The 144,179-nt window shown below is 34.2% G+C and overlaps 2 protein-coding genes and 1 long non-coding RNA gene across 4 annotated transcripts; all 3 read left to right on the plus strand.

The window, feature by feature from the left end:
• The first annotated feature begins 24,205 nt into the window (after positions 1-24,205).
• Positions 24,206-43,810, plus strand: LOC123526300 (uncharacterized). The gene is made up of 5 exons (XR_008366962.1): positions 24,206-24,345; positions 26,672-26,777; positions 36,885-37,144; positions 37,387-37,488; positions 43,002-43,810. It is a non-coding gene; the product is annotated as an uncharacterized LOC123526300 (long non-coding RNA).
• A 581-nt stretch (positions 43,811-44,391) lies between these two features.
• LOC128548349 (uncharacterized) lies at positions 44,392-55,580 on the plus strand. 2 transcript variants are annotated; one of them, XR_008366963.1, is made up of 4 exons: positions 44,392-44,548; positions 44,762-44,960; positions 51,250-51,441; positions 54,034-55,580. XR_008366963.1 is itself a non-coding variant. In XM_053522904.1 (3 exons), exon 3 carries the CDS (start codon positions 54,942-54,944, stop codon positions 55,401-55,403), a length of 462 nt encoding a protein of 153 aa, XP_053378879.1. In that variant the 5' UTR covers positions 48,189-48,283; positions 51,250-51,441; positions 54,034-54,941; the 3' UTR covers positions 55,404-55,580. The 2 variants fall into 2 exon arrangements, 1 of the variants encoding a protein (XP_053378879.1); XM_053522904.1 differs by lacking the exons at positions 44,392-44,548; positions 44,762-44,960 and adding an exon at positions 48,189-48,283.
• Positions 55,581-62,235: 6,655 nt separating this feature from the next.
• LOC123526302 (heat shock 70 kDa protein 12A-like) lies at positions 62,236-76,056 on the plus strand. Its single transcript, XM_045305390.2, has 7 exons — positions 62,236-62,413; positions 63,333-63,658; positions 64,911-65,000; positions 68,758-68,889; positions 70,269-70,425; positions 73,000-73,130; positions 74,076-76,056. Exons 2-7 carry the CDS (start codon positions 63,338-63,340, stop codon positions 75,030-75,032), a joined length of 1,788 nt encoding a protein of 595 aa, XP_045161325.2. The 5' UTR covers positions 62,236-62,413; positions 63,333-63,337; the 3' UTR covers positions 75,033-76,056.
• The last annotated feature ends 68,123 nt before the right edge of the window (positions 76,057-144,179 follow it).

Genomic DNA, 144,179 nt, shown 5'->3' on the forward strand with positions numbered 1-144,179 from the left:
TATGATATAACAAAGCGCTTGGATTAAAATTTATATAAAACCCTACAGTTGTTTTCATTTGGAATTTTTTGGCCTATTATAAAAAAGTTATCATCAGAGTTATTTATAGTAACAACAAAGTGAAATTAATCCTAAAAAGTTGGGTTTTTTTAACTAGAAATGTGTCCATGGGATACAGAGGCCCCCACTACATGACAAAGGACACAGATCAACTTTGGGAAAACAATGCGCGTGACAAAACATTAAAATGACAATTTTTTACTAGGTCAGGGGCCATAACTACTACATGACTGAATGAATCCGGATGCGAAACCCAGGTGCACAACTGCACATGCTGACCAACATTACCGTAAACTTTGGTGACTCTAGGTCAAATACTTTTGGAGCTACGCGCGACACAACATTAAAATGACCAATTTTTTACTAAGTCAGGGGCCATAACTCCTACACGACTGAATAAATCCGGACGCGAAACCCCAGGTCACAACTACACATGCTGACGAACATTCCTGTCAAGTTTTGTGACTCTAGGTCAAATACTTTTGGAGCTAGAAGCAACACAACACTAAAATGACTAATTTTTACAAAGTCAGGGGCCATAACTCCCACACAACTCAATGAATCCAGACGCAAACCCCCAGATGCACAACTACACATGGTGACCAACATTCCTGTAAAGTTTTGTGACTCTATGTCAAATACTTTTGGAGCTAGGTGCGACAACATTCTCGGAAGGACGGACGGACGGAGGACAGACGGACAAGGGCAAATCTATATGCGCCCCCCGCCCCCCAAAGTGGGGGCATAAAAATTCTATATAATGTAAGTCCACAAGAAACTCTTTACCAGGTAGAGATAGATCAAAATACACCTAAAGATTGGATGCAACATGCATGTTGTACCACAGAAAAGTGGTCACGATTTTTCCCTACGGCCAGTAATAAAAAAGTTACAATATAATCTATTTAGAGTAATAAGGGTGCCTCATGGTGGTGAACATTTGTGCCAAGTTACATCAAAATCCCTCCATCAATGAAGAAGAAATGCTCTGGACAAAGTCATTCTTGAATTTGACCTTTGACCTCTAAGTATGACCTTGGCCTTAGACCCAGGGACCTGGTTCTTGCGCATGACAATTTGTCTCATGGTGGTGAACATTTGTGCCAAGTTACATTAAAATCCCTTGATGCATAAAGAAGAAATGCTCCTGACAAAGTAATGCTTGAATTTGACCTTTGAACTCTTAATTGTGACCTGGACCTTAGACCTAGGGAACTGGTTCTTGCGCATGATACTCTGTCTCTTGATGGTGAACATTTGTGCCAAGTTATATCAAAATCCCTCCATGCATGAAGAAGAAATGCTCCAGACAAAGTTCTCATTCTTGTATCCTTTGACCTCCAAGTGTGACCTTGACCTTAGACCTAGGGACCTGGTTCTTGCGCATGACAGTCAGTCTGATGATGATGAACAATTGTGCCAAGTTACATCAAAATCCCTCAATGCATGAAGAAGAAATGCTCCGGACAAAGTTTTCATTCTTGTATCCTTTGACCTCTAAGTGTGACCTTGACCTTATACCTAGGGACCTGGTACTTGCACATGACATTCTGTCTCATGATGGTGAACAATTTTGGCAAGTTTCAGCAAAATCCCTCAATGCATGCAGAAGATATGCTCCGGACAAAGTCTTGGACGCCACCCGCCTGGGACATTCCCATAATACATCCTGTTTTTCAAATGGGCGTATAAAAAGGAATGGAAAAAAATAGGGGGGGGGGGGGGGGGGGGGAATTGTGGGTATACAACTTTACATGTTTAGAATAATAAATGCTCATGGGCAATAACTCTGAAGTTACTGAAGAAATCACGATGGAATTGATTGTGCACAACCACATTATGGTAATCTGAATTCAATTTAAGTTTCATAGTTCTAGGTCAAATATATCACAAGGTATGAAGCAGAAATTGCCATATTTATAGTACCCTATATAGTTAACACTAGAAATTTCTAAGGGCCATATCTCTAATGTTACTTGGGCAATCTGACTGAAACTTGACGGGCCACATAACCTCATAGTGGCAAACATGTATATGAAGTTTTATTTGAATATTCCTAACCACTTCCTAGATATGGCTCCGGACAGATGGTCGGACGGACAACGCCAAAACTATATCGGATCCTTCTGACTTCATTGGGGGATAATAAGTAAGATAAAGATAAAGTGTATCAAAACACTAAATAAGAATAATTCTAAGCAAAAAGAAGATGTAATTCATAAAATATTGGTGCAACAGTTATGCACCTTGTGTCAGATGGTGTGTGTGATGATGTGGAACAACTACTTCAAGTTTGAATCAAATCAATTTACTTACAACTGAGATATAGTGAAAATGCATTAAAATTAATTCAAAGTAAACGGGGGCATAATTCATGAAAAATTGTTGCCAGAGTTATGCACCTCATGCCATATGAGGTAGGCGATAAGGTGGAACAACTATTTTAAGTTTGAATCAAATCCATTTAGTAATGACTGAAATAGAGTGCAAGTGCATCAAAACTTTAACCTGAAATTCTAAGTAAAAGGGGAGATAATTCATGAAATATTGGTGCAAGAGTTATGGCTCTGGTGTCATATGATTTGAATGATGATGTTGAACAACTATTTCAAGTTTGAATCAAATCCATTTAGTCAAAACCGAGATAGAGTGAAAGTGCACCAAAACTTTAACCTAAAATTTCAAGTAAAAAGGGGGCATAATTCATGACAATTGGTGCCAGAGTTATGCACCTTGTGTCATATGATGTGGGTGATGATGTGCAACAACTTATTTTAAATCTGAATCAGTTCCATACAGTAATAACTGAGATAGAGTGAACGTGCACCAAAACTTTAACCTGAAATTCTAAGTAAAAAGGGGGATAATTCATGAAATATTGATGCAAGAGTTATGGCCCTTATGCCAGATGATGTGGGTGATGATGAGGAGCAAATCCATCAAGAAATTACAGAGATAAGGAGAAATAAGAGAAATCGTAAAAAAAACTTTAACCAAGGTGGGGACGCGGAAAGACGCCAACACTGACGCCGGTGTGAGTAGGATAGCTCTCCATAATAATACTTCGTCTAGTCAAGCTTAAAAGGATTACCAGAGATTTTTTGTCTGACAGGTCATCACTACCGGATATAACTGACAGCTAAAATGTGGTTATGAACACATGTGTAATTACTTTGGTTTGTTTACATTTCTTTAAAAGCAAAAAATCTCCTTGAAAATGCTACCAAAATGGCAAGTATAGGTCCACAATGAAATAAAAACAGGACCTGGCTTTCATAAAACATGAAGATACCAATTCAACTGGGAAACAAGAGCTGTCGGCAAGACAGCCGCTGTGCTCTTACCTATTCGGATTGTTGTCCCAGAAGCAGGAATATTACCGTATTTGATTAAAATATCTACAGAGTTTAAATCCAGTATCTGCATTACTTTTGGAGATAGTAACTTGCATGCAAAACTTGAACCAGAAGTTTTCTAAGTCCAAAAAGGGGTATAATTTGCCAAAATATGTGTCAGAGTTATGGGACTTGATGCAATCAACTAGTTTTATAACCCTGAAGACACATGTGAAGTCTGAAGTTAATATCTCTTTCTGCATTTGTTTTGCATGCAGAGAGAAACTTGAACACAAAACTTTAACTACAGTTTTTAAATCAAAATGGGCATGTGCCCAAAATACATGTCAGAGTTGTGGGACCTGACCCAGCAAGGTTGGTAATTGATCTAGAAAATTAAAAAAAAGTAAGTTTCAAATCCCTTCAAGTAACAGGTGTAATATTATGTACTTGCATGCAAAACTTTAAGCAGGATTTTCTAAGTCCGAAAGTGGGCATAATTTGGCCAAAATTCATGTCAGAGTTATTGTTCTTGATGCTATGAACAAATTTTATAACCCAAAAGACACATGAAGTTTCATTTCAGTATCTGCATTTGTTCTGCAGAGAGTAACTTACATGCAAACCTTCAACCAGAATGTTCTAAGTCCAAAAGGGGCATAATTTGCCCAATATACATGTCAGAGTTATAGGACTTGACCCAGTGATGGTAATTGACCTAGAAAAAGAAAAAGTAAATTTCAAAGCTATATGCCTTAAATGATAGCCTATGTACTTACATGCAAAACTTAAACCAGGATTTTCTAAGTCCAAAATGGGGCATAATTTGGCCAAAATGCATGGGACTTGGTGCTATCACCTAGGTTCATAACCATGAAGACACATGAAGTTTAAATTAAATATCTGCATTAGTTTTGGAGATTATAGTAACTTGCATGTAAAACTTTAACCAGGATTTTCCAAGTCCAAAAGGGGGCATAATTTGGCCAAAATGCATGGGACTTGGTGCTATCACCTAGGTTCATAACCCTGAAGACACATGTGAAGTTTAAATTAAATATCTGCATTAGTTTTGGAGATAGTACCTTGCACATAAAACTTTTAACCAGAGTTATTCAAGTCCCACGATATCAAGTGTGCACAACCACATTATGGTGATCTGAATTCAATTTAAGTTTCATAGTTCTAGGACAAATATATCAAGAGTTATGAACTTATAATGAAGCAGAGATTGCAATATATATATTACCCTATTTAGTTAACACTAGAAATTTCAAAGGGCCACAACTCTGGTGTTACTTGGGCAATCTGCCTGAAACTTGACGGGCCGCATATCCTCATATATTAATTCTTTTTTAATATTCCCAACCAATTTTTTAGATATGGCTCCGGACAGACAGACAACGCCAAAACTATAATTCCCTCCGACTTTGTTCGGGGATAATAGCTGAGCTAGAGTGAAAGTACATCAAAATTTTAACCTGAAATTTTAAGTCAAAAGGGGGGACAATTCATGAAATGTTGGAGCAAGAGTTATGGCCCTTAAGCCAGATGATGTGGCTCATGGTGAGGAATAAGTATTTTAAGTTTAAAGCAAATCCATCAAGTAATTAGAGAGATAAGGTGAAAAAAGAGAAAGTGTAAAAAGACTTTTTAAACTAAGGTGGGGATGTGGAAAGACGCCAATGCTGGGATGAGTAGGATAGCTCTCTTTATACTTCATATAGTTGAGCTACACATGGAGGATTCTTCCTTTCCGCCATTATACGACTGGTCTAAAACTGCTGCTTGATTACCTATTTAGTTAATTATTGTACATTAATACAGGAGCTGTCATTTGTGCAGAAGCTCATTTTTTTAAAATATCAAATAGAAGAAAAACAAATATATGTCTAGGAAACTGATGCATTTAGATTGTTTAAACTTAGCTAGCTTTAAATAAAACTGAACAAAATTGTAACATTTGACTTTTTTACATACCATTTCTAGAAAACTCGCATACAGATTCTGTCCAAACTAATCTACATGTAGACTCCTTTCAAGAATGAAAATGTCTTGGCTTTCACTGGGGGCCCGAGGTTAGTTCTGGTTCCCATTCTGACAGCTACTGTAAGTTCACAGAGTCAATTGGAATGTCTTTATGATGGCACACATCAGAACAAACTTGGGATATGAAGAAGGTGCAGACCACCAACCATAGACTCATCAGCCTGAAATAAATTGTTTATTGTTCTTGACATTGCTTAGATTTAGTAACTAGGGATCAATCAATGTCACAAATAATAATCCTACCTTGCATTTATTGCACACACCTGTATGAGGAAGAATGAAATACCTTTACAGTTAACAAGTCAGTGTCATTTCATTCTACTGTCCATTTTCACAGTAAAGCCTAAATAGTTTTTTCTTGGTTTTATATACAATGTGTGATATATGTAGTACAATTAACTTCATACATGTATCTAAATTTCAGCTTAAAAAGAGAATCTGAATTTAATTTATTACACTCAAAACATTTTCCTATATATGTCACACAAAATTCATGTATTTGACAACATTGTTTCTTTCAGTAATAACAGAGTTATAATTGGGGATTAAATATCTATCAATGACTTGATTGGTAGAACTATCTGCAGCAACAAGTACATGGAACTTAAGAAAATCTTAAACAAGAGCTGCTGTCCGTAAGACAGCCATTACGCTCGACTATTCAAATTGTTGTCCCAGAAGCAAGAATATTACCCTTAATGTTGAGATATCTAGAGGTTTTAACCAATATCTGCATTATAGTTTTGGAGATAGTAAGTTGCATTCAAAACTATAAATACAGAGGCGTCACAACTGGTGTGGCAGGGGCAGCAATCCCCGCCCCAATAATTCGGCCAGTAACGGCAAAACGGTGTTTCAGATATTTTGAAGATTATGTGCTCTTATAATAGGCAAATACTATAAAAACAATTTCTACTGCATGTCAAAGCTACTGCATGTCAAAGCTATCAGCCAAACAAAAACTGGATAGATGCACATATACCTAACAGACATGAAGAATGTTGATCTTACAGCAAGAGGACTTGACAAAAACAATGAAAGGTATCATTGGTAATCAGACAAATTGAAGTTCAAAATCAATGGAATCGTGACCAGCAGAAAACCTGGTTTAAACACCCAACACTATGTTAACAGTAAATGTGTTCAATTGTAGAGAATATTACATGATTTGCAGCCTAACAGATGGTTCCTAATTAACATTTATATAATGACTTTTGAGGGTAAAGGCATTAAGTTCAGACCTAATACTATGTTACCTGCAAATGGGCTTCAGAAGATACTGTTTCATAGACAGGTCTAGGAAAATGGATTATTTATAGATTATCTGCAAATTTACAGATAATCTATAAATTTACAGAATTTTCTATAAATTTACAGACTGTGTGTATGAAAATTGATGAAATTACATTTATTCCCAAAACCGCAGCTTGAAATTAATTGGTTTATTTACAGTATGCACAAATTAATACCATTTGTGGGTTTCTGCCATTTTTATTGACCTTGAATTTTTGGCATTTTCAAAAAAATCAATGTCAACAGAAATGACTGAAGGTTACAACTGACCTTTGTTTATGCGTACCATAAGTAAATCAATTAATTTCACGCTGCGATTTTGAGTCAAAGTTAGTATGATTTTAGCAGTTTTCAAACATTTGATCTGTAAATTTATTGATTGAAAAATCTGTAAAATTATAGATTATCTGTAAATTTACAGATAATCTGTAAATATACCACTTTCCTATACCTGATAGAAGCAAATTGCTGTTTTTAACCAAAAACTTTAGAGTGTGTTCATATTCAACATGAACATTGTATTTCCAAACAAAAACAATCCTCAATTATGGCAATGTCTTTTTATCATGTTTATGGGTCATATATGGGTTACCTGACTCAGACCTAGCAAATACTAGTAACCATGGAACTTTACAGGAAACTGGTTCAAGCCTAACACACCATGACCACACACACACTGCTTTATCAGAAAAAAATTCTTCCCGCCAAATGACTCTCAAGAAAATCTAGAAAAGTGCTGCATATATAAAAAACAAACAAACAAACCACTGAACATCAAAAAAAGTCTAACAAGCGAAACTCTAATTAAACATTTCAGTTTTACAAAAAAAAATATTTACCTTCCTTTCCCGCTTTGTGTCCGTCCTCGGTTCGCTTTGTGACAATTTGTTTCTTTCCTCATGCTTTACGAACTGCCTACTGAATGAACATGAGTTCACGCCCAACATATGTCACGTGATTCGCACTTCGGTTAGCAGCAGAATATACTACACTTTCACTAGCCGTGTACCTGCTACACAAGGACGACCGGTTGTTAATTTGCAGGTAGAATAAAAAGTTAGAAATTATTGTCAGACTGGATTCCCAGGCTACTCAGATTTTGCCACGTTGTCCGGTATGGAATTCCGTATACATGTATTAAATAACTATCAATGTGGCTAAAAACAGACGTCCCTAGGTTATTTCCCGGCCTTCCTTTGTAAATTTAGTGCCAAATTCTCGATTAGTATTAAGAAACGAAACATAGCTTGCATCTGGATTTTTAATTATTATATGTACGGGATGCACCCGGTTTCTAACCCTTTTATCGACCATGGGTCTTGACAGGAACTACATTTTATTGCATTCGAAAAGAGCAACAACAAACAGAAGTTTTCTGCTGGTGAAAAGAACGCTATATAGAATTGTGTCTCTCGTATACATATGGGTGAAATGATAGAACTTATGCGGCAGATATAATGATGGAACAAACGATTATGATTAATAAACAAACGGGACATGAATTATTGCACAAACTGGTTACAATGAAGGAAAAGGCTTGGAAGACGTATGACTTCAGACATAATGTCTAGAACTCACGACCCTACTATCCGTTTTTAGCTTGGTCGTGAGTTCGATTGTACTCTGTGATGATTTGTTTCTGTTTCTCTGCGTCTGATTCATGTGGAAAAGTTGTCAGTTACTTGTGGAGAACAGGTTTGTACTGGTATAGAATCCAGGAACACTGACGGGATACGGTCGAACAAAAGATGTATAATGATAAAAAAACAGGCGGGATATAGATATTATTTATCATATTATGCTAGATTTATATAGCACCGTTTTCTTGATACTTTACATACTTAAATGCTCGATTTTCATACCATCCCATATTAATGCAAAGAATTTTGTATTTGAGTAAGAAAGATTTTGTATGGGCTCTGTTACTTGTGGGTCGGCTCAGGGGTTCGTTGTCTGGTTGGGTCTTGGTCGGTCTGTGTATCTGTGGGGTCTTGGTGGGACCTAGTCTGTCAGTTAAGACGTCTCTAAATTTCTGCAGTGAGTGCAGGCGTTTTCTGGGTTCTGCTGGTGCTGCGCGGATGCATGGGCTGGTCTTGATTCGCCATGGTTGTGGCGTCGATGGGTCGGTTTTCTGGTGACAGGGCTCATGCAAGCTACTTCGAGTTTATGTTGGTCACATTCCTGTTATGTTAGTAAATGTTACTAGTGTTTAGATGGTTTGTGATATTTGTTTGTTGAACTGTTTTGGCAATTAATTTATACATGCATTTATCTGTCACGAATGCTGATGCCCTGAAAGGGCCGAGATTTGAAATAAAACTTGAAAACTTGAAAACTTGAAACTTGATACTAGTAAATACTTTCAAAGGCGCTTGAGAAATCCTTTTAGATACAGGCCTGTCCGGCTAACTTTGCCTAGCTCTTTGCGAATAGACAGTCTGGTTCTTTAACGTGCCCAGTCGGAAGCACCAATGCACACGAAGCCGTCTTTGCTGTGAAGAACCAGTACTGGCCTCTTAGTTAGGTGGTAGACACTCAAGAGCATCTCAGAAATTTCCAGTGCCTGGACCGGGATTCGATTCCGAACCTCTTGGTTGACAGTCAAGCATGATACCACTTTACTATTGGGTAATAATGACTGAACAGACGGGCTGCAATGACAGAATAGAAGAGATATAAAGAAGATACAGACGAGATATAATGAAGGATCAGACGGGATATAATGAATGATCAGTATGGATATAATGAAGGATCAGACGAGTATAATGACTGAACAGACGAGATATAATGAAGGACCAGAAGGGACTGAACGAACTATATATAATGAAGAACACATGTACTAAGTCAATGTAAGTCATATCTGACATACGTAACGAGAGGGAGGGTAATGCGGAATTCCAATTTCGTATTTACAATGAGTGTAGGCACGCGGATCCTACTGTAACCCGCGTAGCAGATAATAGTAAGTGGATATAGAACAGCAACTCACCTGATGATTTTAAAGGTGATATTCTCTACACATGCAGTTCAGGTGTGTCGTACGCACACCGTAACAATAGCAGCTAATCCTTCTATTGTATAAGCATACCATATCCGAATGATATATTGCGCTTTATGATTCGAACTGGAGTGAACAAATGCTGTAGGGCATAGCATCAAAGTTGTAAACAACTGATTCTTTTGTAATACCCCCCCTTTTTTTTTAAAAAAATACATGTATATTCTTGTCAATCACATAATAGAATTACAATAAAATCTAAAAATGCGGTCATAAAAGTATATTTTTACCACATTAATCATCTAAATACATTGAAGACCATTAAATATGAGAAAACAATGGTGTAGGTATTTCATTTTCAGTATAAAAATATGTTAACTCACTAATTTGGTGAAGATTCTTACGTGCATGGTTCATAATATATCATAGTTTCCAAATAGGGACATTCGGTTTTACTGAAATTTCACACAGTGGAACTTCAAATGGTATTGATCGCATTTCCATGATTTCTTAAAATATGTATATTATTACATTGTGCTTTCAATAATTAAAAGACATACAGAATTTCAAATTTAAGTGTCAGTAATGTATTCCTACACGGATCATCAAAAGTCCTGAGAGCTCTGTGGCCGAGTGGTTAAGGGTACTGACTTCGAATCACTTGCCCCTCACCGATGTGGGTTTGAGTCTCACTCGGGATGTTGAATTCTTCATGTGAGGTAGCCGTCCAGCTGGCTTACGGAACCCATGTGTCCGCCCGTGATGAAATAATGCACGGTGGGTGGGGGCACCTGGGGTCTTCCTCCATCATCAAAGATGGAAAGTCGCCTTATGGTCTATAATGTGTGTCTGTACGACGTTAAACCCAACAAAACAAAACAAAACAAATCAAGCAATGGAAAAACATGGAACAATAGATGAATGTATCTCAATGTATTTTGTGAGAAGAAATTTACCATTTAGTTCTGCTGTTTTGCAAAATGTTTTTACAAAATGTTCAGTGCTCAGTTCATTAAAACTGTAAAATCTTCAAGGCCACGACCTTTGTATTTTATGTATGCAAGAAGGTAAATAAAAAGCTGGGTGTAATAGTCACATGGTATTATTCAAACTCAGCTTATTCTTGTTAGGATGTAGAAGGTACGATAGTGCAATGTGAAAATGAGATTGTATCAGGCCTGTATTTTACTGACACATATACTGTACCACTGCGCATGACCAACGGAATGCGATGGTTCGATGGTGAAAATGCGATAGTACGATGGTGATAACGCGATGGTACAATGGTGAAAATGCGATCGGGTACGATGATGAAAACGCGATGACACGATGGTGAAAACGCGATGGTACGATGGTGAAAACGCGATGATACGATGGTGAAAACGCGATAGTACGATGATGAAAACGCGATGGTACAATGGTGAAAATGCGATGGTACGATGGTGAAAACGCGATGACACGATGGTGAAAACGCTATGATACGATGGTGAAAACGCGATGGTACGATGATGAAAACGCGATAGTACATCGACATTTCACCCTCGTACCTTCCCACCATCGCGATTTCATCATCGTGCTATCGTGTTTTCACCATCGTACCATCGTTGTTTCATCATCGTGCCATCGCGCCATCGCGATTTCGTAATCGTACCATCGTGCATCGCGGTTTAGTATTAAATAAAAAGTCGCGATTGTCCAAACGGAACACCGTAGAAATGAAACGAAGCATGTGAAGCTGGTCCAATTTAATTATCACAGAAAATACAACTGAATATGAAAAATACAGTAAACAGTGGACCTATCTTATCATTATAAAGGACAGAAGGTGAGAACAACAACATAAAAAGAAAACGCGCAACTCTTTGGCACCGAAAGTATCATTAAAATTAATGCAATTTTTCTTATGTTGTAAAGTGCGTGTTATTAAAAGAAAGTTGTTTGCGAAGTTCATTTACATTAAAACCCTTTCAAATACATATTACCGAGTAACTAAAATCTTTCGCCGAAGTGATGGTTCCAACGCCGCGGCGATGGAGGATTCGTCGCAGAAAAGGTGGATTAATATGGCCTGGTGAGTGTATTTCCGCTGTCACTTTGTGTCACATGATGTGGATGATAAGGTGGAACACCTATCATTTTAAGTTTGAATCGAATCCGTTTTGTAATAAGTGAGATATAGTGAAAATACATCAAAATTAACCTTAAATTCTAAGTAAAAGGGAGCATAAATAGCCAGAGTAACACAACGTTTAGCGAAAATGATTTGATAATTTACTCACGATACAGCATGGTCACGCGGCATGGATATATTTTTGCGCCTTACATTCAGTTTTCAGTATTTTTTTTTATTAAGTAAAATGTCCTTCCTATTGTACACTTAGCATTGTCTTCATACTGGTCATAGGCGTAGGAGCGCGTTTAACTTTGGGGGTGTGGGGGGTGGGGTGGGGGGTCCTTTTTCGACGGGCCCGGGGTCTGGCAAGGGATCCCCGGTGCATTCATGACAAACATTGTTCAGGGGCCAAATGGGCCAAAGGCCCTCTCAAGCCCCTGTGTTTTAGCAGCCACTGAGTTATTCTGATGTATTTCTAATAAACCACACAATGGTATAACTTAATCTGTCAAAATATGTATTGTTCTAAATCAAGAGTGCCATTTTAGTAAAGTCTTCGGTTGATTTGTCTAATTGTGATATAAAGTTGTTGAAATTATTTCCCTTGAATAGATGAAAAATGCAGGCTAAATACCTAATATAATGTTTTTGCAGACGCTCAAATCGGAATTGTAGTGATGCGCTAGATATTAAATTAGCCTATATATACACTTTTTATAGAATATAATCGGACAATCCTTGGCAAGTCAGAATGCAAAGAAAGGCCAAATGCAAATTAGACTGCAAGTTGTATCTCTTTTCCAAAATATTGCAGGGGCCAAACTATAGTTCGCACCCCCACTCCTACTCCTAGCTTTTGGGGGGGGGGGGGGCAGGCCCTCTGCACCCCCCCCCCCGGCTCCTACGCCTATGCTGGTTCAGTTGTCAATCACATGCATATATGCCCTGATGTTAAACTTGAAACTATTTTATTGGCCGGAATATGGGGCTTTGACAGCGCACAGTTACTGCCCTTTAAACAAATGCGCCATTTGCATAGGAGGTACGATTTAAATTCGTCGTCTGAGCAGTTACGTCTGCGACATTGGCTGCTAATTTTTTTAGTGTTAGAATATACAGATGTTGTGTACCAGTAAGCGGTTCTTCTCTTTTAATTGGACCTTCTAACATGGTTCGATTTGAAGACCTTCTGTTCTGTAGACTACGTGTGTAGTCCAACTCGTGACGTATTACCACTTTCATTTCAGTCTGATAGGCAGTGATACTACGTCCAACTGGGCTACGTCCAAACACTCATTAGTGATTAAAATATGAACATAAATTATAAGCTTCACAGTATGAAAAACGAAATAAATATTTTAATTTGCTGTAGGTAATACATTTAACAGTGATTCATTTTGCCCTGCATCCTGCATCAAATACGCACATTTTTTCTGAAGGACACTTACAATCCATAATTGTGCGTCCTCTGTATGCAACAAATTCGGGTTGAGGATAATATTACTGGGTAGTAGCAGTACGAGACACCAGTAGCAAAATGTATGTACACGCGATTGGAAGCTGTGTTTGTCAAATCCCCGGATATAAACACGATGTCTCCTAAAAAAAAAAGACCAAATTGGATCAGAACCAACGGAGTTTAGTGGGTTTTTGGGGGAAATCAGCAACGCGTTTTACAAAAGAGGCAGTGCAGACATACATTTTGCTACCGTTGTTATACTGCTACTAAAGTGTACTACCGAGTACTGGAGACATAAGATAGCAGGTATGGTTTCACCAAGTCTATCCATGAGCACTGGTGAAAACTACTCCAGTGGTACTCTATTTTCACAATTAATATGCACTGAAGACTAGGTGAAAACAGATATATCTTACAACTGCCACACGTCAAGTGCTGTGAGGCAGCTCTAAATAGTCTTTAAAACTGGAAAAGCCTTTTCAACATAGTTTTAAACCTTTGAAACTAGATCTAGTCATTTGAACTTTTTTCTAGTCAGTAATATTTCATCTCTAAAGGAATTAAACATATAAAAATGTAAATTAATTCTTTTATACTTGAATAAGGTGTACAGGTGAAGAAATCCCTTGTTTTACCAAAAACTGGTCGCCTCAGTCACAATCAAATGCATTTGTTTGTTTCACTTGGGGTCAAAAATAAAAGTTTGTAAAACTCTTTTATTTTGAAATGTTAATTTACCATATACCTTGGTTCTACAAAAACAATGGTAGTTGTCACTGTCCTATAGTTCGACAATTTTTTTTTCGATATAAAGATGAATCTTCAGGGAAAAAATAAAACAGACATGACCATTTTTAAAGGACTGTTTTATTCAAATAACTCTTTGAGACCCAACAAAATTGTTACCACATGATAAGGTACATAAAAGTAATGTAGAAAACCCAAAAAACTAATAAATTACACAAAGATTTGTAGTTATTATCTTCTTTTGAAGTTCAAAATTCTAGAAATTTTTGTTTTCTACTTGCTTTCAGTTTTTGCATACCTTTTGAAATGCATTTATTCAACTCAAATATGTTATTTTCTAAAAATTCAGTCATTTCTCTTTAAATAATGGTCTCATTTTTGTGATTACGACTATGTTTGGCAGAGATATCGCAATTTTAAAATGAAAGCCGAAATTTACCCAAAAAGTCTACGTACAAGACATCATCGCCAAGTGCTTTCTACATAGGTTTTAGAAGACAGTCTTTTAGTTCTGTTGAACTTTTTATGTTTAAAATGATAAGAACAAGTAAATAACAAACAAATTTAAGAAAAGAAGTATAATTGACGGTCTTCGGAATGTGTCTTTGAATAATTGAAGGATTTGAACAACTGTGACTAAATCAAAATGTCATTATGTGACAAGTGCTGTGCTATTTCTTACATAAATTAGGACTAATTGTTTTCATATTTCACTATATACTAAAAATAATGATACTTGGAAGGATCCTCACTGAAATAGGCTGTTAAAAATCTCCTTCAGCTTGGTATCTACGGACAAGACATTTGACCATAATTTCTGTCTAAAAGACAGATAGATTAATAATGTTTCTGATCAATGCTCATGCATTAAATGGGCTTAAAGGCCTAGATTTTGGCAGTGGGCCAAGGGATTTTTGTCTTCACCAGCACAGTTGGGGGCTAATGACCATCACAGTATGGCTCCAATAAACAAGGGTCATTGTTTATTGGAGAGCCAGTCTACCTTAGAAGTGTATCTATTAGTGAGAAGGGGAAATTATGTAATTTATTTTAAATTAATGAATAATTGATAACTTTTTAAGTTATACTAGTTTTTTTTGCATTTCTATGTAAAGAAAAATATTTGTTGATCAAACACAATAATAAAATAATCAGAAACTTATTTTCACAATAATGAAATAATGAGAAACTTACTTAAAGAAACATGTAAGTTTTTATTTTTTTAAATTCTGTCTGGAGAATTGTGATATTTCTGAAAAATGTGACTTTCACTCATCTAACGCTTGCAGAATACTGTAAGTAACATTTGTCTAAATTGAAAACAGAATGTGAATTTCAAAGTTACAAAGCAAAGCATGAAAAAAGTCCCTTTTGGCAACATACTGAAAATGAAAATTGAGTATAGATGGAACACAATAATTTTATATTCAAATAATGTTGATTACATGAATACATGAAAATTAATTTCCAAATCTAAAAATATTTTTTGTCAGCACAAAGAACTCCGGAAGTTTTCACTATCTTGTGTTTTATTATCATTATTATTTTAATATTATCACTGTATCTTTTATCATCCTATATGTAATATAATAATAATAATAATGATAATAATATACTAATGATAATATAATAATAATTATTATTATTATCATTATTATAACATTAAAGTAATAGTTATTATCATCTACATAATATCAAAATAATTTTTTTTTATTCCACATTTACTAAAGAAAACTTAATTTCTTTCAACTCCACTGCAACATCTTCATGGTCTAGTTGGGGTCCCTGCTGTGCTAATTGCCCTCTAATCAGTTGCTATTACATAATCGCTGATAAGTAGCAGATAAGATGGGAGTTGTATATTGGATTTGGGGGGGGTACACTTATATAGTAGTGAATCTAGGCCTTTAAGAACTGACCTTGCAGCCTGTTATGTACACCATTTAGACTATGTTTATTTATCTGTAATAACTTTTAACCTCAACTAAACAAAATAAACCACAATCTTCCTGAAATTGGATGGTGGAAGAAACCACCTGACTAGACTTTGTTGAGGCAAATTATTTACATGCTGTTATCAACCATATCAATCAAGAAATGGTAAAAAAGTGTAAACACAAGTTTAACATGAAGAACTCTATGAGTTCATCTAAACATGTTCATTAAAGTAGAAACATTAAAAAAGTAGGAAGAACTTGTTAAACTTATAGCTGAGAACAACATCTTAAAAAGATTACAACTGTGTCTTAAATGGAAAACTAATGAAACAAACTCCCTTGCTGACTGCTTAAGTAGCTGTATGTTGTAAAATACTCATATGACATTTATTCTGTGAGATTCATAACTCATACTAATATTTTAAGTAGTCCTGCAAAATAAAATTCATGTGAATTTTAACCTGTTTACAGAATAATTAAATGTTCACTGTGATAAGTTTTTATCACTTAGTTTTGAGTCAGCTAATGACTTACATATTATGCTTTTTTCTAAAAATTCCCAAGATACATTCTCTTTTTCTAGCCAGTAATATTTTTGATTAATATTGACCTTTTTCCATTATATAAGATAGTATGACTGGAGACAAAGTTTTTTAATTATCTTTTTGTCACATTTACTTCTTTTTTTTTCATGTTATCACCTATATTAATATTATTTTCTTGGAAAAATACTGGAACAAATGTTAGTAACTCCAATCGTAAATCAAACTATGATTTCAATATTCTAGACCTCTGCCTCTGATGCATGTGGGGAAGTTGGCAGTTACTTGCAGAGAACATGTTTGTACAGTACAGAATCAATAAAAAATTATTAGTTACATAACTGAAATTCTGTTGAAAAAGGGCATTAAACCCCCCAAAAACAAACAAATCTAAATAGCTCTCATTTTTGAAGGGGAGAAAGCTGCAAGGAGACTATGGTAATCACGTAGTAAATTGCTTGTAATTTCTTTTTTAAGATGATTTAAACTGCTTCAATTTTATGTGATTTCAGTCAGTTACAGAATAAAAGTTGATAGGCAAATGAATAGAATGAAATCTTGAAAACCAATCACCATTATATCTTGGCCCTGAAGAGCACAGAAATATGCCATCTTGAGTTGATTATAACAAAATGTTTAAGTTGAAAGTGGACAGCCCACACCATGTCTAACAATAGATCCATACTCCACTAGAATATGACCAAATGTCAAATGATTTTGCTTCTGTCTTCTCATTCTTTCTGTTTTACTACTAACTTGTAAAAGATTGGGTTTTTTTGCATTTCAGAGTCTCTTGATTTATTTCAAAGAACTCTTGATATATTTCTAAGGTCCAGTGCTGGTTTTTATTGAAAACAGAAAATATATTGAATAGTATTTGCATAATGTCTTGTCCGTAGACACCCTCATTGCATGCCTTGTTTTAGACATAACAAAGGGAGGGTTAGAAAGAAATGTATTATTCCTTTTTTGATAGCTTTTAACATTAATATAAGTCATGTATAAGATTAAAACATATTCTATATCCATTGTACTTCTCAGATTCAGATTGTACACACAAGAATAAATGGGTAACATTTTGCATTTGGAAGAAGTAAGTTTCATTAGAAATATATTTATTCTATATTTTGTATAAACATTAAGTGTGGTGTATCATTGAAACTTGATAAATAGCTCCAGTATGATTTTATAAATGATATTAGTCAAAAAACCTTCGTTTCTTTAGTGTCTACGGACAAGACATTTTGCAATTCAACAACTATTTATATCTATATAACCCAGTTTAATTCCGTCTAAAGTTTATCAACTTAGACACTATCCTAGCAGCTTTCATACCAACAGTGATTAAACTCTAATATTGCATCCTTCACAAAGAAAATAGGTGTCTACGGACAGGACAAAAAAATTGGCGCATTTATCATTGTCTGTTCAGAGTCAAATTTGAGGAGATAAGAAACTTCCACCTGAAAGAATGCTATTATTTTCAGAAGAAGGTAGACTGAAGTTCACACAGAGACAAATAAGACAGTAAAAAAAGAATTATTTCTTAATGAAATCACATATCTGATATGAGGAAGAGCAAAAAGGCAAAATATATAACAAAACGGTCATGTCAGTTTTCAGTACATATCTTCTGTTGTGTGTGACATAGACAGTTGAAATAACTTGCAGCTGAAAGAAGACGAATTTTCCTGTAAACCAAACAGCACAAAAAGGTCTTGCTGGTTCAGGTTTTAATTAAAATGAAAAAGACAAAAAGCACATTTTTTAAGGTGAAACAATATAACGCTGAATTTTGGCCTTTTTTCTGTTATTGGACAGCATGGCATTCGTTTTATATGTACATCGGCTACCTGATAGTAGTTTTACCTGCAACTGGGTAGTGATATGTAACTCCTGAAGTACTGAAGACAGAATATATAAACATGCACTTTTAAATTTGGGTGTATAACATGGAGCACCTAAAAAGTATGCATTTGATTGTGACTGAGGCGTGGTATTTAATGATTCAAAATCTTTGGGACTCATTAATTTTGGCTTGGGACTCATTGTTTCAAAATATGTGAGTCCCAAGGACTCGCAAAAGTCAATTTCAAAATGAATCACTGACATTATCTGGTGAACAGAAACATTATTTGACATGTTCTGCATAAAAAATAAACTTATAATACAAAAACAGCTGTTAGATATATGCACAGGGGTGTCACAAGGCATCTGGAATTGGGACGGTATGAGATATGGTGGGTGAGGTGGGGTGGGTATGCGAGGGGTGTCTCCTCCAAGGTGGGAAAATTTTTGCAAATTGCACCATTAATGACACGATTTCCTTGCATTTCAATACTATGGATGCATTGGTCCGAGGTGAAGGCCCCTGGTTAGGATCCTTGCTACTCCCATTGCGGTGTGTCCTTGGGCAAGGCACTTTATCATAACTGCCTCAGTTGACCCAGCTGTAAATAGGTACCAGTAAATTGCAGGGAGTTAGGTATAATTGGTTTTAACTGTTCTAAATAAAGGGTCGCTAAAAAGCTCTAGAGCTCTACATAAGGTTAATTGTTTCACAAAGCGATGGCAAATAAACTTTACCTTATTACCTTTACCCAAAGAGCTATTAAAATAAAATGTATCTTATACTTCTTTGCTTTACCATATAACAAATCATATCCAGACGTTATTTGTGCCAATCTTACCAAGAAGCTCTTTTTAAGCAATGCTTGAAATAATTCTGGAAGCTACTGAAATTTCAGAACGTTTCATTGTCTTGCAAACTGTAGACATTCATTTATAAAATGGAGCCACTGTATCAATGTATTAGAAGATTATAACATATTTATGTTTTTCGGTGGTTTATCGAAAAATATAACGGTGAATTATATCCTGATAAACTCACTGGCCACTCAGTGAAAAATATCAAATCTTATACCTTGATTAACGTCAAAAAGTTTACCGAGCGTACTGAAAGCCGGAAACAATATGACGATGACGTCGTTAAAATGATGTCATCTTTGCGATGCATCCTGATAAAATTTCCCGCAAATCTCGACATTTTATTGAAATAAACACAACAAAAGTAGAGTTTTAGACATAAAATAAACAGAAAAATTGTTGGTATCGATGTAATATCATGTAATTTCACTCATGAACACCAAAAGTTGTTATTTTCACTCGTGGCAGCGCCACTCGTGAAAATATCACTTTTGGTGCCCACTCGGTGAAATTATAAAGTGATATTACACCGAAACCAACAATTATCCTCTATTTAACGAGCTTTTCTCGTCAGGCATTCCCTGAAAGGGCCAAAATTAGCTATTTTGACCTTGTCTGCACAATAGCAGCTTCATTTATGATTTGAATTTAATCAAACTTGCACAAAACTTTTGTCACCATAAGATCTTTTTTCCTGTTTTAAACCGGCCAGATCCCTTAATGGGTTCCAGAGTTATGGCGCCTGAAAGGACCAAAATTAGCTATTTTGACCTTGTCTGCACAATAGCACCTTCATTTATGATCTGATTTTAAACAAACTTGCACACAACTTGTATCATCTCAAGATCTTGGTTCCTTTCTAGAACTGGCCAGATTCCTTCATGGGTTCCAGAGTTATGGCCCCTTAAAGGTCCAAAATTGGCTATTTCGGCTTTTGCAGCCATATAGAGACTTCATTATGGTTATATTTGATACAAACTTCCAAAATACCTTCAACAACAATAAATCTTGGATTCCATGACAAATCAGATCCAGTTGTAGGTTCCAGAGTTATTTTATATCTGATTACCGTCCCTGATTGTAATCAAAATTGATTTATATCAGTAAGTACTTATAGGACTTATTTGAAATTTCATTATTGTCATAAGTTGGACTGAGGCAATCAGGGTAGATAATATGGACTGATTTTATGTCAAATTACCTCCCTTTATTTCAAATTAAAATTGGTATATTTCAGTAACTAATGAAGATACTGATCTAAAATTTCATTTATGTCAACAGATTTATTTGGCAGATCCTTCTTTTGTTCACTTACAATAAAATCTTTTTTAATTACTTCCCTTTTACGTTACTATAAATAGCTTATTTTTAGTAACTTTTTTTATTATTGGCCGTAGGGAAAACCGAGACCACTTTTCTGTGGTACAACATGGATGGTACCTCCAATTTTCAGGTGTATTTTGACATATCTGTACCTTGTAAGAATTTTTTTTTCTTTTTGGTTAAATTTCTTCCCTTTGTTGTTCCTGTCCTTTGGACTTAGATATTTTTTCTGAGGACCTTTTTGTCCTCAAGTGCAATGATAACAGGTGAGCGATATAGGGCCATACATAATGGCCCTCTTGTTCAGTAATGAGGTGGTGGGGGGGTGGGCATCAAGCATTTATTGAATGCAGCTTCTTTTTTTTCAGTAATGAGGGAATGGTAGTGAGCCTGTTAGGAGGGGAAAATCAGTTAATAAAATCAGCTAGAATGGAGTATTGCATCATAATGAAAACAGAGAATTTTTTAAAGAGGGGAATGGGGATGAATTTCAGCCCCACCAAGGGAAGAGTGATGGATACATTCTCAAATCGTTTGCCACCCTTCACCATACATCAGACTAGACTGCAGCTAAGGTCTAATTTAAATGTGCAATACTAAGTTGTGTTGATAATTGCAGCATGGAAATGTGGGGATTTTTGAAAACCAAATGGAACACATATGGTAGCAGCAGTAAACACTGCTTTGAAATCAGACCATTGAACTTTTATTGGCAGGTATACAGGTGTGTATTCATTTCACAAGTTTGTGATTTTTATGCCCCCCTTCGAAGAAGGAGGGGTATATTGTTTTGCAGATGTCAGTCGGTCTGTATGTCGGTCAGTCGGTTGGTCTGTATGTAGACCAATCGTTTCCGGATGATAACTCAAGAACGCTTGGGCCTAGAATCATGAAAGTTAATAGGGAGGTTGGTCATCACCAGCAGATGACCCCTATTGATTTTGAGATCTGTATGTCAAAGGTCAAGGTCACAGTGACCCTGATTAGTAAAACGGTTTCCGGATGATAACTCAAGAGCGCTTGGGCCTAGGATCATGAAAGTTGATAGGGAGGTTGGTCATGACTAGCAGATGACCCCTATTGATTTTGAGGTCAGTATGTCAAAGGTCAAGGTCACAGTGACCCTGAACAGTAAAACGGTTTCGGGATGATAACTAAAGAACGCTTGGGCCTAGGATCATGAATGTTGATAGGGAGGTTAGCCATGGCCAGCAGATGACCCCTATTGATTTTGAGGTCAGTGTGTAAAAGTTCAAGGTCACAGTAACCAGGAACAATAAAATGGTTTCCAGGCAATAACTCAAGAACGCTTAGGCCTGTTGTCAAGAAAATTGATAATGAGGTTGGTCATGACCAGTAGATGACCCCTATTGATTTTAAGGTCATTAGGTCAAAGGTCAAGGTCACATTTGCCAGGAACAGTTAAACGGTTTCTGATCTTCTTGTCCAAACCAACAGGGCCTAGGGCTTTGATATTTGGTATGTAGCAAAATCTAGTGGTCCTCTACCAAGATTGTTAAGATTATTTCCCTGGGGTCAAATATGGCCCCACCCCGTGGGTCACATTGTGTATATAGACTTATATAGGAAAAAACTTTGAAAAATCTCTTGTTCAAAACCACAGGTCCTAGGGCTTTGATATTTTGTATATGACATCATCAAGTGGTCCTCTACTAAGTTTGTCCAAATAATTCCCCTACGTTTAAATATGGCCCCGCCCTGGGGGTCACATGGTTTACATAGACTTATATAGGGAAAAACTTTGAAAATCTTCTTGTCCAAACCAGAAAGACTAGGGCTTTGATATTTGTAATGTAGCATCATCTAGTGGTTCTCTAGAAAGTTTGTTCAAATTATCCCGCTAGGGTCAAATATGGCCCCACCTCGGGGGTCACATGGTTCATATAGACTGATATATATATATAGGGAAAAACTTAGAATCTTCATGTCTGCAACCTACATCATTCAAATTTGGATCACATGTATTGTTTTAAGTAGCAAGATGAACCTTGATGTGAGTTGACCTTGATCTTGACCTAGTGACCTACTTTCACATTTCTGTAGCTACAGCCTTCAAATTTGGACCACATGCATAGTTTTGTGTTCCAAAATAAAATTTGACCTTCATTTTGACCTGGTGACCTACTTTCACATTTCTCAAGCTACAACCTTCAAATTTGGTACAGGCTTCAAATTTGGACCACATGCATAGTTTTTTGTTTCGAAATAAAATTTGACCTTGATTTTGACCTAGTGACCTACTTTCACATTTCTCAAGCTACAGCCTTCAAATTTGGACTACATGCATAGCTTTGTGTACCGAAATGAACTTTAGTCTTGAGATTGACCTACTTTTGACATTTCCGAAGCAACAGGCTTCAAATTCGGACTGCATGCATATTTTTGTGTTCTGAAGTGAAATTTGACATTGATTTTTACGTAATATCTACTTTCACATTTCTTAAGCTACAGCCTCCAAATTTGAAGCACATGCATAGTTCTGTCTACCGAAATGAACTTTGACCTTGAAAATGATCTAGTGACCTACTTTCACACTTCTCAAGCCACAGTTTTCAAATTTGGACCACATGCACAGTGTTTTGTACTGAAATGAAATTTAACCTTGATTTTGATCTTGAGCTAGTCTTCAAATTTGGAACATTAAAACATGGCTCAGTGGTCAGAAACCAAGGTCACTCTGTGATCTCTTGTTAGGTTAATAGGTTAAAGGTCAAGGTCAGATTGGACCAGAACAGTAGAACTTTTGTTTACAGTGAGCTTATAATTTCTGTTCCTTGTGCAATTACTGTCAATGCATCAAGGGGGGCATTTCGTGTTCGACGAGCTCTTGTTTAAAATGCAAATACATATGTATATATTCACTAAGGAGAGGTCATTTCATATAGGTCAGCGGCATTTGAGAAACATTTAAGTGTAATTTTTATGATTCTTTAGAAGTTTCTATTACAGTCTGATTTATAACTCGTTTAAGTTTAAGGTTTTCAGATATATGAAAATTTGCGCAAGAGTGCTTTCGTGAAATTATTGAGCCCGACGTATAACCCATCGTGCTTAAATAGAGTTAAACACTCTTTTGCTATAAATTATTTCTTAATTGTTATAAATGTTATTGTTTTATTATTATAAGTATTGTCAATTCTCATATATGCTTCATGTCTATATTTCAAACTTTGTCATGTAGATTATGTTGGAGTTGATTTTTCCTCTACTTCATATTGAAGACATTTTTTTTTTCAATAAATATCCGCCGTATCATTATGGTCCATATATGTACATTAATACAAATATATTCTATATTTGTGCTTTTTGTCATGTTGATGTTCGTGTCTAAAAGGACGTGACGTCGTTTGTATTGTACGTTGTTATTTCTGAGGAAGACATAAAAGTCGAAACTAGTAAAGGATGTGTTGTCTTGGTAATTGTAAATCCTTTTGATCTATTATAGATTTTAAAAAAATTCTGGGAGAGGCCCAATACCCTCCTGGTTATGCATACAAAACAGATTTTTGGTACTTTGGTAAGATTTTTATTATTAAATTGCTCAATAATATTTTTTGTGTACATCTAGCATTTCTGTGGGTTTTCAAACATTTTGAAAAAATGTTTCTTCTTTTGTAGTGTGAAGTAGCAACAAAAGCAGAATGTTTACTGACTATAATGACCTTCAGTAATCTAGATGCAGGCCTTTGTTCTACATGATGTATGAGGAATACATAGTGGATTTTTGGATTTCACAGCAGTCATGGAACATGTTTAAATTAAGTAAACAGATTATTCATATTTCAAATTATTTTCCACTTCGCTAACTGCATTTAGAGAAGAACTTACTTTAAAAAAAAAGTAAAAATTGTAGCATAAAACAAATTTCACAATTGAAGGGCGGTAAGTTTCTTTAAGTAGATTTTCACAAAACCGTATAATTTCTGAATCAAAGCACACCAAAGACTGTATAGGAATTACTTTGTCCTCTCCATCCCAGCTCTGTTCCATCCCATCTAGGGAACTGATACATGTATCAAGATATGTGTATCATAGAGTTGTATTCAAGACAAGTTCACATACCGGTACTACCAGTACATGTAGTTCCCATAACTCTGACTAGTTTTTCTTTACAATTTTATATCCCCTTTCCCTAAAATTGACATTTCTTTCTGTTACTGTAACCTATTCTTGTTTTTGATTAAAATCTCATAGAAACATTGTAGATCCTAAGGTAAAGTTACACACTGTCCAGAGTCCATAACTCTGTCTTTTATTCAAACTAAAAGACTGAAACTGAATAACTTGATTAAACGCCTATTTCTATACAGTGACATATTCAGTGGCATTGTACATAATAATAATTACAGTAATAAAAATGACAATAATAACAATCATAACAGCCTTATCCAAACAAAAAGTCATGACCAAACCACGCTTCCTGAGGTTGTTGGCTCACTTGAACATTATTTTTGTTGAGTTATCAACATTTTTTACTTAAAAATCTTCTCAGAAATTATGCAGTGGAAGTAAATTAGTTGATGAAACTTTGCCTGATGTTCCTTTGATGGTCCTCTGCTAAATATGTTCAAAGAATTCCCATTTCATGCAGAATTCTGATTGCCATGTCAATCAAAAGGCAAAATCCGCTTCTCAAAAACCACAAGACCCAGAGCGTAGTGCCATGTACATTTGTTTTACATAGATTTTTATAAGAGAACTTTAAAAAAAATCTTGTCTAAATGCTTAGATATTTAGCTTAGACATTTAGCACGTAGCATTATTTAGTGATCCTCCTCCAAGGTTGTTCACAACAACTGCTAAAATGCACTTATCTGCTGTAGCATGGACATATATAGTCAAGCCCTTTGTAACCTTTAGAATGCTCCCAGCTTACTTGCCAATAAAGATTAACAGAGCCGTGCCATGAGAAAACCAACATAGTGCATTTGCGACCAGCATGGATCCATGCTGGTTGCAGATGTACTACTGTAAAATCATTTAAATACATGGGCATGAAATTTTGTTGTTTTTGTCAAAATGGCAATTTCGTGGGGATATGAATTCGTGGATTTCAACTTTTGAACATAAAATGAATGGAAATTTTACTTGTTCATTGGGATTAAATTTCGTTGATTGACTCAACCACAAAATCCACGAAAATTATTTTGCTGCCAACAAGACGGGTATACCCGTCCCACTACTACGTACGCCTATTTGCCTACAAGACGGGTTTACCCATCCTGGAATTTCCCAACATTCCAATCTATAAATAATGCAAATGATGTAACATGAATTTATCCCAGAGCAACCAATCATATCAAAAGAACGTTTTCCATCTGTGTTTGCTGTTGTTTTTTTAGAATACTGTACATAGGAAAGTCCATAATGATCTAAATGACTTGTAAATTTCCACATTTCAAAATGGTGGACGGCAATTCAACTGCAGGGTAAAGTAGACAAAACAACTCCAATATTTCCTCTAAAGGTCAAAGATTCAATAATGAAATTAGGTACTTCATATTGCTTTGTTTTCTAAATATTGATTTACAAACTAAGCAGATGCTTAAAAAATTTATAGCTGTTTACAGTGATTCTTCCCCATCTAGCCCCTTCGCTGTCTACATGTATGACTGGTATACCCATCCCACATTTACGTCAGCATATTTCAAAGTAAAACAAGACTTTTTGTAGAATAAATTTGTTCATCTATATGCATTTATCATTTTCCTTTCTAAAAATTATAGGTTTTGTATACATTCTGTGAACAATAAAACCTCTAAACTATTCTGTCAAAACCAAGGTGATTTCCAGGAAAGTGCCTTGGCAAAAAAGAGTACATAACGTTATTGGGTCCCCGGCAGCGAAAGGGTTAATGATTTCACAGTGTGTTGGTTTCTCACTGCTCATATATCTGATGTAAATTTGCGTGAAAATTGCAATTATTGTCTAATATTCTTTGTATTTATAGTATTTATGTACCTCATAAGATGTTATATAAGGATTCGTCGCCATATGACCTAAGATTGTGTCGGTGCGACGTTAAACCCAACAAAATAAAATAAATAAATAAATAGTTATATAAGGAAATATTTCTTTTGTATGGTAGATGTTGCTGCTGCGAGAAACCAAGAAATTCCTATTGTTGTGTGCATAGGTATGTGTCATGGAGTGTCATGGAAAAAGGATATAGAAAATACAGGGATAAGGATGTGGTATGTACTTGTTGATAAAATTGCGGAAATTTAAGACAAGGAATCAACATAATAGTTGCTTTACTTTGTACGCTATCATAGCAGCTTCGAGTTGTGAAAATCATTTAAAATATTTATTTAAACAGAAGGCATATTTTAGTTAGTCATTTTCCAGTGTGAGGTCTAAACCTAGAGATTATATACTGACTTAATTAAATAGAAAATGATTGAAGGGAGGTAACTCAATTTCAGTTTTTCTTACTGTTACAAAAATTTCATTATGGTATTTGTGTACTTGTTTTGATTATTTTGAAAAATATGTTGTTATTTTATAGTAAAGTTTCAGGAAAGCAAGAGGGAAGCTAAATACTAAGCATTCCAGAGGAATAGGGGCTGTAGGTCTGAAGGGTATTGTTATGAGATGTAGGGAGTTGCTCAACAAATTGAATTGATGATGTAAGAGAATATGTGTTAAAAAATAATAATTAAAATTCGAAATAATTTCACAGCAGTGTTCCTTAGGTGATCTACCAAATTCAATCCATTAAAACCTGGCAGATGGGCCAGGCTTTCTTATATGGCTATATGGCTATACAGGCTCGATTTCAAAATAATTTCTGCATTTCTTCAAATCATTCTGTTTTATTTAAAATGATAGGGCAAGTTTTCCCTTTTCTGATAAAAGAATCTTTTCTTTTGAAACTGCTGGCTTGATTGTGCAAAAATTTCACACAGATGTTTTTATGCCCCCGAAGGTGGGTTCGGGGGCATATCAAAATCGCACTGTGCGTCCATGTGTGTGTATGTCTGTGCGTCCGTGTAAATTCTTGTCTGGGCTGTAACTCTGTTATCCATTAAAGGATTTTAAAATAACTTGGCATAAATATTTACCATAATGACACATGTCATGCGCAAGGCCCAGACCCCTAGCTCCAAGATTAAGGTCACACTTAGAGGTCAAAAGGTTAACAGGGTCTGTTTTGTGTCCAGTCCATAACTCTGCCATTCATGAATGGATTTTGAAATAACTTGGCATAAATGTTTACCATAATGAGACAACATGTCATGTGCAAGACCCAGACCCCTAGCTTCAAGATCAAGGTTAACAGGGTCTGTTTTGTGTCCAGTCCATAACTGCTATTGATGAAGGGATTTTGAAATTTCTTGGCATAAATGTTCCCCATAATGAGATGACGTGTCATGTGCAAGATCAAGACCCCTAGCATAAATGTTCCCTGTATTGAGATGACATGTAATACGCAAGATCCAGACTCCTAGCTCCAAGGTCAAGGTCACACTTAGAAGTCAAAGGTGTTTCTTGTCTGGTGAATAACTCATTATTTTATCAAGGGAGTTGAAAATAATTTGACACAAATGTTAACCATATTCAGAAGGTATGTCATGCTTATGACCCGGGTCTCTTGGGTCAAGGTCAAGGTTACAAAACAATATATGTAACTGTAGCATTCTTAGGCATGCTTCGGGGTCATTTGACACCAACATTGACAGGTCTTGTTACGTGACTCTTTACAAAATTTCTTCAAGCTCTCACCCACATTATCCCCACCCAACCCCAGAGCTCACTTAGGGCCTAAAGCAAATAAGGGTACATTTTAGTGAAGCAAAAAATAAAGTTAGTAAGAAAGAACAATCTTTGCACAAATAGATTAACAGTTGACTTTTGTGATAAGGCAGCCTGAAACCATTTATGTTTCAAATTTCAGGCAAATCGGATGATCGGTTGAAAATTAATTAACATTTGAAGTTACAGAATTTCTCAAAAAATAGCTATTTTCATGTGACATAATCTTTTTTTGTTTTAATATTTTATTTAGAAAATATTCTGTATCAACTGTTTTACACATTTACCATGTTTATACAGTATGTTGACCATAAACCTATGAATGTAAACTACTGAAATATTCAGATTTATTTTATGCTAACTAATGAAATACTGTATTCTATCAGTTAAATATTTTCATATCTCATTGCTCACACTGTGAAAATATGAAATCTATATTTTCACACTGTGAGAGATATGAGCTCCGCCCCCTCATACATTGTGTATGAATTTTAAATTATTTGCTTAAAACAGGATGAAAATTATAGTCGCACTTTGTTCTTTATAATATATTTCTCGATTCAAATTATTTTACTTAAAGAGAATTTCATACCGTTATGCAGCAAAATATAAAACAAAATGGAACTTTATGTTACATGCGTCTTTATAACGTCACAGCACGTCTGACGTCATGTCTGTTTCCGCGCGTCTGTTTCCCGCGCTGAGATTAAAACAGTTGCAAAATGCATTTCTCAACGTAATTGAGCATAAAATAAAAAGAAAATTTGTTTTTCGTGAATATGGAATATATCTCACCTCGAAGTGAGAAAATTTTCACATTTTCACTCGCGCTACGCGCTCGTGAAAATATTTGAATTTTTCTCACTTCTCAGTGAGATATATTCCATATTCACTCAAAACAAACAAATATCCTCTATTTAATTTCCAAAAAAATTTTGACAATGTTTTGAAAAGTACCCAAATGAAGCCAAACATCTTAATTTATACCTTTCTCATATATTTATGTGTTAAAAGAAAATATGCTAACATATTAGAAAGTAAAATGTTCTTTTGGATAGCTAATACAATATACTTTAATACAAACATTTCAGTTTTTGCATACATTTGCATGTCATCGCACATTAAGTATTCTTTTATGCTTGTTTTTTGTCCCAACCCTAACTGTTTAACAGTCAACTTGTTCCTTTGCTTGCAGAATGTTGTTTTAATGAGTTTTGCATACCTATATTGTCTCATTATATACCTTAAGACTTATTGTTTGCACTAATATTTCAGATATTGCTGTATTTCTACTCAACCCACCATTAGGGCATCCTTAATTTTGTCCCAACCCTAACGCTTTTTTGTCCCAACCCTAACATGCTTTTTTTAACTTGTTTACTGTAACAGGATTAATGGTAAAATGTTTTAGAGACATTATTTACAACAACATATTATAAAATTTCACTTCAATGTTCTTGTACCCAAGTCCTTCTACTTTTTCGCATCATATAAGCTGAAAATTTCAGGAAACGAAAAGTCAAGTACATGGAATGACAAAAATAAGGAAAGTGTTTCTGAAATTAAACTAAATCTAGTTAATCCTAACTGTAACTTGTTAAAACAGTGCATTTCAATTCATTAATTTAACATATAGCTTTTAGTAAGTCACTTTAAGCCTTCTAGTCAGTACCGTTAGGGTTGGGACACTTTTTTGGCTTTAATGACAGTTGCTGAATTAATTATGTGTTTTCAAATGCAGGAAAGGAGTACATGACTGTATTAAAAATTAAAATTGAAATTAACAACAAAGTTAACATAAAAAAAGAAATCATTTAGCAAAGAAAGTAAAAGTAAAAGCAAATCAAAGGCTGTGGCATACGTAAAATTTAAAGACAATGAAATTGAAATGAGCCGAAAATACGAACAGTAAACTCTGCTTATTATGAACTCCTTGGGGACCCTTCATAATTATGTGCTCCTTACATCCCAGTTACTTTAGTTATATCCACATAAAATGATTTACTTATAAATGTATGATATATGTAAACTGAAGAAAAGGAATACAACAAACAAGAATTATCAAGTCAGATATGATAAAAGTGGTGACCATCAATTTCACATTTATTTTCTACTGTTGTAGTTTTATATTTCCCCTCCATATCTATTTTTTATTTATGAGCAAGTAACTGAACACAGTGACAGTTTTAATGATATTAATTCAAGAAAATTGATTTTATCTTACATATCTTAGCTGGAAGAACCATATTATAAACTCAAAGACCATTTTACCTCTACAATCAATCTGTTTTCTGGTTACAATCATGGTAAGTCAGTTACATCCTTGAAAAGCGAGTTTATCTACATACATCATATAAATGCTCACTTTTATTAAGAATCAAATTTAAATCACACAAATACTGCAGAAAATTACATGTATTTTCGATGTATTTTATTTGCCATAAAGATAACAATGCAGGCTTAGATATTCACTTATGCAAGTCTGGCAGGGAAAAATATGATGCAGATGACAAAAGAAAAATCCAAAAACAACATATCTTTTAAGATACTGATACTAAAGAATATGTAGATCTTTATGAATACATGTACAGTATTGTCCAGTCTTCCTTTTCCGACAAGAATACTAAAATATTGTTCACTTTACCTAAAGATTTGTTTCAACCGTTTATATGTACATTAAATAAAAAAAATTTAGGACCAGGCCAAACAGATATGTTAGTTATTTCCAAAGCTGTTATAATATAGGTTAATCCTTCCAATTAATCTTGTTTATTCTGGCTAAATTCCAATTTAATTGTTTGTGCGTAAGTTTGCACCGGTTGCCATAACGCTAAGTCGTTGCTATGGTATGTATCGCGAGATTTCGTAGCAGACGATAATTTAAAAAGAAAAGTCACGTGTTTGTCGTGCTTCCGATTTGCCATTCAGCACGAGGCCGTTTTAAGAACAACCCACCCACCGCACCCCTTTTTTAGCATAATTTAAATACTATTTCGTTTGTTTTATGATACTATAGATTTTCAATCAATAATTATAATGGAAAAATATTAAAAGGTAGTTACATGTTATATGCTATACTTGCCTATTTTTGCATCATTCTTGTTACTTTTTTGCTGCCGAGTTTTTTCCCTTTTTCAGAATGCTTTACTTTTTATGGCATCAGATGTTAAGGCACATGAGTCAAGAAACGTTATAACCAGACAGAAAAGGCACAAAATGCTATTTATGAAGTTCAACATAATAGTAACGTTCAGAAGCCGACGATTATATCATTCAGTCTTATTCGGAAGGATCACAGGATACGATGGAAAGCCAATACCTATCTGTAACACTGTGCTGGATGTGTATTCTGTACTAGTTCAAAGAATCTAATTATATGGACCGTTAACATTCACAAGTGTTAACTTTTACTTATGTTTAAACGTGCTTATTTGAAAAACTTGACTCTTTAAGACATTTTGCCTAAATTTATGATTATGATTACTTATACCATTTGTAAATCAGATATACATGGTGACATTTATAAATGATGTGAAGTGCCTGCGTTAAGGAGATACATATATTCCTGTTTGTCATTTTGAAAATGCTTAGCTTGTTATCTTAAGCCGGTGCCATAACTTACAACTTTAAACTCTAAATATTTTCTTTTACTTTCTTCTCTTTTATTGATCTTCTCTCTTCTGATCTTTCTTTTGTCATACCGGCGGAAAATTCTTACGTCTGGGTGCGACTTGGGCATGCCATACTGAGTTGTTAACTGTCAATTACTAAATCTTTTTGCATACTCATGGGTCCCTGACCAGCCGCCACCATTCAACGGGGTTGGTGACACTCGTGGGTTCAAAATTCATTTTTTATGGTTCATTTTTTCGAGCATATAAGAATTGGCCAGAGAGCGAAAAGGGCTAGGCGTTCTTATAGTTGCTCAACCATTTACATAGGTTACATTTGTTGTTATTAGGTTTATGTTGCGCCAATGGTACCTGGTCCGTATAGGGTACATGGAAGTACCTGGTTGTTGTATGGTACCAAAGGGGTACCTGGTAAGTATATGGTACATGGAAGTACCTGGTTACTGTATGGTACCAAAGGGGTACCTGGTTTGTATATGGTACCAAAGGGGTACCGGGTTCGTATATGGTACATGGAAGTACCATATGGTACATGGAAGTACCTGGTTCGTGTATGGTACCAAAGGGGTATCTGGTTTGTATATGGTACATGGAAGTACCTGGTTCTTATATGGTACCAAAGGTGGTGCCTGGTTCTACCTGGCTAACCGTACCGAGGGGTACGGGGTATGGCATGGCATAGTGTTTGTACAATATTTTTGGCGCAACGAGGTTCGAATTATCTAAGGCATGCCCGGGTCGCGCCCTTTGTGAGGATTTTCAACTTCAATCGCCATTTAACGTTTGAAGTCTTAAGCCACCATGACCGTCTTTCAATCCACACTTACCCTAAACGAAAAATAAACCTGTGTTTATAATCGGAAGTGTTTTTATTTTCTTTTAAACATGAAAGCTTGGGTTTTATGATGGTACGTCAACCCAGGAATTTAATCCTAGAATAACCAGTAATTACTGTAAAATCTAAGAGTGCTTAGTATTAGAACATTGTTTACATTGTGGAATTGACAATACCTTTGAGATCAGTGAATTATACCAGTCATTGCTACAGTTTGCAAGTTTTTAGTTCTCATATTTGTTGAACATACATCACTATATGTCCCAACCCTAACGCTACAAAGACAATTATCTTCATAAAAAAGTGTTAAAAATAAATAATGGTGGTACTATTAACTATATTAAAGTATGTTTTAAATGTTGCTTTGTTATGTTAGTAACTAGTTATGTTGATATTTTTGTTCATTCTTGTGACAATTTTTAAAGCTAATGAAAACGTTTCATTTTAAAACTTCATTGTAGTGTAAGATTCTTGACAAGAAAGATCATACTTAGCAATTTACTTTAAATAAGATTATTAAGGAACATTTAACAGTATGTTGTGAAACAATATTACTGTACAAGGAATGTTTTAAATAAATCTAACCACTTAAAAGCAGCATTTTTATGTTACTGAAAAATGTCCCAACCCTAACATTTTTTGAAGATTCCCTCATTTTGTGATTTTTTCTTAGAAAGGTAAAGAGGAGAATATATTTTTATTGTTGTATTGATTAATTGTTCCCCCAAGGTTATGTTAGAGACACTAAAATGTGAACAGCATTGTTTTAAGCCTTTTGTTATTAGAAACTTAAAACATTTGATTTTTTCTTGATAAATACATATAGCAAAAATAAATCGAAATCAGGTTCAGACTGTAATATTCTTTTATGTTTGTTGACCTAAGTTTCCCTGTATTATATGAATACTTTCAGTTCTGTAGAAATATAATCATTAATAACACTTGTCATTTCATAAATTCACATACATATAACATGTCCCAACCCTAACAGTCAAATTAAAACTACTGGCTAATATCAGAAACTAATATCTTATGGGTGGTTCATATTAGATTAATGAAACTCGACACATACATAGATGTTGCATTGTTTTATGTGTTAAGCTGTTAGTTTTTATTTTACATGTTCATAATTACTCAAAATAAAATTTCTATTTGTCATTATTGACTTTCTTCTATTCATTTTCTGAATTATTCTGAAAAAAAAATACTGAAAAGCAAATATGGCCATGTAGTTCAAATCATGTGCACCCTAGAATAAGTTTATCTGCTGTCAATCATCATTTACTTTGTGACTTTTTCAATGTAACTTTAGCAATTTTTCTTTAATTTTTGTATTAATTTGACAACATCCTTGTAGTGTTTTTCAAAAACGGTCAATTACTTTTCTAAAGCCTAACATTTTTTTATAAACTTTGATGGTTATGCTGTCTAATGAAACTAAAAAAAGGTAATTCAAAGACAATACTTTTTTTGACAAAATGTCACACTTTATTTGCTCTAGGCCTAGGCATATTGTACCGAAAGTGAGCTATTAGGAACATTGAATGACTTGATCGTCCGTCTGTCCTTCTGTTGTCAATAATTTCTTTAAAAAACATCTCCTAAGACACCAAGCCAGTTTCAACCAAACTTTCAAGGAATGTTCCTTTGATGGTCCCATTTCAGATTCCTTCAGATCTAGGTTAGTCTTGAGGAATTTTGTTGCCATGGTAACCAAAAGGAAATCCTTAAAAATCTCTTTCCCAAAAACTGCAGGCTTGATTTAGAGAAATGTTCATTTGGGATCCCCTATTAAACTCCTTCAAACTCCCATCCATATTACCCTCAGTCTCCCATCCCCACCCCCTCAGACTCACATCCCCACCCCAACCCCTACCGAGCTTAAGATAGAAATGCATTTAAAAAAACTTCTTCTCATGTACCTCTTTACAGATCTTCATCATATTTGATCTTTAGCATCATGTTATGGTTTTCTCCAACAGGGGTGCTAAAGTGGGTGGGCGAGGCACTGGAGCTTAAAATAGAAATATCATTAAATGACTTCTTTTTATGGCTTGATGATTCTTCACTAAAACATGGTCTGTAGCATCTTTATAAGGTCCTCTCCAAAGTTTGTTAAAATGGGGTCCTTATCCCCTTTCAGGATCGCTTGGTCTAAAAATAGAAAAGTGTGTTTTACGGTAAATGACTTTTTCTCCTGAACTACTTAGTGGGTCTTCATGAAACTTAGTCTGTAGCATCATTGTAAGATCTTCTCCCAAATTTATCCAAATGGTGGCACTTGGCCCCTTTTAGGGACCACTACTTAATGCTAAACATAGATGTTACAATTTACGCTTTAATGTTTTATATATATATTCAAGGTCAAACTGGCCCCTGGCTTACTAAACACTGAAAGATGTCTCATATGTAGTGAAATGTATGTAGTGCAACTGTAATGGTAATGAGATGCAGGTCTTTGTCCTACGTGAGTAAAACAGTGTATGGCAATTTTGGACGAATCCATCTTAGTAAGAGAAAAATAAACTTTTTGCAAAAAAAAATCAAAATTTTATTTAAAAACAAACGTAACAATTAAAGGGAGGTAACTCAGTTTTAAAAAAGAAGTCAGCTTCGGTTCTGCATATAAATCTTGGGTTAAGTTAAGTTGTTGTATGTAAGCTGGTTACATTTTTGGGAATGGATTGAAACTTCACACTTGTTCCCTGTGATAATCTGACTTGTAGTACTGGGGTAACAGAGCTCCCTTTTGGGTTTGTACAAAGTTATGCTTAAATGACCCGGTGTAGCTGTCTAAGCCAACTTTGTACCAACTTAAAGAACCAATAAATGTTGTATATTTATTGCTATTCAACCAATAGAAACAGCTGGACTGTACAGAAGTGACTACATGCATGCATACATTGAATTTACTGTTTCATAAAAAGTTTCATTACATTACATAGATACAGTAGATGCTGACTCTAATGACGTTTATCAGAGAAGCACAAAAGATTACTGTGGACAGGAACAATTTTCACACGTAATATTTGAGTTTTACCTGAACGATGATTGGTTTTGGGTACATGAATAGTTGCTCAGTCTACATTGTGTAACAGTTGATGTATATTGTAGTTGACGGTCATGGTGAGATTGGCTCTGTTCATAAACTCTGTAGTGTACTTGCGGATTGATTTCTACCGCTTGATTAAACTAATAGTAATACAATCAAGTGTGAGATTGGCTCTGTTCATAAACTCTGTAGTGTACTTGTGGATTGATTTCTATCGCTTGATTAAACTAATAGTAATACAATCAAGTGTTAGATTTGCTTTTGAAACACAAAATGCTTTTTGCTGATACATGTATAATTCTACCAAAAAGTTTCAGAAATGCAGTATTGATTTAAAATTGCACTCTTTTGTAAAGCATCATAATTTTATCAAGAAGTAATGCATTTCTTACGTTATGTTTCTTATTGCTGGTGACTGACAGTTAAAGTGATTTTATTGAAACTTTACATAGTTGAAGGAAAGCATGCATAGTGTGAAAGAAGGTCTTTGATATATTTATTTTAATCTATACTGCAATACAACATTTTCAACACATTAAAATTCCCACCTGTGCTATGTATCATTTTTAAAGACATTTCTTGTTTTATATTAAAGCTGGTATGTCAGTTACCACAAATGGTATTGGATTGAAAGTATCAGATACGCAATTCTCCAGTTACACAAATCTGTTTTGCTTTTTCCTAAAGTTGTTCCCCATTTGTTGAAATGGTTTTGACTAGGTGTTCATTATCTCATATTATATAGTGAGAAGGCTTTTAACCCTAACACTGCTAAATTTCTATTATGAACTTGTCCATCTTTAATTTGGACAGTAACATAAGCTGTTAAAAAGGATGCTTACCAAAAAGATACTCACTGAATAGCGAACAGTGCAGATCTTGATCAGACTGCACAGATGTGCAGGCTGATTATGATCTACATTGGTTGCAGAGACAGAATCAATTGTGTCCAGCATGACAGGCCTTTTGAGTTGTTGAGTGTTGCTGTTCAATGATAGTTCATTTAATTTGATATTTTCTTTTTCAGTCCAGGAATGTGGCTGAAGTCTGTTATACCAGTACAGATATAACTGTTGATGGATAACTGTTGATATCCTTAACATGGGCGATCGCCACGATCATCGTTACAGTCGGACTGTAATAAAGTGTGTCCCCTACCGACCATTGTCCCACACAATCATGGGACTGGAAAGCTATGACTATTACGAAATGTGTGTAATGGCTACCAGTCGGACACTTTCATTGTCATGCAGTAAACTAATGAAGATACAATATGGTGAATGATAGGTATGATTAATTTTAAAATATTCCAGTTATTTTATTCTTTGCTAGGTTTTTTATTAGAGAGAAAGGACATTTTTCTATGAGAACAATAACTAGTAACCAATAGATTTTCAGAAGTAAAAATTAAGTTATATATTATGTTACCCCAATCATCAGCACTCACTAAATATAAACAGTGTATTAGCTTTGTTGTGATGCAGACTTCAAATGATTCATAACATTTAAAGTCACAACTTGTATTGTAGTTGCCACAAGGCCACCAAAAGACACAGTGATCCAGAGAGAAAGTGACTCAGAGGTTCTTATTAAATGGTTTACTCCGAAAAGAAGAGATAATTGGATACCAGGTAGATTTTATCAAATTTTTTTCAACAACATAGTATCAGAGGTATGCAAAATGAAATAGATCTCATTTAGTAATGCTTTAGTCTTAGTTCTTTGCTTTTGTGACCGCTTGGTGTCCGTCGTTTGATGTCCGTCCATCAATAATTTCTAAAATAAATCTTCTTCAAAACGACTTGGCAGACTTTCACCAAACTTCACAGAAATGATCCTTGGATGGCCCCCTCTCAAAATGCCCAAAAAATTTAAATCCATTGGAAACTGTGGTTGTCATGGCAAAAGAAAGGAAAGTCTTTAAAAATCTTCTTCTCAGAAATTTTTAGCCGGATTTCAAAAATATTTTGTAGAAAATTTTTAATGATCTCTACCAAAATTGCTCAAGCCATTCTATTTCAATAAAAACCATGGCTGCTAAAGGATGAGGCTTATTTTTAGCTCACCTGTCACAAAGTGACAAGGTGAGCTTTTGTTATCACGTGTCGTCTGTCGTCCGTGCATGCTTAAACTTTTGCTTGTGACCACTCTAGAGGTCACATTTTTCATGGGATCTTTATGAAAGTTTGTAAGAATGTTCATCTTGATGATATCTAGGTCAAGTTCGAAACTGGGTTACGTGCGATCAAAAACTAGGTCAGTAGATCTAAAAATAGAAAAACCTTGTGACCTCTCTAGAGGCCATATTTTTCATGAGATCTTCATGAAAATTGGTCAGAATGTTCACCTTGATGATATCTAGGTCAAGTTTGAAACTGGGTCATGTGGGGTCAAAAACTAGGTCAGTAGGTCTAAAAATAGAAAAACCTTGTGACCTCTCTAGAGGCCATATTTCTCAATGGATCTTCATGAAAAATCAGAATGTTCACCTTGATGATATCTAGGTCAGGTTCGAAACTGGGTCATGTGGAATCAAAAACTAGGTCAGTAGGTCTAAAAATAGAAAAACCTTGTGACCTCTCTAGAGGCCATATTTTTCACGAGATCTTCATGAATATTGGTCAGAATGTTCACCTTGATGATATCTAGGTTAAGTTTGAAACTGGGTTAACTGCGGTCAAAAACTAGGTCAGTAGGTCTAAAAATAGAAAAACCTTGTGACCTCTCTAGAGGCCATATTTCTCAATGGATCTTCATGAAAATTGGTCAGAATGTTCAGCTTGATGATATCTAGGTCAAGTTTGAAACTGGGTCACGTGCGGTCAAAAACTAGGTCAGTAGGTCTGAAAATAGAAAAACTTTGTGACCTCTCTAGAGGCCATATTTTTCATGGGATCTTTATGAAAATTGGTCAGAATGTTCATCTTGATGATATCTAGGTCAGGTTTGAAACTGGGTCACATGCGGTCAATAACTAGGTCAGTAGATCTAAAAATAGAAAAACCATGTGACCTCTTTAGAGGCCATATTTTTCAAGAGATCTTCATGAAAATTGGTCAGAATGTTCATCTTGATGATATCTAGGTCAAATTCGAAACTGGGTCATGTGCGGTCAAAAACTAGGTCAGTAGGTCTAAAAATAGAAAAACCTTGTGACCTCTCTAGAGGCCATATTTCTCAATTGATCTTCATGAAAATTGGCCAGAATGTTCAGCTTGATGATATCTAGGTCAAGTTCTTAACTGGGTCATGTGTGGTCAAGAACTAGGTCAGTAGGTTGAAAAATAGAAAAACCTTGTGACCTCTCTAGAGGCCATATTTTTCACGAGATCTTCATGAAAATTGGTGAGAATGTTCATCTTGATGATATCTAGGTCAAGTTTAAAAGTGGGTCAAGTGCCTTCAAAAACTAGGTCATTAGGTCAAATAATAGAAAAACCTTGTGACCTCTCTAGAGGTCATATTTTTCAATGGATCTTCATGAAAATTGGTCAGAATTTTTTATCTTGATGATATCTAGGTCACATGTGCTCAAAAACTAGATCACTATGTCAAATAATAGAAATACAGTACAATCGCGATCCTACGAAAAGCCAAGGGACCGGTCGTTTTTTTCGTAATATCGCATTTTCGTTCGAGCGTAGCATAGGAAATTTCGCTATACAGAACCTTAATATCTACACGTCGTAACCCGTGATATCTAAACATTTGATTTAAGTATCGGAGTGCATGTATACCAATTTTATATGTACATCTGGGTTTACTACAAATCTTATTCGAATCTGAACTCAGATAGTATCTGGAATGTAAAACGGGTTGTTATTTTTTCTCCGCTTTTTATTCACTGTACATAAAATATATATAGGGTACATTTTTGCACGAGAACAAAACGTCGTAATTGCATATTCCGATATCCCTCAGCTACCCTTTACTGAATTATTCTGAAAAATAAAACGACAATATACAGACGAACAGTACTTAAATACTTCTTTAATTTTCTTTATGCAGTAATTGTTTGAGACGTATAGATATCAAAGCAAGTGTGACTAGTATGCCATCCGATCTGATAGTTATAGGAGAAAAAATAACCACTAGCTTGTGTCATGGTGTACACGGTATGTGTTTCGAATTGAATTACCAAGTTTCACTTTAATTACTGTTTACGCCCAGCTGAATGATAGTGACACTTTCCACTCTAAAGAGTTTTCACGCCGTTATGGAAGGTGTGAAAACTTAAACGATGCAGGTATTCGTAAAATCGCAACTTAAATAAGTTGAAAACATGTTTTAAGGGCATAACAATACATTCGTAGGAGCGCATTTTTCGTAAAATTGCATTTTCGTAAAACCGCAACTTTGTAACATAAGAAATAAGAAGGAAAGCAGCCGGGACCACAACACCTTTTCGTAGTATACCAGTATTTCGTTAAATTGCGATTCGTAGCATCGCAAATGCACTGTAACGACGTCATACTCAGTTCAACACTGGGTCATGTGGGGATAGGTGAGCGATTCAGGACCATCATGGTCCTCTTGTTTCTATATGGCTATATTGTAAATTTCATAAATCTTCTTCTTCAAAACCACTGGACAGATTAACACCAAACCTCACAGAAATGATCCTAGGGTGGCCTCCTCTCAAAATCGCTGATAGAATTAAAATCCATTTTGAACTGTGGTTCTATGGCAACCGTAAGGAAAATCTTTAAAATTCTTCTCAGAAACTGAACATTAGCCAGATTTCAAAAATATTTTGTAGAAATGATGTCTAGGTGACTTTCTACTAAAATTGCTTAAGCCATTCTATTTTGTTAAAAAACATGGCCGCCAGGGGGCGGAGCTTATTTTCCCTATATGACTATATTGTAAATTTCAGAAATCTTCTTCTCTTAAACCTGAAAAACTAGAGCTTAGATATTTGGTATGGGGCATTGTCTAGTGGACTTTTATCAAGAATGTTTAAGTTATGATCCCAGGGTCAGTATTGGCCCCGCCCCGTGGTCCCTTGAATTTACATAAGAGTTCTGTAGGAAAACATAAAAAATGTTCCCTGAAACCGAGAGGCACAGAGCTTAGATATTTTACATATGGCATTGTCTAGTGGGCCTTTACTAAGATTGTTCAAATCATGACCCCAGGTCCATTTAAAGCCCCACCCCAGGGTCACTTAGTTTTTAACTCCACTATTCAGAGAACAGGGGTTCTATTCTACTTGCCCCAGCGTCTACATCGCGTTTGCGTTAGCTTTCTTGGTTAAAGTTTTTCGGCAGCCTTCATTTTTAGCTCATCTGATTTTTTGAAAAAAAATGATGAGTTATTGTCATCACTTGAGCAGTTGTCGGCGTCGGCGTCGGCGTCTGCGTCGGCGTTGCCTGGTTAAGTTTTATGTTTAGGTCAGCTTTTCTCCTAAACTATCAAAGCTATTGCTTTGAAACTTGGAATACTTGTTCACCATCATAATCTGACCCTGTATAGCAAGAAACATAACTCCATCTTGCTTTTTGCAAGATTTATGGCCCCTTTTGTACTTAGAAAATATCAGATTTCTTGGTTAAGTTTTATGTTTAGGTCAACTTTTCTCCTAAATTATCAAAGCTTTTGCTTTGAAACTTGGAATACTTGTTCACCATCATAAGCAGACCCTGTACATCAAGAAACATAACTCCATCTTGCTTTTTGCAAGAATTATTGCCCCTTTTGGACTTAGAAAATCAGTTTTCTTGGTTAAGTTTTATGTTTAGGTCAGCTTTTATCCTAAACTATCAAAGCTATTCCTTTAAAACTTGCAACACTTGTTCACCATCATAAGCTGACCCTGTACAGCAAGAAACATAACGCCATCCTGCTTTTTGCAAGATTTATGGCCCCTTTTGGACTTAGAAAATATCAGATTTCTTGGTTAAGTTTTATGTTTAGGTCAACTTTTTCTCTTAAACTATCAAAGCTATTGTTTTAAAACTTGCAACTCTTGTTCACAATCATAAGCTGACCCTGTACAGCAAGCAACATAACTCCATCCTGCTTTTTGCAATAATTATTGCCCCTTTTGGACTTAGAAAAATGATTTTCTTGGTTGAATATTATGTTTAAGTCAACTTTTCTCATAAACTATCAAAGCTATTGCTTTAAAACTTGCAACAGTTTTTCACCATCATAAGTGGACACTGTACATCAAGAAACATAACTCTATCCTGCTTTTTGCAAGAGTGATGGCCCTTTTTAGACTTAGAAAATCATGGGTAGGACAATATTTCTATTATACAAAAAAAATCAGATGAGCGTCAGCACCCGCAAGGCGGTGCTCTTATTCTTTGTTACTGTTGCTTATACCTAACTGTAACTTCACATTAACATTTTCAGCATGCAAACAAAGTATGTGCAGTGGCCCCTTATACCTAAGGTCAAGGTCACCAAGGTGCTATACTTACAATAGCTTATTTTTAAGGTTAAAGATTTTCGGCAACTTTTGTTTTTCTGTTATATCTTTGTTACTATTGCTTCTATCTTACTGTAACTCACATAAACTTTGTCAAGCATAAAAACAAAGTATGTGCAGGGGCTGGGCCCATTATATGCAAGGTCAAGGTCACTAAGTTGTTACACTTGGAATTATTTTCATGTTAATTTTTTTCGAAAGCTTCGTTTATAGACATATCTTTGGTACTTTAAAAGATAATGACTTGAAATTAAAGATATTTCTTTATAACATCATCTGCATGTGTGGTAACTCTAATTGTATTTTTGACAGAGGTATGCGCCTTTCATGCTTAAAGTTTTTTGGCAATCTTCTCTTTCTGGATATAACTTTAGTACACTATAAGATAATGACTTGAAATAATGATATAATTTAATTTCATCAAAATAAAGTTCCATACTTGACCTTTAACCCCTCTGAGTAGTAGGGTCTTTTTATACTTGGTGTATCTTCCTTTTAAAGTAGATGTCTCTTATTGAGACATAAATTTATTTTACTGTCAAATCGCCAAATAGTGGAGCGTGCTGTCTTACAGACAGCTCTTGTTATATGAGTTATATATAAGGAAAAGATACTTAAATATTATCTGTTAATATGTTGTGAAATGATTTAAAGTTTTAATATTGAAAAACTCTGTCCTGTTCTTAACAATGTACCATGGCATTTCAGGAATGGCAGTGTTGCAAGAAGAGGTTATGGTGTTAAAGATGGGAACTTTCAGGATACTAATGATAAGAATAGACTGGTTCAGTGTTGGATTTTACATGCAATAAAAATCAGTATAGCTCATATCTATGTCTGAGTATGACAAGATGTTTCTTTTTTGAGGATTCTAATATCTATGTCAGATCCAAAGGTAGTTGAACAGCTTGTTAATAAAGCTGAAATTGATGGAATATTTTAATCCACATCAGACTGAAGATATAAAAGACAGGGTGGGGAAGAAGTAAATACAATTCTTGAGATCTGTGTCAAATCCAAAGTATAACAGCTATTACAAAAGTGGCACTTAATAAAAAAAATTGACACAGAAATCAAGAGTGCTTCACATAATGTCTATAGTCTTATAAACTCTTGGCCTCTGAATGACAATAGAGCATTATGGGTAAAATAAGCAGATGTTCTCTTGAAGAGCAATATTGGTAAAGTAGAAAAGTTAGAAGAGACATAAATTTAATGTATGACCAGTTCTCAAATATGATTTTTTTCCTCACTGGTTAGCCAGAATAATGTGAACTCATGTTTCCAGTTAATGAGTTATGGCAATTCAGTTTTGGGTGAAATAAGTGTATAATTTACTGACAATTAGTAAAGTTTATTAAGAAAGTTGGGAAACACATACACCTAATGGGGCTTTAGCAGGAGGCATTCAGAACAGTCTGAAACAGTTAAAATTAGACAGTCTCTAAGTTTTATAATATATTTCTACTAATTATACATGAGGAGACATATTGTTTTTGCCTTCACAGTCCATCCATCTGTCCTCATTAAGATTGTCTGGATTTAACAGGTCAAACTGCTGGCCGGATTTCAAGAAACTTCACAGGAGTGATCAGTACTAAGCCTAGTTGTTCATATCGCCGGCACATTCTTCTTGGTTACACAAAATGGCCGCAAGAGCTAAAAATAGAAAACTTTTGAAAAGCTTTCACAGGTCAAACTGCTGGCTGGATTTTGACTAAACTCACAGGAATGATCAGTACCAAGTCTAGTTATGTATATCGTTGACACGTTCCGCTTCGCTGCACAAAATGGCCGAAAGAACTAAAAATAGAAAAACCTTGTCTAGCTTTCACAGGTCAAACTGCTTGCTGGATTTTGACGAAACTTCACAGGAGTGATCAGTACCAAGCCTAGTTGTGCATATCGCCGGTATGTTCAGCTTTGCTCCATAAAATGGCAACCAGAGCTAAAAATAGAAAAATCTTGTCCGGCTTTCACAGGTCAAACTGCTGGCTGGATTTCGACAAAACTTAATAAGAGTAGTAAGTACCAAGCCTAGTTGTGCATATCGTCTGACGTTGACATTTCTACAAAAAATTGCCATCAGAGCTGAAAATAGAAAAATCTTGTCCGTCTTTCACAGGTCAAAATGCTGGACAGATTTGGATGAAACTTCATAGGAGTGATCAGTACCAAGCCTAGGTTTGCATATCGCAGACACGTTCTGTTTTGCTGTAGAAAATGGCTGCCAGAGGTATACATAGGGTGGAGAGGTATGTTTTTGTGACAAAAACACCTTCTGGTCTAGTTAATATTTTACAGAACATAGTCCCAGAATAGAGTGATTCAGTTTTTGAGATCAGCAATAAGTATACTTCTACTGGTAGTTCCTTTCTGCAATTTAAAATCATTTGATAACAATAATAATACTGATGATAAAAAATTATGATGCAATAATGACAGTGAAAATCTGTTGATATTTTCAGATTCAGGTTTACCACCTGAGTACAATACATTATTACAGCAGTCACAACATGAGAGCAGTGTTAACCAGTCTGACACCATGTATAATATGGCTTACTACCCGGAAATGAAGACCTTCTACCAACAATCAGGTCCTGTACCCCTTATGCCACTGCAGCCCTGCTACAGGTCCAGGCTTAAGGACAGAATGCAAGAAAACAGGTATCATTTGTTTACATGGAGTATTTCCTTGTATTATTGTTGAGAAACCAAGTTGTGTATTCATGAGAACATGGTTCAGTAGAGTCTGCCTGGTTAGTTGAGTAGGTAGATCACAAGACTGATACTGTATTAGGGATGGAGAGAAGGTGCTGGTGACCCTGTGGTTAAGCTTGCAGACATTGAATCCTGAATGTGCAGTGATTTCATTGTTTTAATGTTTCATCCTTTATACAGAAAAAGAAATGGAAGAAAACATCCCTTGTAGTAATTTGCAAAATGTTTGGTTTTAGTGCACAGTATACAATAGGTTTTTAACAGAATTTTTATATGCCCGAAGGGACGTATTATGTTATACCCTCGGTGTCCGTCCGTTAGCAATTTTGTGTCAGCTCAGTAACTCTTGAACCCCTTGAAGGATTTCAAAGAAACTTGACACAAATATTCACCACACTGAGACGACATGCAGAGCGCATGTTTTGGATGTCTTGCTTCAAGATCAAGGTCACACTTAGGGGTCAAAGGTCATATGAGTGTGTTGCGTGTCCGCTCTGTAACTCTTGAACTGCTTGAAGGATTTCAAAGAAACTTGGCACAAATGTTCACCACACTGAGACGACATGCAGAGAGCTTGTTTCAGATGACTAGCTTCAAGGTCAAGGTCACACTTAGGAGTGAAAGGTCTTATATGACTTTGCTGTGTCCGCTCTGTAACTCTTGAAAGTGCTTGAAGGATTTCAAAGAGACTTGGCACAAATGTTCACCACACTGAGGCGATGTGCAGAGTGCATGTTTTGGATGACTCGCTTCAAGGTCAAGGTAACACTTAGGGGTCAAAGGTCATATATGACTTTCCTTCGTGTATATTACTCTGCATTGCAGTGCTGTTGTTTTTATATGGCAGATTCTTTTTTGTTCTCTTACAATAATTTTTTTTAATTACTTCCCTTTTTTGTTACTATAAACAGCTTATTTTGAAACTTTTTTATTATTGGCCGTAGGGAAAAACCCGAGACCACTTTTCTGTGGTACAACATTGATGGTACATCCAATTTTTAGATGTATTTTGACATAACTTTACCTGGTAAGAATTTTTTTGTGGACTTAGAATTTTTTTTTTGAATTTCTTCTTTTTGTTGTTTCTGTCCTTTGGGCTTCAATAGTCAAGTTCTTTAAATTTTGCTCCCATCCTGTGATGTAACCCTTCGGGCATATATTGCCCCTCTTGGCGGTGCTCTTGTTAACCTTTATGATAGACTTGTCCACAGAATCTCGAGAACCTAACAGAAGTTCAGCTGAGTCAACGATCATTTGTCAGGTAGCCCCCACACTTCATGCTACTGTATGTATATATATCTATATATCATCGGAAATCTACTCGTGTCACGTTGCTTATGCAGATACACTCTATTTCAAAAGCTCTTGAAATGTAACCCTCCCAATGACATGTACATGTTTATGAATCTAGCTTATGTACATTCTGCTCCTTCTGAATTTGTAATGTGTGAAGCATTTGAGAGACTTGGATAACCTTTCCGCACCTGTAACATGATAAAATGTATTAGCGTTTGATGGCCCTTTCACGCTTCCGTAGAATCAACATTTATTACACAAAATTCATTTTGAAAATATTTCTGAAATGTCTAGATCTGCAGCTTTCAAATACGGAAATATCTTACACCCGAGGCATATATTGACACTTTCAGACAACATCAAAAAGGACCTTTTGAGTGATTTGACAAAGTTCCAGAAATCTCTATGTACCCTTGCTCCGTTACGGACCCCTTTGGGATTTGTGCTTATTTCGAGTTCAAATATTTTTTGGTAGATGAAAAGCTGACATGTCGGGCTAAAGCCCAGGTATTTTCATATCATTAGAAAATGCTGAAAATTGACTCCCCATTAGCAACAAAATAAAATAATAAAAAAAGAAGTCCATTCGCATACATATTTAGATGGGGTGACCCCTGACTATCGACCAATCCAAAGGCGACTTTCGTTTTCAAGTTTTGCATGTTTACTTCCATTTTCTTTACTTTCGGAAATAGCTGAAGGTTGGGTGATGTCATTTTCTGTGTTGTCAAAAACATACATATGCGTGGGGAGACTACATAAAAATGTGCCCAGTGTCCTAAGGATATAGAGTATTGATATGGGGGAAAAACTTCCTTCAGTAATTAGCTAAAAATATGACACTTCAATCAGTAGATACAGCTTCAGATTTATGTCAAAATTTTTGTAGAGAAAACTTCTTACATTGTTTGTAATTATAAACAAAAAGTAAGAACAATGGGATCTATGGATTTTTTCAATGTTCATACTTCAATTATACAGTACATACATGCTTGTAAGTTGTATTAAAACTATTTTTCCAGTAGTTACAGAGTAAAATTGTAACAAAAATAGGGTTAAACTGTATTTAATAGCTTATAAGAAATATTCAAACTTGTAAAATTGTGGCAAAAATAGGGTTTTTATCTGAATTTTAAAGCTTACAACAAAAATACAAGCTCGTACAATATTCTTTTATAATACAACACTACAGAGATATCAGTCTGTTTGGAAAATATTTGATTTCAGCGTCAATATGTGAAGTCGAGTCCTTTCTTGATAACATGTGTATAATTAGTTTCTAAAAATGTTACACAAATTTTAACATCAAAGTGAGTTTTCCGGTTTTGATGATAAAAATCTTTCTATTTATGTAAACAAGAATAGCAGAAGTAGCAAGAAATTAAATAAGTCCTAGTCACAAGAAGTGTAAAAGTGAAAAAGATAAACCTATTGTCAGGCAAACAGTAGAACAAGATGCCCACAGCCCGCCAGCTGTCATAAGGACTATGAGTTGCACACAACACTCTAAGTCCACATAAAAATGCTTACCAGTAGAGATAGGTCATAATACACCTTAAAATTGGAGGTAACATGCATGTTGTACTACAGAAAAGTGGTCTTGATTTTTCTCTATGACCAGTAAAAGAAATTACAATATAAGCTATTTATACTAACAACAAAGGGAAGTAATTCTAGGTTCTTGCGCATGATACTCCGTCTCATGATGGTGAACAATTGTGCGAAGTTACATCAAAATCCCTCTGCATGAAAAAGAAATGTGCCAGACAAAGTCATTCTTGTATCTGATCTTTGACCTTAGACCTAGGGACCTGGTTCTTGTGCTTGACACTCTGTCTTATAATGGTGAACATTCATGCCAAGTTACATCAAAATTCTCTGATTCTCCAATATCAGAGGATCCAGACTATGCTGAAGATTCAAAAAATGGGGCAGACAGAACTAATGACGGAGGAAGGAAGCCAGTTTATTGTGTATAAATAGCTTTAGATTATGTTGTCTGAATTCAGTTTTTCCTTTGATAAACACTTTGATATTTCATTACAAAAAGACCTCTTGCTCTGTGGTTAAAAGATAAGAGTTGAATCCATTTCCTTTCCTGTAACTTTACCTGGACAATCAAGATGGTAATTTTCCAGTCACACATTCCATTTAATCTATGTTACTTTACATTGTAGATTCCATGATAGCTAACTTTGGAAAGCTTAATTACTTTTTAATGTAACTTACTTAAACATTTAGATTTTTTAGTACTCAGCTATGAAACTACATTGTAGATTCCATGATAACTAACTTTGGAAAGCTTAATTACTTTTTAGCTCACCTGTCAAAAAGTGACAAGGTGAGCTTTTGTGATCGCGCGGTGTCCATCGTCTGTCCGTCCGTGCATGTGTGCGTCCGTAAACTTTTGCTTGTGACCACTCTAGAGGTCACATTTTTCATGGGATCTTTATGAAAGTTGGTCAGAATGTTCACCTTGTTGATATCTAGGTCAAGTTTCAAACTGGGTCACGTTCCTTCAAAAACTAGGTCAGTAGGTCTAAAAGTAGAAAAACCTTGTGACCTCTCTAGAGGCCATATATTTCACAAGATCTTCATGAAAATTGGTCAGAATGTTCACCTTGATGAAATCTAGGTCAAGTTTGAAACTGTGTCACGTGCCATCAAAAACTAGGTCAATAGGTCAAATAATAGAAAAACCTTCTGACCTCTTTAAAGGCCATATTTTTCATTGAATCTGCATGAAAGTTGGTCTGAATGTTCATCTTGATGATATCTAGGTCAAGCTCGAAACTGGGTCACGTGCGGTCAAAAACTAGGTCAGTAGGTCTAAAAATAGAAAAACCTTGTGACCTCTCTAGAGGCCATATATTTCATGAGATCTTCATGAAAATTGGTCAGAATGTTCTTCTTGATGATATCTAGGTCAAGTTTGAAAAGTGGGTCACTTGCCGTCAAAAACTAGGTCAGTAGGTCAAATAATAGAAAAACCTTGTGACCTCTCTAGAGGCCATATTTTTCATGGGATCTGTATGAAAGTTGACCTGAATGTTCATCATGATGATATCTAGGTCAAGTTCGAAAGTGGGTTACGTGCCTTCAAAAACTAGGTCAGTAGGTCAAATAATAGAAAAACCTTGTGACCTCTCTAAAGGCCATATTTTTCATGGGATCTGTATGAAAATTGGTCTGAATGTTTATCTTGATGATATCTAGGCCAAGTTCGAAACAGGGTCATGTGCGGTCAAAAACTAGGTCAATTAGTCTAAAAATAGAAAAACCTTGTGACCTCTCTAGAGGCCATACTTGTGAATGGATCTCCACAAAAATTGGTCAGAATGTTCACCTTGATGATATCTTGGTCAAGTTTGAAACTGGGTCACGTGCCTTAAAAAACTAGGTCAGTAGGTCAAATAATATAAAAACCTTGTGACCTCTCTAGAGGCCATACTTTTCATGGGATCTGTATGAAAGTTGGTCTGAATGTTCATATTGATGATATCTAGGTCAAGTTTGAAACTGGGTCACATGCCTTAAAAAACTAGGTCAGTAGGTCAAATAATAGAAAACCTTGTGACCTCTCTAGAGGCCATACTTTTCATGGGATCTGTATGAAAGTTGGTCTGAATGTTCATATTGATGATATCTAGGTCAAGTTTGAAACTGGGTCAACTGCGTTCAAAAACTAGGTCAGTAGGTCTAAAATTATTAAAATCTTTTGACCTCTCTAGAGGCCATATTTTTCAATGGATCTTCATGAAAATTGATCTGAATTTTCCCCTTATGATATCTAGGTAAAGTTCAAAACAGGGTCACGTACCTTCGAAAACTAGGTCAATAAGTCAAATAATAGAAAAACCTTGTGACCTCTCTTAGAGACCATATTTTTCAATGGATCTTCATGAAAATTGGTCAGAATTTTTATCTTGATAATATCTAGGTCAAGTTCAAAACTGGGTCACATGAGCTCTAAAACTAGGTCACTATGTCAAATAATAGAAAAAACGCCGTCATACACAATGCTGGGTCATGTGGGCAGAGGTGAGCGATTCAGGACCATCATGGTCCTCTTGTTAATGTTACTTACTTAAACATTTAGATTTTTTAGTACTCAGCTACGAAACTTGACTTTTTCCAGTAACATATTTTTATGTCCCCCTTCGGAGAAGGAGGGGTATATTTTTTGCAGATGTCGGGCCAGTCTGTCGGTTGGCCGGTCTGTTGGTCGGTATGTAGACCAATCCATTCCGGATGATAAGTCAAGAACCCTTGGGCCTAGGGAGGTTGTTCATAACCAGCAGATGACCCTTATTGATTTTGAAATCAGTAGGTCAAAGGTCAATGTCACAATGACCCAAAACAGTTAAATGGTTTCCAGATGATAACTCAAGAAGACTAGGGTCTAGGATCATAAAAGTTGATAGGGAGGATGGGCATGTACTTCAGATGACCCATAATGATTTTGAGGTCAGTAGGATAAAGGTCAAGGTCACATTGACCCTGAACATTTAAACCATTTCCTGGCTGTAACTTGAGAACGCTTTGGCCTAGGATCACTGAACTTTTTAGGGAGGTTGATCATGACCAGTATATAACCCCTATTGATTTTGAGGTCAATAGGTCAAAGGTCTAGGTCACATTGACCCAGAGCAGTAGAACTGCTTTACAGTGACCAGATAATTTCTGTTCCTTGTGCAATTACTGAATGTATTAGAGGGGGCATTCTGTGTTTTATGAGCTCTTGTTTGTAACCTATGTTACAGTTGAGATTCTACTGGATAGCAGATAAATGGGAAACGCTTTACTTTAGAGATTTCATTGTAGCTCATTGCAAAATCTTACTTTCGACACTGTACTTTATACATCTTGCTTATATTCCATGGTAATTGATTATTTTAAAAGCTATTTTGTATCAAATATAACTTACATGACACTTCAGATTCCATGGTAGCTAACTGACAGAGCCAGGAGGACTGCAGTGAATTTCATTCAAGTTCAGATAATGTGTATGAGGAAGGAAACAACCAGTTTTTAAATGAGGGAGATTTTGCTAATGCTGTTATTAGGGCTGCTGAGCTGTCTGGCCTGACTGTTGTGGATACAACAGTCAGTGTTTCAAACCCTTAACAAGGTATGATATCACCATTTAATAAGTTGTGCTGAGAATTTGACAAATTTTAATGAATAGATGTGGTTTTGTTATGGGACTGTTGGTGGGGATTTGAACTTGCTATAATGGCCTGAAGCCCTGGCTTCTTTTCCTGTAGTGAATCAAATTCAAAATTTGGAAAACGGCTATTCTTGGCATAGTCTTTCTGTTTCCTGTCTGAAGTATTGTTGCATAGAACCTTTGTCCAGGCTTAAATCTAGTTTCTATGGGTATCTTCAATAAAATAGCATTTTTTTGAAAGAATTTCCATTTACTTGGAACAAAATGATAATAACAGAATGTTAAAAAATGTCATTTTAGAGCTTTGTAAATACTTGAGGTATTCTCTGTTATTTTGTGAAAAGTTGCATGTTGTTTATCCTTCTTCCATGTTTACTACTGTGATGATTTGATTCCGTGCCAGGAATCTTTTAAACAAGTAAAGAATACAGTTAAGTCCACAAATATTTTCTTTTTTGAAATAGCTTCAGGGCTCAGATTATATGCAAATAAGTGTAAATTACACTTTGAAGTAATGCATGTCTGATCATTTTTTAGCATATAAAAACGTTCATGAAATTACAGAAACGCATGCAATGACTTTATACTAGCATAAACAAAATCTGAATCGTTTGGATGCTTAACGTAACAGTGCTCCCACATTATTACCCCGTCATATTACACAGGTGCATTACATTTGGCAAAATATGTTCTATAAATTATGACCATTTATAGTTAGAAATTCTAGTTACTTTTTTAATGCTCTTTCATTCTATCTCTGTTAATGTTAAATAGATTTTACTCAAATTGAAACTGTTGTCTAACATCATATCAATGGCAATTAATCAATCCAATGATAGCTCAAGTTTTCTCAATGTACCCCTATTTCGCTATTCAACAGTCCTGACAGTCCATGAACATACTTTCCACATGACTGGACTTACTGAGGTAAAATGCATTATTTGCATGAAAATTTCAAGTAAGGCAACAAAGTCCCGTATTTACTTTGTATAAACAAGGATACAGTACACCTGAGGAGTATTTCATTAATCTGAGAGTTCTCAAATTGTAAATTTTCAATCATATCTTCTTCATTTATTTACCTCTATTAAAAATCTGCTTAGCTGTGTAGGTGAGCACTTCATGCTTGTTTTCAGCTGACATGAAAATGTAGGTCGCACTGATGTCTTAAAAGATAAGTTTTTTTCTGTAACTGCCTAATCGTACCATTATAGTTCATTTTTGGACATATGGCACATGGTAACAACTATTATTCACTTATTGATCGAATGACTTGCCAGTCCAATCAGTAGTCAAAATTATAGCCCAAGGTCCAAAGGACTGAGAGCCAATAGTTTTGAATATTGACCAGCAAGCCATTCAGTAAGTGATTAAAGATTTATAACATGACTTCAGAAATTAATTTTTATGCCCCCGAAGGGAGGCATATAGTTTTTGAACTGGCTGTCGGTCTGTCAGTCTGTCCGCAATTTTCGTGTCTGGTCCATATCTTTGTCATTGATGGATGGATTTTCAAATAACTTGGCATGAATGTGTACCACAGTAAGACGACGTGTCGCGCGCAAGACCCAGGTCCATAGCTCAAAGGTCAAGGTCACACTTAGACGTTAAAGGTCATTTTCATGATAGTGCATTCGTGTTCGGTCCATATCTTTGTCATCCATAGATGGATTTTCAAATACCTTGGCATGAATGTGTACCACAGTAAGACGACGTGTCGCGCGCAAAACCCAGGTCCATAGCTCAAAGGTCAAGGTCACACTTAGACGTTAAAGGTCATATCTCATGATAGTGCATTGATGGGCGTGTCCGGTCCATATCTTTGTCATTCATGCATGGATTTTAAAATTATTGGGTATGAATTTGTACCACAGTAAGACGATGTGTCGCGCGCAAGACCCAGGTCCGTTGGTCAAAGGTCCTAAACTCTAACATCGGCCATAACTATTCATTCAAAGTGCCATCGGGGGCATGTGTCATCCTATGGATTTGAATTTGATTCACTACAGGAAAAGAAGCCAGGGCTTATTTTAAAATTTCTGATAATACACACACAGTAAACATTTAATGAATATGGACTGGTCATGTATGTATGAACTGGTGATTTATATAAGGAGTGATGTAATAATATTTAACTCTTTCCCTGCTGAATTTTTATGATGAACTTGTCCATTGTTCAATTTGGACAGTACTATTAACTGTTAAAAGGGGTGAATACCAAAAAAATGTGTAACTGACTAAATAGTGAAGTGTGCAGATCATGATCAGACAGCATGGATGTGCAGGCTGATTATGATCTACACTGGTCGCAAAGGCAGAATCAGTTGTGTCCAGCATAGTAAAGGTTAATATTTAAAAACAACAAACATGCTGCTTGTTAATGTATATCTGAAACTGAAACTCTTTTATTTGATTGATAGCTGTTTTATTAGAAAGTAAGTAAAAGTGAGTTATTGTGACATGTCCATAAGTTATTACAAACAACTGTATTTTTGTATTTGTGACAAAATTGTTCATGTTCGAATGTATATCAGTTTTGTTGTATCATTTCAGTAGTGACCATCCGCTTGGACTTGCTTCCCAAGGAAATTTTTACGAAGTCATTGACTATCAACATGACATGGAGACAGAATGCCCTGATCAAACCAAGTTTCCGGCCACTTTCTGGCAACCAATGAAAGAGCTGAGAATACCGTCGGGAGTTGCCAGCACCTGTACCATCAGTGTTGAGTCTTCCACAAAATAACACAGACTTTGAGCATTGCTTCTCTCAGGTCAGAAAAATGCAGTGAGATAACAGAAGTAACTTATCAATAAACTATTTCCTGTCTATCAGTAATAATTGGACAGTTGCTGAATGTTACCATGGATCTACAGAAAGCTGGTGGACAGTCATGGATCTGCTGAAATCTGGAGGGCAGTTACTGAATGTTACCATGGATTTGCTGAAAGCTGGTGGACAGTTACTGAATATTACCATGGATCTGCTGAAAGCTGGTGGGCAGTTAATGAATGTTAGCATGGATCTGTTGAAAGCTGGTGGACAGTTACTAAATGTTACCAAGGATCTGCTGAAAGCTGGTGGGCAGTTAATGAATGTTACCAAGGATCTGCTGAAAGCTGGTGGACAGTAATGTTACTGAATGTTACCATGGATCTGCTGAAAGCTGGTGGACAGTCATGGATCAGCTGAAATCTGGAGGGCAGTTACTGAATGTTACCATGGATCTGCTGAAAGCTGGTGGACAGTTACTGAATATTACCATGGATCTGCTGAAAGCTGGTGGGCAGTTAATGAATGTTACCATGGATCTGTTGAAAGCTGGTGGACAGTTACTGAATATTACCAAGGATCTGCTGAAAGCTGGTGGACAGTAATGTTACTGAATATTACCAGAGATCTGCTGAAAGCTGGTGGACAGTAATGTTACTGAATGATACCAGGGATCTACAGTTACTGAATGTTACCAGGGATCTGTGGAAAGTTACTGAAGGTTACTTTGGATCTGCTGAAAGCTGGTGGACAGTTACTGAATGTTACCAAGCATCTGCTGAAAGCTGGTGGACAGTTACTGAATGTTACCAGGGAACTGCAAAAAGCTGGTGGACAGTTACTGAATGTTACCAGGGATCTGCTGAAAGCTGGTGGACAGTTACTGAATGTTACCAGGGATCTGCTGAAAGCTGGTGGACAGTTACTGAATGTTACCAGGGATCTGCTGAAAGCTGGTGGACAGTTACTGAATGTTACCAGGGATCTGCTGAAAGCTGATGGACAGTTACTGAATATTACCAAGCATCTGCTGAAAGCTGGTGGACAGTTACTGAATGTTTTCAGGGATCTGCTGAATGCTATAAAGATACATAAAGGAATATTAAAGGTAGTTAACATGACATTAAAGAATGTTCAGTTGTTACAGTGAAATAGATCTTAAAAATATTAAAATCAAGTACAAATTTGATGGTTGAATATATACATTAAAACTAATACTGAATGTGACATTTAAATTAAAGGATGTTCATATGTGCCAGAGATATAGACATACAACATATCAAATACAAAAATGATAGTTTTATAATTAAGATATTGAAAAGATAAACACCAGCATGATATTAAAAATAATTTCACAGTTTGTTTTATTTTTTTATAACAAACAAGAAAAACAGAAGTAATTACGTAACTCAGAAAGATATAATATATAAATACCATGTGGCAACCCGAGGGCAGAATTATGTCACCCAAGGCGAATGCCGAGCGGTGACATTCTGTTTCGAGGGTTGACGGTATCAATATCACATACGCTGCTATATGATATTTTATTATACCGATCAAAATTTAGTGCATAAAAATGTTTTTAATTCATTTAATTTAACGGTTTGATCTTTAGTGTGGCTATCGCCTGTGTACACATTGAAGCTTTTCTGAGGACTTAGATTTATTTTTAATTTCTGCCCTTTGTTGTTCCTGTCCTTTTGGCTTCATCAGTCAAAATTTTGCTCCTATCCTTCTCTGATGTAATCCTTCGAGCATGAAACTACTGGCCTGATTTGAAAATAGTTTTATTTGAAGTAACTTTAAGAAAATTTCAACTATATTTTCTCATAATTCTTTTGATTGATCTTGATTATGATTTTTTGACATTCTTGTCCTTAAGTGCAATGGTAACAGGTGAGCGATATAGGGCCATTTTGGCCCTCTTGTTTAAAGCTTTAGCTAAGAAATTTGTTCAAGCAAACAACTCTACTCAGGTGAGCGATATAGGGGCATCATGGCCCACTTGTTAAATTTAGAGTACAACATGTACTCAGGTTTGTCATTGTTGTTACATGACAAAAAAGTGTTTACCCCTTTTGGGGAAAAATGACCCTTTTAGAAGACTGTAATGTGTCCTCGAATATTGCTTTCTTACAAAAGTTTTGCCAAAAATTAAATTAATGCTAAATGATTAAAATGTGGCTAATAATGTACCATTTAACCTAATAGATTCTACTTTTTGTAGAAAGTTTTTTTTCACCCTTATTTTTGGCTGGCATTTGCCTATACTTGATGTAAGATTTACAATGAGGTAGGGATGGGTAATTTCAAATATCTATTAAAGTAGATCAGATTTGGTTTTGATATTTTCCTGACTGATACATATAATTATAAGCTATAATTGAAATAAAAGTTTACAAGATAACACTTGAAATTATCTAGAAAATATAAATTAAAACAAAAAGAACAAAAATATCAAAATTCACCAGTTTTAACATTTTTATGCACCTGAAGGCAGGCTGTCTAGCGTCCCTAAAATTCCTACTTTTTCCTATTTTTTTTCAATTTGGCTAAAATTCCTATTTTTTTTAAAAAATCAAAGGAAATTCCTAAAAAGGCCCTATTTTTTCACAAAGATTCCTAATTTTTTAACTTTTTTGCAATGATCAAAAAGAGAAAATGTTTTAAATGTTGTTTAAAAGTTCTTCTAATTCAGAAAAAAAACAATTTAGCACAGTTCAAAACAGTGGAAAGCTAGGAGACGTCTTTTCTGTAAATAAAGCACTATTTGTGAGTTACTTTTATGTCAATCAAATAAAGGTAAGCACATTACATGGTCTTTAAAGTCCGTATTTTGATTTGAAAATTCCTAAATTTAGCCCTAAAATTTCCATGAAATTGTACCAAATTCCTAATTTTAGCCCTATTTTTTTGTACAAATTGCCCTAAAATTAGCCCTAATTTTTTGTCGGGGTATGCTAGACAGCCTGTGAAGGGAGGCATATAGTTTTTGAACCGTCTGTCGGTCGGTCTGTCCGCAATTTTCGTGTCCGGTCCATATCTTTGTCATCCATGGATGGATTTTCAAATAACTTGGCATGAATGTGTACCACAGTAAGACGACGTGTCGCTCGCAAGACCCAGGTCCGTAGCTCAAAGGTCAAGGTCATACTTAGACGTTAAAGGTCATATTTCATGATAGTGCATTGATGGGCCTGTCCGGTCCATATCTTTGTCATTCATGCATGGATTTTAAAATTATTGGGTATGAATGTGTACCACAGTAAGACGACGTGTCGCGCGCAAGACGCAGGTCCGTAGGTCAAAGGTCCTAAACTCTAACATCGGCCATAACTATTCATTCAAAGTGCCATCGGGGGCATGTGTCATCCTATGGAGACAGCTCTTGTTTTTCAAAAATTTCTCAGATGCATGGTGACCCCAACTTTTTTCTTTCCGTTTTGAAGCATTTTTGTGTGTCATTAAAGCTGCAAAATATTTTGAAAATATTTAAGTCAGAATTATTTTTGTAGATCTAAGTCTAAATCTTTATACACCCAAAGGGACGTATTGTGTTCTGACGCCGGTGTCCGTCAGTCAGTCCGTCAGCAGTTTCGTATCCGCTCTGTAACTCTTGAACACATTGAAGGATTTCAAAGAAACTTGTCACAAATGTTCACCACATCGAGATGACATGCAGAGCGCATGTTTTGGATGGCTCTCTTTTAGGTCAAGGTCACACTGAGGGGTCAAAGGTCACATGAGCTTGTTTCGTGCCCGCTCTGTAACTCATGAACTGCTTGAAGGATTTTAAAGAAACTTGGCACAAATGTTCACCACATCGAGACGACAAGCAGAGCGCATGTTTCAGAAGGCTTACTTCATGGTCAAGGTCACATTTTAATAGGGGTCAAAGGTCATACCCTCGGGCGCATTTATATTACCCCGAATTCCGGTGCTCTTTTTAATTGAATGTTAAAATAATAACAAGTGAATGAAGTATTGCCATGCAATACAAAGTCCCCTACTGGAAGGCACCTAATTTTCTCTACTGCAGTATAACATAATGAACCGATATCTGTCAATGATGTATAAACAATATTGTACTATATATACAATATAATATAACAAAGCACTTGGATTAAAATTTGCATATATAAAAACGTACAGTTGTTTTCATTTGGATTTTTTTTTGGCCGATTATACAAAAAGCTATCTTAAAAGTTATTTCTAGTAACAACAAAGTGAAATTAATCCTAAAAAAAAATCTATATAATACAAGTCCACAAGAAAATCTTTACCAGGTAGAGATAGATCAAAATACACCTAAATATTGGATGTAACATGCATGTTGTACCACAGAAAAGTGGTCTAGATTTTTCCCTACGGCCAGTAATAAAAAAGTTACTATGTAATCTATTTATAGTAAAAACAAAGGGACGTAATTCTAAAAAAGTGTGCTTAATGGTGGTGAACATTTGTGCCAAGTTACATCAAAATCTCTCCATGCATGAAGAAGAAATGCTTCGGACAAAGTCTTTCTTGAATTTGACCTCTAAGTATGACCTTGACCTTAGACCTAGGGACCTGGTTCTGGCCAAGACAATTTGTCTCATGGTGGTGAACATTTGTGCCGTGTTACATTAAAATCCCTCCATGCATAAAGAAGAAATGCTCAAGACAAAGTCATTCTTGAATTTGACCTTTGACCTCTAAGTATGACCTTGGCCTTAGACCTAGGGCCCGGGCTTTGCGCACAACATGCTGTCTCATCCAGGGGAATGTTTGTGCCAATAGATATTTAAATCCTGTTTTGCATGACAAAGTTAAAGACCGGACAGGAAAAAAATCCTATTGACCTTTGATCTCAAATTGTGACGTTAACCTTTAAGCTAAGGTTCTAGGTGTTGAGCATGACAAGTCGTCTCATCATGGAGAACATTTATGCCAAGTAATATTGTTATCCCTTGATGGATGACAGAGTTCTGGGCCAGATAGAAAAAAAAACTCTATTGACCTTTGGCCTCCAATTGTGACCTTGACCTTTGAGCTAGGGGTCTGAGTTTAGCGCATGACATGTTGTCTCATCATTGGGAACATTTGTGCCAAGTAATATCAAAATCCCTTTATAGATGGCAGAGTTATGGACCGGACAGGAAAAAAACCCTATTGACCTTTGACCCCCAATTATTACCTTGACCTTTGCGCAAGGGCTCCGGGATTTGCGCCTGACACGTTGTCTCGTCATGGAGAACGTCTGTGCCAAGTAATATTGAAATCCCTTAATGAATGACAGAGTTACGGACCGGACACGAAACAGACCCTGTTCATGCCATGTTAACATTTGACTACTAAGTGTGACCTTGCCCTTTGAGCTAGGGGTCTGAAAGTTGTGCATGACACATTGTCTTATTATGAGGTACAATTGTGCCAAGTGATATTAAAATCCCAGTCATTCATTAAGGGATTTCAATATTACTTGGCACAGATGTTCTCCATGACGAGATAACGTGTCATGCGCAAATCCCGGAGCCCTATAAAAAAAACATTTGTGACAGGTTTACACATGTCAGGACAAGGTTTACACATGTCACGACACCGGTAAGTACTGTCAAACTAGGGAAATGTTAAGTCACGCGTATAAAAAATAGATATTATCATGATGAGACCTCAGGGGGGTTGGGGGTGGATGTAACATTTGTATGATACCTGTACATGGCTCTTGTAAGCCCGTATATATATATCCAATGGGTTTCCTCCATATATATTTTTGTCTACCTACCGGTTTCATATTATAATCATCACGGCATACATATAAAAAAGTGCATGATACCTGTACATGGTGGTGGTTTTAACACTGCATACGAGCTTTTACTGTTAGAACCATATAGGGAGATAATAAAAGCCATTAGATTCAATAAAACATACTAGCATGTTCATCAATATTCAAACCTTTGACATATATTAGAGAAAAAATACAATATTATTGCAAAATCACTCAATAAGTCATCTTCTAAGTCAACAAAAAGCTGCCCCAGGTAGAGACAGGTCAAGATAAACCTAAAAATTGCTGTTTCATCCATGCTGTACCACAGAAAAATGGTTTTTGTTATTCCGTATAAGCTACAAAATGAGCTATTTACAGGAATAGCAAAAGGATGTCATTTTAAATAAGAAGAAAAGAATTAAGTTCACAAATAAAAATTTAAACGATGCCGAAATACAATGTAAATGTAATTTATGGCTGGAGCTAAGTTCCAATGTTACTAAATCGAATAAACTAGAGGACTTACAGAAACTGGTCCTGAACAACAGACCAGTTTTTTTTTTGAATTTCAGAAATAGCAGCGTTAAATGACATTTATAGGTATTCAAAGTGAGAACTTATGTAACCTATGATCTTCATTTGTCATTTGCTTTATTAATAATAGATTATTAAGCAACACATTAATCAAAACAGCTCACCAACAAGAGAGCAAATTTGCTATAGTCGGTTGCATTAAAGGGAAAATAGAATACCATAAGTCACAATTTAAGGAGTTAGTACACCTTCTTACCAGCATTTATTCAAATTAGTTTATTGTATTTTGTGTAATTTAATGTTTTAGCTGCTATAATCTCCAGTTCGTTCCTTCAATTAAACTTTTTTTTATCCAGGTTAGAAGTACATGACCCTCCAAAGGTATTTTACATTAGAAGAAGAAGGGATATACAGATATTTAACACTTTATATTGTATTTCTGTCTCACTGTTATCCGCGGAAGTTTGCGCAGTTGATAATTTTTCTAGTATACTTATATCAGCTTAAAATGTATATGTCGTAGGGCTCGTGTTTCCATGGTAACGTATTTTCTCTCTTTAAAAACAAAACAACTAAGTTAATAACGGGCTTTTTCGACGGCTTCAATACCATTCTGTTAATGACAAAGATGGAATATTAATTTTTAAGCTGAATACCAAACACTTTACATGGTACCCTATTTATCATAACAAGAAAGAAACCATGATAACAGAGATTTTCAAAATATCTTATGTCTTGCCTTTTATCGCAGTTTCTTAGAAAAATGATAAATAAGATTATCTTTCTCGTTTAATGTAGCTTCAAAACAATTCATTTCTAAAGTAAGTTATATGTTTGTGTTATTTGCATTTATTTAAACAAATTTTGGTGTTGGAGGAAGACCCAAGGTGCCCCTCCGTGCATTTCATCATGGGTGGGTTCCTGGGTACTACCACCGAACTTCCTTTAACCAGCGATGTATAATTTATTAAAAAACTCATAATTCAGCTCAATAGCCAAACATACAATGAAATAAAAGTAATTTTAATAAATGAATAAATCAAAATCAAACAGACTTTTATAAAAGTATGACTTGATTTTTTTTCCGGGTACATACGTTTTTTTTCTTTTTACAAAACATTCAAAATCATCAGGTATATATTAATATGCCAATAAGTAGATTCTAAATATTGTGATGTCAAATAATACGTTAGATTAAACTCGTTTCAATATTTTTCCGATCCAGTCAAAAGTTCGAAATGCATTAATACTTTTTTCCTGTATTAAACTGTTTATGTGATGACTAAAGATCAATTGCGCATTAACTTTACAAACGAATGTTTACAATGTTGACCTGAAACGAGTACCTATAACGAAGATCAATAAATGTTTGAATAACAAAATGTTTACAAAGTGTTAACTATAAATCTAGACCGCTGTAATACACAATAACATGTGGGGGAGTTTATTTATAAACGTTGAAAATAGGTTTATAATTAAAAAACTACTTTTAGATAAAATGCTAATGAAGGTCCTACTGGACCAAGACTGGTAGGTTAATAAATAATAACATACCCATGTGTTCTACGTGTTGTTCCTCTATTAACCGTTAAGTTTTATTGAGTTGTATAACTTTTAAATACGTTCAATGAACCAAAACAGCAACGCAACATATTTAAGTAAAATACTATATACCACAGATGCATGTTGAATATTGTAAAGGCTGAACCTTCCAGAGGCTACGATGGTTTACTTACGTCACGTCGTCAAGTGAAAAACGTGCGCATGGGAAAGCGTTGTTGTACAACGTTTGCTAATCAAAGAGCCGTCGTTATTTCAAGAATCTGTCGTTTCAGAGATCTATTTCTACGACAGAACGAAGCTGTAAATATTATATGGTATGCATTGCGGTCGCGTAGTTTTCATCTGGATATAAATTATTATTATTTTTTATAATTTTATTCGTCTTTTCCTTTTGCATAATTTCACGGTATATTCTTTGTTTTCATTTTGTTTTTATTTTAATTTATTACTCGCGAAATATTAGATCTATCTATTTCTAACAAACAAACATTACAACATGAGTGACCTCAAAAAGCAATAAGGGTCATCTTGTTCACAATACTACCAAGTTCAAGGTTTTGGGTCAAGAAGTTCTCAAGTTAATGGACGGAAACCGTTCGATCTACCGACAAACGGACGGACGGAACGACCAACCGACTTTATATACTGTACATTTCAACAAAATGGTTAAATCAATTTAATTATGAATGAGAAATAACTGTTATTGGAAACTAGCATATTAATGGAATAGAATCAAATCATTGTGTTTCATCTATAAATGGACCTTAGAGTACATAACAAAATAAAAAGTAACAATTACATAAACACAAAAATGTAGCTTCCAATGTATGCACTATAAAAACGATATTTTCATGTCGGTATTTTTAGACTTATTTATTTGTATGCCATCTTTTCACTTGTCGTTAAATATCATAGTATCGTCTTGTAAGTACTGTGTAGTTTATTCGACTGTTTATCGTCGTTAAGGAAGTTTATTGAGATGTTTTAATATGATTTTTGTTTACGAGTGTTATAACCCACTAAGGGTAAATGTAAGCTTTAAAATACTGATAAAATTTCACACAAAGTATTTGAATTCAGTTTTACGTAGATATAAGTAATAAGCATTGTATCAATTTACATGCAAGTTTAACTGAATGAAAGTGTGACCATCTGGATGTTTAAACAAACAGATACTGCGCAAATACGAATATTCGTTGATACGTCTTTATACTCTATGTTGATATCCCATAGAGGCAATGGCTAGCAGACCAAATTCATCGGTTAATATTGCTGTTGCCGCAATTGATTTCGGAACAACATGCACCGGATACGCATACTATTTGAGAAAGGACAAGAAAAAGGGCAGTTCCCTTCGCAGTATCAACACAGAACAGGCTTGGGAAGGAACCTCTGAAATGGGTCTTCAAGCGCCAACTACGGTACTCTTTGATAAAAACGGGAAATTTAGTTACTTCGGGTTTGAAGCGGAGACAAAATACAAGTCACTAACTGCCACAAATGAACATAAAGGATGGTATTATTTCCGATATTTTAAAATGAAATTACACCATGAAAGGGTAAGTTTTGTTACTTTTCTTAAGTATTTAGTTTAGAATCATTCAAATATTATCAAACGCTGCTCAAATATGATACAGTACTATGCTTCCAATGAATATTAAACTGTATGCAATATCGTTTCAATCGATTTAAAAAAATGAGATATCTTTGCTATACCATTTAAAAATAATACAAAGCGTGAATACAAGCGTGTTCTTCGCTATAAATGGTGTGGTATATTTTCGTCTCCCAAGCGCAGAAAGTGGATAAGTGCATTGAAATAAAAACAGACTTATCCCATTTTGCGCTCAGATTACGATTCGATATTTCAGTCAGTATTTTGTGTAGTGGGATTTAACGTCACACCGACACAATAAAAGGTCATATGGCGACATTTCAGCTTTTGGTGGTAGAGAATATCCCCAGGAGCCCATCCAGGGATTGTTTCATCACGGGCATCCATGCAGAACCACCGACCTTCTATAAGCCAGCTGCAGATCGATGGCATTCTCGGATGAAAAGTTCAACGCCCCAAGCGAGGCTCCATTTCACATCAATGAGGGGCGAGCGATACTAACCATGCTTTCTTATTTCAAGGATAAGAAACACATTTGTAAATAAATAAAGCAGTTAATAAATGTAGAACCAATATTCATATTTTAGATAAAACTTTTGATTGAGTTTAATGCATAAGGTCAGTTTTAATCTGATACTCATTTTCCATGCAAAGTAATTTCCATGCAAAATAATATGTGTTTACAACTTTTTGCAATAGTATTCAATATGCCTTTTTATCCTTTTTTTTTAACAAACACATACATTTTAAAGATGTTTTAACAACAGAAACAATAATCATTATTAAATGTAAATGAAGTTTACAAACAGCTTAACCGTAAACATGACACTGACATTATATTTTTGTTTTATGTAGATATTCATAGCAGTCGGTAAAGAAGTGTTCATCTCTTGTTCACAGTGAACAAGACTATTTTAAAACTTTAAATCGCAATGTCTCAGTACTTTTATGTTTCATATCTAGATTTTACATAATAATGATAGAATTTTAAGTTATAATAATAATAATAGTGAAAGGGTATAATTTAAAGGCTGACCCTTTAAAGTACTAGTCAATTTTGTTTGTCGCAGTCTCTTATATATGTGAATGACATTGTATATTGTATTTAATGTGTTATGATTTATGTTGTATATTGATGCACAGTGAAGAGACTATAAGAATTATATAAACAGGTGTTTATAGGTGTTTGTTTTCAGGACTTGAGCCATGACATGTTGATGGAGGACAGCGAGGGAAAACCGTTCAAATCCATTCGTGTTTTTACTGCGGCTATCGGATATATAAAAGTAATACTTGTTTATCAACACTTTGATAACAAACGAATATATAGATTGTCTTAAAATGTCTTATTTGTATTTTATCATTCTGAAAATTATGATTATTTATATATGGTCGCAGACTAGACATTTACACATTAGTAGTCATTTAAAGTTTTCTTCGTTTTGGGTTTCATTTATAATAAGCGATACCAAGTCTTATATTATAAATTCATTTGATAAATAGAGGATATTGAATTTTCGTTTTACATTTTTCATCAAAGGACAACGCCATTTGTAAAATATTATTGCGTAGTTATACACCATTTACCACATTGAAAAAAAAAACAAAAACAAAAAAAAACAAAACATTTGATAATTGAATTTTCAATTTTAAACCCGACATTAACAGCAACAATACTTTATTATTATAATATTATAGTATTATTTCCAAAATGAAGAAAAAAAAAAACGACATCAATATTTCATCATAAATTCACTTGGCTTAAGCATTTGATCTACTGGAATATGAATACGATAGATATTGATTCCTATACTACTGCCATAAAACTAAAATGGGTCAAAGCGCTGACAGATAATAACAATGCAAGTTAGAAAATCATGCCAAATTACTATTTAGACTTTGGAAATGGCTTAATAATTTTTAAATGTAATTCGAGTAGTGTAAAACGTATTCAACTGAATAAAATTTTAGATTTGTTTTAAACACTTAATAGAGTCTGGCTGAAGATAAAAAAATCTAGAAAGACACCCTGAAATAAAGACATTCGTTTGGGTTAGAAGACAAATGTTATGGGGTAACATTTTCGTACAAATAAATAATATTTTTTTGGAAAGTTGGATTAAATCAAATATAATATTCGTAAATGACACAATAAATACAAAAGTAGAAATTGGTCAAAATATCATACTTGCAATTCACATTAAATCTGTTAAATGATTGGTGTAAAATTAATTGTATGTCTGTTAATACCTACTCTATTCAAAGATCCGAATATTTATTTGTTTGTGGTGATTCAAAATTAGATTATGTCAGTCAGTATTTGTACCTTGGTATTATGTTGACAGAACACCTTGATTATAATGTAACAGCAAAAGTTGCTGCCCAAAGTGCTGGACGTGCACTGACTTCATCTCAGTGTTGTTATATTTTCTGGTCCTTCGGGATCATTGATTTCAACACATTTAGATTTGAAGATTGAATACTGCTTAAGCCGGTGCTAGGGGGCGTGGGCAGTGTTGCATTTTCCATTACTGCTCATGAACAGACTCAATCAAACCGAGTCTGCAATTTTCACTGTTTGCCTTGTTTTCGGTGCTTCCGAGGGATCTACTTTTCAGATTTTATTCTTATTGCTCGCTTCAAAAACAATGGAGGCTTACCATAGGATGTATACACAAAACTGTATTATTCAATTGTTGTCCCAATTATAACGTATGGCTCCTCAATTTTTGGGAACTAAGGTATTTTCATGTATACATGCAGTCCATCACCGGGCCATGAGATTCTACCTTGGTGTCTATATACACCAAATGTGGCTGTTTATGGTGAAATGGGTTGGAAGCCAATCCTTATAGATCAGTGGACTTCAGTATGTAATCATTAGTATCGCTGTTTGAGTTATGAAAATACACGTATAAATAAAAAGATCTTTAGCTGGTCCTGTAAGAAAGGTAACTCAAGATGTAACTCAAGATGTAAGAACTGGCCATTTATTGTTAAAGAAAAATTTAAGTGTTTAGAGTTAAATGACTTCTTGCAATTACTTTTCTCAAGAAAACGCTTAATTGAAACTATGTCTACTGTTCTGTTAAATACTCATGAGAATTGATCAAATTGAGAAATATGGTGATAAACTTAAGGAGTTCTGCCGTGTGGTGGCCAATGTTGGGGGCTTTGTGGGTGATGAGAATTTGGTCGTCTGGTGCCTCCGTATGGCCAGTTAGGGGACTGCAGTGTTCTCTTATCAACTGCAACAATTGCGGTGTGGTGGATAAGAGGATGCTGTAGATCATTTCCTGGTGGCTTGGATCTGCTGGCTGATCTAGGTTGTATCGCTTGTTGGACCACTTGCATTGGCTGTCACACGGTGATGCTCATTTGATTGTCATAATAAACATATATTATAAAATGTGAATATATATATATAGTCTCTTGTAATTCAAATTTGAGTGGCCATTTACTTGTGTTTTATTATGTATATATCATGTTTTATACTGTAAGCATGTAAATGGAAGAAACTGAAATAAACAAATAAATTCAAATTCATACTAAATAAGCTGATAGACAAAAGAAACTATTTAGTTGAATTGAATCAGATTTTCCAGGCTATACCAAAATCATGGCAACAAAAGCTCAAATCTGAAGACTCGTCTATAACTAAAGTAAAAACTGATAGAATCATAAAAATATGAAGGAAAATCTTTAGATACGCTAGATACAAAAGCTATTTATAAAGTATTAGTCAAAACAATATTTACGAAACCGATTACTCATAAGTATTGGTCAACTTAAATAAATGAAGAAATAGAATGGAACTGCGTCTATCAATATATAAAGATAATCCCCGATAATCGATATAAACATTTTAATTTCAGAGTCCATAAACATAGTATTTATGAGCAGAGACATACACCGATACTCCTGGAAACAAATTCTGAAAATCCTGTGTGTTAAATGTAGAGGATTATGAACCTCTGTCCATAAATTGTACAACTGGATGAAAATACAAAGTCTGCTTTATTTATAAGTGTGGAATTCAAAGAAATATGCGCAACTTTAAATGTTTCATTTTTGGATACAAAATTTTTGAACCTAATTATTTCTTTACCAACATCTTTTTAACTATCGTAGGGTTTAGCTTTTAAAATTCTTTTTGTAAGTGAAAATTGGTCGATAGAATATGACATATATAAAGTTTTTAGATCAGAATTCGAAATCATGCATCATTATTACAATTTTTCAAAAATGTTCATACAGTGCAACCTCAGAGCAACACCCTTACGGAGATACAAATATTGACTGTTATGTAGAAGATGTTGTTCTGGAGAGGTAAATTTAATGGTATATTTCAGCTTAGGAAAATTTTGATGATGCTGTTATAGAGAGGTTTATGCTTAAGAGAGGGCCGCTCTGGAGAGGTTGTACTGTATAACTTTTTTTAATCTTTACTAGAAAACACATATCTATTCTCGTTTATACTAATGAAACTGTATTTGACTCGTCTCACTGCTGTATTGCTGTATATATGTATATATAACTATATATGAATAAAAGAATCTCTGCTTCATAAAAAGTAATTACATAAAAATATGAACATGTTTTAGCCCCATTTATTAATATCTATTAGGAACCAACAATCTAAAACAAATATAGAACCAAATTGTAAATCTTAACTTGTTTGATTGAACTTATTATAATTATTATATTATAATAATTGGTTTCCTTATTGGTTAGAGTTTTATTAAAATTTACTGGCAGGGTTTCTTTTATTATCAGCATTGCTTTTCTATTAATACACAATGAACATAGATAAATAAAGCGATAAATAATACTTAAATTCATGGACATAATGGCTTGAGGTTTGATTCTATTTAAAAAGCCAGTTTGGACGTGATGTAAATATTGATACTAGCACAGAATTATTGAAATGTTGATTAAAGATAATATGACAAATATTTATTACATGTATAAGCAGCTTAGCTTTTGAAGAGTAAATGTTTATATTACTTACAGTTTTTGATGCAGTTACATTTAACTTTACAGTCACATTTAATGAAAAAGCTGCAGAATGCCTTAGCTTTCGGGGTAGAAGAAAAGGATGTTATGTGGGTAATCACAGTACCAGCCATATGGAGAGATTCGGCTAAACAATTTATGAGGGAAGCGGCTAAAGCGGTATTATTTTATCACTGTCAATTTGTTAAATCCCTCGATATCCACATAGGAACATATGTTAATGTACATGCCATTTTCCACCAACTCTAGTAAGTCACTCTTTCACATCTGCCACCAGGCATCCGTTGTCATTAGACATTTTCATTTCAGCAATAAGGTGATATTTGAATAAAACTGGCACAGATGCTCCTTCCTAAGATTTCCTATTTCAATTTTATTTAATTGGTCCTTTTCGGTTGCATGCATGGGCAAACAGAGCTAAAATTAAAGCAATCAAACGAATTCCACTTGTTAATTCACTGACGTGATTTGGAAAAGAAAACAACACAGATATGCCCCCTTGATGGTCGACCTTCTAAGATTGCTCAGATCATCGTGATTCTCAGGAAGACATGATTGCTACGGAGAGTGGTCGATTTTTCATATAGAGAATACCATATCAGACTTTGCTGACCAAATTTATAAATATATTTACAAGGAAAACCGCGTCATATACTGATTGCATAATTTTGATTTAATGTCACATGCTTTTGGCGACCATCTACTAAAAGTGTGCAGTTATCCAGACTGATCAAAAGTCATGACGATCAGAGCGAGCGAATGGTTGCCCTACATGCATAAAGTTAGAAACTGAAGGAGATCTTTGGAAGAGAAACTACTGGCTCAATATTTCACCTAAAAAGACTGAGTATGTTCCTGACTTTATGTCAAAACCATTCAAGTCATTTTTATTCATCTGAAAAGTTACTTCCAGTGGAAAGGGGATAGTTTTTCATATATGCATGGATAATCTTGTCTTCTGAATCTGAATGTCCGCTTTCAAAGTGATAAGGAAGAAACATGTTTACTTGGATGTCTTTCAGCAATTTGAAACGTGTATAAGCCGTGGCGATTCGTCAAGCACTTTGTCATTAGGGGAATGTGTCTTCGTAACTTGTTTATGTATTAGAAAATATTTTGGAAGTCTTAAATAATATGTCATAAATGAGGATTCAATAGTCTTTACTGCTTATTTGTGCTTTAATGGCAACCGAAAAAAAACCCAACAACAACAACACATAAACCATGAAAATACAAAAATGTATAGATAAGCCAATGATGAAACCAAAAATATACAATTTTTTTTCAATAAAATCCTTTAAACTGTTTCTAATCATTTAAATTATGATATCAAGTTTGTATACGTCATGTCTCAAAAGGCCCCCACGACTTACTTAAAAACATTGCAAGTCTTGAATTAGTGAAGATAATTTTTTGATTTGTTCATTTCTTTTAGATATGAAAAGTTAAAGAATGTTTTTCTTGACTATCTTTTATCCAAAGCTTGATGTTTTGTCACCTATATAGGCTTTGCCATAGAACGGCCCATATAATTTCAGGCTGGTATTCCTAATGAAAATCTCAAGCTTGCGTTGGAACCGGAATCAGCAGCCATTTTCTGCAAGGAACAAGCGATAAACAAAGCTGACGGAATGGATGGAACGTTTCTATCTGCCTTCAACCCAGGACAGAAATACCTTGTTGCTGATCTTGGAGGTAAAGCTACTCTATACTTTTTACATAGATGAAGGTCAATCTTGTGATTCAAATCCGTTTTGATTTGGTTGAAGAAATGAAGATAATTCTAGAAAATGTGTATCATATTTTATAGAAATAAATACGTTCTAAGGAAACTGCCATATCCTTAAAATAAAACATGGCATAGAATATGTATGGATTTGTGTACAATAGATATGTACACAGAAATATATATACAATGTAAAGAAATGACAACTAAGAAAAAATGCTTGGCTGAACAAGACAGGGCACCGCCATTAACTGGTCAGTGACAAAAAAAGACCAATAAGAAGCCTAAACAGGATAACTGTGCACAGAAGATCACTGTTTCTATGTGTAAAAATTACAGGACAGAATGAAAAAAATAAATACATGTTATAGTGAATTCTTAATACACACAATTGTAAAAAAATCACAAAAATATATATAAAACTAAAGAAACCTTATAAAACAATAACTATGTAATCTTAGTCAAGTTCCAAACAGGATTGTTTTATCTAAATTAAAATCTGTCACTAGGTCGAATCACAGAAAAACCTTGTAAACATACTCGGGTCCATTTTGCCTGTCCTGTCTGATCTATATGTAATTTCACAGAATATTTGCCTTTATAAAAACAGGTCAAATTTGAAACAGGGTCAAAAACTTGGACAAAATATAAAATCAAAGCCTTGAAATGTCTGATGGTTGCGGGGTTTTGGTAGATTTATTTTCTGTTTAAATGTCAGTCTATGAATATGCATGAATGTGAAACAAATACAAATTTAATGTGCCTCATATCTAAGATGAATTCTGCCTGACTCAGCTTGTGATGTAACCATGGGCTGGAATACCTTATCAGTGATAGATCTAATATAATCTAAATGGTCAGTGTGAGTGGATACAGGTTGAACAAGAACTGCTTGTTCATTGATAATTCATCCGCATTATTCATGAATGGGACTATTTTGTGTAGCACATGAACATCCTTTGGATGTGATTCGGAATAAAAATAAAGATGCTATGATTGTCAGAAATACACTTTAACTTTGGTAGCGGGATAAGCCCGCAACCAAAGTCGTCTTAACACTGTTGATGCTTTATTCTATACATGAACTATATGAAATGTGGTTATTAATCTTGTGACTGAAAAAGTGGGTCACTAGACCACTTAATCAAATCAAAAACACAAACTTGTAACACTCCTGATGCCACATTTTCTCTGTTATATATATGAAACAGGGTTAGAATGTTTATTTTGTATGAAATCTAAGTTCATTTTGAAGTCTAAATCTCGTCGGAAAATCTTTTGACCATTCTAAAAGCCATATGTTCTAATTGATATACAGTTGAATATCGTTACCTCGATATCGGTTAGCTCGATACTCCGGTTAGCACGATGTGTTTGAGTCGGTCCCGATTTTTCCCTATTTATCTTAATGTAATTATTTATCATTACCTCGATATGATTAGCTCGGTATTTCGTTTAGCTCGATGAGATTTTCAGTCCCGTCAACTTACGTGTACTGATTTTACACCTGGTTTCGTCGATATCACAGTTTGTCAAAAAATATCCATGTTATTTGTAAGGCGTGAAAATCAACCTATTGTTGTCCGGCGATGTATAAATTATATTCAAGTTAGTTAGTTTGTGTGTTTGTTTTGTTTGTTATTTAATCTTTAATCCAATTTAAATGTCAGGAAGCTTTGCATTTAATTCCCAATAATTAGTCTTATAAAACACCATGCAAGCAGGAAAGCTGTTTTCCAATATAACAACTAATTTGGATGAAATATTTCCTGTTTGACGGAGTAAAAATCTACCATTTAGGATTGAGTAACAATATGCGTATTTAACTGGCAAATTTTCGTTATCGAAGCACAGTCAAAATGACAACTCAACTAGGAACATTACCGCTGCATTCAGACATGTTTAGGGAAGGAATCAAAATGCTAATGTTTAAATGTATATTTTCAAAAATTAAAAAGTTATATGTAAGTATTTAATTAACATGTTTTATATGTCAATAAAATGAAAATCATATTTACGTTTTATATTATTTCTATCCCCTTTCAAGCGCTCTGGAAAATAGCATTAGATACAATGACAATATAGACGTCCAACACAAGTACAAAGTAGTCTCTAATAGTCGATATCGTTACGTCGAACTTCGGATACGTCGATGCAATTTTTACAGTCCCTTGAATATCGAGGTAACGGTATTCGACTGTATTTGAAACCTGGCTAGAATGTTTGTCTTTATGAAATCTAGGTACATTCGAAACTAGTTTATCTTGAGTCAAAGGTATGCCTCTTGGTCAATGACAATTATTATTGTTAAACTAAACTGGATCAACTTGGCATAAAAATTAGGTCGCAAAATTAGATAACAGGAAATTATTTATGTTAGAGATCACATTACGAATGGATACCCATGAAACGTTTCTTATCAATTTAGTTTCTTCGTACTAAATACGATTGTTATCTTACATGATAGTTTGTAATGCCATAAAGCGGAGGTTAGGTGAGAGATGCAATATAGTAATGATCTTTTTTGTTTTGTTTTCGTACAGGAGGAACCTTAGATACAACAGTACATGAAGTTTTACCAGACGGTTTGTTAAAAGAGCTGCATGCTGCAACTGGTGGTGCTTGGGGAGGACAAGTGGTAAACGAAGCTTTCGAAGACCTAATAAAAGACCTAGTAAGTATTACATAATCATACACTTTAACTCTGCAAACCTGTTTAAGAAAAACATATATGTAATAAAGTTTATCAGGAAATCGTACAGCAAAGACGTTTAAATTGAAATCGACGTATATGCGAGCGACAGGTCTTGTCTTATTCAATATCAGCAAATACTAAAAATGCCTGCAATATACTTCAAATTTCTGTAAGATATCTGTCTTCTGGCCTGTTTCGTCGGGCCCTTAAGGGTGTTTCTCTTGTTGCTCTGTCTTCTGAAAAGGCATTGAGTACATACGTTTTTGGTTCTAAAGGTTTGCTTTTTATATATTTATATACGAGCATTTTTGTGTTTTACATGCCATTCCTTTTCGTTTCCATTACGTGTGTTAGAGATTCACCTGGAGGGGATTACTTTTATTTACACTGTCCCGTGTCTTTGGAACATGGTGGGGGTAAGAGTGAGGTTGCGTGCGCACCATAAACCGGTTTAAGCTCCCCAGTGGTGTTTTTGCCACTGACCGTTCCAAGGCGGTGCCCCACTGTGTTCCTTTGTTTGTTCGTTTTGTCCTATTGTGTTGGCTTTGTGTGTGAGCGCGTGTATGTGTATGTGTGTGTGTTTGTGGTGTGCACGTCTGCGTGCTGTGGGTTTCATTTTGGGGAGGCTGCGTTTTTGGTACGTGGCATTCCCTGTTTGATATTTGTCTTTGTTTTTTTACCTTCTTACATGTACTTACATCATAACAATAATAAAATATCTAAATAAACAGCGACTTCAAATGTTTATTCTTACATAAGAAACGAGTTGTATTGTTCTTTCTGTTTAAACTGTGTTACCATTTTCCTTTGACTTAAAACGATCAGTTTACATAATTTCGGCAAAGTATGAAAATGCTTATTTAAAAGCTTTATATAAATATATTGAGTACAATAAATATTCCATACACAAGCTGGTTTTTTCAGGTTGGAAATGACGTATTTAGAAAGTTTTGCACGGAAAAGACCAACAATTGGATTACACTGCAAAAGAGCTTCGAATGCCGAAAACGAGAATTTACATCACACACTGAAACATCAGACATTGATATTCCGAGGGGATTGGCAGACATCTATAAAGACATTACCGGAAAAGAACTAAAGAATGAAAGGTTAATACATAATATAAAGATAGTAGGGGATGGCGACATTCTGAGACTGCCACCAGAAGTGATGAAAGGTTTGTTTGCAAAGGCAACTGATAAAATTGTACAGCACATTGAACAACTCTTAAAAAACAAGGAAATTAGAGGCGTTTCATCTATTCTCCTTGTAGGAGGATTCTCTGAGTCACAGATCGTTAGTAAATCAATTAGAGATTATTTTCAAAAATTAAAGGTGATTGCCCCAGGCTCGTCAAGTTCCGCCATATTGCTGGGAGCAGTGATGTATGGTATCAATGACAAAATCATAGCCTCCAGGATAAGTCCGTACACGTACGGCATACATACAAGGCGGAAGTTTGACAAGAAGATACATCCAAAAAAACGTATGGTCCAGCTTGAAGGTCGACAGGTCGTTAACAACGCCTTTTGCAAACAAATAGAAAAGGGAGAAACCGTTTACGTAGGAAGAGATACCAAAGGTACGTCTTTTACTGTCATTAACCGAAACAATCCGCTTGTATTTTGGAAAGTTTGTCAGACAGATGACGTTGCTCCTGTATTCTGTGACGATACCGGTTGCAGCTGCATTGGACAACTATCTGTCAGGATTCCGGAACATATCACAGACACAAAAATAGGGATGAGAGTTTACATGACATGTCAGGGGACAGAACTACAGGCAACCGTCAGTCTTCCAGCTCACAAGATTACTGTCGATGGTACATTCAATTTTTTGGACAAAGATTACCAGTATTCTGGTGACTCGATAGAAGATTAACAATCTCAGATGACTATTATTTTATAGTCGTCAAATGATTTTAATATGCTATGCTATGAATAGTTCAATTTACCTGTTGATTTGTATTAAGATTCGCTGAAGAAGTCACATATTCTTCTTTCGGTTTATCAACATTAGAAAGTGCATAGAAAAATGACCAATATGAACATAAGAGATGCACAGACATCGCCCAGCTTAACTGTCTGATATATGCGAACGTTCATGATTTGAGAACGAAATAGCAGATACTACGACTTTTCATTGTAACAATGTGGATATTATTCAAAATGCGGTTCAAAGCGTGAAAATTGCAGTAAGGTAAATGTAAACGAACTGCAATAACTTTGAACATGATCCCTGCATAGTGCCGTATCTATTTCTAATCTTGCGAAGGGCAAAAGATAAAAGGTAAGGGTAGATTTCCCGAAATTACAGAGCACCACAAACACAGGCATAGACACGTCACCAGAAAAGAACATCTTCGTCGTATTCTACCATGAACAATCTGGAAAATAACACAAAACAAACAAATCATTTTTAACTTACACAAACGGACACACCTTTCGTTTTTCACTTATTTTAAAAAGTAGAAAACAAAGAAAAGATAAAATGCACATTTGTTCTCGTTGTCTGTTAAAACATAGGTGCATCTTTTCTATTCTCAATTCACTAGGTAAGTAACGAAGTTAAAAGACTCGCAGATATATACAATTATCTTTAGTCATAATTCCTACAGAATCTTTGGATAGAAGAAAGGAAATATTAATATTATTGTTTTGTTTTGTGTGATACATCTTAATCTTAAGTAATGTAGATAATTTATCTGATAAAATTGGTTTTGAATATTGGTCATATTATCTAAAGTCTTTATAATTTGCCAAATTAATTCATGTATTATTCGTTAAATCACTTCTATAATTATCCGGGCGCAAGTACCTTCTCTTTAAATACTGATGCTTAGTTAAAATCAGATTGTACCCATCAAGATTGCTGTCATATCTTAATAAAAACTTTGTTGACTGTTTCAGGCGTTGTCGTATCTGTGGTCATATTGTGAAATAAATAAAATTTAAATTTTTACAAAAGAGCTTTTAGCGTCAAACCTGTCAAGCTCAGTGCTGTTGGAAAGCTAATGAGATAAATGTGTTTACTTATTTATGCCCGCCTCGGCGGGATGATATTACGATAGGAATTTAATATGAAAGTCTACGAAAAAGTCTGAAAATCCCGGATGTGGAGAAACAAAACGTGTTTAAGATGTTCCCGCCAAGTAATAAACCAGAAGCTGTGCTTAGTTGTAATATGAAGACACTCCCTCAGGAATAAACTCTCTGCGTCAGACCAGCTGCAATAATTATCGTCATCTGAAGATCTATTTTCTTGTCGCTGAACCAGCCACTCTGCCTAACTGTGACCTCTCTGTTTGTTTGTCTCTCTGTCTCTCTCCGGTGGGGCTCAAACCCCGAGCTCTAGATCCAGAGACGAACGCACTACCACTGAGCTACCAGGGTTTATTATTGCACTTTCAGTGAAGTAATTTTGTTTATTGGTAGAGCGTCCGCCTCCGGTGCGGAAGATCGCGTATTCGATCCCCGGTCGCGTACCATACCAAGGATGTGAAAACTGGAACTAGTTACTTCATTAATATGATCAGCACTAGGCAGATAGAACAGGCTCTTCTCTGAACTCGTAATCTCGTATGAATGAGATGTGGAAACTGGTGTCTAAATTGGTAGAATTTGTTTCAAGATTCACCTTAACGTAATTAGTGTAACAATAGTAATTTTTTATTGAAAAATACTATTTTCGTGCTGATTATACATGTTAAGAAGAGCAACCGTCTGACATGTTGTAATAGATTACATCGATAAATATTTCTTGTAAAATCTAGAAAAATACTTATATCATAAAATTACATTTGAACGAACTTCTAAACGTTAAAACATGTTAAAGTAACCATTTTCAGGGCATTAAATCGACAACTAGTTTGTTCACAAAGCCAAGCTTGTGATTATCTTATTTTCAGCCAAAAATAAAATATTTGAAATGTCACTTTAAGGGAACGCCACAAGTCAAGTGTTATACCTAAGAATTAGGGCACAATGACTTCGACTATACAATCCAGAAAGAATCTTAATATAAGAAAATGACGAAGGATGATCTTATGAGGAATATTGCATTTGTTCACTAGAACTATCCAGTCGGACTACACTGATACAAAAAAGGCTGTCAACATATGATGAGGCGTAAAATTGATATCAATTTAAACGGTATAGGACTATATATGCACTAATCTGTTTTGCTTTGCTTTGTTTGGTTGGCAGGTTTACACTTGAAGTCATTTTACATGCTTTTATTCAATTTCATGTGTGATCCATTTAAAATACGAATGCATTTAGCATAAAGTGTGTTCAAACACTCATAAATTAGATATATTTTTTCATCATATAAGCAGTCGCCGCTTGACTTTAATTGTGATCTATGTCCTCAACCGAGTTCATGAATTAAAGCACAATATGAAAAGTAAATAATAGCAGTCTACAACTTTAAACAATGCTATATTTACATATCAACGTCGTGGATGTTCGAGCTTTTTTCAGGACTTCCGCCATTTTGAAAAATGTTTCTTCAAATACAAACTCTATGCCAAAATTTAATGCTAAATAATCAAAATATGGCTTATAGTGTACCATTTGACCAAATATATTCTACTTGTCGCGAAAAAAAAACTATAGCCTTATTTTTGGCAGGCATTTACCTTAACTTGCTGTTAGATTTACAATAGGTTAGGGGTCGATAATTTCAAATATCTACTGATGTCTACTATCTAACTGATGGTTCTGATATATTTCTGACTGATTTATAAAATAATAAGCTACAAATGATATAAAAGTTTTCAACATAGAATTTTATATTTTTATTTCGCATTTTCGATGCACTGGGACACGATGGACCAGTAAGAACGCTTTATTTGAATTAAGTTCGTACAACGATTTTTTCCCCTTTATACCATATAATGACATGACTTTTTCAATGCTTATCTTTAACATTTTTACCTGATATATTGATCTTCTTTGTTCTCTCGAGTCTCGTGTTGCCATCAATTTTGATAATTTTGGTCTGTATGGCCTAATGTCTTGCTACTTGTCCGTCGCCGAGGTAAACGTGTTTACATATACGCATTAATTATTTTGAGTGAAGAAAAGATCATCGTGATAAAAAAATTAGTATTTACTATTTTATGTACTTTTTTTGTACATGATTATGTTCCACATATTTGTATTACTTACCAGCATTCATTGTTTTCCTAAGCAAGAGAAAGATATTTATACACACGTAGCCAAAGATAACTACGTATAAACGGGGCCAAAATTGTTATTAGGTGTAGAATCTAATACATGTATATGTCCATTTACTCAATGTTTATGGACAAACATCTAATTGTTGTCGGCTTGTTGCCGGCTCTTGTGTCACCCCCGCCGGATCATACAGAACATGTATTCCGAAAAACCTGATTTCACTTCAGCCTGATCGTGACAATTTGCTCTCAGTTAGAAACAGAATGCTTCTTTTCATGATTTGGATAAGAACATATCCAACATACCATATGTTGGCTATCATGTTTGGCATTAGTGTGCTGAAATCAGAAATGTAATCCCCATTTTTATGACAATTTACAGCATTATGTTGAATGACCTACAGTAAGTGAATGGCGGGCTTTGTATGAATGCAGGGTGGTTGGGCCAAACTTCCAACGACTGTAGGTGCTATAGATGGAATATCCCATCAGATATATAGGCCAGAAGTAGAACCACAGGAACACAATTATTCAGGGCACCGTTGTTTACACTACATTCATACACAGGTTGTTGTTAATGTACATTGCTTTATACGCCATATAGAGAGCGGATATTCAGGACATCTAAACGATGTTCAGCAGTACGGACTGATGCAGCAGATAGGTATTGACTTGCCATTTTGGAGGAGTTGCTGCTCTTGGGGGACACAATTTATCCAAAAAGGGATTGATTTCTGACTACTCGTCCACTCAGTTGAGGCGAAAGCATCCCGGAGAAAAGGACGAAAATGCCGAAAACTTATGCAGTTGGCGATCTGAAAACATGCAGAAGTGGTGGAACATTGTAGAGGCATCCTAGAGGTATCCTCTAACAAACAGTGAACATATGTTCATCTCTTGTTTGCAAACAAATGGAACCAGTTCTGTAAAGAAATAAAATGATGTATTAGTTCCTATTAAATGAAGTAACATATCCGTTTGATTTATTTTCGTCAAGGATTTATAGTTTACAGTGTGATTCGCGTTAATTGATAATCTGTAACATGATCAGTATTGTATAAATAGTCAGGTGGTTTTAGTGACAAAAGTGCTCTAGAAATCATTTTATGAGGGCCGGCATGTTAATGCCCAAAGACAACATATTTGTTGAAGCTTGAACCTTACCTGTTACTTTGATAGCTGTCTCCAAAAATATAACAATGTTTTATATAAATTAGAGGGGTCAAAAGGTCATGCTATGAAATTCTGATTTTGCGATTTTTCTGTGTAGCATTTATTTCCATGATTATTTATTGGCACTTTTTTCTGGAAAATTGTACCCTAAATGTATTATGAAACTGTTTTTTAGCCATTTACAATTGATGCAAAGCTAAATCGAAACATGACACATAGAAACATTGTCTGTAATTAGGGTCAAAGGTCATGCACTTTATCTATTTACGTTGAGACAATGTCATCTATATATACTATTAATATGTTATCCAAAAGTGATGAATGGAATTTATTCAAACCTCATACAAAGATTTAGGACAATAAGGGAAAGTGTTTTGTACAAGTGCAATAAATTTATATTGCTTACTTTTTGAATTATCTCCCTTTATTAAACTTACATATTACACTTCTTTTCCAAAGAATAACTCTAAATTTAACTTATCATTTTTGTTGAAATTTCACACAACGATAAAGACCATTAAGAGAAACTAAAGTGTATAACATCATGAGTCTGTCTCGCTCATTTTTCAAATTATCTCCATTTATAGAAGTTAGCTGTCTGAAGCATATCTTTAAACACTAAACGACATTACTTTCTATTCAGTGGTCTAAATAGTACGTGCATTACAGGCATCAGTTGATCGTTACAAAGCATTTGTCAAAAGGTCCGTTGTACCTTACTTGCTTAAGGGTTTGTTCAATTATATAAATAACAGAAGATGTTCACAATCAACACTGGAGACATTAAGATTAATATTTACCGTATTATGTACTTGTTAAATCAGACCTTATCTCCTTGACACTTACGTTATCATCAATATATATCATGTACAGCACAACATATGGTCTTTAATAGTTGTATATTCCCTTTGTCTGCATATTTTGTATATAATTTATCATAGATATCTGAAGCATTGTTACAGAGTATGGGGTTCCTTTTCAGCTCATCTGATTTTTTGAAAATTATTGTCATCACTTGATCGTCATCGGCGCCGGCGTCTGCGTCGGCGTTGCCTGGTTAAGTTTTATGTTTAGGCAAGTTTTTCTCCTAAACTATCAATGCTATTACTTTAAAACTTGCAACTCTTGTTCACCATTAATAGCCAACTCTGCACAGCAAGAAAGATAACTCCATTCTGCTTTTTGCAAGAATTATGGCCCCTTTTGGGCTGAAAAATATCATAATTCTTGTTTAAGTTTTATGTTTAGATCAATTTTCTCCTAAACTATCAAAGCTATTGCTTTAAAACTTGTAACACTTGTTAACCATAGAAAGCTGATTCTGTATAACAAGAAACATAACTCCATCCTGCTTTTTGCAAGAATTATGGCCCCTTTTGGACATAGAAAATATAAGATTTCTTGTTCAAGATTTGTGTTTAGGTGGTCATTTTATCTCCTAAACTATCAAAGCTATTGCTTTGAAACTTGCAACACTTTTTAAACATCAAAACTGACTCTGTAAAGCGAGAAACATAACTCCATCCTGCTTTTTGCAAGAATTATGACCCTTTTTAGACTTAGAAAATATCAGATTCCTTGCTTAAATTTTGCGTTTAGGTCAATTGTTTTCATTAACGGTCAAAACTATTGCCTTAAAACTTGGAGCAGTTATTCGCCATTTAAAGCTGACTCTGTACAGCAAGTACAGTAACTCTACATTGTTTTTTGCAATAATTACGACCCCTTTAGGACTTGAAATATTATGGGTATGACAATATTTCTATTATACATAGAGAAAAAAGTCAGATAAGCATCTGCACCCGCAAGGCGGTGCTCTTGTTTTATTTCAGCATGCTTTCATGGTAACGTATGTACCGATACTTTAAAAAAAATGTACTGCATAACACAGGTATAATTCGATTTTTTTTTTATATATGTGAGTTCTTATTACCAATCGCTTTTACATAATTTTAATGAATAAAATCTCCCCTCCCACAATTTACCACACTTTGAGGAATAACTGTCTACTACTTCTGAGTACTAGTATATCATGCTTTGTTTAGTGTACCTTTTATTTTACAAAAATCTACGTTAAATTATAACACTTAAGATTGACAATCTTTTCAAAGTTACACAATGAGCATTAAGTTTCAGTGCTTAGTTAACAAGCATCTCTAAATGACTTTTGAATAAGTCTTTGTCATGTTTATATAAATTACTTTAAAGTGCATTCTTTCGCCAGATGCAGCTTATTGGTACATACCTTACTTAATTAGAATATGTCCTTTGTTCATTAAAACTCTCTATTGATTGAGAGTGAGTGGCGCAGTGGTTAGCAGGCTGAGCTACAACTCCGGCGGTCCGGGTTCGATTCAAGGTCGCGGCTGATATCCCGACTTGTTTTCAGTACCGGTACTGTTTCCAGCACTATCGGCCTAGAATGGAGACAGGGAAAGTAAATATCACATCTGCCGTGGGATCCACTAGAAATAAGTTGTTTTCATACATTACAGGTGGGGACTTTCGTCCACTACCCACTTTAAACAAGAAACGTTACCTTTTTTAAACTTTTAGATCAAAACAAGTAAATGTTGTGTTATATACCGATAACCTAGATGAGGTTTCATTATAGGAACGCAGTTAAATAGCTCAGAAAGTTTATATGAACTCATTGCCCTATGCTGCTATTCTGCCAACTTCACATAAACGAATTATTTGACAATACTGAATATCTTTCTGTAATCATGAGTTTACAACAAGTACATGTACATGTTTTAGCGACTCCCACATACAGCCGACATCATCCTTACATATTACATATACTGGCTTTCAATTTTTGTTGGTATATTCCACCGACGCCACTTAAATATTCATCATTATAAACAATATGACATCTGCAAAGGTCAAGGTCACATGCACATAAATTAAGTTTCCTTTTTGTTTGTAGATGATATTACTTCCCTTTTATAACATATAGTATAATAAATGTGTTTTTCATCAGTTTTAGAACTAATTCAAAAATGAAATTACGATTACTTCTGATAGATATATATATATAAAAACTATAAACAATATTACATTTCCAGAATATGAACACAGACGCAAGTCAGAACTTTATTGTATATATAGGTAACACAGCGTTGTTATAATTGCAATACAATACGTTAATATGCAGTGTAGATCTGCATCGACCAACACTGGTATTAACTTTCACAGTTGTTTTATTCATTAGTACCATATTAATATCTTGCATTTCATTTGTTTATTAATTACTATCTTTAAATATGATACATTTTTATTTGTTATTTCTTACCAATATAAAAAATAAAATCACAGTCGTTCTTTAAAATGCAGATATTAACATTTGAAGACATTGAAAGCAATTATAGATTTCCAGACAATTTTAAAGTACATACCTTTTCATGAATTATATCGTATATATAGTTATAATTCATATACGTATGGCCATGCAGTACATACCTCATCATGAATTATATAATACATTACCTATCATTTATACACGTATGCCCCCACAGCTACTTTGAAAAGTAAATGCTGTATTAGCATGTGGTTGGTGAAAAATGCCCCTAGACGGATGACATTGGTAACAATATATTGTTTGATTTTACTAATAATCTACTTTGATCATCCTTATAGTGGCATTTGGTGTAAACGTGCGAAGGGAACTGCATACAAAGACAAAATATATGTGACATTAAGAAAAAATCGATGTGTTCAAGAACCTTTTCGACTTATTTATCTAACTGAGTTGTTCAGGCTATAGCTCTAAAAGTGCTGAAGAGACTTTATTCAATCTGCATACAAATTAGAGGACGTTAAGAGACGGTCTTGTGTGTACAAGAACCATAACGTAACATTGCTTTCTTCATAATAACCTTCCTTTAATTAATGTTTGTGTTAGGACATTTCCAAAATTATCAAAGGGATTTTTTGGAACTTTTTCACATTATGACAAGGTACGTTGAGAGGAAGTGTTGTCATCTCTTCGTAGGGCTTACTATTTCCATTTATCTCCCTTTATCAAATTTATTTATCCTGAACATTACAAATGGGAAAAGAAGTGTGTATAAACTGCATACAGGGATAGATACATTTACTGGAAAAGAAAACATAACTCTTATAGGTCCATAGTTTGTCACTTTTAAATTACCCCCTTTTAATACATATTAAAGGTTTTCCAAGAAATGATATAAGGGAGAACAATTTAAGTAATTGTACACTAACAAACCACATTTTTAAAAATCATATATTAAATTATGCTTGTCCTGAACATAAGTGAAAAATTATTCAAGGTATCAATTTGACATTTGATTTCACATAATGAGAGGAGATACATGTTTCATGTGCAGGAAACTGTCTATACCAGTTTATACCCTTTTTATATTAAGCCAACAAAGCTCTTTACAGTGAACGTTTTTGTACGTGCCACTTTAAGAAATATCTTCCGTTAAATGCAATAGAAGGTAAGGCAACAAATTGTACATTGAAATCGTTTCTATTCTGCGGGGTAAAGGTTTCAAGTTTATATAGCTTACATAACTAAACAAGCCTTTATCCTGACTCCTTCTAAAGAATATGCGTTTATTTGTGTTAAAATCTTGTTTCAGATACATGACGATTTTTATTCATAGAATGAAATAATATACCTTACTCTTCTGAAAATTTATTGGCATTTTTTTCTTCTGTTCTTTCAAATATTAATGTGACTGAATGGTTTATCAATAAAAGTAAGCATTGTTGAAGTTGATAAATAATACCCTTTTATATGCAAGGTTATGTATCTTTTCAGTAGGCAATTTGCTATTTATTTATATTTCAAAGCACTTACTGCGACCTTTGACATATATTTGTGACATTTAAACTGAGGCATCTGTATGATCAAACTGATTGAATTAGTTGGATAAAGGAAATTATCTTAACAAGAAATCAGAAATATTTGGTAAAGTAGTCTCACACCGAATTAAAACAAGTCAGAGCTGTCTGTAAGACAGCGCGCTCGACTTTGCTTGACTCTGAATTAGAGTTTCGCCAGTAAAAGCTTTATAAAACTTAAACCAAAAAATCTAAATTAACAAGGGGCATAACTCTGTAAAAATTCAAGCAAGAGTTAGGGAGTTTATTTCTCTTGGTGTAGATTTTGATAGTAAATAACTATTTAAAGTTTCAAATCAATAGCTTTGATAGTAAGAGAGATATTTGACTTTATAAAACAATTAACAAAATTCTTTTAAGTTAGTCAAAAAGGGGAATAACTCCATAAAAATTCATTTCAGACTTATGGGGATTCTTTCTCCTGGTGTAAACTTTGATAGTAAATAAATCTTTAAAGTTTCAAGTCAATAGCTTTGATAGTAACAGAGATATTTGACTTTATCAAAACCTTTAACCAAAGGCGACGCAGACTGCGACGCTGGGGCGAGTGCAATAGCTCTACTTTTACTTCGAAAAGTCGAGCTAATAAAGCAACGAAATGAAACATGTAAAACCAATTAATTGAGATAACTTCCAGTATTTTATTGTCATACGACATCTAAGTAAGCATCGGAATCGGCTAAAAATACCTAATAGTATTGGACCATACCATGTAGAAGACACGACCGGTTTTGATAGAAAGAGTGTATACGTACATGAATTATCTCGCACGAGAAAGACTTCATAAAATCCAACATGTCGTCCTAATGTAAGGTCATTTCCGTCGCAGCAAGGATGCTGCTCAGATTCACAGAGGTATAGAAAAAGCTTTGAAAATACTTTGGTAAGTGACAAGTTTGTTAGGTCACATCAAATTTTTAGAGAGGAATTAAATGAACAGAGAGTTAAGTTTGATACACCCGACATGGTTTACTGTCTTCTGCGTAGTTCGGAACTTCCCCCGCAGAATCGTGTTTAGTCCCCACATTTGAAAAAATAAGGGCTATTACGTACCAGTGACGGCTTTGTGCTGTCTAGTATAGACATAAAGTAAAATTTACGCCTACGAACTCCACTCCACATGTTTTTATTCCGGGTCCTATTTCAAAAGAAGGCATATGCTCACCATATGTCAATCGTAACACGTGACTGTTGCGCAACATAGTGACATTAGGAGCTCAGTCCATTTAATAACTGTTAAAAATTTAAGGGGAATGACTACTCTATTTATAGTTAACACTTAAAAAGCACCGTTGTCTCATACATTGGTCTATATGTATTCTTCTGGTCCAGTTACTACTCGATGGTTCTAACAGTGAATGGACCGATTATATAATACATTTTGAGCAGGTTGCTACGTGGAATAAATTGAATGAGCAACAGAAAGCATTATGTTATCGGTCAGTTTGAGTGGAAAAGCTCAATGATTACTCTGATTAAATGTGCATTAACTAAAAGATTTAGTCGGGAAGTATATCGCATCGAATTTCGCAACAAGGAAACGCAATAAGGGTGTATCTGTTTCTGATTACGGATAGGCATTGCAATGAATAGGCCAATATGAATTTCCTTTAACGCCCAGTACTGCCCTTGAGTTTGTATTTTAGACCAATATTTATTCACGGTTTAGGTTACTTTGAATTGCAGACCCATGCACAATTTTTACAACCAACCATTTTGGACAAAGCAATTAGCGAAGTGGTCGAACATCCTCCTTCACAAGGACCGCTAAATAAAACGAAACCGAATGACGCAGATGTTGGTAGGGGAACAACTCAACCATTAAGTGAAAACACAGTTTGTCTCCAGTGTCGTCCCTTAGACCAAATAAAATGAAAAACGATTGCACTCTCGAAAATATGCAAAAAATGATGACAAACGGTTACGAGCAGAGACCAACATTGCTTAGACACAATAACATACCTCGTTTTGAACGCCTTAGTTATAATTACGGCCATGCGAATTAAGGATATATTTATTTCTTTGTTGGGTTTAACGTCGAACTGACAAAATTACTGGGTAAAACCATCAACTTCCCGCAAGCCAGCTGGATGGCTTCCTCACATGAAGAATTCAAAGCCATGAGTGAGGCTCGAACCCAGATCGATGAGGGGCAAGTGATTTGAAGTCAGCAACCTTAATCACTCGGCCACGGAGGCCCAACTAATTCAGAATTTAATTCAAATGGAAATGCAAATAGCTCATTCTCCGGTGTACAGTATAGTGCCCCGCGCATGACAGGGTTTCAGAATGAAACACCGCGGTGTTCACAGTTCCAAAAACAGTAACATGAATTCTTTTGCTGGGGATATTATTTGTACATATTGTAACAAAACATGGCATATTGTAAAACAAAATGCGTCGGCTCTAGAAAACTAGATCGGGCTGAGGTTGTGATCGAAACTTCAGTCACCGATAATCTAAATACAGTAAACCTCGCTTATAAGAAACAGCTTGGGACCTCTAAACATTGTTCCTTATAACCGAGGTTCCTTATACCCGTATAGCGAACTAGTTCCTTGTAACTGAGGTATGTATAAAGAACACAATTTGTATAGCGAACACTATTCGAATGACGTTTGAAGAGGGCTATGTGTTCACACTCTGGGCCGACCATGAATCTTTATGTGAGAAAGTTGCGAATCTAGTACCGGTCCTTTCCTGGAGAGATGGTAAGGTAGACTGCCTGCATGTGTATGACTGAAATTGTGTTGAAACACAGTGTTAAACTATAATTAAGCCAATATGTACGTCTGTAAGAATGACTTTAATTTTTTTTTTCGGTTATTTCTATCTTCCATTTTAAAGAGCGCTACATGATGACTATAAGAAATGTTGCAGTTACTCCCCTTACCTTCCTCGACTGCATGCTATTTGAAGAGGCATCAATACTAATATAGAATAAATGTTCTTTTTTTTATTTTGCACACACTGAGCAACGGCGCCAAATTATACCTATAGTTTTGCTATTGTCCATTTTAGCACCTGCTATACTTTTTACAATTAGAAATTTGGTAAACTGGACTGTTTGCCATTGTTAATCGCGCGTAATTAGCACATTTATTTAGGATATTTCCATCGCCACGACTAATAGTGACCAATATTAAAAGTCAAGGTTTGGTGAATGTGACCGTAACCGTGATTGATTTTCGTTTACTGTTGAAATACATCATATATGTAGCTCCTACTTTTTAGTAAATGTTAATGATGATATTATAGAATATAGAAATGAAATAATTGTGTTTATGCATGTACACGAAAACACGTGAAAGGTTCAACATTACTCTGACGTCATCAGCGATTCTCCTGTTTATTTCAGGTTTTCAATAATTTTCATTCTTTACGTCTGTTCGCTATAACCGAGGGGTTTTACATTGGTTTTCGTACTTTGGGACTGGAAAAAGTGTTCCTTATAACCGAGTTTTCCTTATAACCGAGTTCCTTATAACCGAGGATTTTTACATTGAATAAAAAGGAATTGGATCGGGGAATGGACAACTGTTCCTTATAACCGAGTGTTCCTTATATCCGAGTTCCTTATAAGTGAGGTTTACTGTAGGCCAATTAGTGGAAAATGAGGTCAGTACATATGTGAAAGTACTGAGGTAAAGCAACTTACAAGTGTTAATACGCCTGAAATTGACACGAATGAGAAAATCCCATTGATTAAAGTTACTACTCCGGTAACAGCAGTTCATTCTAATATTGTAAATGAACAACTAACTTGAAACAACAAAATGATGGAAATTATTGTATATCCTTAGAAACACGATCCGACTGTTCTTTAGAACGGTCAAGTGCACTCTCTGTGACGCATTTATTTCAAGTAACGACCAAAATGTAGTACATGTATCGTTAAAATGAGGCAGATCAAAATGTAGTTCTTTCACTTTCAATCAGCGAAGGTCACAATGCAGATCGCCATGATGTAAATAAAAAAGTACTTCTCAATTACCAATTTCTGTAAGCAATGACTGTACGCAGCCACCAGAAAATTAGTCTTCTCGTTGTTGCGAAGGAATAAACATTTTGGTTTCAGACCTTTCAAATAAAAAAAGACGCATCCCATTATTATGTAAAAGTTGCTATAGGACAAGATAAGGGTGGAATGCTTATTGATTCAGGAAGTCCTGTTTCCATACTTTCAAGTATTGGTTAACAAATCAAAATTAGAGTCTATAAATGTGCCCTTTTCCGCAGCAAACGGTTTAAGACTCAAAATTGCTGTAAAATAGCTTTACGATTGAACATCTAATTTTCTGTTTTGACTTTATTGTTTCAGAAATTGACGAAACTGCTGATAATCTAGGCACGGACCTCTTTGAAGAAAACAATGTTTGCCATAGAATTCCTGAGCATTTGCTGAAGACTAATGTCGGCAAAGCAAAAATCCATTAATATCAGTCAATTTCATGCGCTAAAATATAAGTTGCTGATACAGCTACTATTCCTGCTAGGTACATGCATGCATAAATGGAAACAGTGAGGACAGGTTGAATATTCTTGACCATACAGAGACATTTGTAGATCGAGGACTTTTTGTGGCACAGTCCTTGATTGATATAAATGAAAATAAAACAATTTAAGTGTGATGAATGTAAACAGATGTCCTATAAATTAAAAGCAAGTTTAATTGTAGGTTCAGTTTAACAAATTGCCAAATCTACCAAGATAATAGAAATAAACTTTACTGATGGAAAATTAGGCAAACTTATTTAGATGAACATTTCACCAATACTAGCGAAGTTCAACCTGTACAGTGCAAGGCTATGAGGATTCCCAAACATTAACAAAATCTGTTATGAGGATTCCCAAACATTAACAAGAATCTGTTAGTCAAGAAGTTTACAAAAGATTGGGACAAATGACATTGTCCTTTGGCATGTGGTATTATGTAGGAGAAAAGATAACACACTAATATTTTGTGTAGAACTCAGAGCTTTAAATGTTGTTACTGTCTTTGATTTGATACTTTAGACCATATAGCGAACAGTCATTTCTATCTTTTATTAGAGTTAGCTGTTGGCTTTTGGCAGTTGAAGTTAAATGAATTTGATGCACATTAAACGAGTGTCAAAACCCTGGGACAATGCCAGTTTCGTTTAAGGTCATGTCATTTGGATTTAAAAAAAGACTCGCATCATTCCAGCGACTTTGGGAAACCAGTTTTAGAATCACTTGAAAATTTGCGTTTAGTGTTAATACGGTTTAGAGAGTCACAGCTGAAACAAAACCAGCTAAATGCAATCTCTTACAGACAAAAATAGTGTTTTTATGTCATACAGTTTATGCTAAAGGGATTACATGTAATCCCTTAAAGATCCAATGTATCAGAAACTGGTAAATACCAACAAACAGATATGAAATTCTTGGCAAAAAAAGCTACAGCCACTATCGAAAAATGATGAACGATTTTGCAGGAATTTCCTTACTTTTGACAAAATTCACGCAAAAGAAAGAAATATTTAAGTGAAAAAGGGCCTTTCGAAAAAATAAAAAAAAATGCTTGATCAACCCTCCTGTAATAGCATGTCTTTATAAAATTGGAAGTCAGTTTATCTTGGATACTGATGTAAGTACAGATACTATTTCTGGAATAGTGCAAAATGACCGAGGTAGATTCCTGACATAAGGTAGTAAAGCTCTAAACCCGACCCAGCAAAATTATTGTACAATAAAACGCGAAGTGTTAGTAATTGTAGTATAAAATTATTTACTAGGTAGAAAATTCCTAATACCCACACATGACATAAGTTTGATATATTGCCGAGATTAAAAGAGCTTGAAAGTTTACTTCCACGATGAACATTATCTTGGGTATGAATTTGACATTCAGTACAAAACACTCAAATGCTGATTTCACTACTCACAGGATACAAACTATCAAATTGTCCTAAATGTGAGACTAACTTTATGTCTTCTACTCAAAAAAAGTTTGTGCCACATGTATGGCAAAATGTACTTGAACTAGAGTCGTAAAACATAACAGGATAGTTTTATATCATATGACGTTTGCATCGGGTGTTCTCTTTGGGACTTTACTCAGCTAGGCCAGAGTTATGGTCCTTCACTATGTGAAAAATACACATAAATTTCTTAAAAGTTTGTGTTGCAAACATTTTAAAAATTGTTAATCCTTAGTCATAAAACCATGTACAGCGACAGGAGTGGGGGGGAAATGAATGTAAATGTAAGGTTTTCTGTTTAAACCATCAGGAAAGGTGGTGGCACATTTATCCTTTGGACACACATCTAGTTGTGTATTAATACTGTGTTAATACTAATATTAATTACTGTGCATTAGGTTCAAAATAGTACACACTGTAAAGACATAGAGCCATGTGTGCAGCCACTAAAAACTTTTTTTTTTTAAAAATCCAATCTTTCTGCATGGCATTTAATAATGAATGTAGCCCTGCATACACAACTAATTTATGTTATTAGTAAAGATAAATGGATTCGATAAAACATCTACTGTTGAAGTAAGTACCTAAATATAAAGTATTTAAGTCAACGATGGCAATATTTTATTACATATTTTATCACTTTTGCTTAAGGTATTTAATGATTGAATTTCCAGTTTTTCTAGACTACCGTAAGACGTTTAATTCTACAATGAAAATTAAACTTAATATTATCAAACATTTAACCAAGGCTGTCTAAACATACTTACCAAAAACGTTTTGTCTGAAATTGTTATAATGTTTAGGCACTGGTTAGAATCAACACAAAAGAAAACGAAGATTGATACAAAATCAAGGTCTGAGAAAATTCTGAATTATTTCCATAATATAGCAACTGTTACAAGAAAAATATTTGTAATGTTTCGACCAATTTCATACCAACTGTTTAAACAAACTTATTTGGTATCAATGTTAATGTTATCTTATTTTTTGCCGACGTCTGGCATCTGTGATGATAAAAGGTGTTAACAAATTGTGGACAAAGTGGCTTTACTGGGATTCCCATCAGAAAATTCCGTCTCTTTTCCATTACGCTTCGTAATTGCAGCTGATTGAATAACGCCTCAAAAACCTTGTTAAAGAGCATCATCATGTGCAAGATGGAAAGCTATTTTCATCAACACTGCAACGCATGACTAAGACTATTTGGATGTTTGGGAATCACTGTCTAATTTGTCAAGAAATAATTCTTGTGTAAATGTTTGAAAAATATTTTTAAATTTTTACCACGTTGTGTTGCAAACAAGCTCATATAGGTTGTAAATTGTACAAGAAGGCGACTAGTTGTATAAAATTTGTGGTACTAATTGGTTAAAATTTATGATGGAAAGCACTTTATCTATTTAAATAACAACCTCTTTCATCTTATTTAATTAGCAAAGTATTGGCAAAATAATGGCATTTCTTTGAGGTTGCTAACAGAAATCATGATTACATTGATTTCGATAAAACGGCACCGTGGCAGAGATGGCGCTACAGATAAAACGTAATTCAATTTCTTAACCTCAATGCATTCGAATTTATTCACGTATCAAGTGAAGAAGCTTTTAATTCTACGGGCCTTCCTTAATGCATTAAATTTACCCACTCTATTAAAGCTAATTACCTATTTTAACATGAAGTCTACCAAAACGTTTTAAAATGCCCGTTTACTCTCATGAGCCGTATCACGTTAAATTTAGCGTATTTTGGTCCAGAAAAAGTTTCTGAGTAAAGAAGAGGGTGCATTTTATAGTCATTTATATTCAATTGGTTATTTATGTTATATAATAATTTAATAAAGATTTCCACGAATGCGTAATTGTTATGTAAAATAAATACATGCTTGAATTGACTTCCCATTCCTTGAAAGAGGACGCGTCTCAAAAATTACCTGAGGTATCGAGTCCGAATGGACTTTGGTATCAATCTATATAGATTAAGCGGACATTTGCAAAAAAGTAAATGGTTATATGGCACTTCTCTTAACACCATTGTTTACATCTTAGACTCATTATATAAAATTATACATACGTTATAGTACGGTCAGTAGCGGCTTATAGTCAAAGGTCTCACTAGGTGTGCAGACTGGGCTTTTTAACCCCAGCGTATAGTGCCAGGAAAGCGATGTTTATAACGATTTTCTCGTGAAAACAATGAAGTGAGGAATATATGTGATACAATAGCTGACATACTTCAAAATTATTTTATATCATCATGATTTTTCCCACTTTGAAATAAATGCATTTTGCAGAATTTTCAAATTTACAATCCATTGCCCCAATAATTTTCAATCTTAAATTTCCTATATGTTTTATTGAGGTGTACCATATGTATTCTAACATTATATCTCGGTCTGTCCGTGACCTTTAAGTTAAAAATGCCTTATAAACATTTGCATTCTGAAAGGCAAAAATCCATCATTTGCAAGAAGATTACAATTTTTAGTTTACGTCCCCGGTTATATGTGGTTTATACATATAAGGCTTTCCTGAGCTTTCCCTTTTGCCTAGCGGCAAATCAAAGATGCCCCCTCTAGCTGTAGCTATGTTCTCTTTGCAATGACACCTTTTACATGTAAATTCACGTTTGCTTAAGTGAGTCGCATCACGTTAATACGGCATCCTGAACCAACATTTTTTTCATCTAGACTTCGATATATGGCTAGGTAAAATCATAGTATATTGTTCATCAAAACTTTTCAACGTTTGATTTCGACATTCGTAAAGGTGTCTCTCTCCAGTATTCTAACGTTCTGTTAATATTCTTTGGCTGTATGTGGCCTGTCTGTGCGTTTTAGGCCATATAATAATTTGTTTTACAAAAAAGGCATAATTCCATCATGTACAAGATAACAAACATCAAATTACAGTCATGGTAGTAAATGCTTTAAATTTAATAGCCCTTCCCCTTAGTATTGCGCCAAATCCTAGCATATTCTCTGCTGTATCCATAGCAAATGTTTCACATTAAAATACACATTTGGCCTTAAGATCTTGAAAATGTAGCATCTTTTGGCTAGGGTATGTTGTTTGAGTGTATTTTATAGGCATTTATATTCAATTTTATCATATAAACCACTGAAAATGCCAAGATGAGGAGCTAGTTCATGTCAAAAAGTAGCTGATTATTTTTTCAAAAATTGTTTTTATTTGATGATTTTCCCGAAACGGATTCAATGCATTTTTGTGTAATTTTCAGATTTACAATGCCTTGTCCCCAAAATACTTTAATATTAAATTTCCTGTATGTTTTATGAACCTTTACCCTCTCTAAAATGGACTGGTCTAACGTTGAATTTGGGCTATATTATTGATTATTCGAAGGGTGTTCCCTTGAAATTTACTGACTGAATAGCGAACATTGTAGACCATGATTAGCTAGCAAAGACGTGCAGGCTGATCTTGATTCTCGCTAGCCGCAAATTACTTGCCGCCAGCTAAAGGTTAACGGTGTGCCTCTCGTATCCGAACATATTGTTTATAATTCTGGTCTGTCAGTTGCGTAGGCGTTATTAAAATTTGTTTTACGTATGGCAGAATTCCACCGTTTACAAGAAGATTACAATAATCAGTTTACGTCCCTGATTATAAGTGATTTATACTTGCTTTCCATTTTGCTAAGCGGCAAATCAAAGGTGTCCCAATCTAGCATATCTTATGCTTTTGTCAGTTACACTTTTTACATTCAACTTTACATTTGCATATTTACCATGCCAGTCTGGCATCTTGAACCAAAATTTTTATCTAGACTATGGCCAGATACACTCATAGTTCATACAGTTCGCCAGAAGTATTCAATCTCTAATTTCCACTTAGTAACGGTATCCCTATTTTATTCCAAGGTTCTGTGTATAGTCTGACCTGTCTCTGTGAATTCAGCCTAATTAAGTTTTTCTTACGAAACACCAAATAAGTTACAAGAAGACTACTTCTTATCTCGGTCCAGGCACTGGAAAAAAGACGGCTCCATTGTATCGGTGCTTTACATCGGGCACGTTAAAAAACAGACTGTCAATTCGAAATGAGCTAAGCTAATTTATACAGACAGGCTGCTTGTATTTAAAGGAGTTGATTTCTCTCCTTTCTCTTTTCAGGGGGCTTTCTCTCGTTTTGTCTCTCTGGTCAGATTGCTCTGTATCTGTCCTAGAAGAAGATGAATTTTGTGCCGAGTGGCTGCTTTTGTGGTAGGTAAAGCGCCTTCGAACGGGGCGCTATATAAATTGTGTATAGTATGATATATAATATATATTTTATGAACTTTATAATCATAAGGCTGTCATGGACATTCGCTTTTGTTTAGTACCAAATCAAAGGCGACCCCTCTAGTTTATTCTATGCTTTTCTAACGATACCTTTTACATTAAAATGCAGATTAGCTTTCTTGAGACGCATCACATTATTATTATAAATAATGGTGTATTGTCGCCTTCTGAGTACAAGAGATTGGTATCGCAAAATGAAAATTATCATCCATTCACCTTCTACATCTAATTTTACGACTTCATGACTTCACGAATTTTTAAAATTATACAAAACGTGCAAGTGCGAGTTATTAATCATGAAGTATGGAATCATAACGGTTTACCGTAATGATATTATATGTCTCACGATTTCATTTTTTAAAAATTTCTTTAACGTGAAATCGGTTGGTATGAAATCTTAAAGTTTATATACTGGACTGTAAGATGTGGACTTTAGGATTGCATGTTTTGAGAAATTTGACACTTTACGATACTCTAAAATTACTCTAGACTAACAGGAAATCATGAAGTGTGAAATGTTGAAGTATGAAATCATTGATTTTAAGATTTCAAACTTCACGATGTCAATATTTTTAAAAGAAACATATCGTAAATTGTTACATGATTAGATATGGGAAAACGAACTTCACGCTTCATGGGCACACGATTTCTAAAAATTCTCAAAGCATTAAATCATGAAATATAAAATCGTGAAGTATGAACTCATGATTTTCATAAAAAAAACAATCATCAGGACTTCCCGATTTCTAAAATTCTCAAAATTTAGACTTTTGAAGTATAAGTTGTGATCCATAAAACAAGGAACTTAAGCTACGTTTCCAGAAATAAAAAATGATAGAATATACATGCGGCGTGATTAACGATCTTTCTGTTATACAGATCTATGTTAAACATGTTCATGCTATAATATATTTCAATTCTATATGTGTTTATTTTACAATACAGAAGATGAATGAAAAGGCACATGTATGGCAAATAGTGGCAAGAGATCAGCAATAAAAGCGTTAATAACTGGAATAACTTACGTATTTTGTTCCCATAATAGATACAGTGTGTGAATTAAGTGTAACAAGGCATGCATATATCGTTAATAAGCAGTGTACATCAAACCGAAAGGTTCACTTTTGCCAAAAATGGCCCTAAAATGAAAAATCGCGAAATGGAGTAAGTTTCAAGTTCTTTTACCAAGAAGTATTTCAAGAATTGCACGCAATATTTCAGAACTTGATTGGTATCGAAAAATAGATTTGACTGATGTAAATGGAAACACTTTTAACGCCATATAATTTGTCTAGGCGACGTCAAATTTCCGTTTTTTAAGGGAAATGTGCATGATAGTTTTCATATCAATGAAAATGCCAAAGGGAGCTATGATTTGCTTACTGCATCTAATAAAAGTTTTAAATATTTCTGTTGACCTCTCAAAGTATAGGAGTTGCAAAAATATCTCAAGAAATGTCTGAAAAGGATAAAAAAGAATGTACAAAACAGAACTTGATATAAGTGTACTTCGTATTCAGGGCGGATTCAAATCTATTTAACCGACATACTTCGTGTTATTAAATATTTAGCTGCTAAGGTTTCGTGTTGTTTGTCCCTGCCGCTTCAGGTAATTTTTTATACAGGTTTGAAATACATGACCCTGTAAAAGCATTTAAATTGAACGAAGGGGGAAAGTATCGTTATTCAACATTTGTTGGCTTTTGTCAGTTTGTCTATTATGTACTGTATGTTATGTATGCGTAGATTTTAAAATGGAAAAATAATTTTTCTCCGTTTTTACAATTAATGAATATTAAAATGTTAAGAATATAAACACTCGTTACAACTGAATGATTTCAAGCATATGTAAATGTTATCTTGCGATATCTAACGGTAAAGATTAATTATAAACTCAAACTAGATTATTTCCAAAACTCGGACAGTCAAAAGGCAAGGTTAAATTTATTTAGTAAGCTTCGGTGAATATCTATATGCAGACATTTGTAGTAAATTTAGCTCGATACTCGAGTCAAGTAGTGAAAATTATAATTGGTAAAATGTACATCTTAGTTAGGACATTGTTGTGTTGGATTGACAGATACTCTGCTGAAAATAAGTTCAGTAGCTGTTGCCTCTGAATTATCGAAATAGGAAATCCCCAAACAGCGACAGCTTTCAGTAGATTGCAATATATATGTATTAAGCGCCTGCGTTTAGTGAAAGTTGAATTTCTTGTTGGACTTTTGTTTTTGTTTTAATGTTATCGTATTTTTGAGCGGTAAGAAAAATAACCCGTATATACATGTACTAGAGACATGTCAGTCGCATGTGGTTCTTTTACTTCGCAGCAATCATTTCTACGTTGCTTGCATATACTGCTTATTCATGAAATCAAATGTCGGTAAAGAATGTTTAAACTCTCTGAATTGTTAGATTTCTTGAAAAAAAGCCCTCACAATAATAAAAAGTTGATACAAATTAAAATAGTGTGCATATGTTGAATTCTTTAATTTACCTGCCATGCAATCTTAATGAAGACAGATTAACTGGTATCAACCACTTACGTAATAAAGTATACTGTACCATTAAAATGGATTTAAGCCGATTACACGTACGTATAAATCAAGAATTCTCAAGGATACAGTTGCAAATCACTATCGATTCTGTAGCTTCACAGCGAACAGTTCAGTCATCCTTAGGAACGCTATTATGTTAGAAATAATACTAATGCGAGGAATATTCATTTGGATATAAATCTGGGACAATTATTTTTGAAATCACTTGGATTTTGCAGTTTTTATATAGCATTGTATTGATCCTTTTATTTTGAACAGTAATGTCCTAGTGAGGTATGCTGGTATGGGAACATTAAACGTTCCGGAATATCAAAACATTTTGCCAAGTATCATCAGTATAACAGAGTAAAAACAGTAAAAAATATTCCAGAAATTAAGATAAAATCCGATATATAAAATTACGTCTGTGGTTTCAGGATTGACGGCGTAATGTGTTATTAACTGGATGCTATTTAAGTAAATATCGGAAGGGTTGAGCTTGGGTGATACATATAACGTGAATGTGATCTACTCTATGTACCGCTCATAACATTCTATGAAACAATGAAGTCAAGCAATATATATTCTGATGGACTATTATGACGTCAAAGAGCCGCATGACGCACCATCCATTACTATTGACACGGGTGAAGTAAATCATACTTTTTATTAAGCATAAAATATATTTTAAAAGGCTAACTATTCTAAATAAACTAAATAGACTATACTAAATAAAACACATCACAAAATGTTGTTTAACAATTATTTTATGTTAAAACAAAATATTTGAAAGGACGCAGATTTTTTTATATTTAAACAAAAGAATTGAACAGGCATTATATTCGTCGTATCTGTTGCACAGAATTGTCACCTGGAAATCTAGAACTATGTGCGCTCTTCTGAATTATGGTTTGATATGTGAGCAAACCATGAATGTGACTGATTCAAGTGATGATGGACAAGGAACTTACAGTATTGCATTTCAAATTTTCAGTGTTGTTGCTCCAACTGTCTTCATCCTTGTTATCTTTATGTTATTAATGTTCTTTGTTGCAGTAATTTTGAGATGAAGATAACCTTAAATGATCTGATTTGAGGTTGTTAATAATTTATATTCTGATTCGAGCCTACTGTACAGGTTGTGATTTTAAACCTTTGGGAATAGCGTATTATCTCCGTGACCCTTTGACAGAAGACAATGCGTGTTATACTATTCATCCTTTACCTATTTTTCATGCGGGGACGTTGTCAGGTACATGCGAGAAAAAAATCAGAAATACTAGTTATGTCATAATAACTGACAACCGCTATATAACGTAAGAAACATAACCCCTGGGTGTTTCGCTGCTATAAGTGTTTAAGTTGTATAATAGTTTGCAGAAAACACTAACAACAACATCAAATAAAGGGCATTAGAATGTTTATGTCTCTACGTACATGCATTCAGGTTATATAAAAGTATATAGAAACAACATAAGACGTAAGGCTGTTGACACCTGCGTATTTAGTGCGCTGTGATGATGAAACAATTGACTGAATAGTTGGACGTGAATAATGGATGGAGTTTATATACATTTTAAGGAAACACGTGAATGCAGGCATAGTGTATTTTGATATTCAGTCAAGTATCAAGACTTCAACAAACTTAAAACAGAATTATAGACGAGAAGGTCACATCTACTTTGAGTCAGTAACACATTAAAATGTTTACAGACAAATAGCCAACACGTGAACTATTTAAGAATTCAACAGATACAACAACTATACATGAAGCACCGTTAGTGTAACACATATCATCTTTAAATCGAGTTCTGTTATCTCGAAATAAAATGTCGAATCCCTTTGACTTCGATAAACCTTCTTTTAAATATACTTTAATATGTTATATATTTATGTACAATAACATAGATACATATAAAGTGTATCTGTGTCCTGTTTTCACTCCCTTCCAGTAATTAGCTCGAAAGAGTTCATTTTTCTTATTTGCACAAACAATAGCAAATAATCTTGTAAGTTTAGAACTCTTTATGCATGTAAAATTTCGTCTTAAGTACATACTGCCAGTAGTTGCTAATGTAGGAAGACAAAATATTGCTGTAAGGGTAAATATTAGAAGCTAAATTTAGAAACCTAAACCATATCTGACAGTTCATTTAAGTACCTATTTTTATTTGATTTGCCATTGTTGGTGATGTTCGTTTTTGAATATTCAAATTTTAGTATAATTCAAATAAAATAAATATACATTTTACACCAATACAAGAAATGAGTTGTCCGTTTGATATGATAATTTTAGAAAAATTAACAGATATGTTTACATACTGTCTTGTTTGTGTTAATAGATAAAACTTAATGTTTGCTTGGTTGTGTTCAATACTTCCAAAGTAATATGTCACATTGAATATATTGAAAGCAATGTATTTAATTTTCTAGAGTTTAAAAGCTATCTTTGAATATTAAATATGCAAATTATTGTAAAGATGAGATTACGAATAAGCATGTCGGCAAGATTTAAAAATATAAACCTTGGACCAGGTCACGCCCATGTGATTATGTACACCAGCTGAAGCGGAATTCTGTTTTCATAAACATTCAATGGACTCCATGATAAAAAAGGAAAGAAAACAAAACAAAACAAAACAAAAAACAACAGAAAGTAAGACTTATTCAGATGCGCCGGTGTGTAGAATTATATACAAAAACTCGGTAAGTTGACTAAATAGTCAAGGACGTTGAATATGCATTGGGATGTTTAGAGCATGTATAACATTGTCGTAGCTATCTACTGAGAGTGTCGGGAATTAATAGCTAAAATATACCGAGAAAAACTCATTACAATGACGCAATACTGTTAAAGGATTGGTTAAATGTTTTTAGAATCTTATGTTTTTTTCAGTATGTCTGGTTTGGAAATATTTTGTGAATACAAGTGTCATTGTTGATATCTATTTCGCTATACATGCTTATGCATAGAGAAAACAACAACAATAACGCTATATTTTAACCAGGTTCTTGTGTATCTGCAAAACCTTAAGCAGTGTAATTGAACGCTGTTCTTATTTTGTTTACACAAGAAAACGTATCTAAACTGCCTAATAGCATTTGAAATGCGTGCTACTGAAAATATTTCAAATGAGATTTCTCAATTAAAATCCATTATGCAAAGTGCTTTAGTCAGAAACACTTGTCAGATTTGTATTTTATCAGCTTTGCTTTGATTGCATTTACATGCATTTGCCGAATTTACGTTGAGACTTTGAAATAATTACAGTAAATGTTTTTCTGACACTTTAGGGATCCAAATGAATATGAGATATTGTACTATATTGGGCTATCCCAGGCCAGCTTTACAAGATCATAACAGAATGTTTAATATGCGAACATGAAGTATGCAATATTTTTAATTTGAATGTCAAACTTGTTTTATTTATTTTACTTAACCTGATTACAGCAGATGCAAATATTATATTTATTTTTTTAAAGTTTTTTTTTCTGTGTAAATATTTTTAGTTATTATTGTACTCATATAGTGTCTGAATTGAGTTGTCTAACTGTCCTAGGCCGTTATAATTATTAGAAATTGGAAAAGTGTACATCCTATGGGTGTTCCAATTTTTCCTTTGCGAAACCAATGTTACACACGAAGCCAACAAAAAATGATGAGGCTTTTGACGATATTGTTAAAGTCGCGCATTATATATTAAATAACTATATCTGTAATAAGTCACTATTTTGGATTCCATTCGGTCTGACTTCGATTGTGATGTATATTGGTTGGAAAGTTCTTCTTTTTTATATCCTTAAAACTTGGGAATTATGTTTTGTTTCTGAGGCTAAAGCACTTAAGGTCACATGGTGGCTGTCTAGCATTTGATGGTGGCGGGCTTTGTTACTGGCAAGGGTAGAACAATCGATCTTCCAAAGCAAGCTTGGCGTCACCTTCTTATGAAATAATTCTACAACCTGAGCAAGATTTCGAATCCAAAGCGCTGAAGTTAACTGACATGAAGGCAGTAACCGTAATTACTCTGCCACGGAGGCCAAATAAAACTTCAAAAATGGTCATTTATAGTACATAGTGTTAACAAAGCGATTGTTTAGATATATGTTTATAGAAATATCACACCTATCACGACTAAAAGGAACGATAAAATAATTTAAGTATTATGAATGTCCTTCGTGAAAACATATGCGCCAGTAGTAAGAGCAAAACAATGGTCTACGTTAAACCGAGTCTATTCAATATTGAACCTTGGCACCAAAATATTTGTGTAAAGAATGATTGATGCATTTGTATCCGTATTATATAATCAACAATATTAAATATATGTATCTAACTTGAATTCGTATGTATTATTTCAGCCCAAAGGTGAGGCCTTCTAATTTATGTAAAACGATAGAAATAACACAGGTCATCAATAAAAATGATAGGGTTATGGCATGAAACAAACGCAGTTTGTTGATGTAATGAACTCAAAATACATGTGCATATATGTAGCACTTCATAAATTGAAATTAAATTAATGTTATAAAAAAGGCGCAAATTAAAACTAAACTGAACTAAAGTGAATCTGCTGGTATTTTTGTTTAGTTGCGATGAATGTTCTTACTGGTTGTAATACTTATTTCCAGTGCCGAGACTGTGTTTGGTCAGCTATTTTATAGACATGAGGAATCACATTGATGTGACAGTATAACCTACCATGGAGCTTCCATCCGATTATACTCAAGAAATATCTGTATAGGACAAAGGAAGTGCTTGTTAGGTCGTTATGTATGGTGAGATATTTTACAGAAGACTCTAATAAAGTAGAAGGCTTGATTTGCAGAACACGATTTGACCAGTCATGGAACACTGCTCCAAGTTTCCTAAGCTCAAAGTACCCCGTAACATAGATATTTTTGTGTTTAATGTAAATTTAATTTACGTTATCTGTTCTTGCAGTGTATTCGGACTTTTCGGCACGGTCTCTGGCATTTTTTGTACTTATAACTTAGTATAAATCTGTAAATGTTGGCATCAATTTTTCTTCTCCAAATAAATGAAATAAATGATTTTTTGTTTGACAACAAACAAACAGACTACCTTTTTTGGCAAGAGATTTGCCTCTTACTCATTTTAATCCCAAGTACGCCTGTCCCTAAAATAACAATTACCGAATCCCCAATATTGAAATTGCTCTCACAATATAACTTAAATCAGACATATATGTTGACAGCAAGGAAAATGAGACAGCTGGAGACAAATGCATTACACTGTTTAAATGGTGATATTTGATATTCATCACTGCACAACGACATCATCTATAATTTTGTGTAGCATGTAGGCACGAAACTTGCCGGTAATTTCTTCCGCTAATATAAAACTGTCACTTGATATTGTCTCTAGTAAATTCTAACTGTATTTGCAAACCAGACAATCCCAAAATAACTCCTGCATTCAACAATTGGCAATTTATGTGACTTGTCTCTAAATTGCTTTTTGTACTTTCAGCATGTGTAAATGTTGAGTTCTGCTAAACCCGGGGCTAGAGGGCATGGACGGTAGCATGCATTTCCACTACCGTCCATGAACAGGCTCAATCAAACCGAGCCTGCAACATTTTCGTTTTTGTCGTGTTGAGCGACCTGTGAAGTTTCCACTTTTCTCTATTTTGAATAGTAACGCAACATGCCATCCGTGAAAACTGAAACTGATTCTTTTGCTTCGTAGCAAAAGCATCCCCATTACTTGATTACATAAAATCATATTTTGTTGAGGAATGGTGAAACAGATATAAGTTTTGAAAATTTCTGTTTTGGGGCGTATGGAGTCGACCTTTTATGAATTAGTTTATTTGAAAATATGATTACCGTGTCAAAATTGAATCATTTATTTGCTTTCTATGCTGACTCATAAACCGCAGAATACAGTGACATTGCATTAAAGAATGTTCTAGCTTGTATCAAACACTACACAGACAGCTGTATGTACGCATGTATGTACGACATTCTGGGAAATCAATATTGATTCTGAACATTGATACTTGTGAAAGGTGCATGTTCCTGATTCACGCCGAGGAAGGTACAAACTGGTGTAATTCCGGAAACATTTTTGACAAATTACTTTCATTCAATACATTTTATTATATTATACGGATATGTTCCCTTTGAACATTATGCTCTTGGAGAAACCTCGTAGATAAAATATGAAGAAAAAAATGTTTACTAGAATGATCTTGAAATTTTTAAACATGGAATTCTTGTCTGCATTTCATGCCAGTTGTTTGAATATTATAACTGTACGTCATGTTAAGACAGAGTTGTTACCCAAGACTACGTTTATTCTGCTTTATGTTAATTACAACCGTTGGCGATTGCAGTCAAAGTCCGCTTCAGTCAGACGTCGAAGTCTTCTGTTCTATACCACTCCACCTCGTATTGTGATTGAATGTAGATCTTCTTCTTTGAACTATTGTGATAGAAATTGTGTCTTAACACAAGATTATCTTTAAAATATATTAGACAATTTCTTCATCAATGATATGCATGCTTTGACTAAGCAGTTCTCAGAAAGTATTTCAAATTCTTCAAGAGCCAAATCTATGAAAATTCGGCATATATGTCTGTTATTTTAAGAATAATACTCGCTACAATGTTGTGAAAAACATTTCAGAAAAATGCAAACTCTAATAAGTTGAAAATTTAACAAGAATTCAAATGGAGTTACGATTGCAAAATTACAATTTGTAGCACAAATTTACGATGGTAACTCTTATTTTCAAATAATGAAGCCATATATCTTCTGTGATAAATATACTGTGTATAATTGCATCCATTTGATGATTTTCTCAAAAGTAATTGTAAATGGTTGTTTCAAGTATGTCTTTGAAGCTGGAAGCAAAGCAGTTTATTACTTTGAAATCAAGATAACTGAGCTGTGACTGAAAGAGCTCCAAATGTTTAAAAAATATAGATTCAAAAATCTCTTATTTTCATTACATTACAATTAATTCAATCGTACAGTAAATTACGAAAATAAGTTATATTGTATTGATTTTCTTATAAAGTGCCCACATTTTGTATCTTTTCAAGAGCTTAAATTCTTCCACGTAGAAAAAACGAGACTTTATCCTATTTTCTATCAACGAAATTAATATTTTATTATTTGTTCTCGTATTATAGAATGCATCACTTGCTTTTGTTTTAATCGAGTTCTTTACAAAGGAAAGTCGTTCATCTACATGTTATTATATCTAATCGTAACAATGCTTTTAACTAATTTGAATGCATGGTTTGCCCGTTGAAGAACTTTTATGGATTTTCTGCACGTGTGGCAGTGATATTAAGACCACCACCAATACAACAGAATTAAGAAATAATTTATAGCAAACGAGTGTTTTAACACTATTTATGCACGATGGGCGGTCATACGTCGGAAGTAATAATTTCGCGAATGCTGAAGTGTCTATGTATACAATGTTGTTGAAGAAAACTCAGTAATATGCAAAAGTGTTACATAATATCTAACTTGGGGAGGATCTTTTTTAGACAAAATAAAACTAAGATGGTCAGCAAAAATTCACTCCAAATATGTACAAGTTAACTTCTGCTATGATGTGATGTCGCACGTCATTTTTGCACATTCAAAATTGTTTTGAAATGAAATGACACGACCGAAACGGTCATCAGTCGACTAGATTTTACAATAAACATTGTAACTCCTATACAATGACCGTGGTCCTCAATTGAATGTCGGAATATAAAGCGCTTTCCGAAACACAAAACCAAAAATACAAAATACTTTTTGTCGCTGGATATGTAACAAAAGTATACAGTTTCAAGCATAGCTTAACATTTTGTCCAATCATATTCTTACGCATCGTATTTAAAAATTTAAAAATGTTTAAATCTTGAAAACCAAAATCAAAACGTCGATGGTAACTGGTGAAATTATCGGATAAATTATTTGAGGTCAATAAGACCATTGATTCTTCCGCGATCTATGTGGTCCCTGTCGACATTTAAATTTAGTAAATGAAATTTGAGTTATCATGGGTACGCAAAGAGACAACAGCTATCTGAAGGACACCAAACGGCTTTGTTGTTAATTTGAATTGCTGCACGGTACGTCTAGAGTAGAAGTTTACTGCAATACTAAGTTGTTCCAAAGACTTTATGCAAACATATAATTTGTTTTCTATCAAATTTTTTACTCTTATATATCTTTCTCCTTTAGAGATGATACTGAGTGTATAAGTAATAAACTATGTCACAGACTAGCAGTTATGCATTTGCAAAACTTTAAACATTTCCAAGTCATATATTGTAAACATAGCAAAAAAAAATAAATAAATAAAAAACAACTGCATTTCGCACATACTGTAAATAAATTTAAGAAATTTGAAGAGCTTTGAAATTAAACCACTCAATCAATATGTATGAAGTGCAGAGCATTACTGGCAAACTGTTATTCACTACATGAATAAACTATATTTTTGAAGCGTAATTGATTGCTCAACCTTTAAGCATACTGACCCTCTCCTAATCCGATTGATTTGTAGAAGGAAGAAGAATTATTAGACACATTCAAAATTAGACACTTTCAAAATTACTTTAGAAAACCTTGCATGCAAGTGCTACAAGCCTTGTTTATCAAATCGATATTGCATATATATATTTGCTGACTATGTGTAGAAAACTTCCTAGGGTATCAAAATAGAATAATATCTTCATCATAGTTTTAAACATTGAACGAACGTAAGCCAGTAACCATAGTAAATCAGGCCTTAGAAAACCAAAGCTTGAATTCCTTTCCTATAAAATATTATTGATATAGAAAAGTTTATTGTTTGTCAGTTTGGAATCGAAACGGACTCATATGTATGTACTCGTTAACAGATATGATTTACGAGTTATTTCCACTATCAAAAAGAATATACCCAAAATATTAGCAGACTTGTGATATGTCCATTAAATTAAACATTATTTGATTACTAAGTAAAACTTTTGACGTATGCTGTAATGTAAATCGTTCTTGTAATATTTATAGCTTAAATAACTTATATTATAAGGCAACAAACTTCTATACATTACTGACTGGTATCAACCAGGGTTGGCATGGTATTTACCGGTGCGGTAATTACCGGTGGTAATTCCCGGTAATTTCCGTACCGGGAAATACTTCTAAAAATTGCAAAAGTGGGAAATACTGGGAAATACTCAAATTTTCAGCAAAAAAGACAGTTTATTTTGACAGAAAAACCCACAAAATATCTGTTAAATAACTAGCATTTGCATGCATACAAACACTATGGCAAAATTATATTATATTCCACTGTCAGACCCCTGGTGACCATGAAAGTTCCTTCATCACCAGTCCAATTCCTCTTTGGACCTTAACATGCGGAAGCAAAACACCAGTTTTGCTCCTTTTTTCACTACAAGTCTATTTCTAAGTTTTGTTTGAATGACAGCAAAATTAGAAAACACTCTCTCAATGCCACCAGAGCTAGCTGGCATAACCAGAAGTTTTTTTGCTAGTTCACAAAGTTCCAGACACACAGTTTGTGATCGTTCCACAGCACGCCACCCCACTGCTGGCTTTGTGTTGTTGATAGTGGCTTCATAGAGTAGAGCTTGTGGTATCTCTGAGCTTTGGGTCATGTAGTTCAACAGATCTGGTAGAAGGTTTGGGTTCAGCTGAAGTACAACATCCTGGACTTTATTCACATGTACTGGAAGTAGCTTTCTCCCTTTATACTCATATTAATGCTAACTGTCACAGGATGAAAAGGATGAAAAGCGGAATGAAGTATTTTTGAAAAATAAAAAGCAATTACATGTATTTTGAGAAAGTGAATAAATGCTCAGAGGTTTGACTGATGAATTTCTTTCACTGTTTTGTGAAATCACAATGGTGGGAATTATTTTACAGCAAAGTATTGTAACATTATTTGCAACAAACATGTGCAATAGGATAGTTAAATATAGTGCTTGGGGCTATACTGTATATTCTGTATCATTATAGAATCTGTCAGTAATCCACCAATTAGCAGTAACACCTCCCCTGTATTTTGGAGTGTATAATTAGACTATTTGAAAGGAGTGTAATCTTGTCTGAAGTTAGTATGATAAAATATTTGGGTCAAATTTACAACGACTGTAAGGCCTGAAGAGTATTCCCCAGTATTTCCCGGGAAATACCAGTAATACCAGTATTTCCCGGGAATTACCAGTATTTCCCGCCGTCCCGGGAAATACGAGTATTTCCCGTCTTTTTGCCAACCCTGGTATCAACATAAAGGTATGACTTACATAATCGATGTATATATATTGACGATATCCACGGAAGACTTGAATATGACCTTGACTAAAACTTGTCCGATCAAAATTTTCTCAGCTGCGTATAGCCGTTTGACTCGATTTCATTTCTTATATCTTCTAAATGAATGTTTAATGAATTTAATAAAAGAAAGGCAACTGTAAGAACGTTCTGTTATTACCCTGTTTGCATGCTAACAGAATACTCCTAAATAAGCAACAGTCTTGAAAATATCAATTGATAAACTTGCTTCATTACTTGACAACATTATTATTTACATCGAGCGTAGAAGATCAAAACACGGATATGAATACATTTTGTAATGGGAACTTGTTTTTTCAGTTACTAAAAACTGAGCCGATCTTATATAAGTTAGTTTATTTGGAAATTGAATTAATTTGGGAAACAGAACAAAGCTGAATATTACAACATGTGATATAGTCGACAAAAAGAGGAAACATTTTGCTTGCCTAGAATTCTCCAATTTATTTTCAAGGCGTTGCCAATATCATTGAAGCAAACGAGCTTACGTCGAACGCTAGAAAGACGGATTTAAAGCCGAAAATGATTATTCTGTAATAAATGCATTGAATGTAATGACTATGCTATAGAAAGGCTAGACGTAAGATTCTACATATGATATATTTCTTCACGCATTTAATACAGCAGCAAATTTAAGCTTAATTTTCTTCAAAATGAACCAGACAATACTTATCGAAACTTACTAGTCCATTTTATGAGCACGCCCGCTTCGCTCAGTAGGGACAGCGTTGGTCTACGGATAGCGGGGTCGCGAGTTCGATCCTCGGGCGGGGCGTATGTTCTCCGTGACGATTTGATAAAATACATTGTGTCTGAAATCATTCGTCCTCCACCTCTGATAATGCTTGTGGGGAAGTTGGCAGTTACTTGCGGAAAACAGGTTTGTACTGGTACAGAATCCAGAAACACTGGTTAGGTTAACTGCCCGCCGTTACATGACTGAAATACTGTTGAAATACGGCATTAAACCCAAATTAAACAAGTCATTTTATGATTTATGATAATACCAGATTTGTATAGCACCATTTTCCTGATAAACACATTCAAACGCGTTTTACATCGCATAAAGGCAGCTATTCATGGCGCCAAATTCATCCTCTTCTGCTCTACTAGTACAGACACAGAGCGATCTAACCAGATGGATCGGGTGAGACAAGCCGCCAGAACAGAGATCTGGTTTTTAAACGTGCCTGGTGTTCATCACCGGTACACGCGAAGTCGTCTTTCCTGGGAAGAACGAGTACTTACCTCTTTTCCAGTGCTTGATACGGCATTCGAATCCCAGACCTCTTGGTTGACAGTAAATCGTGTTACCAGACCACTGGGCCACCATACATATATCAAGAAAACGAGTCATTCATAAAAATATCTTGTATTACTGTAATATTATCATTTTGTGTGCATATCTTTCTTTGATCTGAAGTATACTAAAAATGAAGTTAAATCTATGAAGGGCACTTCCAAAACTGTAATTATAAACTTTTTATATCTCGGAGATGCTACATTTTATATATGAAACAAGTCATATGAAATACATGTATTAGGCACAACATTATACGTCGATTTTGTTTATTCTTTTAGGACTGTTGTTATCTAACTGTTTGAATTTTAAGAAATACGACAGTGTTAACCGTTACGAATGTTATAAAGTTCACCATTGAATCCATAGATTTACAGTAAATAGCTCTTTGTTATTTTCGAAAGCGAGATACTGCTTAAGTTATGTGACAGAGATGATTGTTTAGAGGGAAATGAACATAAAAATGTGTTATTCGTTTGTTTGTTCTGTTGAAATCATATGGATTCATTGTCATCCAAAATTATGTTACTGAGGGAGTCTCGCCGACAATTAAATCTGAAATGGAATACGTAGCTTAATTTGAATACAAGCATGTTCTAGCCAAGTATTATGATCAACGGACTCACAACAAATAAAACCCCAAAACATTACAACGATGAATCGTATTTCGAATGTAACGCATAAAATATTTCTAATTTCTTGCATAACAGACGGGGATTTCCGGTTATTTTACCGGTGCTGGAAAGATCCATCTACTCTTGTGCTTTAAATGACGCATTACGAACTACATATATGTAGAAGATTTATGTAGTTATTTATATTTTATTTTAAAATAAAACGGAATAAAAATCCAGTACCTTGGCAGTTCCTCTTTGTTACTAATAGTATATTTCTCGATTCAAAACACGTTATTTTATCAAAAATTCATAACGTTACGCTGCAACTGATAAAACAAAACCGGAAGTAAACATTGTTATTTGTCTTTGAAACGTCATGACGACTTTCCTGTTTACGGACGTTGCTTTCCCGCGCTTTGTTTAAATACGCTACTATAAGAAATAATTCTAAAAAGAAAGCCGTTCGATTGATTTTATTTTTATTATTATTTTGATATCGATATGCAAGAAAAAGATTCTGTCACTGGTTATACGTGCAGATGGGAATATCCGGCTCTCGGGTAACTGTTTAGGCGGTAACTCGGCTGGAGCCTCGTTACCGCCTAAACAGTTACCCTCGAGACCGGAAATTCCCATCTGCAACTACAACCAGTGAAAGAATCTTATAATACCAGCAGAAATATAGTAAAGTAATCTGTATTTGTAGGCATAGCAATTAATTTTTCTAAATCCGACTGTTTATTTGTTTTGGGTATTCACCCAATCGCCATTGTCGCTATTGTCTTACCGAAAAAGAAAAGAAAAGAAAAACAACAACAACAAAGAATGTCAACCTGTTGTTCGGAAAAAAGCAGTATCGCTTATCAGCATATACTGTGTTGTTAACTTCATTAAAAACATTCAAATATTTTTCCCGCAAATTATTCTAGCGTTTTTTGATATCATATAATGTTTCTTCGCTTATTTGCGACCTTTTTTACCTCCATTTTGTTATTTCTGAGAATATCAACCTAATTCTTTAAGTATCAGTATAATTATACAGGGGAAACAATGTATGGAATAGAAGCAGGAACGTTTTGAATATGTATATATTGCGAAATATATCTTTTAACAGGAAAACCATGTGTTATTTTTTTACATTAAATGTTTGTTCGACAAACGTTTCTTTTAGACAATGATTTTGCAGTTCATATACTTTTTTTGCAATACCAGGTCTGTTTTCTTTATAAATATTGAAATACAGTTGTAGGTAGGTAGGTAGGTAGGTAGGTAAGGATTTTATTTAATGAGGCTATACAGTTGAAAGAAATCTTGCAAAGTATTTTAGTTACTAATTTTTTGTTGTAGTACTTATACAGTATATTGTTTTGTATCCCGTTTACAAGTTGGCCATTTCTCTACAAAACTATTTATAATAATGAAAAGTTAAAAGTCTTTGAAATACAAAAACAAAAATTCGATAGTCACAAAAACAAGGAAGAATATCAAACAGGGAAAGCCACGTTCCAAAAACGTAGCCTCCCCAAAGGCACACACGAACAACACTCGCACCACACACACACACACACACACACACACACACACACACAATAAACACACACTGACAAAACAAACAAATACAGGAACACAGTGGGGCACACTATTTATTGTAAGTAAGAATTCACTCTTTCATGATCTTTTCAACATTTGGTTGAGATGAAGGAAATCAAATGTTGTACTACTTCTGACATTACTGCAAGATACTGGTACTGATGATAAACCTGAACAGAAAATGAGGTTTTTTTACCTGTAACTGTTTTATTTCTGCAATTTGTAATCAATGGTCGGTATTAACATCTGCTGAAAACTTTACATAATTCAAATTTATATTTAGTTAGCAAACTCACACGGAGTGAGGCCCTGAAAGGGGTTTGTAAAATGGGGACTATAAGCAGGTTGACTGATGATAAATTCGAACATTTTGTCACTTACAAAATTTTCTTCGTAGTATTATATTGAAACTTTCCCCAAAACGCTGCAACAGTCATTCCTGATCAAGTAATGAAAAGTGACCCAATGTCAGGCCTTCATGTGGCGACAGTGAGCATGCGCAAAAAATCAATCTCTTTAATCCCCAGTAATTTTGGATAAATATTTTTATACAGATAAATGTAAGTCATTTATTTATACAGAATATTTACCAATTTTGTTTTTATTTACACCAGTTGGTGTTGTAAATGGAAACTATTAGATGGTGTGTTCCATTTTATAAATAACCGATTGCAATCAAATATTTCCAAGGTGGTCGACTTTATCATCTGTCCGGGTTTATCATCAGTACCAGTATATTTAGAAAAAAATGAGTCTTCGTGTGAAATTATCTGTGCACAAAATATTGTTTCAGATATTTTAAGTAAACAAATAATATTTCCATCGAAAACGCATTCTATATATCTCTTCGTGGGGCATGATAATATGTAATTTGATAAAATATCATGTCATAAACAAGTAGGCATGCATTTGCAAAGTGCTTGCAAAACCGCAAATAATGTGTAATTAACACAGCAAAACTAACATTTCCTCTGCCCAATTCCCACATCATGCGAAGGAACGTAACAAAATGAAGAGCTTTCAAATTACTCTCCCAAACAAAACCCATTAAATGAAGTGTTTTGTTGGTAAAATATTGTTTATTTCATAAAACTACTGCGAATTATCAGGTTTCGTTTGATTTAGTCAAGTTAAACCATCCTAATGTACACATAAAGATAAAATTAATAAACAGTGTTATTTAACATGCATTCTACCGTTAGGTCATTTCGCCAGTCTGTCTGTCTTTCTTAGTCATATTGTTCGTATAAATGAAGGCATTGGCAAAACTATTTTAGCAAGCCTTGGTATGTTGGAAACAAGCGAACGCCCTTCGTAAAATCAGTGTTACGTGAGGGGTATCCCATGTGTATCATTACAGAACACTCCATATATAATATCTTTAAATGATGAATAAAATAAATTGAATAGATATCAAAAAAGTGTGCATCTTGACGCATTGTTAATATTATTTTTATTACATGTGCACGCACACTAATAATCATGATTGTAAAAAAATGAATAAAATTGAAAATATTACCGTGACTGAACATAACAACACGACGTCACAAATGATGTTACGCAGCAGATATTGAATTTATTCGTCAGAGTTTAGTGTGATATATCTGTGGTTGCTGGGTTTTTAATAATTTTGTAATAGTCACTCGTGAAATAGTTTCTTTCACTGGACGACAATTTGGACAAAATATCGTTGTAAATATTAATGAAAAAAAAACAACAATTTTCTGTCTTGTAAATAAGATTTTAGAACAAGAATAACCGGGCCAAACGATATTGCTGCAAGAAGATAAAAATATGTGTCAAAATTGGCTTGAGGTTGGACATACCTGTATATCAAAGTTGATTCGGTGATCATTTGGAAACACGTTATGATAACGAGTATTAATGGTTACGTCGGATTTACGCATGTGAATACCCAAATGATATTATGCTAGTAGATGCAGAAATCATTCCTGAATAGTGTTATGCATAATATTGGTATATATATTTTAAACTAACACCACCCGTGTGATTAATACGGCCATTCCGTGTTAATCACGCGAAACCGGCGAAACTGCACGTCTGGGTTGAGTTGCAATCTGTTCAATAACATGCTTCAGTAGCACATCCAACTTAGCAGTTTGCATTTAACTCGCGTGTTTGAGACGCATAGCTGGTTGTTAATCTGCTTTCAGTTGATATTGTTCATATTGTTTTTATGACTAGTCTACTACAAATGTAAACGGTTGATAAAATGAAACGATCAAGATCGTCTCACACATTCGTTTGAGCATGAAACGATTGAAACGAAAACAATCTTTGACGTTTACTAAAATCCATGTGAGTAACATAACAGTATAAAGTTATGTTAGATTCCTCTCCAATGCTATCTGTAAAAATATCTTTTATAAACAAAAATGCAACCAAGGAGAATAATTGCAGACTCGGTTTAATTGAGTCTGTTCATGAGAGGTAATGAAATGTGCAACACCTCTCAAGCCCGCTAGCACCGGCTTAAGCGGAATTCTATTACACATATGTTGAATGGACTTTATGATCCCAAAGGACAAGAAAATATAACAACACTGAATCCAAGTACGGATGAACTTTTTACAGTTACCACACAGAAGTTAATGATTGCTGTTCTGATAGTAAACAAATCTGTAAAAAGATCCTTTTGAAACAAAGAAGAATAATAGCAGATACGGTTTGATTGAGTCTGTTCATGAGTGGTAAAGAAATGTGCAACGCCTCTCACGCCCCCCAGCACCGGCTTAAGCGGAACTCTATTACACACATGTTGAATGGACCACATGATCCCAAAGACCAGAAAAATAAACACTGAATCCAAGTACGGGGAGACGTTTTACAGTCACCACACGGCAGTTAAAGATAAAATTTAATAATGAAGTGTTGACAGTATATTGCCGTTTCGTTATATAGTTTGCATCCTGAGAAAACAATCACCTGATATACTAAGAATTCAGTATCTATAATTACAAAATACAATATCGTTCCACCAGTCATTTATATAGAATAGAGCTTTTTGTTGATAAAATGTAAATATCGATTTCACGTGTCCATAGTGTTTTTTCTTTTTGCATTTGCAAACAAAAGACATACAATAGTTTGTTTGCGACTGACCGTCAAAAGGCCGTGTCGTCCCGTTGTGTTTTATTGTGTTGTTGATGTCCTCGTTGTATATTTTATTCTTTGTCTAATAGTATGTATTTCTGATATATGAATGACCATACATACACAACCGCATATTCTGAGAACGTTGCTATTCCTTTTAGTTCTTATATTTTCCCTTTTCCCGAAGCATGCATAGTATCACGTCGATGCCTTGCCTGCATACCATTTACGTATAAATAGGCTAAAAAAGAACATTCTAGTAAACACTGAGACAGAAATTAAAAAAAAAGAACAATCTTGCCGTACTATCCCTTCACACAACCAAGTTATTAATAATGAGGACACTAGATCTTCAGTACAGAAGCATAAGATACCAACCGAGATGGAATCACATATAGAATATAATTATCCAGTTAGTTATACGTTAGATGTTTATACATCAAACTCCACATTAAAATAACTACTTTACGGTAGAGCATGTTCTGACGTAAATACATGCATGCACTTGTAGGGTCACGAGTCACTATACGATGCATATAAAGCATCTTGAGTACTTTACAAAGACTGACATCTACAAACAAAACTTTCTGATCAACAACAGCAGAATTTGCAGTGGTCACGCAGTGGAAAAATATTTACATATTTACAGGTGATTTACAATTTTCGTCATTCCATTGCTTCGCATAAATACTTCTCAAATGTTATAAAAACTACCAATTGCACGTATACGTCTACAGTGTCATACTTTAATTCAAATATCCGATATTTGTTTGTATGTAATGTAGGTTCTATTTGTTTCTTAACGAAGTTTTTCTTGTTTTTCAACGTTTGTAAGAGATATTCCACTTTTCTTTATTTAATACTAAAATCTATATCATTGGTTTGCATTAAATGAGATATATTAAGATGTTACTCAAACTTGATACCACAAAAGCATCCGGTACTGGCAATAAATATTATTAGATTAACTTATTCTACTTAAAAAGATCCCATGTTTTGTTCCTGTTCAATTTGTAACCTTTAGGCGCACATACAATATTAAAGAAAACTTGAAGTAAATGTGCGTGTGACGTAAGTGTACACGACTTTCATTATCATATACATTTTATACTAATACCAAGCTATAGTGCCTGTAAAGTAGTGATCAATAATCTCTCATGTCGTTACATATGAAAAAGATATTAGTCTGCGCTGCCTAAGTGAAATTCTCCAGACATACTTCATGATGACAATTGACAGAAGACTAAATATGAATCTATATATTAATCGCCATCAGCTTCTCTGGTATGGTATCAATTATATTGTCACATTTTGTTGGAACAAAGATCTTTGCACCTATCTTATAAACTGAAAATACCCCTTCTTGTCATAAGAAAAAAAAAATAAAACCCCTGACTGACAATAATGGAACAAATTAATGTCTGGTAAAACAGAATTGCGAACGCAATCAGTAAGTCTGTCATGAGCGCATTGGGACATGTGGGAGGAAATGCGCATGAGATTTGGTCTGCTTGCTACGCAAAATATCGCAGAATATTTCAAATTCATAGAAGTTTATGCGTCTACATACATTTCGAACAAGACACACATCGAAATAGAAAGTCCACATATCATGAATCAAGCCATGTAAAACTGACATACTAAATAGATGTTTAGTCAAACAATTGGACAGTATGGAAAAAACAAAGAAAGAAACACACTTAACTTCATTTAAAACGTTTTTTTGGCGAGAAAACCACTAGGGAGTTTAAACTTGATAAGAAAGAACACATCACTTTACAGTTAAACCACGTCGTGCTACAAAATTTGGTGAGAACGTCAATAACGATATTTCCTCCACTATGGTATTGTACTATTTAATTGACCTGTCAAAACATGTTCCCGGCTTTCATGTTAATCTTATATAGGCTCGAACAGAATATAATGAAAGCCGGGTCCATGTTTTGACAGGTCAAATAAATTGTACAATAACACAAGGCTCGTTGCTCAAGCATAAGAAACGGCGTGTAAATAAAAGCCATAAATACATTCATGAAAGATGGAATTGAAGGTAACTGTTCCAGAAAACCCTTAGGCTAAATCATTTATTGAAAGATGTGTTTTTACTCAGGTGCTATTATTGGCAGTTCTTTGAGACTTACAATTGTGTTTATTTTTATTTGAAATAGTTTATGTACGTTTAATACTTACGGAATTACAGTTATGTATCGTTGTATTTCAGTGTTTTCAACAACGTACTAAGCCAATTTTACTTTCCTAAGTAAGTTCAATATAAGAAGTCTACAAGTAAACTTGCACTATGCAGCGATAAGAGTTGTCCACATTTCAATGATGTTAAGAACATTAAATTTTATGGTTTGAAGACACTATTTTTGTCACAGAGTTTTGCGATTTAAGTTCACTAGTATATATTACTTTGTATTTTTTCATCTATACATGTACTTATTTCAGTATTTTGCGTAATACAAAATTAAACTTAAAATAGCATAGGGTATTGTTCATTAAGCAGACGTTATTTAACATATTGTTGAAATAACGCGGAACAAAAAATATGTATTACATATTTTATTGTGTGGTCGTGACTGAGAATATTTGACCAAGACGATTTATTTGCTCATGATCTTGTCTGGATGAAATCCCTTAGGCGCATTAACGCTGTTTGCAACGTAACAGAACATTATGCGGAAGTTCAGACTCTGATATATGCGTATTATAATTGTCTACTGGAAAAGTAAAATATCAGTTATATAATCAAGAGTTTTTACCAGTAAGTTTTTCTTATCTAATATATGTATATATAAAATTATCAAACGGCAGATATCTTAATAAGCGGATTTTAAGATGTTTCCGAAACATTTTGATGGCATAGAACGATGAAAGTTTCCGCCCTTTTTTTTAACAAAACCTATAGTTTACAAATGTACGGTACGGGTACGGTACGGGATTAGAAACAGTTATGACTCAATGCAGAGTTTGAGCGCTGGTATAATTAACAGACTCCAGTATATGTCGGATTGAAGCAATTTGAACTAAAAGTACTTTTAAATGTATATATTTTGTAATCATGGTGATACTTACGCTATATTTTAGTCAGTATATTATACATTTTGTACATTAAATGCATGCGAACATACAATAATTTGCGAATTTTTTGCCGTACGCGACATTAGATAATCACTTCCGGGCATGCGCAGAAGACCGCACCAACCTTGCAGTGAGCTACATCGAAACCAATTTGGCATGGTGTTGGGGTAAATATCGACCCGTCCGGAAAAACTGTAGCGAGTGCCTTTAAGGTAACATAATTATTGTCTTGGCACGGAAACTTTATTAAGTTTTCAATGTCTTCTTACAAATCTTTTACACGTTAAGTAAGGCATGTTTATGAATACATTTATGCAACCTAACATTTTGGGAATTTATAAAACGAAGAACATGATGGGTAATATAACATGTTATACAGGTTATGTAAACAAATGACGTCTCAATTTGTACAATCTGTTCATTTTGACTAACTGGATTTAATATTTCAGTCTGCATGGATAAACAAAAAAAGATTAATTGATGTGGAGGGAATCAAATGACAGTTTCTTTTACAGAATCTTATGTAAAAGTAGAAACATTAGTTATGCCTACACAAAAATGTACAATTTTTTATATGTGTATGCGTTTTTACAGTTTGAGTGTCATCGGAAACACCTCTATACTATTTTACAATCACATATGCAGATTTATCATACCAATGAATGACAAACCCGCATATTAATAAATTCCTTACATCATAAATGTACTCACATTTTTCATGTTTCTCTTATGTTAATTAGGCATTTACTTTATTTTAACGTGCGAATGCCTTGCCAACATTTCTTTGAAGCTCTCAGCTCAATGAATGATGACAAATATTAGAGAGCAATATCAGAGTTCAGTCATCGATTAGATTTTATGACGCTTATCTGTTAAGAGTAATTTATTTTAATTTTGTCAAGTATTCGCAACTAAAGATAGCAATACATTGAAATTTATGCCATATTACACATTAATTTAACAACAAGTCTTGTAACATGTCTCCCGCATTATATCTAAAAGTCATTGATTAATATATATTTCTAAGTCATTTGCTCAAACACTGAAAGAGTATTTCGTACAAACCTGCATTGTATACAACCTGCGTTGTATAAATACCCGCCACACCCCACCTCGTTGTAATTTGATTAAAGCGAAATCTAATTTGGTGACTTATCAATTTTCTTTTTGTTTTAGATTAGGTAGACATAACCAAAGGTATGTGCAGAGTTTGATTAAATTCTATTATGTGAAACTCGATAAAATAGCATAAGTACCAACTTAAAACTGACAAAAATATGCAAAAATAGCCCTTGGGTCTGCTGAACAAGTATTCCTTTCTTTACAAAATTATGTTCTTTTAATTTCTCTGAGCATGTTTCAAATAGATATTTTGTTTTCCGTTATAAAAATGCTTAGATAATCAAATTTATGCAGATCATTGTACTTTACTGAAATATATTTTAAGATTACAGAAATTTTGAAAAATGTTTAAAATAGCACTATATCTAGGGGCAAATTAAATTGAAACAAAGTTGGTGACCTAGTATTTTTATTTCATTTTTCAATACACAATAACATGATCTTTTCATAGAAAACATTTTATCAAAATCTATTTTTGAGAAAAAAATTACGAAACTGTAGCGAGCGTCTTAAGACAGTAAAAGCAATCGTAACTCTTCGGTTCTTACTTTTTCGTATTCAAGTTTACTTAACCTGTATATCACATTTTGTTCAATTTTATATAAACCATGTTAATGTCGTACTATGTCGATTTCTTCTGAGTGTCTCGATGGTAATTTGTTTTGGTGCTAAGTAGAACATGATCTCTGACATGATCTTTGCAACCTTTGACCGTCGTCATTGGTGAGTGAAATTTTGTTAATCAAGTGTGCTGAATGCAAGGGAAGGATATTAAATAGTTATATCATACCTGTGATATTGCTGAATGATAAGTCTAGAGCCAATGAGTCTCGAATGTAACTTATTTTTATACTAAATATTGTGGTGCAGATGTTATATAAACAAATATAATATTTTCTCTGTTTGAAAACGCTTCACGAGGCATGATAATATGACAACATATTATGAAATAAACCAGCAGGTATTCATTAACAATACGTTTACTAAACTACAAAAAAAAAAAACAAAACCCACAACAAATAAAGCATTTTAGATGCGTACTTTACACTGATTACAAAAGAACATAAGAAACGGAAGTGCTTTCAAATTATTCCTAACGAAATTTCATAGCTGTAAAAGACCGGCAATTTAGTTCAAAATTACAGTCATGATTATTTCAAATTAACACCTAGATTTTATATAACAATATATATTTTACAGCTGTAAATTTTAATTTAAAACAGTAAAACGACTGTAAAACAATTCGAATTAGGTAAATGAAATACAGATCTAAAACAACACCTACAGCTGTAAAATGAAATTTACAGCTGTAAAAATGTCAGAATGTTACAGCTGTAGAAATACTACAGGCGTTGAGAAAGAGGACATTATTTTAAGGTACAACACGTTTCAGGATGAATTATAATTCTATAGAAAGGGTAGTTACTACAAATTTGACAAAATAAATGATCATGTATGTAAAAAGTAAAGCATAATATTAATATAAAATACTCGTACGTTTATAATATAGCATTTCCAAAATTCAAGTGTAGAGTATAAAATAGAAACTATGCATCAGATCTTTTATTAAAACATTTATTGTCATGAAAACATATGACAAGTTTGTAATAATTTCTTCTAAACCTATTAGCTTTAAATGTAGTGTGAACAGTCAATTGTGCTTAAACATGTCCTTTTACAATTATATTTATAAAGTTTTCATTGGTTTTCTTAATATGGACGGTCTTATTTCACCAATAAATATAAAGCAGACAAACAGTGTTATATAACATGTTTCCTGCAGCTAGGTCGTTTGTCAGTCTCTCTGTGTTTAAAACACTTGATTGAGACGTCCATCCAACATATCTGTTGGCATTTTATTCCCTTGTTTGAGAACAAAATACCTAAGTCCATAGCTCCTAATCTACTTTCAGCTGATATAGTTAAAACTGTTTGACGTCTACGTTAAAACATGTTTAAATGATTGGTTGTTTGATCATACCCGAGAAACAATAAAACCGTTCAGATTGTCTAAAAACACTTTTTGTTTGAGTATGACATGACTGAGAAGTAAACGAACTTTGACGTTTATCACTACTTTGAACTCACATATAACTGTGTAACTTTAAGTGTTTTCTTCTCCAAATGTTATGGCGATAAATAGATAGTTTATTATTGTTTTAGCATAACTGTTATCTGGAGAAAACATCAGGTAAGATATCATGATGTAAGTATTCATTATTGTGCGGTAAGATATAGTCTCTACAAATATATGTTTAAGTTTGTAAAAGTAGATATCAATCTTGTTTCCTGTATCTTCATAGTTTGATTTTGACTTTTGAGAGTTCAGTCTATAGATTCGGGTAATCGACATGATTTATCTTGCTTTATAACGTTAAGATCCACTATCATACTGAACAACAGACCATTGCATTATTAAAAACAAGACTGGCCTCGAAATCGGACTATACTATTGTTTGTTTTTGTTTGCAATTAACCGTTCAAAGGCCTGTCGCGTTGCGTTACGTTTTGTGTTGTTGATGTCCTCGTTGTATATTTTATACTATGTCTTACAATATGTATTTATAGATATGTGAATCACCATACTTACACTATGGCTTAGCTTTAGGAGGACAGGCTGTTTGCGTTGTTATTTCTTTTGGTCCTTATTTACCCGAAGCAAGCTTAGTATAATGCTCATGAATAGATTGCTAGAATTATAGACCTCTTATGCCGTATAAGATATGAATAACATAAGGTCAAGAATTTAATATCAGCTGCCTACATGAAATTCTCCAGACATACTAAACCAAGGCTAAATTTGAGACTCTGTATTAATCGCCGTCTGTTTCTCTTGAATGATACCAATTATATTGTAAAATTATGTTGGAACAAAAATATCTTTGTACATGTACTTATATCATCTTCTGTCTTTTCATGAAAAATAATTCTCATAAAACATTTGGCTGACATTAATTCTATAAAACATTTTTCTGATATAAAAGAATTATTATATCTGATTCGAATCAATGTCTGGGACATGTGGGAGGAATTGTGCTTTAGTGTCCGTCTGCTTGCTAAGAACAAACAGTTCAGGATATTTCATACGTTGCATTGTGTCTGAAGGGACACAGATCCAGTACGAAAAGCCACATCCCAAGAACCTGGCCTCACAAAAATGAAAAAGGTGTGATTGGTGAACAATTGCACAAAATATCATAGTGGAACAGTTAGATAACATGGACAAAGCACACTTAACAAACGTTATGCTACAAAATTACAGGAGAACGTGAATATGTTATTTCCTTTGCTTTAGTCCTAACTAGCAGGCACGGTGTGGAAGCAAGAAAGGGCGTGTAAATAAAAGCCATATATACATGCATAAAAATATGGAAATAAAGCCAACTATTCCAGGGGATCCGTAGGATTAATCATTTATTCAAAGACGTATTGCAATTCAGCTGTTGTTATCGGCAATTCTTTAAAGGCGTATGCTAGATAAAATTTTCACGAGGCAGAAATCGCATGATGCACTGATTACGACACCATTTCAGGTAAAGTTGCACGGTTTCGGATAATCGGACAAGGCGCGTTTATTTTTAACGCTTAGTCAAAACTAGTCGAAATGATAGGATGTACGTTATGAAAACGTACGCAAGATAAAAGTTTCACGAGGCAGAAATCGCACGGCTCACCGTTTCTGGTAAAGTTGCATGGTTTTGGATATTCGGACAATCGTTGTGTTTATTTCTAATGTTTGATCAATACGAGTCCAAATAATAGGATGTAATTTTCGGGACAGCGTGATAACTTTTGACTGTCACAGTCCCACCACGTCCAAGCTTATTGTGTGTATTTATGTAAGGAATCAACCAATGAAGTTTGTTGGGAACGTTTTCTGGCACATGTACGTATGAATGTATATGTAAAGATAACTGGTCTTATAATGAATTTTTGTTGACATTACAGCATGAAATTGTCTCGCTGATATTTTTGAACGTATGTTTTGTGTTTTGTCACTATCATTTTTAGTGTCATCGGCTGAAACCGGTGTCGAGGTAAATATCTCCTTGCACTTTTTCACATCATATTTCCAAAGATTTTAGTCTCTTATTTAAAATTATGAGTTACATTTAACCCATTTGACGTTTCTTTATGAATATTTATTTGTAAGCTACTGGAATCTGACCAGTATTTTATGACTATTTTGGATTTTTAATGGTTTTTATTTCTCGGCATGAAGATCACAAACCAGTCAGAGCAACAGATAAGCTTTCAGAATGAATTTGGTATTACCCAATCATTTTGGTTTTAATTGGGTATTGCCCAAAATCAATATGGTATTCGAACACATATTACCCCATGATGTTCACTTTTATTGGGTTTCCATGCATTCTCATTTCGTTTGACTCGCCTTTAATCAGCAGCAATGGGTACTTGATTTTCCTTTCACTCAAAGTTTTTATTGACACGATCGCCGGATGTGTAAATTTTTTATAAGAATTTTTGTTTACTGCGCATAACACATCGTCCAGTAGTTGGTCCAGTAGATCACTCACTATTTCGTTTACAGGTGAATAACTTACGCAACTAGAAATATTATCATTTAATATACGTATAACATTCTTCTCCCCATCTGAGACCGACAGGAAAAAATTGGTTATTACACTAGACTGGATTTTTTCTAGCCCGTTTTAATGCCATTTTGCTAACATACGCTTATTGTGAGCGCATAATCGATACAGATGAAAAAGTGGGATTGCATCGTTGTTAGTGTCCGAGACTGATGCAGCTGACAAATGTAACATTATTCGAACAGTAGACATACGTGGACGAATCATTTAGTATTTTAAAGATACGCACGCATCGGGATGAGAATTGGGTATTTTGGTTTTTTGTTTGAGTTTTGATACGCATTAAAAATAAATCTATTGGGTATTTTGCAAAGTTTAATTGGGTATTTACGCAAATACGCAGCTAATCTGTTGCTATTTTACCAGTATCATAAAGGGCAATGTTTCAAAATGAAAATGTGAACAATCTAATTTGGTGACCACCCTTTTTCTTTTTATATTTTAAAATTAAACATTATATTCTGCTATTCTTGCAAGTTTAATCAAATTCCTTTATGTAGATTTGGAAATATCAACTGCTGAAGGAAATATACAATATTTCATAACTATGATGCTTTTTGACTTAGAAAACAACAACAACACACAAGTGTCATGCAATTATTTCTTGAATTTCATTAAAGTTTCTTTTTGTTTTGAAGGGAAATAATCATGTGTTATGAGATTTGACTATCAGTTATACTTCATGAATCATTTATATGATTCCTTGATGTTATATGCTATGGCAGACACGCTCTATATTTCAGGATACATTTTTATCCTGGTCATGCACTATACTCTGAAATAAAATGAAAACAAAGTCGTCGGTGACCCCCATATTTCTTTTTATCTTTAAGTTACTTATAGAATGAACTAACAATATATGAAATATGAACAAAATCTTTTATTGGGAAAAATGGTGAAATTCTAGCATACGTTTTTAAAGTTATAATTGCGTACAACAATAACTAAAATAACGAGAAACAATGATTATTAAACAGTATTGTCATAATATAAAGTAGAAACAATTTGGAAACATTTTTAAAGCTACATTATCAGTCTGGGCTGAGTGATGTATACCATATTATATTGTCATGGTCAATAACGAATATATTACTACTATCTGAGAATAATTGATCCATATACGAGAAGACGATTTGCTTGCTCACGATCTTGTCTGGATAAAATAGTTCAGACGCTTTAACCCTATTTGTATCATAAAAGGATAGTAGGCGGAAAGTCAGACTTTGTAATACACACAATATAAAATGTCTACTGGATGAGACGATAGCTTGTCCCAATAAATCTATATATTTTTGACATGTGCTTCTCGTTCATCGAAAGTGTCGTGAGCATTCATGGAAATATTTTGAGAATACGCTTACATTACGCTACATGTGAATGATGGTTATGACCGCATGGCTTTTCTTCCACTTTACCTTCATTTAGAATCGTTATTCTGAATTATATTATAACTGTCGGGGTGCATTCCTAAATACTGTGTCGAATGATATTAAATACCTCGGAACTGATGTCATTAACGTTCATTGTTATTCCATAATGTCTACAGTTTAATTGGACAACCCACGTACAGTCAGAGTTATTACCATTAGGTTTGTCTTATAGATGTGTATATTATATCCATGAAGCTAGCCTGAACATGTTGCTGAAATAATGGTGTGATATATTTTTCCCAATAATGACATAAAATTCAACGTATTGCTATCTTTCATTATCTAACAGAGTTAATGTGCTGACAAAATTTAAAAGGAATTTGTTTTTACTCCAAACAGTAAAGCGCCATAAAGACTGATCGGTGATTGAACTCTGTATTTCGTTTTTTTCACATTCACGTGTGAAAAGTTTCAGAAACTGTAATTAAAGAAACTGAAATAACTTTTATGCAACATGTTAAAGCTCTCTGATAATTGTTATCATTCATTCAGCTGAAACATCAAAGCAATGTTGGCAAGACATTTTCAAGTTAAAATAAAATAAAACTGCCATAAAATGCGTAATTAACGCAAGGGCAATAAGAATCATGAGGGTACGTTTATGATGGAAAGATTTGCTTGTCAGTAATTGGTGTAATACGTTTCTCATATATAGACAAGTGTTTGGTAACCATTCCAACAGAAAATGTTAGTATTTGTATTTACTTCCAGAGTTTCTACTTATGATAAAGTCTGTAATTTTAGGCAACTTTCATCGGAACCATTCTCAATAAATTGAGATCATATTTATTTTTATAATCCAGTTAGTCACAATGAATGTCGTGTGAACAAGCGGAGACATCAGCCGTTTGTGTCGTCTATATAACATGCTACATTACCTTTATTCTCTTTGTATTTTAACAAATCGTTTGTTTTCCCGAAATTAAAGTTGAATAAATTTCATAATTGATATACCTTATATATACTGTTTAAGTATTCTAAGAAAACAGCAAACACAAAGTACGGTGGTGTTTAGCACGATTCTTCAGAGACATGTATCCATGCCAGGCTATATTATAATCAAACGTCATCATTTACGTTTAAAAGAAATAAATTTGCGCATGCTTGTTTCGAATTGTCAGAAATAGGATCCCTTTGTATGTAGGTACAATCATATTATGCACCTAGTTGACTTTGGAGACATATACTGAAAAAAGACATCTGTTTTAAACTTGTTTATACATTTGAATCTCGGTAACACGAGTTTCAATGTATCGAGCGTTCTACTTCGAGATAACCAAAATTCGACCTAAAATGATATTTTGCTCGCGTGTTTTCAAGACGGCGCATGAACATGCCTTCGAGATAGACGGAATGTTAAGATAAGCGAGTTTGTGATATCGACTTTCAACAGTATATTTGATAAATATCTTATATCGACTTGTGCAGCAACCTAGGATATGTATTTCTTCAGATGCGTATATTCTGTGCAGCTCTACTTATGAGAAACGATGTTGTGTACCAAAAAATCGTCATATTATAGGCGTTTCATAAAGTAACAAAAAGGATTTGTTACAAAAGGATTATATCTACATGGGGATACTTCACTATTTTTGTACAGTTATAATTTATATATCCTTCTTAAATTCTTTACTTTACTTGCCAATTAAATGGGTCAGTCCTCGTGAATGACAACAGAACAAACTTTGTAATTGAACCGGCCGGATGTGTTATCCGATAGTTTGTACTAATTTATTTTAGCTCAATGTGATGAAAGCTTCAAGCTAATTTGAACTACTCTCGAGTCAGCGTCCTGGAAAAAATCAGTACAGTTGTCATATCTGAAGGTGTGGTCGTTGCACCAGTGAGGATCGAACCCACGACCTCCAGGAAGAGCGGCCAACATATTAATCACTAGACCAAAGTTCCTCTTGAATAAGCCCGATATTAGTATTATATCAATTTGAATTATGACAAGATGTCTTGAACCTTGCAGATTTAGATTTTTTGACCAGTGCAAATTACTTTTTGACAATAACATCAATGGTTACTTTTCGGATTGCGAATATTTTCGAATTAAACATTCTTTAATTGTGTCATTCAATTTCACCAAACATATATAGCATATTGTGTTCATTCTTATATAAGCACCCTTAAATTTCTCTCTCTATGTCGCAATCGATTTCTGCTAGATGTCAACATGATAGAGACAGGTTAACGTGAAAACATCTATTTCCGTGTATGTTAAGACAGGATTTATGTCACTTTACTGAACAAATGTATGTAAGAGTTTAACATTTGTAACATATTTGGAGCACGTCTAACTGGAAGTAGATATTGTACTACCATGTAATGAAATATAGGATTAACTAAGCTGAAATAATGGACACATTTATTTTCGTTTAATAATGTCTCTAGTGCTTTAAAGAAGAAATCATACATGCAAAGCAGCTTTAAAGAAGAAATCATACATGCAAAACATTTATACAAATTCCAGTAAAAACACTGTTTGATGATTGCATGGTAGCAAGAAAATAAACAAAGTGCTTAAAGGCAACAAGAGTAAACCATTATTAAACAACAAAGGTTAAAAAACAAACAAAACAAATACAAGTATACAAGGAAGTCTATATATATATTTCAAAAATGTAATCAAAATGACGGCTCATTTGCAATTACAATAGAAGGACGGTCTTCAACTTTCTAATCAATTAAATGTTTAAATTAAAATAGTTTCCGGTGTGATCTAGCATTTCCCTCGGCATAAAAAGAAAAACAAGCAAATAGCGTTTATCATATCAACGCCACCAAATTAAATTAAAATTTCAAAAGGGTATCTATTATGTAATAGATGTATGAGAGGGGCTTATAAAAAGTGTGAATCATCCGAATATGTTGACGACATTCTCGACAAATTCTGAAGTATTACAGCTATATATGTGACGTATATTCAAGTACTGCAAAGTTTTCAAATCAGTTGTTGTCTCCCTCCAACAATAGACAATAGTTTCAGGAAAAAAGAAAACTGTTTTATACATTTAATTCTTTCTTGAAAAAACATTATTTTCCAAAATGATATTTACGTTTCTTGATCAATCTGTACACTAAAATAACAATATCTTACTACAGGTAAAATCATCTATAATGTTGAAAATGTAAGGGCAATGAAAAATCAAGTTGAACACTTAACAGTTGTTCTGCGAACCTGTTAAACCAAACTGTCATAATTACATATGGTCAAACCCAGCTACTGGTCTCATAACAAGAAATACATCTTCTTAAAAGCAGTGGAAAAAGCGTGCTTAATAACTTTACTGTCGTTGACGATAATTAAAAGAAATAAAAGAGATTTTGATTCAACCGTTGTTAAGACTATAGAATATTGAAGAATATTTCAGTCTGATTACCATTTGTTTTACATCCGGTATAACATTTTGTTCTTATTTTTGCAAAATGATGCAATTAGATATGCCTCCTATTTATCGAATTTTACAGTTATCTCTTCGAAATAACGCTTTAAATGTTTGTGTCAATATGCATCCGTAGAGATAATGTTATTAAAATCATGTTATGGCATGTTTTCAGTATAGTAAGCACTGGTTGCATGCGCTGAAAGCCTCAATAAAATACTTATGTTTTTACGTTATTCAAATGTAACCATTCACCCCACCTGACATTTTGTGATTTTCTTATTAGTTATCGACCTCTTTTAATTATATTTTCTGCCGGAAATTCATATCCTGAAGAACAGCTAGATGCTATTGGCATCTTAAACCTGTATGATAGATTGCTCGTGCGTGTCAAATGCATAATGGAAAGTTTATCTAAGCAGCAGTTATTACTGTCGGTTAATTCAACTTTTGTTATTCCTGGCGGAATATTTCGCTGAAGTTATTAAATGCAAAATACTTATAGCTGTTTTCTGTCAACTAGGAGGCAAGTAAAAATACTCGTTGTTTCAGTAATTTAACTTTTATTGTGAACCTAGAGACACTTTTATAACAATGAGTACACCCTTCTTACCGGTGTACGTTATTAGTCAGTACATACCTTGATTTTATCAGCAATTTGTGAAATGCCAGACTGAGTGTACTTTTTTGCAATGGTTACTAAACAGTAAAAACAACATAATTCTTGATTTTGCAGACAACCGTAATATTGTTTTGATTGAAATAGAAGGGTCTCTGAATCCAAATGGTTAATATCGCTCATTTCGCATTACATGCCAAAAACCGTTGTAGGTTCGGAACCATGTGTGTTGGTTTAATGTCACATCGACTAAATTTTAGGTCATGCAGGGACTTTCCATCTTCTGTTGTCGAAGGGAGACACCAGTTGACCCACGTGCATTATTTAATCATGGGCGGGCACCTGGGTAGATCCACTGATCTCCTTTAAGCCAGCTACATGTCTTCTTTACCTACAAAATCAACACACCGAGCATAGCTCGGACCCACGTCCTTAGGGAGCAAGTGATTTGAAGTCAGTGACCTTAACCACTCGGTCAAGAAGTACAAAGAACCTTGCATGGGGACCTTGCTTTGGATGTAGAGTTCTTTCATGTGAGGAATCCATCAAACAGACTTTCGGATGGTCGGTAGATGTACCCAGGTGTCCATCCAGGGTACGATATTGCTCATGGGGTCTTCCTCTGCCATGAAAAGATGCAGTGTCATTATATAACCTATTACCTAATCAGTGTTAACTGAAATCCATCGAAAAGGAATAAACTTGTACAATTTTAAACAAAATGCAGTTTACAAAATAACGTCTAGTTATGAGGTTCGAACATCGTTTACATGACAACGTAAGTACCTAACTGCTATTTTCAATATAGCTTTATAGTGTGCATTATCAAATTATGTGACAAAATAGTATATAATGATTAATGTAACTACTATGAAAAGACACATTTTATAATTTCCTGTAGGTGATTAAACGCCCTCTCATTTATCTGAAGTGAACAACAGATTAATAGTTAAAAACGGATAAGCACAGAATTCTGAGAATTACAATTACCTAACCAGAAGAGTACTTTTATTCTCATTTTCTAATGTAACAATTAAAAGTGTGCCACTTCTATCATTTAATGAATAAAATCTAATTCCGTCTATTATATTTGATATAAATAAAGTGCTAGTTTCCGTCTGTCATACCTCAGACAATGTATCGTCTGCCAGTCAAACAATACGGAAGTTTACATTAACTGTCTCTAGGGTGGTTAACTGGAATGTTGTTACGAGAGCTGCTTGTGATTACATCACTGTGCAATCATAATTATATGGAAATTGTTTCAAATACTGAACCTTCACTTTTAGTAACATGTCTGACTGAACTAGTTGCATATATCAGTTTAAAAACATGTCTTTTATATCTTATTTAATTTCTGTCAGGCCCGCTTTAACTTTGAAATCTAGGTTATCTTGAGAACTTTGTGATTGTATCCTTTAACGCCATTTTTCGACTGTATCTTTTAAATTCCGTTTTGTACCTCCGTATAGACTAGCTCCTAGACTATGATATATCTTTTTACATTTTTATGATTGAATGTAGTGAACTGAGCCAGTCTATATTCTATGTCCAATATCAAAGGAAGGTACAAAACGGAATAATGATTGTATGACTGGTATGATATCAGTAGTTATCCAATAAGGATCTTGATCCAACCACTGGCAGATAATCAGTATTGTCATGAAATATAATAAAATTAATACATAAATAATTGAGAAAGACAGATTTTAGAAAGATACAAGATAACTATGTCTCCCGTGATCCGAAGTAATCTGATTGGTCCCACGTTGAGTTAATTGTGTAACAGACAGTCGTTGAGATGACGTTTTCCGGTCTGTTTCTAGGAGAAATTATCATAGCAAATGTCGTGGGATTTCACACTTCTATGTGTCTGCTAATTCAAAGTTCTTGCTTTCATTTCAAGCCTTGCTAATCTCACGCGAGGAAAACTTCCCATTAATTTTTAGACTGGTGAAGAAAAGATATGTTATGGAAGAGGAAGATCTTATAGTGAAGATATGATCATAACTAGTACAAACGTAAAGGTGTGCTCACATAATGTAATGTTGTTTGATAGGCTGAAAACTAAACTTTCAGTGGCTGCTTTTCTTAAATAGTTTCGGATGATTTTATTTCGTAGGTAATTCAACATAACAGTTCGACATTTGCGATTTACATGATCTCTAAAGTTCAAGGTTTCGTCAAGAAATGCACCATGATATCTAATTGTGCTTTCATTACCAGCAGTGCTAATGGAATTTGTATAACATTTGTTTAATCGAGTTCTACAACCAAACATAATAAATTCAGATTTTGAAGTGTTCATTTTCAGTTTGATTATAACTGCACATCGTTCGAGGTCTCCGACCGCTTGTGCTTCTACGAAAGCTGATGTGGGACGACATTTGCTATATTTGCTATATGATCATCGGCAAAACCGTAGACTGATATGGATTTTGGAATGACATAAAAAAAAATCAAACATAGGTGAGCCATACCCACGGACCAATGCAACGGCCTTGGACACACTGAATTCAAGATGGCGGTCTGATGAATATGCATTGTTGATATAAAACTTACAAGTAATAGGCCTTATGTAGGAATCTACCCATTGAAGGGGTGTTTTAGGACACATAGCAGAATGTCATGGTCGACAGTGTCAAATGCCGCACTTAAGTCAATTGTAATAAGGGCAATGACCTCCTGTTTCTCCGTACCAATAGAAGACTATGAACGAACCGAAACATCGCAGATTCACAGGAGTGATATTTCCTATATGCAGACTGGTTCTTAGGCAAAATACTGCTTCGATTTACATATTTGTTTAATCTGTAAAAACGGCTTTCTCGATAAGCTTTGACAGAACGATAGGTCGAAAGCTTTAGTTCAAAACCTGTTTTTGTTTTGGCAATGTTTTGTACATCCCTTACTTGAGGTTCAAGGTTTTGGTATTCACTTAAGAACTGACGTATATTTGAGATTATTGTCATGAAAAGTCAGCAATTTTCGGCCAATGAATTGTTAGACTCTCCTTGAGGCACTGGGTTTTCAGATTGTGACCAACTCATTTGTTATTTTATTTATATTTAATATGGCGTTACAGTGTCTATTTCGAGCAGTGTAAATAGATAGATTCAAAATATATATGTGATAAGCCTATTGTACGGTTGAAACATTGTCTTTTCGACTTGTCTTTTCGACCTTCACTCTGTAGATTCACAAAGGCGAGAGTGCAATTCTACGATGCAAGGACGCGAAAATATGACACGAAGAGGCGATTGCAAAGACGCCATATTGATATGATTGCGCTTTCTTGTCGTGTTTTTGCTTTTTCACATCAAATTATCGTAGCATCGTTCCTTGGACCTATCGTATTTTTGCACTATTGCGTTGTTTTTGGCGTCTTTGCAAAGTATCGAAATGCCACCCTTACCAATATCTCCACGGCTAAGGAGCGAAAATAAGATGGCCCTAACGGACCTCATTCAAACGGGATTTGTTGGAAAATTGTGCAATTACGGAGGGTCGTTGAGATAAGTTAACTGAGAAATATTACCATAGACACTTCTTTGGTGTACAACGCAGAATGATACGTTGTATTGTAATTTTTCAAAAAGAATAGGTAAAGGACATAGATCCAGTAAAGACAAGCCACGTTTAAAGAATCACAAGCGCGAAATCCCACTGAAAAATAGTACATATTCATCAATTCACTTTTATTAATGAACATTTGACCCATATATGAGAAGGTAATTGATTAACTCAGTGTAATATCTGAGAGAATTCCATTAGACGCATAAGCGAATGATATTTGCAACATAACAGAACAGTAGGCAAAAGGTCAGACTTTGATGTACGCTAGAAGGGAAAATATAAACTATATAGTCAAAGATCTTACCACAGGGATTATATAATCTAATAGATGTGGCATTTAATCATATGATTTATCAATAATGCAGGAGATAAGAATGTGAACCATCCATTGACTACTCAAACCTCAGAATAGCAAGATACAACTGATATGATAATTTAAATGCTTGTTTTGTTATTACAGCATCACTGTGTCTGCAAGATCATTACAAATAAAATACAATCCACATGTTTCCTGGAAAATATGGGATAAATTATATAAAAAAAATATTGATGCGCGGGCATATTTCAATCTACATGCTTAAGTCAAAGCATATATATAATATGTCATAATAACTGTTGGATAATGAAATAATGAAAATAATTACATTTTTGTGCCATATATTTTTTCTGTTGATGAATTATTTTTAGAAGTTCGTAATACATAAAACAACAAGTGGAACAGTGCTTTTGGTGTTGATACCTGCCATGACGATAGGTTTGACACTAAGTAATACTTCGTCTCTATTCGAAAACTTTATTTTACGGCTGCCGTAGCAATATAAGCTATATCTTGCATTGAATGTATTAATAAACACCATTATATTACTTCTAGAGTAAAGTAACAGTATATAAGAAGTTGTCACAAACGTGTGTTAAATCTCTATATAATAATGCATGTTCATTATTTTTACTACGGCATGGACAGACATGTCTTTAAAATTATGCACACATTTGCACTCAATTTGTTAAAGACGTATTCACGTCTTAAAAGTTTGTATTTTTTCAGATATTGACAAGAATATATACTTGCAAACGGACCAATTTTATACCACATGAGTGAGGTATGATAGATTGTTTAGTGCTGCAGTATTGAGATATCGAACGCTTGCGTCTTCAAATATAATGTGTCAGATGCATGACCTTCATTTTTTTTTAAAAACTTATTTATTTCCCGAAATATCTTGGTGTATACTTGTTCGATCTTTTTGATAATATCTTAAATTTATTGTAAAAATACCGTAACAATAGAGGAATAGAGATCGAATACTGAATTCTAAATCCAATAAATAATCTGTTTTGGATCTTCAAAAACGTGTTTTAGTAATCAATGTAAAATATAATCTTTGCTTGCCATACCATAATTGTAACATTTCCGGTCTCAGTTGCCCTGTAATACAGATTAATCTTACTTGAGAAAAAGGGCACGATTTATTAGTAACAAGAAATTTGCCTGGTAACTATTGGTCTTGGCAAATCTCTTGCAACAACGCATATTACCCTAGCTCAGACACGATTAAGACACACATCATGTACCGAGGCAGAAAGTCTAATAAGAAGCGAAGTGCTTTAAGTAATTTAACCAATTATCATTCTTGCCTTGCCGTGTCTGACATTAAAGATATTTCAGAAATGAAATAAATGTAGTTATATCGTGATGACGTCGAGAAGTGGTAAACAAACTAACTTGTGAAACACATTTTATTATTGTACGTGGCATTTAGAAAGCGTTATATAATAGAAAAATGACACATGTCTTACACTTGCAAATAAGTTTAATCAACTTGTTTTGTATATTACAACTCACTTACAACTGGATATGTTTTCCTAAGGTATTTACACTATGTAATTATTTCATCATCATCATCAGCTTCATCATCATCATCATCATCAACATAATTATTATTATTATTATTATTATTACATAATTAACAAAATGTGCATTTCATACAATGGCAGCCACTCGGGGCAATTACATTCTCTACTCACAAAGATACAAAGCGATCTGACAAAAATTTAAAGATTGACCTGTGACCGATAACTACTTTATTACCACACATAATGTTAAATGTGAACGGTTCATCACACACACTTAATTTAACAACACTGTCCTCTAAAAACGGAGCTGAATACCCTACTAATTACCCCTGTTGAGATATGATGGTAACCATTAGGTTAAAATATTTTATTATATATTAGGTTAACAAGCTGATAAAGTCTGCTATGTAAAGTTGATTCCTTAACACCCGGTACGTTTTAACAACAGCATGAAACATGTTTGGTACGGCATTTTCAGTATTGGTATCACAATAATGTTTTTGATTAACTCGAGAATTTTAGTAAGGTGCATAACATACTTATCTTATAAGTAAAACACGGATGGATTCAGAGTAAAGTTCCATTTAAAGTTCTTGTCAATGAAACTGATTATGTTCATAGAAATGTTGTGTTGTATAATCATTATAAATTAAACTAATGACTGTAATCAAACAACATGAAATATCTCATAGCATTCAAAATATAACTAGCTACAAGATTCAAGAATACGGAAGAAAATATCTTGGCCTCTGATACTTCGAAACCTAGTAAAATCTATGAAAAATGTAAATAAATTCTTAAAGCCTTCCGATGCAAATGCATGTAGAGTGCTGCAGCGAGTTTTGTGTCACGTGATATCAGCATCAAAGCTATTAGCTGAGCGTTTGTGAAATCACCACATTTTTAAAATATTTTCTTTACTTTTGGGATCATGGAGGTCCTTTAAACTTTTTGTTATATATTTTCGCTTATGCCAGTGCTAGGAAGCGTGAGGGGAATTGTACGTTTTATAACCTCTTATGAATAGACGCAATCAAACTGAATGTACCATTATTTTGCTTGGCTGCTTTCTATGATTTCAAAGGAGCTTCTAAAAGATTTAATTTCCTGTTATTCCGTGTGTCACTACATAACGCTTCGATAAAACAGTTGCATTTAGAACAGGGAAAAGTATTCAGTTTCATTAAAGAAATGATGCTTGTCAAAATTTAAAAAATGGTCTTATTGATTGGGACATAATAAATACTTTATGTTAGGTGGTCCTAAATGAAATTAATTGAATTCATTGTTACAGGTAAACCTGCCTTTTCATGATTATATTTTTGTGCACATATAAGAATAAAACTGCCCTGAATGAAATAAATATAATCTATCGTAACAAGTATTTCCTGTTAGTGTCACATGACTATTTATATACAATACCCTGTCCGATATGCCTGGGCTTCACAGAAATCATAGCCAAAATACGTACACAAGCACTTATAATATTAGAACATGTTATGAAGTGAGTTATCGTAGTTCTTTACTTGAACCTTTGCGTCAACATATCAGAAGACAATTTAGCAGAATTTGCCTTATGTCTATAGACGTACGACAGTTAAATGAAATACTATACGGAATATCATCTTTGAAAACGAGTTGCTTCACATAAATTATTGCGGTGCGTTTACTCAAAGCGACACACGCAGTAAACAGATCGAGAAAAATACACTTGACCCATCAAATGAAAATATTCAAGTTATCTGCCCTTTAGGTACAGCTGAATATCAATCAGAATAACATATGCAGCTAACCTGAATGTCAGACATACTGCAGACGACATTGTGATAAAAATATCAGCATTCGTGAAGGATTACGTCATTCCGTCTGTTAAAAACTAATAAATGTCAAAAAAGGAACGATGTATGTCATAATTATGCTATATCAACACAAGATTTGAAACTTTATATATTCAACGGAAGAAATGTACTGAATTATGTATTCAAATGACATTCATACCGTAGTTTTGAGAAGTAAAAACAAAAAATGAAATAAACACCAGAACAATAAACAGTATCGTACTGTCTACAATATTTAAGGTCAGACTTTACAAAATGTTTGCAAGAAGATACTGTTTGGAAAGAGAGTATATTGAATGGCCAATAAATTTCGGAAATTTTAATAATTGTTAAATTCGTGCTAAATAACTTGCTTTTTTATAAATATTGATATCTTATCTAATGACAAATTACACGTAAAGCCTAAAAATATCAGAAAAAATTTCAAGTTATAATAGAAAAACACCATTAACCTAGTGTCCAGAAACACCAAGAAATCAAATTTCATCTTTAAATTGTGAAAACAATTATTTTGTTATCAAGAATAATCTACTATCGGCTTCTGACTAACGATAAAATATTTCATGATGAGGGTTCCCGTAGAAAAAAAGTGGAAGATGAAAGCTCGATTCTAAGAATCTTTAAAATGCCTGTATCTGTGGTCAGTCAAAAACGTTTCTTTGCTACTGCGATTTGGATATTAATACTTTCTAGGACATGCATTTAAAAAAAGTAAGAAGATTTTCTGTTGCCCCAGGAGACAATAATCTTTTGCCTATTACAAACTATTAAAATTTCCTACCTGCAAAAGTACACAGGTTCTATCGATAACATCTCCATATGAGAAGTTTACTGAATGTATTCAGAATTTTCGGTACGTTTTCAAACACGATTCAGCCTCTTATTCATTAAGAAGCTCTGAGCAAATCAGCTCTAAGTCTCTCTCTGGCAGCCTTTCCGAAAGCATATTCTTTCTTCCTGTATGATTGATTTGAAAGACATTCATTTGGCAACTTTTTCAGGTAGAACACGGGCGAACTAGGCTTTAAATTTGTCAAACCACAGATATATTTGTTCTCTTTATATTCCGTGAAAGGCAAAAGCAACAGACTTGTATTTTGGTGACATTAGACGCACTAAAACAACAAGAAGAAATGGTAAATTTCGTATCAGGAACATTCGATAAACGCACAGTAAATACAATGTCATGAATATACCTGTAAATGATTTGACAAAAAAATGCATTTTTGGAAGTTCCACTTAGCCTGTATAGTATGCTTATTAAAACTTTAACAATAGTATCTTAAAATTAGAAATATTTAGATGTATGCAATAGATTTATGCAATATATTGAATATTTGCTTTGTATGTGGCTTTATTCATTTTTGTTTCAAGTAATGGGGTTGTTGAAAACAGATTACAGATTAAAGTTATCGCGCCTAAAATTGTAGCCTATACAATGTATATACATATGTCGTATGATACATCATTTATTCAGGAAAACAGACATCTGCTGGAGATATTGCTACGACTAGTTATTCATAGTACAACGATTACCAAATCTTAATAGAATACTGTCCTTTTGACTTCTATTGTGATGTATGCAATATGTAAATGCAAATGTTGGTCAAATAAACAAGAATGAATTTCGCCTTTCGTTTGCGGGTTCATCGTCATTTTGTTGACAGGACTTGAGAAAGTTCACATGATTAACTTGCTAAAATTAGCTACTATAGTTAGTCGTTATCCTACGTACATAGCAAACGCACGAATTAGCCGCCAAGTTTACACTGAGAATATGCCGCCAAGTTTACACTGAGAATTTGCCGCCAAGTTTACACTGAGAATATGCATTAGGATAATCTGACTACATGTATAAATGGCAGAAAACTTTTACATTTTACATTTAAGTCAAGTAAGCATACAAGTTTGTGGTCATTGCATACTTTGTTTCAAGTAGCGATTCATCTATTGTGATTGTAGAATACTGGCAACAATTAGCATTCAGACATATTCATCAATACGAAGTAAGAAGCCGACAAGGAGCCCTAGATGACCTACGTATGGTAATCAATAATAAATCATAGTGACATAAGATGACGTTCCTATTTCAAATTATATCTAATGCTAATTCTAATCTGACTTCAAACTAGCGATTTTAAGACGAAAATCTGTAGATGCATTCTCCATTAAACGGTAAAAACATTTAAAATCAATTCGAAATTGCGATAGCGATATATAACGATGGTCCTAATAAAACACCGTTCTAACAGGATTTGTGGGAAATATTTTGCAAGTATAGAAGTCGCTGAGAGATATGACCGTAGAACGTTCGTCGGCATTTAGAATACGTTGTATGGCGTCTTCTTAAGATCAGGAACAGGACTAAATCGAGTAAACACAATCCACATTCCAAGAACTATGCAGTCTCCTTAACAAGAAATCTCACACAAGTAAAGTAAACCGTCCATAAAAATTCATTCAGCTCTATTAGTGAATGTTGTAGGCGATGGATTTTGTCTGGATAATGTCAGAGTGAAATCCGTCAGACGTATTAGCAAATTATATCTTAGGCATAACAGAACTACAGGCAAAACTTCAGGCTTCGATATATGCTGGAAAAGAAAAATATGAACTATACAGACAGAAATATCGGGGTTGTATAAGCTAATTGAATTGGGTCTCAATCGTATAGTTCTAACAATAACGTATGAGATAAGGATGTGAATCCTCTTTTGACCTACTAAAACGTTAACACAACAAGAAACATCTGACATGAACTTTTAGATGCCTATATTTTATAACAGAGTCAATGTGTCGTGTGTCTACATACATCAATACACATAAAATACAGTCCAAATTAGTCTATGGTATGTAACACAAAATAGTATGGTATGTAGCACAAAATGTATCAAGAAAAATACTGGTTAGAGGGCGTGTTCCAATATGCTTTCTTAAGTCATAGCGGAGATATAATACAAGCAACAATTTGGGATAAAACATGAATAAAAATGAATGATAAGAATGATATATTTTTGTGCCCCGAGAACTCGTTGTTTGACCATATAATTCGACATTAAAGATATATTCAAATTATCAAAATATGCACTATATATTCACAAAGATGATTTTGTAAATTTTGTCACAATCGAATCCGATTACTACTGTAACATTAAAGTTACGTTGTAATGTTTGCCCGAGCCTTTCTTAATGCGATGGTAGGGGTATGTCAAATGAATGTCTGAATTTCGTAGTTATTCATGAGAAAGGGTTGTTCATATGACGTCGGAATTACTGCCTATATTATTTTTAGAATTTCGTTATGCACAAGAGAGCATTTTTCCATAATGTCATGTTGTGTAAATAAATTTCATGTTGATCGGTACAAAACTATGTAAGTTTCTTCTCTGTTCAAAGAATTTATTATATAAGCACCACATAGCACTTCTACGGTCAAGTCACAATAGAAGCTGTCACAGTTATGAGTGTTGCATATCGCATTACCTCTTACGAACAGACAAACCTAGTCTGCTATATTTTGCTTGGTTAGGTTCTGTGCTTTTTTGGGGATTCTTTTATAGATTTTATTTCTTGCCCTACTTTGTGTCACTGTGTACCGCCCTGATAAGACTGTTGCATTAAGCCCGATGAAACGTATTCAATTTGATTAAATGCTTAATATTTGTCAAATTCAAAGTCAGGTCTTATTGATCGGGGCAGCATAAACACTTTATGTTAGACGGTCCTGAATAAAATTAGTTTCATTTATTGTTAAATGACATTCTATTTCATGATCATATTTTTGTGTAAATATAAGAAGTGACCCTGAATAACATAATATACGTTACTGGAAAAAGCCTTCTCAATTTGTGCCATGTGCTAACTTTATATGCAACAAACAGTTTCCGACATGCCTTATGTTCACAAAAATCCTAGCCCCAATATAAATGCACGCACTTATCCGATTAGAACATGTACCGAATCAATTATTCTAGTTCTTTAATTTACGTGAACATTTGCGTAAGCATTTTGGAAGACAGCTTAACAGAATATGCCTCATGTCTATAGACGAGGACCTTCACATAAATCATTGCGATGCACTTACTCAAAATGAAACTTATAGCAAACAAATGGAAAAAAATACATTTGACCAATCGAACACAAATATCAGTTATGCAAGTTATCTGTCCGTTGGCTACACTGAAATATCAATTACAATATTATATGCAGCTTATCTGACTTAATAGCTGATACATCAGACATATTTCAGACGAAAATGTAATCAAAACAACGGACTTCGTGAGGGATTATGTCATTCCGTCTGTTAAAAACTGATTAATGTAAAATAAAGCTCATTATTATCATAATTATGCTATATCAACCTCAAGATTTGAAACTTTATATGTCATAATTATGCTACATCAACCTCAAGATTTCAAACTTTATATGAGCCGTGCCATGGGAAAACCAACATAGTGGCTTTGCGACCAGCATGAATCCAGACCAGCCGTCAGGATCCATGCTGTTCGCTAACAGTTTCTCTAATTGCAATAGGCTTTGAAAGCGAACAGCATGGATCCTGACCAGACTGCGCGGATGCGCAGGCTGGTCTGGATCCATACTGGTCGCAAACCCACTATGTTGGTTTTCTCATCTCATGGCTCATATTATATTCAATAGAAAATGATAACGGATGTAAAATACCGAGTTATATATTTATTGAATTCATATAATGTTTTCGAAAAAAGTACAAATAATGGAACAAACACCAAAACATTCAAACATCATCGTAATGTCTGCAATATATTATGGTCAGACAAAAAGTGTAAGTACTAAACGATATGCAGAGACTTACCCAAATCCTTCTTTAAACATGGGAACAATCTGTGTTTTGAATGAAATTGTCGAGTGAGCACCGTTTATCCCTGACCATGTTATACTAATGCAATGGAAAAGTAAGCTATCCATGTTATATGCGGGAGAATACAGTCATGCGTCTAACAGTCCTGAAATAGTTTTCTTTGTCTTTATCATATTTCTAGATATTTTTCCATACTTCGACGCATACAATATGGGTAGCAGATACTGTTTTTTGTTTCCAGCAACAGCTTTCTCAACATTTTAACCTTATGAAATTGATTGTGTTTTAACTTTTAGAGAAATCGTCTGTTTGTTTACAAATGTCACCAGAAAAAGTGTTACAGTTTCCCCAGTGCATCAACTAACGGTGCATTAGATCTTTACAATGTCTTATTTTTCGTTTCAAACTACTGATCATTTTAGTAATTATGCAGGTTTTTTTTCATGTCTAGAGGTAAAAAGTGCATAGTATGCACAATATATTAGGGACCTAATCATCAATGGAGTCTTGATATTTTCATCCTTATACGGATTGTATTTTCCTGCTTCTGCTAATACAGGAAACTACATATGAGGATACAAAATGAGCGAAAACAATATAATTAATTTGAGCCGTAGCTCCAAGCCAAAAAGGAATATAGCTATGCAATAGGAAATTAGCACTAACACAATTCCCACTGATGTCCTTACCAGACAGTCTATGATAAATATGTCTCGAAGTTTGAACTATGTTGAATGTCTTCTTGTAACAAATCGCATTAATGCGTCTGAGAGATTATATATTACGCCAATGACAACATTCGTAAATTGATTCAGTTTCTTTATTTCTAATACTGGTTAAATACCGTTAAACTGAAGAGACTATTTTCATTTTTCGGCGACGCCGTCTAAATTCGTTTTCGTTACTTATGCCACGTGACTTCAGTTTGCAAATCAAACTACTAGATAACGCATTATAGATAATTTATCAAAATGGAAGATTTATGCAACACTCTGTCCGATTGGACGAGAGTGTCAATTTCTTTCACTCTGTTGATTGTGCTACGCTGAGTGAAATGTAGACAAAGCGTTTATCCTAAACGACGCTGTTCACAGTTTTAAAGCTAACTTTGGCTCAGTATATTTAGCAAGAATATTGATATATCTAAAAATGATAAGTAAGTTTAATAAATAAGATAAAAAACCTGTTCAAATACCAACATATATCAAATTAAAGAAAGAGCTGAATACGGTCTGCGTATCACATGAATAAGGTTGTGATAAGAGTCTTTTATGTAGAGAAGTGTTTTTTTAAAGATTTTCCTTGTTACAATTGTCGTCTGTATATGAAAAGGTTTCTTGCTTTTGTGACTTATTCAGATTGCATATTAAAATAAGTACTTGTTTGCTTTGATATATTTGTTATAAATTATTTAACTGATTTATTATTATATATGAATATGTTTCTTTAGTATGGTATGCAAATATTGAACTCAGTTGAAATCTGTTTCATTATATATATGCTATATAACGACTGAATCTCGTTACACTGAAATCAAGGTACGCTGCATACAGTTTATCTATGTGATATGACTACGGTCAAACTTTGCTTATGAAACAGAAATATTGAAATAATTACAATTGTATGTTTTGCTTGACCTTCACTTTTTTATAGGTGTGACGTCATTGTCCAAATATTCATGAATAGCGAATATGCATTTCTTAAAGCGGGATCAGTTGGCCTGTTTTAGAAATAAATAAAAATAATAAATAAAAAAATCCTTTGATTTTTTTCTCAAGTATTCTAATCAAACTTGATTTGTTGCATCTTTATTAGGCCCGCAGCCAACTTTGTTCAGCTGGGACATTTGACCCCATTTAGGGGCTGCTACAGCTAAAACTAGAAATGCCTTTATACAGCGTCTCATGAACAGCTTGGTGGATCTTTGTCATACTTGGTCTGGAGCATCATTATAAGGTCCTCTTCCAAATTTATTTATATAGGAACTTGGGCCCTATTAGGGACCACTATAGCTAAAAGCAGATATGCCTTTCTTCGCATTAATCACTAAGATGTAATGGATTTTTATCAAACTCGATGAGTAACAATGTCGTAAGGTCTCCTGCTATTTTGTTACAAATGGGGATAGGGACCAATTTAGCTAAAAATATAAACACGTTTAATGACCTCTTCTCATGAACCGCTTCATGAATCTTCATCAAACTACTGCTGTAATTATTCGTCTAAGGATAAACGAAACAAAATTGCAACCTTAGAAACCTTTGCGAAAAATTAAAAGAGAACCATTTAAATTGTTAAAGTGCGGTGTTTAATTTTGCAATTTGAAAAATGTTAGATGAAAGATGAATGTTAGATGAAAAAATCATAAACTTCTTTCCTTATTACAATTCGACGACCATCATTTTTAAAGATATTTCTTGTTACCTATTCTGAGCTTTTATGTTATAAATCTTTTGAAAGATATTTTTTTACAATCATGGAAGCACTTCGAATATTCTAATTGTAAACAATCATGCACAATTTCTATTTATGACTTACGTTTATAGCTGGGGTCAGTCGAGCATTGTTTCTCTAAGATCTAAGAATGTCGACATTAAGCATTTACTGAATGATTTGTCGATCAATATTCCAACAGTTGCCTGAAGTAAGAAGAACCGCAGTTGAATAATTTTGACCAATGGTGGAAAGCCATTATTAAATGTTTTATTACACGATATCAGAGATTAATTTTCACACTTTTTTCTTTCAAGCTTTGATGTTATCCTAGCAAGCCTGTGTTGCATTCAGACCAAGCAGATAAAATTATAAACAGCCTATTTGTATGTAAGTTCATGAAAAACACATTTAGATAAATTTAGAAAAAAAAATACAGCCAATATCATTTTGCTCTTCTCTACTAATATTACTTACAGTATATTTCAAATTTAGAGACATTTATTTTACTAGTCAACGTGTCGTTATAAATGAGATATGTCAATGGTAATTCTTTTTTTATCAGTACTTGCTGTGTCACTTCTTAAGATATATAAAGTAGAGTAAGAATCTTTAAAAGTATTGCTCCTATACAAACGACGCATTAAAGTCAGACACCACGAATATAGAAATACTTCCTAATCGATAGTTTATACTAATTTGTTTTAGGTCGATTGTGAAGCAAGTTCTACAACTTGTATTAATCATTCTCGACACCTCATTCCTGATGGAATTAAACGAGGGTATGAGAGAAGAGAAGCAAGTTTCCCTTTTAATGCTAGGCACCAAGCAAGGGAGTTACTGGTACTATTTTTCACGTCTTTGGTATGACGCGGCCGGGGTCCGAACCCACGACCTCCCTCCCGCACGAAAATATATTTATATTGTCATTGATCATTTCAACAGAACACAATTGATACATACATAAAAACGTATTGTACTGTGGAGACATCAAAGGCACTGACCTCCAGATTTGGTTAATAAAGATCTTTCTTTAAAATTGAAATTTGGCCATATTATGAACGTAAGAACTTGAATTTTTGTTTCTAAACAGTCTCAAAAATGAAATATGCCCGAGTCGGGAATCGAACCCTGGCCGCAGCGGAAAATATTTTTTTTCCACTTTCCTGACCAATACATCACGGAGTAATATGTACTTCGATCTCACGACCGTTAAAAATAAAACTATGTTATTAGGGCAGCTTACACCCGGTAC

The sequence above is a fragment of the Mercenaria mercenaria genome, chromosome 14, assembly GCF_021730395.1.
Source record: "Mercenaria mercenaria strain notata chromosome 14, MADL_Memer_1, whole genome shotgun sequence".
In the NCBI taxonomy this organism is placed as follows: Eukaryota; Metazoa; Mollusca; class Bivalvia; order Venerida; family Veneridae; genus Mercenaria; species Mercenaria mercenaria.

What these genes read in the sequence shown, in the direction of transcription:
- LOC128548349 (XM_053522904.1), top strand. Translation starts at nt 54,942, where the DNA reads ATGTTACCAGGGATCTGTGGAAAGTTACTGAAGGTTACTTTGGATCTG.
- LOC123526302 (XM_045305390.2), top strand. Translation starts at nt 63,338, where the DNA reads ATGGCTAGCAGACCAAATTCATCGGTTAATATTGCTGTTGCCGCAATT. An exon ending in CCTTGTTGCTGATCTTGGAG is followed by an intron (nt 70,426 to 72,999) that starts GTAAAGCTACTC and finishes GTTTTCGTACAG; the next exon opens with GAGGAACCTTAGATACAACA. An exon ending in AAGACCTAATAAAAGACCTA is followed by an intron (nt 73,131 to 74,075) that starts GTAAGTATTACA and finishes TGGTTTTTTCAG; the next exon opens with GTTGGAAATGACGTATTTAG.